This window comes from Plectrocnemia conspersa, unplaced genomic scaffold, assembly GCF_051122295.1.
Source record: "Plectrocnemia conspersa isolate PC_06_02 unplaced genomic scaffold, ASM5112229v1 ptg000013l, whole genome shotgun sequence".
NCBI classification, from domain to species: domain Eukaryota; kingdom Metazoa; phylum Arthropoda; class Insecta; order Trichoptera; family Polycentropodidae; genus Plectrocnemia; species Plectrocnemia conspersa.
In genome coordinates this window covers 20,989,328-21,133,506 of record NW_028277177.1, presented here as the reverse complement: position 1 = coordinate 21,133,506, position 144,179 = coordinate 20,989,328, and the positions used below count along the sequence as shown (strand labels likewise).

Here is a 144,179-nt window from a genome sequence, read left to right as displayed (position 1 = left end):
GTGCAAATTAATAGTTGTTCACAGGTCGTGAAGGCTTTGTTTTGTGCACTGTGGTAGAATTTAAGACATTGTCTGATTCCCATCGCCGGTCCCGATGGGGGGACCCGGTCGTGACTGGATTTCGGCAGGGGACCCCCATTAGGGGCACGGACCCTAAAGCGGGCCCGGGCGGCACGCCCCTCAGACAGTGGCGGCGAATATAGATAACACAATATGGGTTATATAATATAATAATAATAATGGAAATTTTTCTAAAATCACCTAATAACACTTTACAATATTTTTTTGTTTCGAAGATCCGACAATAAAAAGTCTTTTTGCAGAATGTATCTATATAATTTAATCTCTGCAATGTATATTTTAAAAGCTTAGCTCATATTACGTATTGTATAAAAAGTTAAGCTTTGCATAATGAAAATGCATCACTTATATACTTTTTTATATTGAAAGTATAATATATACAGGTAATTCTTATTAGTGCTTGTACAATAGATATTATGCAATTAAAATGTATTTAAGCAATATGTAAATAAAAAAAATAATATTAAAATCTAAAGTTAGCATTTCTTGCTCATACTATGAATAGAGTAAATACAGCATTATTACAAAAATATTTGTATATTTTGCAAAAAAATATTTTATTTAATGAAGAGATCTTGTAAGCATAACTTTTTAATTGATTGTTCAGAGGTAATATTACAAAAGAAATTGATTATTTATATATTAGATATAAGTATCGTAATATTTTCATGAACTTCCTATTGCTGAACATCCCAACAAAAGCAGTCAATTTATTTTGTACCGCGCACGCTTTTACCCCGCAATTTGCACTCTTCGCAACCGAATCCGCCCCTGGCCTCCAGATAGTTGTGGCATTGCCAAAATTCAAAATATGCACGCATTGTGAAATGAGTAGCCATCGCCGAGCCTTCCGGCATGATCATGCTCCGAAGAAGGAACATGCTCCGAGGACGAGGAGTTAATAGGCCGGCAGTCGGGTCGTGATAGCCCACAGACAAAAGCTGACGCTGCAGCTATTAGCGCGAGTCCATTCCATCTGCATATACGTATGTACTCAAAAGAGCAGTAAACAACGACTTTTTTTAATAACGAAATGAAAAATAACAAGCAGCCCTCATACTTTTGTATAATTACATGCGAATTACAATCGTTCTGAGAACGTTCGCATTCCTGAACCATGAGAAAAATTAACATTTTGTCTCGGCGAGATTATACATAGTACTAAGAATTCGTTTGATTGTACTATGACATGGCTTCCCAAACTATGTTCCGCGGAACACTGGTGTTCCGCGGATCCAAAATAGGTGTTCCGCGGAGCCTAAATAGATATTTCACAAAAATTTAGAGTAGATTAAAAAAATTGTCTTGCTAATACATAAAAATTGTTCATAAATCTGATAAAAAAGCTTTAAAATATGTGTTAAATATTCAACATTGATGTGTATAAAATCTGGAGGGAAAAGTTTCATAAGTCGGTGTTGTTTTTTTTAATTTTAAAATTTGATCGTATTTAAACAATATTTTTTTTGTTAATTAATCACACGATATTAGTGCTTGTTATACGAATTTTATTTATGTGACTACATATGCTACTAGCAGTCACTGTATTTTGCATAGGCATGCACTGTTGACTAAAAAAATTTCCACAAATTTAAAAAATGTTATGAAGTAGCCGTTAAAATGATAAACTATGTAAAATCTAGACCACTTCAATCCAGATTATTTAAAATTTTGTGCGATGAAATGGGTAGTCAACATGAAGCACTTTTATTACATACTGAAGTGAGATGGCTATCCAGAGGAAAAGTGCTATTAAGACTTTATGAACTTCGAAATGAATTATTAGTCTTCTTGAAAGCACAAAATAATTTGCAACATCATTTTATAAATTTTTTAACCAATCCTTCCTGGTTGATACATCTGCATATCTGACGGATATTTTTACAAAGTGAAATGATGTTCACTTTTAATTACAAGAAAAAAGTATTACAATTTTTAATATGAGATAAAATTGAATCTTTTGATAAAAAATTACAATTTCAGATTTTATCGGTTGAATCTAATAATTCTGATTGTTTTCCTGTCTTGGATATGAATGTTTAAATGAATTGAATTTTCAAGTAGATAAAAAAGTTTCACAAGTATTTTTAGAACACCTATATTACTTGAAAATAACTCTTTCGGAATATTTTCCGAAAACTAGTAAGGACGATTCCTGGGTTCGGAATCCATTTTCCATAACAGTAAAACCAGTGGGCTTAAGGGATTAGGAGAATTTAGTTAATGACTCTGATTTGAAACAAAAATATCAGCCATTAAATAATTTCTAGGCGAGTCTGACTGAAGAGTTCCCCAAGGTGTCAAAACAAGTTCTGGTTTGTTTACTTCCGTTTTTCACGACGTATTTATGCGAAGTGGGATTTTTTAAGTATATTGCAACAAAATCAAAATACAGAAATAGACTCCACGCCACGCATATATGAAAATACAACTAACCAAAATTGTGCCTGATATAAAAAAAATGTTATTTAAAAACCCAAAATCATCAGTCAATAGGAGTTTTAAGTATTTGTATTTTTATGTTTATTAAATAAGTTTAATAACATGTTTTATTTTATTATGAATTACCCATCCTAAAAAATAAGCTAAGTGTTCCGCCAAAATTTTTGGATTTGCCAAGTGTTCCGTCGCTGAAAAAGTTTGGGAAACCCTGTACTATGAGATTGAGCTGTATTATTCTTATATTGTGTATTTGAGAGCAAAATATAAATATCTTTTAATCGACTTCCAAAATTAATAAAAATCGTGTATAAATTAATATTTTATTACCCGGTTTCGCCCGGAATAAATCTAGACTCATTTTTTATCCATTATAATTAATTTTAATTATCCGTTATTACATAATTATTTTAAAACTTTGCCATATAACATATTTTAGTCACTTATCTTCAAGTATTGCAGTAGCACGTAATCGTTTGTCAGCACGTCTTTGTTCAGTTCTTGCAGTTTTTATTCGAACGCATTGTATTATAGTACGTAATCGATCGTCATCGCATTTCTGTTCAGCTCAACTTTTAACTTAACAGTTAAAAATATTATAGCACAATTGACCTAGAAATGATAACCAATGATATGTGCAAATGTCACGTCGCTACTATTCATTAGTTGCGACGAGTTATTGTGATGGACAGACACATGGTTTTTTCTGCTTTATAGTATAGATTATATATATCTATAATAATATGCACCATTTTTTCTGGTTTTAGATATTGAATTGGCATGTTGCATATAATCTTTAGAATATTTCAGAATTGCTTTATTAGCTTAGATATATTATTTAAATTTATAATCATTTTAGAAATATACTATTTTTTTTATAAGTAATACATTTTACAATTAGGGAGATCCTCATGTGTTCAACCTGGCTCATATGCTTTTCAAGTTATTTATAAATGACATAAATACGGTAGTTACATATTTAAGTTTTTTTACTGTAAGTAGATTAGATTAATTCGATCTGTTGCAGACTGGTCACTTCAGAGTGATTTAGATTTTCTATGAAAATGGGCTTCTTCTTTAGTATTGAAAAATGCTATACTGTGTCATTTTCTCGATTCCGTTTTATGCCTACGATCTCGGTGGTAAAATTTTGGCTAGATAAACTTACACTAAATATCTCATAATCAGTTTTAAGAGCAAGCGAGGGTCGTATCTACATGTGACGTCTGCAATAAATAATTCAAGACTTTTGGCTATGCTATGAGGAATGCATAGCCAAAATTCCATAGAATTCTTTTTGCTGCAAAAGTTTCTCTGTGAAACATATAGTGCGTCCAGATAACTTTGGGTACATAAATTTTACCTAATGTTTGAAAACTGTGTTCTGACATTGACTATGAATCTAATATGGCTATTCCACTTTATGACATTTTCATTTAGAATGTCAATTATATTAAAAATTCCGTTTGATACGCCTTTTCATATTGCAAAATAACATATTCTATCTTTTTGTATAATATTTTCTGTAACATATCAAACATATACAAATAAATAAGTATCTTTATGTCGATCTGTTGTTTCATCTACCTGTATTAGAAATTTCGAAGTATGCAATCGGTAAATTAAAGGATCTTTAAATTAAACTTTTGTACAAATTAAACACATTTATGGCTTTATGATTTATATTCCCAATATTTTGTATCAGCATCAGTATCTTTATTATTAGTGAATTTTCTTTTGTAAGCAGTCTATTACTTTGAAAATAAATGGATTACATTTTTATTTAATGATTAAATGATAAACTTTTTGCGTACCTTAATTTGCAAACCACTGTTTTAAGATAAATTACGCTTTTTTTTTAAATTATTTTATTTAAAATTATAATAATTTTAAACAATATATTTAAGTTCGTATGCTACTTATGTATTATATAATATATTATTATATCATATATTATAATATATTTTTTTTCAATATATTTATTCTTTGTATCATACTTGAGTGTCGGTGCTACCTGGTAATTAAGTAAGTACAAAATAAAAGTTAACTTTGACAATCGAGCTGTACGTGCGTCTCAAGACATGCAACTTTTGCATTTATTTTGGCAAAAATATTTAAAAAAACTCAATGGTGCAAAGATGGAAGGAGCTGCCTTGCTGGGTGGTTGTTCTTTTGTACCACGCCACGTGTCACCTGAGGCCAACTTTCCGATCACGTTTTTTTCCAACGACCCTAAAGTGCTCAGAAAATTACTGTTTGTGTGAAAATGTTATATGCGCGCATTTAATGGTGGCTGGTGTCAATGTGCTTGTACTTTTTTAATGCTATGGACACGATATGTTTTTACTTGTTTATTAATTTTTAAACAAAATTGTAATAAGTTAATTGCGTATATTTTAATATGTAATTATCAACTAATTATAGGTTACGATATGATAAATTAAAGCACAAGGAAAACACTGTATCACTTATGTGATATACCACAAAATAACGCTTCCAGTTATAAAATGTGTTCTGTAGAATTATTTTCACTGTTTTGAATGTTTCGCTGGTGATATTGCGATATAAAATTAATGCGAGAAAGGCATTAATCTTAAGTAAATTCATGTCACTTTAACTGCTTAAAATTAGTAGGAGTCAATAGAATGGACAAAAAACAGCAATTTTTATTAAAGCTTATCATATTCTTTTAGAAAATAAGTGAAATTGTACAGTATTATATACAAAGACACTTCCCAATAGGCAATGAGGGCAATATGTATTTGTAAATATCTGAAAATTAGTATTAGAATTACTTAATTGATATTTTAGAAAATTAAAAAAAAATTGGTCATGAATATTGGATAAGAAATTAAAATATTTTTTATTTCATTATTTATTAGTTATAAATATCTAATTGGATCATATTATTAAAAAAATATTAACAAAATATACATAAAAATTAAAACTTGTGTATAATAATATATTTAAAAAATAGTATGTATATAGTAAAATTAGGGTTTTAATTTAATAACATGTCTCTTTATTCTATTATTAAAACATGCTACAATTTTTATTCTGTAGAGAAATATTATTATAAAAATTCACACATCTTCATAGTGTTTCTGCTTGAGAATTATTTTTCGAGAAATATGTTAAATGATTATTTTTCATTTCTTTATAAATTTGGATAATTCTGTATAAATAAAAAAAAATATATACGAATATTTTGCCTCCACCTCACCCCCCCCCTCCACCCCCAAAATGACGTACCTGACTAACAAAAAATACAGTTTTAGAAGAAGGAAAAAAATTAAAGTAGAACATATATAATTACCGAAGCTAATGTTACTATGTGCTATGAATATATCTGTTTAATAATTTAAACAATTTTGACAAATTAAAAAGTTTTAAATTAAAAAAATTAAATAGCTTAAAATACAAATTCAATAACGTTAAAATTTAGTTTATAGATAATTGAGATTTTAAAGTTGAAATCTCAATTTTGTCACTATGATTTTTTTATTAGATACCCGCAAAAATATTGATTTCATTAAGCGAATACTACAAAATTAAAATTTTTGCTTGGTTAATTAGTGATAAAAAGGCTAATGATGATTTATTACAATTGCTAATTGATTTAAATTTTAAGGAAACGTAAATTGCATTGCAATGAAAAATAAGAAGAAAAATTTAGCTAAACACAAACTGTTGTTTTATACATAAAAATAAAATTAGCCATTCCTTTAAACCGATTATATAATGTGGATTCCTATTTTGTAGTTTTGTTATCTTTAGAACCCTTATTAATTTTCAACACGATCATCGATTTAAATGCATTTGGTTAAATTGGATCGAGTTTCTTGTTTCCATCGGCATAGATGACTCTATTTCGGCACCGGAGGCGCACAGATATTTCAGTAACTGTTTAATAAACAAGAAAAGTTATTATTACTTCTTTACACAATAAGTAAAGTACATTAATCGTTATCGTTATCAAAACGATATTTTTTTACTTTCTTGAATTCTTTCTATTTTAAAAGTTACGACACCATTTCGTCACAGTTTTCTGTTAATAACGTCATTGCCAAGATTGAAACAAGCTTGCAATGAATTCCAGCATCAGTTTTTGCAAAAGCTCAGAATAAATTGGCCATTTATAACATACTGCAAGCAACTCTGCCAAGTAATGTGGATTCTATAAAAATGATGTATATTTATTTTTGAATAACTCTCGTATCTTCCTTAAAAATACATGGAATTTGAGCAATAAAACGCTGAAATTTGCAACTCAGTGATATAGGCTCGTCTTGATCGTGATATATTAATCGAATACGTGGTATATGTCGCATAAATCAGTGTTCGTGATGCGCGATAGGATCGCGGTCGGCGCGTGCCCGGGTCGTCGGGTCGGTCGCTCACGTTCCACCTCGAAAAATACTTTACATAGGTATGTACATAGGTACACCTCACTACTACTCCCTTGACGCCTTCTCTTTTTTTCCTCGTTCTCCTCTCTTTTATGGTCGTTGCGTGTGGCTCGCGCCGCTTTGTTCGAGACGCTTCGCCATTATTGTTTATTCTATTCCTGTCTCCTATCGACGCAGGGCGTTGGCGTAATGCTCGAATCGCACAACTTCTAATGCAAAAAATTGCCACAACCTCTAATCAAATGTTAACTTAATTATTCGATGTTAAACTTATGCTAATTGACAGATACAACCTCTAGAGCAGTGTCATCAAATTACATTTTTTTTAATAATGGCTAGAACATAATGCGTTCACTAGCTGCGAGTACCTGGATGAGAAAAAATGTATACTATCTGACAGATTATTTAAATGTTGAATAGCTAAGCTTATTGGGAAATTGTTGAATTCTCATGTTCTTTCAAAGTACACTCGTCGACGCGACTTAAGGGAATCATATCCCAACATACCTGTCAGGTATGTTGGGAAAACGTACCAGTTATTTTATTATTTGTGTCGTTCACAATAGATCCAGTTTCTGATTTAATTACTTGATTATCTATTGTCCAATATTTCTTTGAAGCAGTCTGCTAAAACGTATTTTCTGTGCATACTACAAACAATATTTTGCTTCTTTGAACAGATCTTATGTAAGTTGTTAGTGACGCAACAATTATGATTATTTTCTACTAAATTGTATCAGTAACAATAATATGTCAGTATTTTTATTATTATTTGTACTGATCACAATAGATTCCGTTTTAGCATTGATTACTTTAGAAATATAATACATTGATTGTCCACTGTCCAATATTTCTTATAAGAAGCCTGCTAAAACACAGTTTTTTTGCAGATTCATAGGACAAATGATATTTATGTCTCTATTTAGAATCCACATCTAATGCTCAGTTATCTAGCGTATTCGATCTGAATTTTCAGATCGAATACCTAAATTTCCTGCTACTAATTTACATTCGTTGAATATTTTTTCTCATATCTAAAATTTTTAAACGTTCAAAAAGCAATAAAGTCAACAACAATTTGCAATCAAATTTCAACAAAAACGGAGCCACGTTAAAAAACTACAATCTGTCCCTTTAAATAATAATGTTAATTGTGGAAGTACTACTTAGAAAGTGGGTGCTTTTGAAGGCAATGTCCTCTTCTTTTATTTATTGTATGTATATAAAGAGATGAAGGACTGTTTTTATTTAGATTTTCTTTGAGGGATAACCTGAAAATTTCTGGTCTAGAATCAGGGACATCATTGCAGCTTTTTCCAGGGAGGGAGGAGGCAAAAGTTGGTTAGTCAGTGATCGTTTTTCTTTAATATTTTGATTTTATTGAAATGAATAATATTTCATTAAATTATATGCATTTTTTTGACAAATTCAAGGGGGGGGACAAATTCTCTTATCTGCCTCTCCTCCGAATGACGTTCCTGTTCACAATATATTGCACGTTTGTCCATTGGCCATTATTTTTATTAAGCAGTCTGCTAAAATGTATTTTTTTGCACGTGCATGGAACAAATAACTTGAACTTATATTGTATAAATTAATAGAAACGAGTGTTTTTTTACAGATTAATATTATATGTAAACACATTTTATATTGGATGTTCTGTTCGTGACATTGCGACTTAAATTTCAATATAAGAGTAATATTAATATTTCAGTAAACCTCTATTACATTGGACGAATTGGGAATTGAAGCAGTTTTATACGAAAATACAAGGGATTGTAAGAATATACACATCTTGTATCAGTCGAGTTTATTGTTTCAGTAACGTTTTTGTTCAGTGCTTTTATAAACAATAGTACAGTTTTTGAATTTTGTACTGAGGAAATCCACTTGGATCAGAAAATTTTACAACTCAATTTCATAACTAGTAGCTTATATTTGAATAAAAAATTATACGTGCCATTATTTTTTGCTTTTTTTAAAAGGATAAATTTTGTTCTAAATAAATTATCATAGAAACGTATTTAAAAAAATATATTACTGAATTAGTATTTAAAAAAAAATAACCCATTTTTATATCACAATTTGCGAATTTTGGATGGACAAAAAAAATATTAATGCATCGCGGTAATAACATAGCGACCTTTATATTAGTTTTTTAGATAAAGAAAAGCTTGAAAATTTCAATCTAGGGAGATATTTTTAAAAGATAGAAAGTCAATGTAGGATTCGAACCTACATATTTTAAATTACCAATTAAATACTTTTACCACTGATTCATTGTGCATGGGGGATTGACAAACATATGATGATTTTAGACACTTATTGTACTAAGCTTCTTTCAATATAGGCTATGTACAAGAGTCATGCAATAGCGTGGCTAGTTTGCGACATAAATAGAAAAGGTAGTAATGATTCCTTTCGCCCTGACAGTTTGCGGCCCGCGGGCAAATCTCCCCGTGGACCAAATTGCTGTGCGCGCCGTGGCCCGATCGACGTTCTTCGGCACGACACTCTTATTTGCCCACTTGACGGGATCGCACTCCACACGATTTCATCTAAATTGTGCTATGGACATACAACAGATACATAAATAAATACATTATACAGGGTGTTGAATTAAATGCACTTTGTGTGGTGATTAAAGAAATAAATTAAATATCGCGTGGCAATAAATAAGTTAAATGAAAGTGTCTGTTTTTATTAGCATTATAAATGTTTTTATTGAAATTTTAGTTATAGATATATTACAAAACGATCTCCATCGACAGATCAGGCAATTTTTTAATCCCACATTTGTAAAAACTGACTGGCTGTGAGTTATAATATTCAGAAAGAAATGTTTAACTTCATTAACACTACTAATTTTTTACCATCTAAATTATATTATAGAAACTTAAATACATGATAATCTGATAGTGTTATATCGGGTGAATATAGAGGGTGGGCAACAGTATTCAATCCAAGAGAATTAATTTTTCTCGCGTGATTCTCGCAATATGAGGCAGGCGCGTTGCGTTGTTCTCGTCGCTTAGTATATACGTGTGGTTTCCACGCCGTCTCAATATTTTTAAAACTTCTTGGAATGCTAGACCATGAATATATTCTGTTTGATCTGTTAACTCTTGAATTGACATTTTTGTATTGGCTTCAGTTTCTGCAGCTATGCAGTCATCATCGATGATTTTTGATTTGTTATCCAAACAAAAATATCCAGATTTAAACCTTTTTTACTTTTTTGCATAAGCACATCTGGATTTTTTATTTATTTATTTTGGTAAAAATGATTTAAATTCCGCGTTATAGGATAAAGGTACAAAAATATTGTCTTTAAACATTTTTTTACAAGCACTGCATTTGTAATCTGTTTCTAAAAAAAAAAAATGCTTTTGCCACCAAAGTTTGTAATTACTTGTTATGCTAGTGATTTAAAACGTGTTTTAAAGTAAATTAATTGCTTTATATAAATATATTATGATTTATTAAATTATTGCTATTTTATTTTAAATTATGTTTTACGTTCCCCAGTTAACTCTTGTTACTTTAATAATATGTTTCTCAAGAAATTTATTATTAAAATTGAGATAATTCAAGTCTGTTTTTAATACAATTAAATAGCAGAAAATTGACATTTACGTTATGTTTTTTAATTTTAAGAATCACTAACTGAATTTGCTATTTCGCTCATTACGAGTGAGCGGAAATTTCATTAAAAATTCCGAATTAATATAAAAATCGCTCCATGCGTGAACGTTAACGTAATGGCCTCTCTTTCTCGTTGTCTGGAGAAGAGAACCAGAAAAATATCCAACGAAAATAAGTTAATAAGTAATTTAATAAAGTCGAACGTTACCGTGAACAGCGTGGCAAAGGAAGGAAAAAGTGAAATTTAATTAAAGTCTCGGAGAGTCGCGGATAAATTATTTTTGTTTTCCAGTTTTCTTTTGAATTTTCTTTGTTATCGTTCTTCTTACGGCAAAAGAAAATTGTTTTCCATTCGCAGGGAAGGGCCGGCTTGGATTTTTCCGAGCGGAAAACTCGGCAAGACCTCGTTTGATCTTCAATTACTTGCTGTTATGTACTTTACAAAGGAAGTACTTATATTTAGTACATATATTTAGATAAAGTACTATAATCGCATTTATTATATAATATATACGCGATACGTGGTGTATGTGTGAATATTAAGTAAAATAGGCATTCATTTACGATACAGCATTATTATTTTACACGAGATAGAAACGATAAAGCCTGACAATCCGATATCGATAGAATCAAGCTATAAATTTTATAGCTACGTATAAAATTTTATTTTATTGCGTTACTGTGTGTCTGTAGTATATAACTCTCACTAGTTATTATGTAGTTTTATATTCTTACAAACGCTCAAAACACCAGATTATGATCGACATTCGTATACAAAAAATGTATGTCGGTATATTTATGATTTTTTTGTCGACCAATATATGTTTAGTTTAACGTCTTAAAATACAGGGTGTTAATAAAATGGACACACCCCCGCGAGCCCATAGCGGCATCTCTAACTGGCACAAAAAATCCTATACAGTGTAGTTACGACATAGGTGAAACTTTGATTTTTTTTAGCTGAACTTAATGTGCGCGTACTTAAACGTTATTATAATCAATAATTTAGCTTATGTAACACATGCTTATTTTGATTCATAAAAATGTTAATCATACGTAAGGCATGAATCAAAACACGTTGTTAGGTATGTATGAAAAAATATATCGTACAAGTCAGATTACAAGTGTTTTATATACATATTATACCATTTTATTACGTTAAATATATTTTATGTTTTAAATAAAAATAAAATATAAATGGAATATTTTATATATTTATAAATGAATCAGATAGGCGACGATTAAATTTATTTATTTTTTTATTAAATTTAATGAATTTAACAGATCCGATTTATTGAAATATATTTTTTATGTATTAGTTATGTAATATATTTTTTAATATGTAGATGTCAACAATAATCAATAAAATAGCTTACTCACAAAATTGATAAATAATACAGAGATATAGATAAAGCAATATTATTAGAAAAAAATATAAAAATATAGTAATATTTTTAGATATCATATTTCGGTTACGTTTTCGAGGAATCGTTTTCATCTTCCACATAGTTGCTGTTTTTTTGTACTTGGTCTTCAACAATAATCAATAAAATAGCTTACTCACAAAATAGATAAATAATACAGAGATATAGATAAAGATATATTATTAGAAAAAAATATAAAAATATAGTAATATTTTTAGATATCATATTTCGGTTACGTTTTCGAGGAATCGTCTTCATCTTCCACATAGTTCATTGACTGTGATGTCGGTTAAGCTCTCAAATATTATATATATAGCTTTGAGAAATTAAAAACAAGATCTTCTTCTGAGTCTAATTTAATTTTAAAAGCTTGCGAATTCAGTCAAAATGCTCTTCAGAAACATATTTTTAATCTAATTCTCATGACTTTATCATTTTATAATATTTGCAAATGCCCAAAAGTCACCCTTATTAAACAGGCGACGAATTTTGCATCCAGAACTATAGACCAACTGTAGTATTCTCGGCTCCTGCTAAATTAATCAATTTTTGAATAACTTTTGGCAAGTTTTGCTGGACCAACAGTATAGTCTTTGTCTCGGCCTTTCTACTGTCACTAATCTTATGCCTTTCACATAAACAGTGACCGAATCTCTTGATATCATAATATAAATATGTGTCGTATATACTGCTTTTAAAAAAGCTTTCGATAAAGATTCTCATGGGTTATTTGTAAATCATTGTTAAACTTCAGATGATCTAAGCCATTTAATCCTTTCAATGCCAGATGATTTTACTTTCTATAAGCGAAAACTGCTAAGCGTATTTTATCTTTTACCATTGTTGTTGACTTTTAGTTATTTCTTAGCTTCTGTTCCTTTGAATAATAATGTTTATAGTGAAAGTACTACCTAGAAAGTGGGTGCTTTTGAAGGCAATGCTCCGCTCTATTAATTTCTTGTATTTATAAAAAGGGCTGAAGGAACTTATAAGTGAAATACATGTACATACGTACAAATCAAACAAATGTAGTTTAGTTCAGATTCATTATTTGAGGTCGATTTTTAATTTTTTTATGAATATATTCTAGAGTCGGGCCCCTTAAAGAGAACGGGCAGGCCTGAATAAGGTCACTTGTTAGGTCACGATAGTCTTAATTTAAATGAATAAATAAATTATATTAGATGTAAATATTACATTATGCTTTAAATAACTAATCATATTTTTAAACACCTTGTTGCGCCCCATGGTGGAACTGTATATGTTTGACGCCATCGGGAACGCCCAAGGCGTCTGGCGCTAATTCTTCAAAGACCCAAAGGACTTCGAATGACGCCAAAGGATTGTAACTGCACACTTTACTTTGTATGTGTATATATGTATGTATATATATATAGTAAACTATACAAAATTAATTTAATTTTATATTTTGTGTGTAATATTAAATACAGAAATCTCAATTTGCTTTTTAATATATTAGAATCCGCAATCAATATTATGTTGACAACAATTGCACCGGCGATGACTCCGCTATCTATAATTCTAGCTATTTAATACATGTATATGTACTAAACTATAATTTAAATAATTGCAAGCGTAAAATTTGCATGCAAAAACATAAAGGTCGCTCTTAAAGACTCAAAGACTAGACACTCAAACATCATAATCAAATGAAAAAAATACATTGAAAATTTTAAGCGTCCAGGTCATTTCGTTTGAGGACTAATATAAACGTGTGTAGTCATGTATAATATAATGTATGATTTTTCCCCTAGATCGTGACTTATGTTATGAAAGGGCGAACGGCGCGGTCGCATAATGATAGTGATTAAAATGATATTTGATCAAAAGAAATATATGTGAAATTGTGGGTTTCTGGTTAACCCGAAAAACTCTTCGGATGTATTAAGCGACGTTTAAGGGTCAGACCCACAGACGTATAATCAGGGCAAACGTTTTTCGGGTCGGGCCATCTCCGCTAATTATTACCTTTTGCCAACTGTGTTTGACGGAATTCACAATATATTTCGTAATTTCACACTAGTGGATGCTTGCGAATATGTACTGTAATAATATGTCTTGCTAGGTATCATATGAGTCATATCATATTAGAAATTATATAGATTTTTTAATAGCACGATAAATTAGTGGTATAGACTATTATCTCATAACCCATGGTCGTATTTAAATATTATTTTAATAATTTAATTAGCCAATATACACAACAAATATATAAAAAACAATACAAAAAAAAAATATGTATGATTTTTTTAATTATTATGCATCAGGTTTCATAATAGTATGTAGATAAAAAATTGCGAGAAAGGCCATCGCTAGATTTTTCAGGATGCTAAAAGTGCCTGGTTATGAGTTCCAACCACTCAAAATGTATTGTATGTAGTGAAACTTTTCTTCATAATCAAAACGATTTATTTTCAGATCCTTAAGTTTGGTCCTCAAATCTTGAAAATTTTCATCCATTTTAAACCATTTATTTCTAAAGTATTGTAGACTACTGCATTCGGATATTTAATTATTTATAACATATTTCAGGCTTCTAAATTGATTAAATCTTTCACCAAACTGGTCAAAAATATGCTTGTACTTTATATGAACGAGCTTTATTTATTTTTGTAAAGTTGTGCTGGCCTTCTTGAAATATTTTACGTAAATACTTTCTTGCAACCATAACGTTAATACGTTTGCAAAATCATGTAATTTTAGGTTTAGTTCATTAATATGAACAGAAAGATAAGAGCTGAGAAAAGTTTGTTAGAATATTATCTTTAGAAAATACCTTAATTTCTACAAAGCATTCAATTACATTATTGAACATCAGCACTAAACTGTAGGGTGAATTAACTTTCTTTAAAAGCGCAGAAAATGCTCACTTATGAAGGGATATTAAATTTTTTTATTTGATAGATATTCTCTACAAGCTGTATTAGCTCATTATTAGAGAAGTTTTAATAACAGATATGTACGACCTAGCTTGATTTTAATTAATCAATACGATATTCATCCGTGAGATTAAGAAATCTAGGTAAACCAAGTCTGTGATGATCGATCGGAATTATAATTATATAATAATCACTAATTCCGATCTCCCAGACACGATAGAAATTTAAAAACATTCGTATGGGATTCAACCCAGATATTTTAGGTCAATAGTCAGAGACTTATACCACAATTTACTATTTTTGCTATAACTGATATTAAATCATTTAATTCTGTAAATCTTGACTTGACATACAACACCTCCTGGTGGATAATGCAATGAAAAAAACAATTTTATTTTGTAGACTTTCTCTTCAATGTGTTTAGATTATTTTTTCGGTTTTAGTATTAATATTTGACAATTTTTATAATAATCTGGGGTGAGCAACTAAATACTTTTGCATGAGACACAAAATTTGAACTATTGATTTAATGACTTTAAAATAAAGTTAAATTCCCATACAATAATTTACCATTATTATCTGAATAAATGTTGTTACATAATGTTTTTCATACATAGCTAGTTAAGCGTATAAATTCACATGGTTTACCTCATAGAAAATTCCACTATTTTGCTATCATACAATATAATTCATATTTCGAAAAAGCTTTGACTTCTCAAAAATGGCATCGCAAAATTAAAACGACAGTACCAGCTGATGATACCATCGGAGCACAGATACGGCTGCATATACACAGGTATCTATACATATCTTGGATTGCACATGCCCCGCTCTCTCTCAAAAGGCTCAATTACATTTGCTCGGTTGTCATCCGAACATGGCGGACGCCCGCGGCCATGTTGGCAGCGCGCTCAAATTTGAATTTGTGTTTCAATTTGCCCCAGCCTCGGCTGGACCAATTTTAAATTCACCCTTATTGAATTTGACAGGTGCCAAGATGGCGGCGCGCTCTCTTTCTCTTTTCGAGCTTAAAAGCTCGCCGTTAATTACCCGAGACTTTTCTCGTTCTGTAATTTAAAAATCGGGAAAGTGTTAATTGTAATTTGAAATCATCCATCATTCGTACGTTGTCCATGATGATGGTGATTAATTATTGTAATGCGATTAGCCAATAATTAGTATTGTTCTTGTTTTTGTGCTTAAGAACGGCTCATTATCCTTTTCGTGCCGTTGAACAATGCATGATGTATTGTTAATTGTTTTTGATTTATTGTTTTGGTTTGCGTAATAGATATACTGTGAGTTATATATACAAACCTCAAGCTATTCTTTTGAAGCTTAATCTTAAATATCAATTTAAATAATTTAAAAATGTAATCTATCATTTCTTTAAATTTCTAGTATAGTTCATAATACAACTTCACACGTCTTCTATACATAGATACAAATCAAACATTGAAATATACAAGACTTCTTATCGTTTTTTTCTTTCGTGTATTTATTAAATACCGCTAGAATTTTTTTTAGTTAATTAAGTGAATTTTTTTGTAATAATTTGTTAAATACAAATTATTTAAATATTTTTTTTTGTAATTTCTGTTGTGGTGTTGCAAAAAAACGGTATAAAACATAGAGCAAAAAAGTTTTTACTTATCCAGTTTTCATAAATTAATAATAATGGATTGTTTTTTTATATTATTTTATAAAAATAAGTCTCATTTTAGAAAATATGTATTAGATAACATCAATTAGGATACACTTACATAAATCGTATACCATAAGAAGACAAAAAATAATTTATTCTGGGGTATTATTAAACTTACTTAAATGTCATTAAAAGTGATGTACGAAAAATCATAACACAATTGACCGAAAAACGATTTTTTAAGCCACAACGCCATATTTCGATGGGAACGATCTGAAAATGTATACGATACAGTGAAGTTATATTTTCACTAGTAGTTTTAGTAAAATCATATCCAGAAAAACTTTCACTGGTAGATATAAATTTGTACCAATAAAAATATTATTTAACTGATAGATGTTAGTGAAATTATACTGCTTAAAGATGTCTATGAACCTCAATTTAACAATTGTGAAATGTCCTTTTGCTTTTTAAACCTAAACCAAACATACAAAATTTGTTTTTATTTAGGTTTGTATTTAATATATACTTGACCTAATGGTTAAGTCTATAATAAATACAAACTAAGAAAATAAGCCAAATAAGAAATACAGACAGACGTCGCATCTCACATATAGCTCTATAGTTTGTCTGCACATTATGTTTTAAAAATATAAATTATGAAATGGGGCGTCATTTGGAGGCCTCAGATGGGGGTGGGGGGAACTTACCCCCCCCTGATGTCATTTAATAAAATACTATAAATTTAAAATTACATGTCATTTAATAAAATACTATAAACCTATACTATACCCCCCCCTGATGTCATTTAATAAAATACTATAAATTTAAAATTACATGTCATTTAATAAAATACTATACATTTCAATAAAAATAAAATATTAAAAAAATTGATCACTAACTAGCCAACTTTTATTTCACCCCCTTCCCTCCGTTTCTGGAAAAAGCTAAAGTGACGTCCCTGATTTTAAACCAGAAATTCATTAAATTTCTGGTTTAGTTTTCATCATTAAAAATATTTAATTTCAGTAAATTCTTATAGGAATATATTTTCACCGGTAGATGTATATTTTTACAAGTAAAAATATAATTTATCTGGCAGGTGCTAGTAAAATAATATGGTCGAACATATGTCTGTGATAATGGGTGACTTTTATGGTTATTGTGCCATTTTGGGTGCCCTACACGATTTATGCATTATTTTTTGGACTTCTCTTCTATATGGCAGATCTATTTATCATTTTTATTTATTATTCGCGTGAGCTCTAAATGTATCATGGACGACAATAATATTATCGCATTCAATATTTTTATTTTGCTGTTATTAAAGTCATTTGTAGTTTCCGAGAACCCTTCACATAAGTAATACAGTATATAATTTAAATAAGTTACGCAGTACATAGATTACGTGCTTTTTCTAATAAAGTTATAATGGGATTCTATTGGTTAATTATTTTTGCATTAAGATATTAGTATAAAAATAATCAGCTAATGAAATTGTTGTGTAGAATGGTAATACATAATATAGGTATTAAAAATCAATAATAGCGAAATTTTGAGTGTTCTTTTTAATAGCAAAAAACATCACCCGCTTAGGGTTTTGATATTATAAATTAAAAAGCCCGGTAAAAAATATTATTTTCTGACAGTTTTTGTTAAAAAAGAGTTTATCCAAATCAAATTTAAGTATAACTCAACTAGCCAAAAAGATTGGACAAACTTCTTCGGGGTTAAAGATACTTGAACTTGATGATATAAAAGACTTAATATAATTTGATTTCTAGTAAATACAAGGATACAATTTGGACTGAAGTGTCAGTGATATAGTTTTGTTTAGTCAGATTTTGAATAAAAATCAGTTGTAGATGTATTTTTAAATATCTTAGATAATTTATCATAAATAAAATTATAACATTTATGAAAATCTTATCGACGGCCATATTGCTGTGTAGTTTTCCACGCACGATGTCCCAATCGAGCTTCGATGAAAATAAACGACATGGTCATGGTCATGAGGTGGATATGTAGATTGGCTGCCCTGGTAGAGGACTAGCTTGGCGGTTGGTACACCTGCTCCTTACGCTTCGGGCCACGCATACATCACACGCCCGATACAATCTGATGCTGGATTTGATACATGAACCTACCAGAACTACACTGTTCTAAATGCATTGCGACTAATTTAGTCGTGTAATAATTTCTAACGATTCTATTAATTTGAAATAATATTAATATCAAATAAACTGATCATATAACTTAAACTTTTTACCCATCTTATAAAATCAAATCATTACATACCTCCACATATACGAGAGTTATATATTTAGTAAATACAAGGCTAATAAAAAATAGGTTTTTCACTTGATTATTTTCCGTTTGTGTTCACAGTGTGTTAAAAATGCAGTTGAAATTTGTTTTTAACTTGATTCTGTGATAAAATAGAAGCAAAAATTCAAAGCAGAAAGTGATAATGTAAAATTCAATCCATTATCACGTATTAACTGAAAAAAAATCTGCTTTAAACAACAATTAACGATCGATAAACTTTTTGAATTACATCTAGAAGTGTTTAGAAGCAATATTTACAAAAAAAGTATAAATATTTTTACTACAGGTTTCCAAAAATGAAAATAAAAATTAAGGTTTTTTAACAATATTGTGATTTTAATACTATTTGTGGTTCAACTAATTTTAATACTTGGCTTATATTATAGTAGTGAATTCTTGTTCGCATAGATAGAGAGATAGCATTGTTTTTGCTTTGCTTTTTGAAACTTTTTGCTGCTTTTTATAGCTAAAAATATTTTCTGATTTTTTAATTACAATGCAATATTGTTGAAGCAAATTCCAAGAATTAACTATGTAAATCCTTCAGGCTCTTGAGATTTTATGATACCAAGGATTTAATTTTTTACCTCATTTAGGGTATAAATAAAAAAATATTTCGATTCCTGTTTTAAATGTTACAACAATAACAAAAATTGCAAAAAATATAAGCCATTTTCATACTTAATTCAATTTAAAATTATTTATATATGTACTATATGTATCATTAATTATTCTAAAAAAATAAAAATGCAATTGTAAATGATTTTTAAGGATTGTATATATTTAAAGCAGTAAAAAATGTGACTTATTTTTAAAATTTATAATATATAAAATCAGCGTAATCTTTGTAGCAAAAATATTTTTATAGTATTTACCATTGAGTTTAGGAATTAAAAAAAAACGTGTCGTAAAATGATAGTATACTGTATGTCAAAAAAATTGAACGTGTGAAAGGTTTTATATAATATTTAAAAATAAAGTGAGCAATTTTAGTGATTTATCTGATTGATGTAAATATATGATTATTTAATTTTCAATGTTTAAAATAAATTTTTATTTTTAAATATCATTGTTTTAAAATATTTTCAAATTGAAATATGCAATTATTATAAAATTAAATTGTAGTTGGCACACCTTAGTTCTGCGCTGTCCAGCGTTATAATACCGGTGATGTTTATATGGTGAGGATGTGATGTGCGTTATGCTGCGGTGAGATCATGTACCAAGAAGCCATTAATATGGACCACAGGTAACTTATACTTACTATATGTGTGTATATGTGTACGTACCGTTCTTAGATTAATGCGGTCGCCATCTTGGATTGCCGGACACACATGAGAGTCGATACGTGAGGAATTTTTCATCAGAAAATTATACGGACGCAGTATATTTATTGTATACAATAAATTATTAAAATTTAAAGACGCTCTTGTATTTTGGTTTTCTTATTAAGAAATATTTTTACAACAAATTTAAGGCGAATATCTGATTAAAAGTTAAAGTTACATATTTTAAAAATAGTTTTTTGCAACTTGAACTAGTAATTTATACATTCAATTATATTAAATTATATTATTTATTTTATAATTTATATGAAAATACATATACTAATTTATTTTTAGATTAATTGGAAATCTTTTGCTCATATATAGTAGCAGTAATAATGTTCATACATTTATTACATGGTTTAATATAGCATAATAGTTGCGCCGTAAACGTTGATGTATTCAAATGTATAAAATTATCGACGAATATATCACACATGAATATTACAGTGATAAAACACGATCGAAATCGATTACACGTCAAATCTAATTTAACCCGTTCGCCGCTCGGCACGATGAAAATTAATTTTCCACCGTGCGCGTATACCATTTGACAAACGTTCGCTCGCATTATTGTCCAATAAACCTGCCAATCGGGGCGTTTTCCATACTTCGCCAAAGGCCACCTAAATAAATAATCATTTAATGTTGTCTCCTATCGTAGTTTGTACCCACACAAAGGACAATTTTCATTCATCATGATTGAAATTAATCATTTTTATATGAATTTCCTTGCCAAAATGATGTTAGAGTCCCTAAAATGATGTATTTATTTGGTTGAAATTCTAATTAAGCACAATGAAAAACTTTATGGGCCTTGAAGAATCTTAACAAAATATTGCTACCTGTTACATGAAAATCTAGCCAAAGAGTATAGATAACAAAATACATTTTTGAAGACTCGTTTCGTTATTCATGTCACAGGTAGAAAAATATCGCAAAAATTAAACTATTTTATATTTTATTATTGGTTATTAATGCACTATATTAAATCAACAATTAGGTTTAATATGCTAATTTTTTTAAATTAAAATTCGATCTTTATGTTGGCTTACTTATTTTACTCATCGTCTCATCTAAGCAGAGCTAGTATTATATAATAATTCTAAGATCTTGATAATATACACTTCGAGTTGTTATATTATTATTAAATTGCTAATAAATACAACACAACTTGTAAGTAATTGAATTAGATAAATACCTTTAAATTAACCGTAGTACTTTTTAATCCGTTCAATAAAATTTAATCATAGTAACTGAAAGCCATTAGTAGCTTCTATGCGCATTATCAATACGTTACTAAGTAACATTTAAACGAATCAAATAGTATGTTTCAATAATTGTCTATTATTACTGTTGCGTAGTTCATACAGATATATAATATATATTTTTTTGCTCCTCAGCCTTTGGCGACAGTAATTAACAACATCCGAGAGCAAAACGTCTGAGTTTGCCGACGCGTCCTCGATTTTAATTGCGCACGCGATACATTTGTCCCGTTACTATATATGAAAATCAATTACTGTGTAGCATTTGATTCGCTGGTTAAAAAAAATCTAGGAACGGGTTGATCGGTTGAAAATCGATTAGTAGATGAAAACGCTAATCGGAAAATGTCCATTGCGTTGGCGTATATATTGCGAAAGTGGATTGCATTAAATGGTTATTTATTTAGGTGGCCTGTAGCGATGAGTGTCCATGTGTTAACTTTATACGTTGTAGGTAAATATCATACAATATTTATACGTTGAAAGTATATGTTATAAATTCAAAGGGAATATACAGTTAATTATTTTTATAAAAAATAATTATAAAAAAATCAAAAATTCTTTACAATTGATTTTTAAGGATTCCTTGTATATATTTCACACAAATTCTTGCAGTGTATATAGATAGATAAAAGTCTCAAGACTGATTTGTGATAAAAAAATTGCCGTTTTTATCTGAGTGAATTAACTCATAAGCCAAAGTTACGCTAATAACTGCCGTAAAATCGGACTGGGCGATTGTTTAAAAGCAATGTTGATAAAACTCAGTGTAATTAACAACTTTGCTAAACAAAGTTTGCAATCATTCGCAAATTTCGACTTTTATTGATCGGCTTAAAGTTTGTAATCATTTGAAAATTGCGAATTTTTCTACTAAATTAAACTCTAAAACACTTGAAAAATTAATAATACTTGAAGATAATAAATTATGATAGATCAATAAATATTTTTTCGTTATACTTAGCTGTTTTTTTCCACTTTTCTTAAAACAGTAATCAAACAATAACACATCAAATTCACAAGTAAAAAATATAATCGTTATCTAACTTGTATATTTTCAATTTATTCCTTGACATTCTTAAAGCTTCTAATGCAGTCATTAGATAGATTAACTATATTGAAAAAATCATTAAAGTGTTAATTTAACAGCTCATACTATATTAAGTCTTTTTGTGCTGTATTTAAGATACTTCAGTATGATTTTGTCCAAAGATTAAATTGTATTTGTAAGTCGAAATTAAATAAATATTACCGTACCATTTTGTGTTTAGCTGTTAAATGTTATAATTATTATTTTGAGTTATTTTCATGTATTGATAAGTTTTGATCCGATGAAATAGGCAGAATTTATTTTTTAAATTTATGTAGCAAAAATTGGAATTAAAAAATGAGCTTTCAAAGCTTTCCTTTCTTCATTTTTCATTAAATATTTCAAAGTTTAAAATTTATATTATATTTTATAACATATTAAAATTATAAAATTTGCTTACTTCTACAGTGAAAATTCATTTTAGTAACGTGCTTCGATTTATCAAACCGTGAAATATGTCATTTTTATTACATAATAACAGGCTTCATTATAATTTGTACGTTTAATGTGATTAAATGTTTTGCGAGCTTTTATTATGTAAATTTGAGCTTAATTTAATTGCTCACTTTAATTGTTTTTAATTGGAATAATTTCGCTTAATGCTATGCATTTAATATAAAGACACCAATTTACCACTCAATTAACCAAGTCGTTGTCAATTCAATGAAATCTTACACGCCGTTACTAACCGTTATTTATGAGTCTTGTCCCTTATAGGGGTACTCAACATTTTTAGAACTCATACTTGGTTTTAATGGATTTTAAATTAAACCGAATTGTGCCCATCTAAAAATCAGAACAGTGAATTTATTAATAGCGTGGAAACAAAGCCAGAAAAAATATGCTGTTTTAATTATCTATTTTATCACATGACTTTGAGAGAAGATCTTAAAATTTCATAAAACAGCAATTGTATATGGGCTATTCTATTTTAAGTTAACGTCAAAACATTGCCTGCAAACTTGCATATAAAATGTATAGATTTGAAATTAGATATGTAAGAAAATAAATATTAAATTATATACGCAACCATTGCCAATGCGGCCAAATAATACAAAAAATGAACACTCCTGACCATGGCAAAAATAATATTTAAACTTTGACCGAAAATTCAGTTTCAAAATCCAAACGAAACTAATCGTGACGATTATGATGTCTTCAATGACAGCACAAAGAAGTTCGATTGAAAGCTCATAAATCACATATTCGGATTGTCTTATCGCGATGCTGTTCATTAGTTGACCATTAATTATTGACATTTTAGTTCGTACGATAGTATATATTAGGTTTATTGCCATCATTAACAATATCGTTTCGTAATTAATCGGCTCGTAAAATGGCCGCCGCAGCTCGTTTCGGCTATGTAAACAATCTTCATCCAGATGGATAATGCTTGACCTCCGACATTATGGGAACAATGGCGATATTTCGTTATTTATTGCGGCCGCGGCTTCGGAATATGTTCATCTGTGTTGTGGATAGTTTCACGACCGGCCTTCACCCGAACCGGAAACTGAACGTGTTCGATAAAAAAAAAGTATATGTTGGATATAAATATTGTGTATTGTAAAATATGCTGAACGGAAACACTGTAATGAGTTTAAATGATTAGGTTTAAAATGTGCGGGCAACAATCATGGTATTTTTAAAGCACTAATTATTTTTGGTATTTAAATTTATATATTGGGACGCAGCAAAATAGCATGGTAGTTTAATCGGTGTTTGTGATATTAACTATTTTGTAGATAATTGTTATTGTGTCCATATAACATTATTTTTCAAGTCTGAGTCAGTATGATTTTTAGTACAAAGATTTTGCATGAATTTATTTGCAAAATATCTATTTCTATAATCGGAAGCTAAATATGCTTTAATTCTTAATACACCAAGAAAAGTGATTAAACAAAATTGAGACAATGAAAACCTATTCGTATTTGCCAGTTCTAGTTTTGGTCCAAATATTATCAATAATTTATACTCGTGAGTTTCAAATAGAATTTTTTTCTGTACCCTACAGGAACTGATTCAATTCATCAGTAACTAATACGTGTCATTCAATTTGATCTAACAATTTACAGGATCAAAACGAATTTGTGTTCAGTGTCGATGATCTCGGCGCCCATATTGGTACGGGGGCGTCGGGCGCCATGCAGCAGGGCCCGTATCAACCCACGCAACTTTTCTTCTTGACTTCTTGAGTAGTGATCCTCGGGCGCCGTTACCACTGCGCACCCAGAGACATTATCCTCATTACTTTGCATTACTTTGGTGCGAAATTGCTGGTGATTTTCGCAAATCGAGGAGTGATATAGACGTAAATGACCATTGTGAATACAGTTTGGTCTATCTGTATAAGCACATCCATGCCGCAGTTACGTTGAACGATAAACGTTTATTTAGCCAACTGTTTTTTTATTTTAAAATTAGATACTGACTGTAAGAATTATGTAGATTTGATCTTTGTGAATATGATTATTTTATTTAAGTTGCTGAAAAACATTAGTACTGTAGATTGCTTTTGTACTATTTTCTTTAGAAATAATATTAACCGTGCCCTAAAATTTTCCGAAAGTTGCGAAAAGAGATAATATTTATACTAAAATTTGGCATAATAAGTTGGGCAATATGAACTTAATTAAAAAGTAGGCCAATATAGATTTAATATAAAATATATATAAAATGTAAGGCTGGTAAAATGGATTTTATACTATGATTTACATTACAAATCAAAGTTTTCCAGCTTATCAGACAGAGTAGATATTGATAGTTTAATCACAGTTAAAGTACAACAGTGTTATCGCTAAGCTCTAATTTTCACTGCTACGTAGCTCAGACGCATTTTTTATTTATTTTTTAATGAGCTAAAATATAATTTCATAAGATTAAATATAATTTTCTTCAATAAGAACTTACTCCTGCTTAAAATTTATGCCATTAATTTGTCATATTTGGTCTGTTCATAACATAATTAAGAAATACGTCAGCAGTAGGATAAAATATTTATATACATTAACAAACAGGGTTGTTTTAATATGACTGAAGCATGAACTATTTATTATATTATGCTTGAAAAGAGCTCACAAATTTTTCGGATCCGATTTCAGTTTATAAAATTCACCAAATCTAACCCATGGAAAGGCTACAATTTTAATTCACTGAAAAATATTGTTTTAAGTATGTTGAAGATCAATACGATGCGTTAAATTATATTGAAATATTAGATAGCAAAATACTAATTTATTATTATATTATTTAAAATTTTTTAACAACAAATACTTTTTATTTATTCAATTATTTTATATCATATGTATATAATTTCCTAATTGTCTTGAAAAAGTTGTTAAAACCGTAAAAATATACCGCTTGTTCGTATAATTCACAAAATTATAATTACGGTTAATATAAAAAATATAAAAAGCGCAAAGCTAATTTGAAATAATTTTAAATTATATGTACAAAAGTAGTTTATATATTAAAAGTATATTGTATAGTAGAGCTATAAGCATGGCTAAGATTATTATTATTTTGTAGATTTTACAGTATATTACAAATTGGAAAATCAAACTTTTTCTCCAAGCATTCGACTTACATGTTACAGATTATGTAATGGAATTTAAAGTTTAAAATTTCTCAGATAATTTTGATCTAAAATCAGCTAAATTTTTGTAATTTTGCTTATTGAAATAATATGACAGTAAAGTTATGAAGAATCGAAAAATTTAATTTAAATATTAAACATACATTTACAAAAATATTAGAGCGTAGGTGTTTAAAGTTTTTAATCAGTACGAAGTTTAATTTTGATTATACCTGCTGCCAAAAAATATAGAACTCGGTATAATAAATTACTTTAGACAGACTTTAAATAAAACATGATTCATATTGATTGTAGAGATAACAATAAATATCAGTCATTGAGAAATATTATAGTTGCACAATATGAACTGTAAATTATGTGTAAATTCTGGAATCTCGGCAATTAATATTTTGTTTGTTGACTGTTTATTGTTATGGACATGTCTGTTATAAATAATATAAAAGCAAAAAAAAAAAATTATTTTTAACAACTACCTGCGTTGTTGTTAAACTCGAAGATGTAAGGAAAAATACGTAACTACTTTTTGGTGTTTTAAGAAGTCATTTATTTTTAAATATTTTGCTACAATTATAAATGCATACTTTACTAATAGTTGATAAATATAAAAATACTTTAAAATATTTATAATATTTGCTAAGCATTTTTAGTATTCAAATATTTATATATTTGGATTAGAGTCTCTAGTCTCAAATCAAGAAAAATATTTAAAAAAATCTTTAAAAAATATTTAAAAACGTTTGAGTTTATGTAGAAATATTATAACTATAATATTCATCGAAAGTACTGTTATTATACAATTGCCATTAAAATATGAATTATGCATTATCTGCCTGCTTTTATTTATATAATAAAATTTGGTTTTATTGTAGCAACAATAATATATTGAGTTTTGTATAATGAAAATATTCATACACATAGATAAACTGAACCGTAATTTGTCGCCAACATATTTTTGTTTATGAAAATAATAAGTTGGAAGATGTGCCATTAAATAAAAGTGAAGGACGCCATTCGTTATTACTGATGATCTTATTAAAAATATTCAAGCAAACATTGTTTTGCTCTTGTAAAAAAAATGCAATTGTTTTTTTATCAAAAAATGAATTTTATAAGCAATGGTAAGACATTTCCAGAACTGAATCAGAAACCGCGTAAGTGTTCAACACGTTGAAAATAAATAAAGGGGTGCTATAAATCAATCATAAAATGCTTTATATCTTCACTTTACAAATATCCGTCGTAACATGCGTGAAATTTTCTTTACCCTAAGGAGGTTTTCAAATACCTATTCGTGCGTTAGGAATTGACATGGCTTATTTATTATTGAAAACCACTGTATTCGGTCGTTTTTAAGTGTGTATTAAGATGATATTATTGTCTCAATCGAAAGCCACAACAAAAGGCCTCTTCGCGGGTGGCTTCAGGTCCGGGTCGTGTCGTTTTTTGTCGCGTCCCCCTCTGATAGGCACCGTAGTGATATTTCGGGCCGTGTGTAAAGGCGTGATGATACAGCAGCACGCGCGGTCCATTTCGTAGCGGGGGCGGCCCCTACGCGGTCAAGTGGTACGGAGGAGAGAAGATTTAATCAGGGTGCCCGGTTCGAGCTCCGCCGCGGGCCATCGTGGCGGCGGACACTGCACACGAGCGAGCTAAGCCAGAGCTTCTCAATCGATAATGGGATATGAATCTAGATTTTGTTGTAGTCACAAAAAAGTTGAAAGTGTATTTTTTTCAATGAGTCATATACCTAAAGACAGTGGCATAGCAAGGATTGGGAATCGCCCCGGGCGGCACTTGCTTGGGGGTGGCATTTTTGCGATGGATGGACCGTTCGTGTGATGTGTACATCAGATGTTTTCTATTGTTTGTTCGAATCGAGAACGTGCTAAAATAATAAAATGCCTGATAACCATTAACATTTTCATTTACTTTTTTGCACTATTTTTATGTGCATATAATAGGTATGTGTAAAGGGTATGTATCGGAGCTGGGAAATGGGGTCGCCTGCCTACATGCATTTAATGAACTTGCAATTTTTTTAGAAGGTCAGATCGCCCCAGGTGGCACAAACCTTAACTACGCCACGGTCTATAGATAATATAAACTAGTATTGCCTCTCGAGTATAAAGCCAAATCGAGAATTTTTATTTCCCGAAAAAACTGCTCGTTTAGTGGGGGTATAATTCGATTAGTCTGTTTTTTTACTATACTTTCTGGACGCATTATATATGAGTGTTTAAACAGGTTGAAACTTATTATTTAAATAGGTTTGGAATGACTGTTGTTCTAAATCTCGAGGTGCGTCTTTTTTACATGATAATAACATTTGCTAAAATTCTGTAATACGTATTGTGATGATTTTAGTTTGATCCGTCTATTGTCACACAAAGTCTGTACTGGTTGGGACAAATAAGGCCTCTATGGATCGTATAGCTGATGAATAGATTCATGGCGCTTTGTTTCTCATGCACATATCAATAAAAGTTTATAGAATTGCTTTATTTATTTAATGCTACATTAATATTTTTTTGATTTTTAGTTATTAACTGTTATTAGCAAGAGTTTTTAATACATACAATTTTTCTATTATGTTAGACGCCAAAAGTGATAATTTTTGATGAAAAAACTTCAGGCGGCTCAAAAATATTGCTGACGGTTTCATGCAATATTTCCGTTTTGTTTTCGAGGAATCTTTTTCGATTTCTGATCAGTCGCTTTCTTCTTTTTGCACTTAATCTTCCGTACGGTCCGGTTCGTATAATTTAATTTAAATATTTCTTTAATATATATTTTTTGTGTGTATTGTAATAATACAGTGTATTGATTATTTATTTTTACCATCGTAACATATTGGGAAAATATGTTAGTTCACGATGGTCCTAATTTAATTTAAATAAATAAATTTCACGTTTTAAGACTTTCGGGTTATATTGAGGATACCAATTGCTATTTTTACATATATAATACATATTAAATTTAGACTCGCTGTCTTACTGTCGCCTAAAGCAGTTAAAAAAATAATTTAGGAAGCACAATAGACATACGTATGCGAAAAAACGATTAATTATGCCGATTAACTGTTCCATAATAGAGTAAATTTTATAAATAATTAATGTTTTCTTGCGATTGACAATGAATATATTAAAAAGTACATATTTTTTTCTAAATACAGCTCAATGTTTTATGCCTAAATTCGAAAGAGTTGTAAGGAAAATATATTAGTTTTTGTTCTAAAATATTTCTTAATATAAATAACCATAGGTCACTGAAATGTTTTAAAGCTACTTATAAATAAATTACCAGTTATGTACAGATGCTATAATGTTTACTATTTTATAATCATCGCGCTATTACTATGTAATTGCATATATAATACGACTATAATTTCTTTGAAGGCATGTGTATAAAATTAATATTTTTACAACCTTGTACATGTTTCATATTTTCAATTGAGCACCCCTGCATTATGTAGCAGATCTGACAATGGACAGTAGAAAGAGACTATGAAGAAATTATGCACTTATTTCGTCAAGTGCATTTATGGCGCGCGAGAAAGGAACAATGCACAATATTGAGCATCTCATATATGAGCGCGAGTGAGTCAGAGCATTAAATTAACCAAATGCTCAAAGCTTCGAAGAAGAAAACCTATTTATTACAACGGCTCTCATTTTGCTTTGCCTTTTCTGCGCAAAATTCGTATTCTTTTTGAAAAAATTCAAATGCATTTTTAATGATATTTTTAAAAACGTAATAAGTGGTTGTGTTTTATCCTTTTTTTTCTTATTACTATATCAAAGCGGTCTTATCTGTCCTCATCTCGGGGAGGAAAGCTTTAGAACAACGCGACGCTTATAAAATCGGTTATGCTGTATAAATTAGCCGTATATGAGAGTCCGAGGTATAAATTAGTATAAATTTAGTGGCATCTGCTACACCGATCACCGATCTATATCGACCAATATTTTTGAATTCGTAATTTTACAGTGTGTTTACAGCGGCTCCGTGGCTTAAGAATTTATTGTTCGGACGCCTTTCTAATTACGAAATCGTAACGAGCTGTTCGCAGTACCGGTTTTTTTATAATTATTATTTATTCTTGATGATTTCGTACGTTTTGATTGATGATAACGTCTATATATGAGCGTTTACTGTACAAACAAACATTAGGCAACACCTAAAGCACATCAATACCAGTTTCAGAAATTTCTTTCTAATTGATTTGCCCATATATTACTATTCACCGTGTAAATTAACGCTGCACTTTGGGAGCTAACCTTAAATTAGATAACGAATAAATCAGTACAAATTACATTTCTATTAAAGAGTATGGGCAAAAAAAATACAACATAAACTCTGAACAGACAGAGACAGTTAGATACTTTTTTTCAACAAAAAAAATGATTTTATTCCTTCTAAAAAAAAAACATTTGTGAATATGTTGTTTCTACTATGGCAGAAATTCGCAGAATTCGTAATGTTTTGAACAAAACAAAATTTTAATTTAATCGGTTTAATAATTCAATCGCATGTAATTTATTTATAGTTATTTTATTTATATAGAAATCCTCACAATATGAATCTCATCTTTATGTAAATAAAATTCATTTCAAACATTGAATATACAATAAATTCGATAAAAGTATGCATTTAAAATTTTCCATTATTTTTGCTGAATGATGCAAGAGCAAAGAGTATGTAATATTAAATTGAGCATTTTCCTGTTAACCCCCTCAGCGATCATTAATTTGCATCGCATTGTTTTATGCATATTTAATAAAATTTAAAACGATTATTGAAAAAAATTATTGATTAAATAAAATAATTATCACTAATATTTTTTTAATTAAACAATATTTTACAAAAAATTAAATTATTTTTTGCCTTAATTGGTCTAGTTAGGTTTGGTTAAATTGCTTAGGTTTTCACTAGCAGCATATAATTTCACTAGCACTTGCCAGTAAAAATGTACACGTATATAATTTCATTGAAACGCCAGTGAATATATAACTCTAATTTTAATTATAATTCAATATATGATATAAAAAAATGTAAAAGAAACAATTTATAACTGAGGGTTATTTAGTTTACAAAATAGTTTGTTTATATAAAAAATTCTAAGTACGTTGTATTTTACAACTATTTAAACCTAAATTATATTGACGGGATATGTGTATGCTTAGTTACATAGAAAATATTATTTTGTTATTATTATATATCCACAAGCTTTTTTTATTGCCTTGAGATAATTTAGGATTAGCAAAGACTTTTTGGATAATTTAATTTATCGTCAAATTAAAAATATAGAGCAAGCAAAAACATTGGGATTAAAAAATCATTCAAGTTCTCTAATTTTAAGTTGTATACATAAAAAAGGTTTTATGCTTAGAACCAGTTACTACAGTAAATATATTTTTAAATAACACATAAGTGCCCTGGTTCTTGTAATTATGGAATTAGGAACCAAAATAGCAATATTTCCTCGAGAAAATAAAATAAAATTATATAAAGAACTTCAGGTCATATGGCCTTATGAATAAAAATTGATCATTGGGTAAGGACAAAAATAAGAGAGGTTTAGAATTGTTTAGTTTTACAACAACTAGTCAAAAATTCAAATTTAGTAACCAAAAATTTTTTTTTTTTGCAAAAGCTTGCTGAATGATCCTCGGAATAATGGTAAATGGTTTAACCAATATTAACCTTTCCATCTCTAAGCAGTGTACACGTGAACCACAAAAGCACTTGTTATATATTAACAATCTATAAATATATTTAAATTAATTAAATGCAAAAAATGATATTGTATAAACGTTAACTCAATGACATTTAAATTCAAACGGGGTTACTTTGCATCAACTTCCTATTTTCCAAGGTTTTTGTACTGAAAAAGAAAATTCAACAAATTTTACAATAAAATTGAAAACAAATGGAGATTTTAACTACCTTCTTATGAAGCAAAAAATTTTTTGAAAACAGTGATGTTTTTATCTTAATACTATCATTCTTTTTGTTAGCATTTTTAATTATTTTTTTCTGACAGATTTCTTTGTGTTGGGATATTAATGCTTCCTAAATTATTATTATTCAGATCAAAGTCTATGAATTGTGTAATAATGCGACGATTTCACCATGCAACAATTTTTTTTTCTAGATTTTTTCTGGAATTAATATTAACTTTGCATGTTTTTTTAACGAACAATAGTGTGACATTTAGAACCAACCGGTGCCATATAAATTCATCTGAATTTATATTATTATTTGTCCTTGAGCCCAAGTGAATGAATGAAGTATTTTTAACTGACAATCGTGGCATTGGTTTTTAATACAGTTTTAAAGATATTATACTTTTCAAAGAACTGAAAAATTCAGTATAAATAATCATTAATGGATTAACGGACTTTTAGAATGTTCTAATAATTTTTTCGCAATGTTTTTGATAATGCGGCAAGAGTGATGATCCAGACTGTACATTAATATGCACGCATGCATAATTTTAATTTGGGGTTTGGTTCAGTCCGGGGTCCGAGTCCGGTGCTTTATTGTGACCGCGGCTTGTGCCCCTAGGCTCGTGCTTGAAGAGGGCAGCCGGGACGGTAACAAAACGTCTTGCGTATATATTATAAGGACCTTCGTCCTGTTGAGACCGCGTGGTCTACCACCGATGCATATAAACATTAATGCGATTATAGCTATATATAATATATAGTATGTATGACAGCACGTCGATGTATCAACGGATTCGCTGTATATGCAAACATTAAGTAAATTGAAACACATTTGTCACACATATTTGAAAAATATATATACAAAAGTATGATATTTTTTGGATGTGATAATAATACTAGTAACGTAAGCATTGTGTAGCTCATTATCTCTATCATGTCAAAAGCAATTGTTTTATTAACAATCTTATGTCTAGTAACGCATAGTATCATTTTCTCTCAAATCTTTACTTACTTGAAAATACAAATTTATATTTTTGTAACGATGATATTGTAATATTTAAAAATAAAGTTTAATGATTTTTATAGCTACCAGTTAACAAACATTAATAAAATAAATAATACTTTTTTGTACAACCACCAAAGTGAACCATTTATTTTATCGTTGCTATATTAACAGTAATGCATACGTTTTAACAAACATAAAATTTACGACTGCTTGAAAAGGGCGTAAAAAATCCGCGAATTTTACGCCGCCGCGGATCCGAACCATGCGTATTTATTTTAAAGGGTAATTACCGGTGTCACCCGCTTGTGATTTATGCTTGTGGTAAAATCGGTCCTCTTTGACCGCCAAGGGTTAAGCCGCCCGGCCGGGTTAATTAATACTGCCGATCGAGGGCGCACATATGAGGAAACATAATATACGGCCGAAAGTTTTTTTATACAATATTATATATAGACGATATGGCATATGGATCTAGTTTCACGCGTGTTCCCATAGTAAAAAATACACGATGGTTAAAAAATCACAGACGTCCATTATTATAAGAGGGTTTCGTGAAAACAAAGGGGATTTTTTATAAATAGGGATAAAAATCACATATAAAGTACCTATACCTGTAATGTATATTTTTACAAACGTACTACTTTTCATGTTATACATAATAATCACTGCTTCGATTACTTTATGATTTTTTCTATAATTTTCCCGATTTATATAATCAGATAGCAATTGTAAAATGCGTACGTCCATAATTCCGGATCCCTAATTTCATATATATAGGAATAATTGGAAAAGTTAACCAGGATTTTAATTTAATGTATTACGTATTTTCTTATATTAAATTTATATTATTTTTAGCGATTCTTTTCGATAATTTATATAAAATCTAGAATCCTTATTTAAAATTCTTGAAAAATCAGCACATTTCTCAAGAATTTTTATAGACCTTTTTTTATTTAAAATTTAATTTATGCAGATATTTTACAACCAACAACATTTACAATTTAAAAAAAAAATGTACTATGAATTTCAAGTTGCAAATTAGAAGTCGATAAATTAATCGTAAAAAAAGAACTTTCTTTCACATCTAAATCAGAATCCCGAGAAGTATGAAGCTTTGCCCAAAAAAGATTCTCCTCTTGTCAAATTTTAACTAAATTTACAAAATATTTAATTAAAACTGCTACAAATACTTTTTAAACAGTCTTTCAAATATTTAAGTACAAAACATTAAAAAATGCCAAATATATTCTTATATTTATGTTAGAATCTGATCCTTTTGTTATTGTCCTTCAAGGTGTAATCTTAGGTCCCGTGCTATTTTTAATATTCATGAATGACTTTCCAATTGAATGGCACTGAAATGTTATAATTGCTTTATTCCTATCAAAATCTCAATTAAGCGATACATAGACTTTAAAATAAAATACAAACTATATAAAAATATAAAGCAGCAATGTTTTCACATAGAAGTATAAAAGCTTTTGCATTTGATAAATAAGTAAAAACTAGCTTTTAGATTTATCTGTTAAGGCAAGATAACTAGATTCTAAAATAATATATTTTAAAAAATATATAGTAAAGACTGTTTATTTCATATATTTTAATTTGCCGTAAAATAATTAATTACTAATTTTAGTTTAGGGATACATAATAAAGAAAACTGCAAGCCCATATAATAATATACTCGATAGTCTGTCTGCAATTCGATGTTATACTGTAACATAAGTTTTTAATTTTAAGATTTTTGATACATTGTAACTTTAAGAAAGATTCACAATTAGCAATAAATTACTTTGCCTAACTAAAAGTCTCACGATTAAAATTCAGCTATTTAGCGCTTCATTTATTAGGTGCTTTAAATAAATAGTTCATGTACTATTTTGTATAAATTAAGACATAATTTTGCATAAAAAATATTGTACATTATAAAAAAACATATGTAAAATTGTTTTAAAAAAGTATTTTAATTTTCCTTTCAATAAAAGTCCTGATTTGAACGGATATTTATTAATTATTGGTAAATAAATATGAATAGTTTTACTTACAAAATTTATTTTAAATAAATAAAAAATTACTAGTATATTTTTTTTATTTATATAATAAAAAAATCCTTAGAACAAGTAATATACTATTTTAGATATGCATGTGTGTGATATTTATTTACACCTTATGAAATTAAAAAAATAGAAACTCTAAATATTTCAAAAAAAATATTTAGCCTCCAAAAACGTAAAACAGTCAAAACCATTTTTTTTTTTAATTATGTATAACTTTTAATAGCAATCAATATAGACTGTTTCCTTTCTTAGATTACCAAATCTTGTTTTATTACATTCATCTTATTTATAGCTTAATATAACACATTTATAGTTTTAAATAATATTATTATTTCTAAACATGAATTAAAAATCTATTGATATGCTTTTATGCACGCAAATGATAAACTATCGATTAATCACAAGAATTAACATCTCTCACTAATTTCTCTTACCGCCCCAACGTTCATCATTATAAACCCAAGTCAAAAGTGAAACACTATGAAACTCTCAACTAAAAAAAATAACACAAAAAACACTAGAGAACATAAATATAAATGTTTTTCTGGTATACAAAAAAAAATAACAGGCTCTTAATGAAATATGTTCCGTGGCAGTCGCACCTGACTCGGAACTCTTCCTAATTGCACCGAAAAACCTTCGGTCTTTTGGACAATCAGTCAAGATTGACTAATGACCCCGACATCATCAGGTCTTCTGCGCGTGCAGCTCATCGTCAGACCTACTCCTCAGGCGATAACGGACATCCACTCGTATTAAACACGAAACAATCATTTTTCTATCAACGAGACGATTCATCATGTGGCTCATACCTAGATAATAGTTTACTTACACTTTCCAGCAGTGACATATCGTTTTGAATTTGTATAGAGCTTGTTATACCATGATCTAATAACGGTGAACTTAAATTATTATACATTTGATTACTTTAAAAAGTTATCATTTAATTATTTATGGATTTTAAAAGAGCTATTGCAGTTAATTTATTTTACATAAAAAAAATTGCTCATATTTTACTCTGTGTTATTAAGACAATACAATAATATTATTGATATTTATAATAACAAAAATTAACTTAAATCATATTTTTGGAATTTACACGGTTTACGTGTTCAGCTCATCGTTCGTCTAACATCACGAAAATATGTCCAAATCAAATTAAGTACAATCAAGAATAACTCGTAGTAATACTTTAAATACATATACGTTCTCGCCGACCGTCCCAAATTGATGGTCCAATTACACACGAGCCCATCTTTGGCTGTTTTGGTATCCGTGGAATGTCCACGCATCGACGAGACAACCTTCTAACAATCGCGTGAAAGGAACAACCATCGGTGAAACGATCCCCATAATAACATCAAATTGATCTAGACGACACGTGAAAACGTTTCAAAAGAAATGACCATTACTATATATATTTTTTTCAGTCATACATAAAATGACATACATAGCAATTATTAGTGCAAAAATTCTTGCACGCTATTTGAATTTATTTTTGGAATTTCAAAAATACTTTTTACATTCATACGTATTATGTCGATGACTTCTGTTAAAATTCATATTGGTTATGAGAAAATTCATAGTTAAAATGATTTTTAGAGGATGACTACCATCGCGTGCCACAGACAACATCGACAGCAAGTATAAAAGCAACAAAGTTATAAAAAACAAATCGGACCAAACACCGTCATTATCTGTCTATCTGGCATCATTAATCCAACCACGAGCTGGAAACTCGACTATGCTTATATCCACGACATTTATTGAACTCACCAAGACTCATCTAACAATCTTGGAAAACCTATAGCGGGTGTTCTTTGTTTGCGGTTATATAAAAAGTTTAATTTTGTGTCATAAAATTGGCAATGTGGAGTTTTTGTGCATCTTGATTTTGTATAATGTTATTTCATTAAAAATATAGAGTTTTTTAAGTATTAAATTAAAAAAAATAACAGATAGTGGTAATTTTAAATAATATAAAAAAAACGTTGTATACACTTAGGAACACCGTAATAAATAAATGTTAATGACAAAATGTTATTTAGCAATTACTAAAGATACAAATAAATAGCTAGAATATTAAGCGAAACTGTTTTGTAACTAAACAAACAATGATTAAAAAACGTTAAAATATGTATATTAATTATTTTAATTTTAAAATACTAGGTGCGTTAATTTATATTTTTGGGTTAGCGCAATAGAATATTTTTTTTTGTGTAGCAAAGTATATTATAATATAAGCAATATTTATACAATTATAAATGTTCTTAGATTGGGAATAGTAAGCAGATGTATATAAAGAAACATGTTTTAGTTTATTAAAGTAAATTTATTAAAAACGTTATATAAACCATAGAGTTTCGTAAAAAAATCATTTATAGTCATTGCAGGATGGAAAGTTTTAAAAAAATAAGGGATGCTTTTCTTAAAATCTTTCTCTTTTCTAAATCCAAATATAAAATTGAATCCTTATTTAACATATCAATAATCGTTTTTTTCTAGTTATTAATATCACTATCGAGTTATTATTACAATTTGTAACCGTTTCTACTGTGATTTTTATAATTAAGAGTTCTTTGATCAATGAATCAACATATGTATCTTATGGTTCAAGGCAGTTAAAACAAATAAGTGTTATTCTTTATAATATGCTTATTTTTATAACTAAGCTATTAATTTCCTCATATCTTCTTCTTGATAAATAAACCATTAACACGTTCAATGCTTATTCAAGCTTTCTTTATTTTATTGTATATATTTATCGATACTCTTATTACTATATTTATAGCCTTAATTTTTAATATAAACCGCAACAATAAATAACTCAAAAACATGATTTTTGTACTGCGGGTAATTTACCATTATTTTTTTCTATATATTTAATTATTAATAAATGTTGTATAGATGTACATTAGAATCACTATAAAACTATTTTAATTTTATAGTAATTTCAGTATACAGTTATATTCTTTTTGATGTAAAATAAAACCACAAACATTTACGAAACGCTGTTTGTTTATTTAGTGGTCTAACTTTGTTCTATGTAATCAATAAAATGATTTTATTGCTAATATTTTTTTAAAACTTATTATTTATTTACATATATATATTATATTTATTAGTTTTCCGGAATATATAAAGCTAATAAATTATTTTTTTAATTTTTATGTTCAACTTAAAGATCGATATTAGTGTATAATATACACAATATTTTATTTAAAAATGAAATTATCTTTTTATCTGATATTTCTACATAAAAACAACTATTATCGCTTATTTTCAGAAACAATTCTCACTTACAATAAATTTTCTTAGAATGCAATGAAAAATTGTGTTTTATATATTATACTTAGCAATCAACTAAAATTTTATTTAAAACATCATCGCATTTATTATTTTATTAATATATACTTCCTACTTCTAAATTGAAACATATTTTTTCCACATTTAATTAACTGAAATTCTTTCATATAAAAAATTTAAATTTATAGAACTTAGCCAAACACAATTTTTTTATTGTTTGCACATTTATGTAATAAAAAAGTTAAGATAATCACATAAAAGAAACACCTAAAATGGATTTGTTTAAAAAATAATTTCTCTATAAGACCTTCCATATTAAATTATTATTGTCAAACATTTATTTACAAACAAATATAAACAATTCAATGCCATGTTACAATACGAACTCTTGTTATTTTCACTCTCTCAATGTCGAATAAGACTTACAAACTTTGAATGAAATGTAATATTTTAAATAGATAAAATCAAACTATTCCAGTCAAAATATATTTTTTTATTAATATAATTAAACTTTATTTATACCAAATGAAATGCATATATCAAGATATTAAACATATTTATATTTGGAAAAACACCCACAAATTTTGCGAATTTTAAAAGTTTTAATACTAATATATATTATAAAAAATAAATAATAACTAAATTTTATTATTACAAGGCACAATTCATGCAGAAAAAAGTTTCACACACACCGCGCGTCGAGCTCGCCACGAGTAACATCGACGAGCGAAAGCGGCAAACCCGCGACAATTTCTATAAGCAACATGTGAACTGTATCATAACGTCTATCGACACAAATATAACGCGAAGCACTACTACATTCAACAAATTAACGTGGACGCATCTCTCGGTGCCGACGTCGTGATAAGATAAGAGAGGTCTTCCGAGTTGGTCGCGGCGGAGAGGGCCTCCGCCCCTCCAGCGGAGGCCGGCGGCCAATGGGCGCTGTGCGGACCGCGGACCGCCCTCCGGTGACACCTGCCGCCCCGCACCGCGGCTAACTACCGCAGGTACTAGGTAAACTCTCTGCCTCAGGCCGAGGCTTGTCAATATGTGGTGCGCGTTAATATTCCGAAACTATTTTGCTTGAAACATCTTGAAAGACAAAAACAATCAACATGGAAACTTCCTTTCCTAAAAATAAATTAAATAGTAAATAAAAAATTAATAGTATAATTAAAGTCATTTGTGAAATATATAGAAACCGCAATATATACGTTTGTGGCTTTATATTACGCTATAAAGAAAATGTTAGAAATTTAAAATCAACAATTTAGTTTTATACTTTTAAAAATATAACAGCAATTACTCTCTTTCCCATTTTGCATATACACTTTTATTTATTCACTATTTTTAAACTGCATGCTATATAGCTATAAACATGGAGTCCAATATATGTTTTTAGAACTTGTGTATGAATACATCTGTAAAAAAATTCTGCACCTTTTCTTCAGATGTGAACCATCGTTTCTATGAGCTATTTAAATATTTAAAAATTACTTTGTAGAACTGTAAGATATCACGCACAATCGTTGACTTTATTTCAGAAGTAAGTCTATTTAATTTACTACTGATTGATTACAAACCTTCGCGATGCTTTTAACTAATGCATAGTGATTTTTTTTCAAGAGAGATTTTCCCATAAGATTCTATTTTAGAACTGTAAAGTTTAATCGTACTATTTATCTAGTGTAAATATGCATTATGATACTGAACTTACATTTATTGATATATTTTAGCAAGTTTCATATATTCACTACTCAAAAACGAATTACAAAGCACTGTTTAAATTCAAAGCATGATGCAAGTATGACTGTCATTCTAAGCTTCGAGTATGCCTGATTCATAACGCCACTATTAAAACAATATTATATGTAACACTACTGGAAATTTACGGGACAATATAGTGTTTTAGACATCTTATTCCATTTTTATGTTTCTATTTGATTTACCCTCATAGTAAAGATTCTTACGCAATATCAGGTTCTCTTGCAATTAGACAAACATAAACCCTAAATATATATCTAATAGTGGAATTTAAAAATATAAAACCTACAATATGATATGGAAAAAAGTCTTCGCTAATGTCGAGTTGAGATCGTATGTGATCTGTCTTGATCTGTGTTCTTGTGATGATGCTGGACAATCCGCTAATGTGTTTCATGCCATAACTTCCTGAAATTAATCTTAGGGGAGTCTTTTTCCGTCTGTCTTTCTTTTTCTGCTTCTGTGATTAAATATCACAAATTTTATATTGTTGATTCGAGACAGCTATAGCGAGTCGCAGATAAGTATAATGGTAGACAATTTCACTGTTTCTTAGATCCACCTACAAAATATGTTTACGCCTTAACTGAAACTTTCAGCTAGCCACTTTCATGAAAATAACAATATCATTTTTGCGTAGGGTAAAACTCATTGTCATTTTCAAACAAAAGGGTTGTTTTTTCCAGTATTTATTATCTCAGATCAGTGTTAATAAATAGTTCGTGAAATCCAAACAATTATTTCGTACCGAGTTCTTTCTTTCATTGTTTCGCCTTACATCTCAGATAAGATGAAATTTCTTTCCATGGTCTAAAATTCTCGTCAGAATGACTTCTAAGTTAATTGTGCAGGTGATTGGAACAGCCTAAAATGTTTTATTATGACTGAGAGAAAAACAATGTTGCCAATAATGTTTAATAAATCTGGGAAATAATTTGGTAAGATGTGAAATGATTTACATTAAATTTTATTTAACCAAAAAAATGTGATAAAAATATTATTGATTATGTTATGCATGCTATTTATAATATGCCCTTTTAATTTTCTAAGTTATTTGAATTAAAATACCTGTAATCATCATTAAAAATAAAGGATTATATTATATTATCATTTAGCTGTGGCTTTTGAATCAACTGCAGTTTTTTCTTTACAATCTAAAAAAATGTATATTAAAGGTGAAATTACATAAAATAAAATATTATTATTTTTATTGAAACGGTTAAATCAGTTTGAATTTTAGTTATACATTTAGAAAAATTCTAGTTAATTTACAAATGATTTAACAGCTCTCAACTTTGTTTATGAGCTTAATATTTTTTCTTAGAAAATTTAAATGTTTTTACTTATTAATAAGTAGAATAGGATATATATAATTTAGTTGTAGCTCAAAAATTAACTATAGTTTATTTCTTACAATCTAAAAAATATGTACAAGAAATTAAGATTTTAAGCTGTTAATTTAAAAACTACAAGTAATTCAAAATGTTTAACTGAATAAACGTTCTTAGTCAGAAAAAAGTCATATTGAAAATTTGATAATAATAATTTTCGTTAAATTTAAAATCTTTTTTGTAATCAATCAAATATTGCTCAAACTAAAATTATCATATAAATATAAGATGTAGTCATTTTTTTTTTTGCAATTTTGCTTTATATGCAGAATTGTAAAAGAAAAAATATGTACTAAAAAAATATAAAAAGCTCGGAAAAATTAAGCCGATTGATTACGATTGATCAAGTGAGCAGTTTTCTGTTTAAATTTTAAACAGAAAATTAATCAAAAATAGTTTTAGTGAAGTCAGTTTTATTTATAGTCAAAAACATAGGTTAACTTAAAAATTAAAAGAAAATTATTTGGTCCTTAAATTTAACGTAGGTGTGTAATCTAGCACAAGTAATGAAAAAGGTTAAATAAATAGCAATTATTTTAATACTTTGCTTTCATTATATAATATAAAAACATATTTTAAAAAAAATCTATGGCACGTTATAGATTAGGCGCAAAATATTAGTATATGTTGTACGCAGTCTCGCAAGAGTTGTAGATTGTTCCGCTTGCTCTGCCCCTTTTTCCATAGTGCAAGTTCCATATTTTGGGAACCACTGCCAGAGGCGATGCTTGCTTTTAGCGGCGCTCAGGGCCTTAGTAACCTGCCAGCAAGTCTGCGGAGCGCTTGCCGAAGCAGACCCGCGGCGTTAAGGCCCGAATCACGAAAGTGGTGGACCCGAAAAAAACGAGTCTCCGGGCCACCGACACTGCCATTATTACAGTGTATGACAAGTCATACCCCGAGGTAGGGCTTCGTAAACACACTACCGCCATATAATAGAATATATACATAATAATAATATAATAAACGCCCGAGGCGTATAAACAATAAAGTCCTTACTGAAACCAAAGTGAATACGTATACAAATAATAGTATTGTGTGCAACGACCGGAATAATATCAAGTATCGATAACGATTCAAGCTTTATTGTATGCCATCTCCAGCTATAGAGATACAATATTTAAAATTTTAAAATAATGCATATCATGAAGTGCGAGATAAATCAGTGCAGGTTTGCCGTTCGCGCGCGTCGATGTCTCTCTGTACTAAAAATCGATTTTTCAACAAACACGTGCTCTTAATAAACATATCAAAATTAAAACAGTTATAAATCACTATGAAAACTTATAAATATTTATGTAGATCGCACTGTGCCTGCGACATGACCGCGACATTAATGTAAATTTATGAAAGCTGGTTTCTTGTGTTGTAAACATCAGTAATGACCGTTCAAAATGTCGCATACGTTTTTACCCACCGTATTTACAATTTTGCATACATAAACATGTATAAAATTTCAATAGAAATTTCATGATGGTATTACTTAAACGCTATTTTGCAACAGTGTCAAGTTTTGAAGTAATTATCACAATGGCATTGATATCGAATCGTTTAAAAGCCTCGGGCGTTTAAAATACAATAATACTTTAAGCGTGTAATAAATAATATTATTGATTTTTCAGTGCTCTCGGATATAAAAAATACAAGTGTGACAGTGCGTGGCATTAAAATTATTTTTCGCGAAGACGTTAAAGAAAAGGCTTCAAAATTCCGCCCTACACAAACATGGTACGTTTATTGTTTCTATTTATAATTATTTTCATACTTAATTTGATATGAAATTTTTCCATTAACGATCGTTCGTCGTGAACGTACAAATGTGCTTAATACGTTTTTAATGTCTTTGGACTTCCTCAAAATTTGATAATGCGATTGCGAAAATCATTTGCGCATCGCACTAATTAAAAATACGTTAAAGCTTGTGTGTAAAAAATATATTTAGATAGATTATTTTGTTATGAAAATTAGGCATCCAACTGTGACACAATGGGGAGTCAATCTGTGCTCATTCATGTTAATTTTTTTCTTACTAAACTATCTAATTCATGATTTTCATTTAAGATTGATTATATATGCGTGTTTTAATGACTTTATAATAATTGAGTGTGAAGCAGTCGTTAGTAAAAATAAATTATATTTAGTGTACACATATTAAAAATCGATAAATTTTAATAAGTGTGACGCGATGATTTCTATTCCTGAAATTGTCGAAAGTCTTATATAAATATTTTCAATCTCTTAAATATATTTTGCAATATTGAGTTGTTTAGAGATGTATTAAAGTAATGAATGAAGTGTAATTTATTCAAAAGTAGCAGGTTAAAAATTGCGTAATTTAAGGTGGTTCAGGTCAGGAGCACCCCGTGGTTTAAGACGATCGCGCACAGTGGGTGTCATATTGGTCCCGGCACAGCGGGTGTAGACAGCGGGAACTGTAGGGTTAATTCGTGAAATGCCCCCGAATGATTGCCGTTAATCAAAAATAAATTTTTCATTAACAAATATGGGTTATTTTGTACTATTTATGTCTAGTGAATGAAATACTAGCTGTTTTTTATATATAGATCCAAAGTTGATATTTTAGTTTTAGCTTTGTAATTACAAAAATATTATTATTTTTATAGGTGGTCACTATTATATTTCTCCTTTGCTGTTCTTATTAAAAAACATTATTCTTTTTATTACGATTCTGATTTTTTCAATATTTATAAAATAAAGCATTAAGTTTTAAAAAATAAACTTATATATATTTTTAAAATTTTAGAGCTTTTCATTTAAATATGTAATTCTTAAATAATACTGATTGTTTCTGAATACAATGCTTTAAAAATATCACTTCAAAATCCAATTGTTCTACTGTTTAAACTCACAGTTTAAGTGATACAAAAGCGGATACATGAAATGGTCTTTTCGCGAGACATTTTATGGTTATCCGTATTGTTTTTGCCGTAGCAATGGGTGTGTATCCATTGACCGTAAATAAACAGCCTTTGGCGGTCCATAATAGGATTTAAAGATCAATAAGCGGACAGTGACCGCGAGACTGATTTTTAGCACCCCGTTGGGAGGATGGGCACCAGTGACTCGGCCTTGCCCTCAGCGACAAAAGCTTTCAACCAGAAAAATCGTAAACCCACACACAAGCAAATCATTTTTTTTCATTTAAACTATGATATTTAACAAAGCATTATAAAGAACACATTTTTTGTGGTAACCGCAAACATTTAGGGAATATTAAAATAAAATTTGTACATAAACAATAATAATAATATTATACAATATAAAAAATATGGTTTATTTTATGTTACACGAGTAACGGATTTAAAATAAATATTTTAATAATAATGTATTTAATTAAGAATTTTCTTTAAATTTAACTACTACCACTAAAATAGTTGACTTATCATAATAATAAAACTCATATATAATTATTACTAATACTATTATATTGTACAATTTTTACATATTTTAATTAAAATATATATTATAATAAACATTAAACTGATTTTTAAACATATTTATAGAAATTTACTAATAATACCATTATTAAAAGGTATTAAACAAATGTAGGTTATTTTGAACTATTTATGCTAAGTATATGAAAAATTTCATCAATTTTAGTAGATATTTTTTGATATATTGCTCCTTAATAAATATTTTAGTAAAAGATTTATATTACAATTTAAAGATATATTTTTTTTATAATTTGACATATTAGGTTTGTTCCTTATAAATCACTAATTTGAAAGCTTGGTAGTTGATTTTTTTATAAATAACACAAAGGTTTATTTATGAAAATAATAAGTAAGGTAAATAATTATTACTCATACATTTATAATATTTGCTGTTTATTTATTACGTATTTTACTTAAATTACATATTATTTTTTACTTCTAACTGACTTTAAAATATATATCTAAAAGTATTTTAAGAATCCACAATGCTTAGTAAAGACTTTTTTGTATAGATCTAAATTTAATACTGTAGTGTAAGCTTTGCATTAAAATATAAGTAAATTATTTTTAATGATTATATGGAAAGTAAGATTTATTTAAATTAGGTAGTTGCTAGATGATTTATTTATAAAAAAAACATAACATATTTATTAATCATATAAATAAAAATAAACATTACTAATACTATTATATTATTTTTTTACAATTTCTGCATATTTAGATTATAATTTTTTTTTAAGATTTACATCAATCTGACTTTTATATATATTTGTTTAGAAAAATTACTGATATTACTAATATTTTAAAGTAATATAGAAATCTACAATTATTATCATTTATGCATAGTAAATTAAATATACCATAGATTAGAAGAGATTTTTTTATATATTGATTCAAAGCGTTGCATTAATATTATTTTTAATGATTATATGGCATTGCAATAGTTTTTTAATATATCAATAATTTTAGTTGATAATTTATTTGTAAAAAACATAAATTGTTAATATATCATAATGATTAAACTCGTACACCGAAATTATTAATTCTATTTTTTTACATATAATAATACTATATGTAAATGTCTCAAATTTATTACATTATAAATTTTACTTATAACACTATAAACTAAAAATGTTATAACGTATAATATTTTTATTGTAGATTTTACAATTTTTATATTATTATTTAGTACTAGTAATTAGTATATTTTTTACAACAAAAAGTTTAAACAAATGTTTTAAAAGTTGAATTTTTATTGTATGTTAAATATAAAACATATTTTTTTAAATTAAATAAGTTTATGAAAACGTACATATGTAGTTTATATTGTAGTTATTTAAATGAAATATTATAGTAACTTGTATATTATTATTTTTTTAAATAGTAATCTACAATATATACATATAAAATATTAATTTAAAATTAATCTGTTTGATTCGTGTATTTTTACTATTAAATAACAATATTTATTCAGGTAGAAATAGTAATTTTAGAGTCAACCTTATGACACTTAATCATCCTTAATAATATTATATTGTAATAGAACTAAAAGAAATATATTATATTAAAATAATATTAAAAATATTACAGTATTAATAATAAGGTTTTTAGATTATTTATTAAAATGAATATATTTTTTTGAAAAAACATAATTAGACAATTTTTACATAAACAAGTTAGATTTTAAAATATATTATAAAGTAAAGAAGAGTTTTTATATAAAATATTGCTTTAATATTATAGTCGGACAGTTTATCCATTGTAATATTATTATTGTAAGACATTAAAATATTTAAATAGATAGACAAATTATATTTTGCTTAGCTAAAAGCTTTGTTTATATTGCAACACTTAGAAAGTATAAGATATACATAAAGCATAATATATATATAATAAACTATTATATAATAATAATATTACTAATACATTTAATATTATTCTGTGATGCTTGTTTATTACAAACGACATTATATTTTAAGATTTAGAGGGCATTTAATGTTAGTTTTTTTTAAATTATCAATTTTTGTGTAGCGGATGTAGGTGTCTTAATTCAAAAAGTTGTTCGTATTTTATTATAAATTATAAGACTTTTTTTATGTATAACAATTCACTAGCACAAAGAGTATCGATGTGTTTTAACGAACACGAGAAAAAATATCCAGGAAGATCCGTGGGCGCTTTCCGGGAAATACGATAAATCCCGCTTTAATGATGCGGTTTGTTTGGTTACGAAAAGTCGAACAGGTCCATGTATTATGTTCAATAAAAATGTATAATTATATTATAAACTGTATTAAAAACACGGATACCCCTTAATTATGTGAGGTTAAAATTTAACACACTCAATTATCTATCCGTCTATGGCGAACCTTTGTTGTAAATTGCTGTCAACTAATAGATGCAACCCATATATAGTGAGCTATATAAAACTTCAAAATAATATAATATATATTTATCTATATGCATACATATGAGTATGATTAATATACGCATACATATATAATGTTGCATATAGATTCGCTACTGTTACATTAGATTCACAGCCCGAATATTTTTGATCGCGTTCCCTATAATTTGTAAAAGAATTTTCGATGCATATCTTGATTCACTGCAGTCGCATTTTTACAAAAGTATACTATACAATATAATAATAAATACGATTTAATAATTATTACATATCAAACGTAAAAGCTTATTCTCTTAATTGCGTGAAAGTTAACTCGAGCTTTTTTTTATTTATGAAAGTTTACATATTTCATCCATCGACTAAAGTCTCAATTGCTGTATTTAAGTCACTCAAACCTCTTTGCATAATGTACAAATGAAAGAACGTGAATGTTGTTACTGAGCCCATTCGTTATTCTGATGAGTTCGCCGAGAAAAATAATTAGGTGGCTCTGTCCATAGCTTCTTATACATAAATAATATGTATATATGTACATACATGTACATGTTCGTTTGTGTATGTGTAATATTTTATGTTTTAATTAAGAACTCTACATCCGTAAAATATGAAGTGTCGTAATTTTCTTGTCAGTACATGAGTGACACTTCTTGTGACTAAGTTTTTTATTTGCATGTGTGTACATACATAGTATGTATGTCGTTATAGTTTATAATTAATAGTACTAAAAGTGTCTCCTAGCTCTTATTTAATTTAATTGTGCTATTAAATATGTTCTAATAATATTTTTAAATTGTTCATATTACCATAACATACTTTCATATAATGTTTGCAACTCAATTACTCATGAAATATAAGTTTTATAGCTATTTATATGTGTGCTACATAGTACAAGATGTATTGGAATATATATATGTATTTTAAGCTATAGTTTAAATTCGGCTACTTTTAAGCGAACATGAATTGAAATCTCTTTCTAGCAATTTCACTTCTTTATTACATATATTTTAGTATGAAATAATATGAAATTGAAAGATTAATTTATCTACACATTAAAGCAAATGCATTTTCGTAACGGATGCACCTCACTTCGAATGTTAATATCAAATACCAATGACATATCGGTTATTTTCTCCCCGTTGAAAATTATACAGTATGCCTTAATTGCGGTTCACCCACCGAAATTTCACGTAGTTTGAAAACGTTATAAATTATTGGCTACCGTATTTATGGGACAGCGACTTCTTATCCTTCAAGAGACAACCACAGGTCTCCGACCATCGATATTTCAATTTGTCTGATTGTTATACATCTACATACGTATAACATAATTGGCTGCCCAGCTCGGTAATTACCCCCAAGTTCATTACGAAAAAAAACCGTCTTTTCTCTCTCATACGCCTATAATTCCCAATCGGTGCGGGCTAGACAGACAGACAGGTATTTTTTCCATGATGGGAAGAAGGGAGGAGAAGAAAAAAAAACGCGACCGGAATCTCTTCTACCGCGTTACGTACAAATTACTTCACGAGTTTCGCTCTTGTCGGAATAGGGGTCCCGATAATTGTAGGGGGGTATTTAGAAGTTATTAAATCGGACCTTTACGATTATTAAATTACATATTTTAGTCTTGTTAATACGGATGTAAAGTAAATTATTACACACTCGTTACTTCGTACACCGCAGCCTGGTTAAAAGTCGGGCTTTGGAATTGAGTTACGATTCTTGCGAACATTCTTTGTGCAATTAACGTTTCAAAGATAAATTTATAACACACAAATATCATATTATGTAATTATTTTGATATATAAATAATTATAATAGTGTTTATACTCATTTATATTTTTTAATGAGATAAAATATTTCATTTTAATAAATATTGTAATTCAAAACGTTTTTTTAACCTGAATAAACTCACTAATAATAAAATGTTTATATATGGTAGGAATTAAGATTGAATAATAAAGTGTTGAATGCCCAATATTATATTATGTATGATTTTTTAGTTATAGACTCAATCAAAGCATTTCTGCTTGTAGGTACTTTGATAAAAAAAAACTCATTCTATGTAATTAAATATTATTTGTTTTTTGCCTGTATCTCAAAGTCTTTAAATATAAAATATATTCGCAGCTTAAAAATCATAGTGCGTAGCAATTTATATTATTCAATTTGATTATAATAAATAAAAATATAATCAATTTTTTTACTATGTAACAATTTTATTGATATAAAATAACAATAGTTCTAATGTTATAGGAATTTTTATTATTGCAAAATTAATGATTCATGTTAAAATTTTACTTTTTTAGTTTTAAATTGATAATTATAATAAGAACCTAAGCTTTAGTCGTATCTATCATTATATATTTGTTAAACTAAGATGAAATTTGCATAAAAAAATTAAGCTGAAATTATCTTTATTATACACATGAATATTGTTTTATCTTTATATTTTTAAACTACATTAAACTAATTTTTTTATTTTATTCTAATTATTAATTTAATTAAATTAAGAGACTAAGACTTCATTTTATCGATCACAATGTTTATTTTTTGTAGTATTTAAAGCAATAGTGTTGAAAATAGAATACGATATATTTTGAGTAAATATTTAAAAAATAAATATTCAGAAAAAATTAGCAGTTTATAATTTTATATACATATTTTATTTAGACAATATTGTTATCATATTTAATTTAGAGTTTTTTACAATAATATAATTATTTATTTTATTTAAATAGTCCTGATATTAATTAAAATATATGTTTAATCAAAAATCATTTATCATTTTATTATGTTGTAGGACGTATATGTACAAAAATAAATAAAAAACATGTGACAACAATAAAAAATACTAATTCTATTGATTTGTTTCTAGATTAGAATATAGTTTTTTTTTTAATTTACAAATATAAATCTAATAAGGAGCTTTTTTATTGTGGCCATTTGTCTAACATAAAATTTAACTCTTTCTATAATACTTTTAAAATTTATAATTGGGGCTGATTTATTATAATAATCATAAAAAATCTTAAAATTATTCTTTATTAAAAAAATTCTGTATTCTATATTAGCAACAAGTCAATAGAATTATCTATTGATTTGTTGCTATAATTGATATTGATCTATCATAATAATTACGAAAAATCTTAAAATTATTTATGTAATTATTATTTTTAAATATATTATTTTGACAGTATATGTAAAGTTTTTAGATAAAAAAAATAATAGTAGAAAGCTTCTTTAAATATTTTTTATTTGTAGCAAAAATATTTAGTATATTGTTTATATATCAATATTGGAATTTTACATTATACTAATTATTTATTTTATTTAAAATATTTTAAAATAATATAAAATATAATTTAAAAAAAAATTCACTCTATTATTATTATTGATGATTTTTATTTAATTATAATATTGAAACATTTTTTCTTAGAGCTGTTTCACCAACATGATAAAATATTCCGTATTTTAAAATTTATTTCTGTTATTTTCTTAAAAATAATATTTACTGCAAATTCTTCGCTTTTAATAATTAAACTTTAACGCAAATTTTCTTATACTACAATAGATTTTAAATTGAACTATATAGTTTCAATCTAATGATAATTTTAAAAACGTCACCTAAAATATTTAGATTTTTTTAAATATAATTAAATTTGTCTAGTATATACTGTAAATATTTTATATATATATATATAGTACGTATAATTTTTATGTATACTTTGTATCTAAAAATATTAAAAAATATTTTAGTATATAAAGCGACATCCTGTATTGAATAATTATTTAGGAGTATAATTTCAGATTGAAATCAAGTTATTAAATAATATATTTATAGTAAAAATCATAACGATTTTTTTTCACTAGATTTTCATTAAATTTCAATCTACTAATAATTTCAAAAAAAATTACTTTAAATTTTTTAAAAATACACCTAAATGAATTTATTATAATTTTTTTTATTATCTATATTTTATAATTTTTAATGTCGGTATAAACGACTTAATATTGGTTAATTATAGTTGTATTTTTAAATTTAAATCTTGTTATTATAATATATTTTAATTATAATGAAAATCATGTTGTATTTACAACATAGAATAATTCATTTAGATTATTGAATATTGCTTATTTATTAAAAGTGTAAATACATTAGATTTTTTTTGTGTTATCAATTATTGTTATACAAAACCAGAGTTACATAACTAGTCTGTGCCCGCATAAATTAAAAATATGTTAATCGCTCGCATAAAATTAAAATTGAAAATGTACAAAAAAATCTAAACGAACTCGCCCGGTTCATCACGTAAAATAAATAATAAAGTGACCCCGTAAAACGAAATTGACAACGTCTGAAATAGGTCGTCAATCACCGGCCGAGCCGTATTACCTGTGTTCCGTTCAGGTGAACAAAAAAATCATCGCTCGGAGATAATTAAAATTTCTATTTCGGTGTTAACAAACGAGCCCCTCGTTTTGATTTTTTTTATTCTTATTCAAAACATATCTCCTGTCCGCTCAATTTTCCTACGAGTCCAATTTTGTACATAAATCAGCATCGGAGCGACACTAAAAAGTTCATGGAAAAAAAATTAGGGTCGCTGATTGCGTGAATTATGATATCGGTTAGTTTCATGAAAGCCTTTTACCTCTTTAGCTTGAAAGCTTTGGATTTATGAATCAACAGGTAGAACAATGTCCGTTTTTAATGACTAATGTTTCATATTAACATATAAATAAACTTTTAGCGGTTAGGCATTGTCTGAAGATTTTTATAATTATATAAAAAGGATTCCTTCTAACATCCATAAGCTATGAATGAATTTTATATATTTTATCCCTGTTTCTCAATTATTTTTATTTATTTTAAAATTGTCTTTTCTCCATTAATAAATTATATATTATTTTTTGTACTGTATTTCAAATTATTTAACGATAAAATGCTCAATGTATAAGATGTAATTCTTCTAGCTCCATAATTGTTTATACAAGAAGGTTAAGGTATTTTTTTATTTGTACATCTACATAAAAAAAAAACAATTTTTTTTGATATCTTGCAATTTTGAAGATCTTCATATTATATGTATCAAGTTAGTTCATCGAATTAACATTTGAGGTTATATTAAAAACAATATTTTATTGATATTATACAAGCTCAAAGTATACCGTTTTTTATATAGTTTCCTTAGCTTTGTACAACTTTTATATCTAATAATTCTTTCGTAACTTTTACTTGACTATATTATTCATCACAGTGATAATAGAGAATGCTACATATAACTTGACCAAAAGTATATTGTTTCCAAGAACTTTCTTTGCCTCTAATTACCGGCAGTTACCGCAAAAGTGACGTCAAATTTACCCACAGACACTTGCTTAATGAAACGCTCGTTCGATCACCTCGCTCGTTATTTATTCCCTTACACAAAACTCATTAAAAGCGTTAAACACTTTGTTTGCCAACGATCGCTCATTCTCGAGTACGTTGACGACTTTTTTCCTTCTGAGAGGTGTTACGACGTGTGCCTCCGCCAATTTGTATTCGTTATACAACAAGCGATTAGTTCGTTGTGGCCGATTGTCCAGGTTAGCAAACCACATCGATCAATTTGAGTATCTAGGTTCAATGGAGGATCATTGTGTAAACTAATTTTAATAGGTGAATAAGTGTTTTGTTTTTGTGTTGTACGAGAAGAGCAATTGCATAATAAGTTGCTTTATTTTAAAAAATATTTCAAGATGATAGACCAGTGTTATAATTTTAGTGACTTTTTTTAAAATACCTGTGTTTGAATGATTAATTCCTATCGTGTCTAGTAGATGGGAGTAGATTTTCAGAATTAAGTAGTGAATAATATAAATGAAATCGAACGTGTATTATTAGTTTTCAATTCATAAAATATATGTCACTAAATTATTGATTTCAGTCTGGTTGGTGTTCCACTGGTCTCTAGTGGTCTTCAAACTATTTTGATTACGTACTCTTAAGACAGAAAAAAATAGTGCATCCTCTTGACTATAGAAATACATTGGTAAAAAATACATCTAACGGATTTGTTGTGTATTTGAATACATCGCAGTTATCAATTTCTCATTTATTTGATATTTACAATTGTATAATTATCACTTAGTGTAACCCTAAGTGTTTAATTCCACCACTGGTTAACCCCATTTTAACGCATTGGGCTAAATTGTGCCATATTGTAACGGAAGATTCACAATAAATAAAAAGGTCAATTATTGCCCTAAAAATTGCTACAAATTTAACATTTTTTTTAATAAATACTAGTTATAAAAATATTAATTATTAAAACGTTAACTATTCAGTCAGTGATCTAAATTTAAATTCAATAAAATTATAGGATTATGATGACAAATACTTTTGACTATTCATTGAATCTAGTAACAATATTTTATAATAAATGAAAATTTAGTACTCACATAAACTTCATCTCTAACTAAAGTTATATTAGAGTTTTAAAGAATATATTAATTCTTGGATCATTTTTTATTAAAAAGGAAAGTTTTTTTTACATGGTTTCAAAATAAATCATTTTTAATATGTTATTATTATTATAAAGGTATATAATTAGTTGCATTATGTCCGATGGATTTTTATAGTAGTTTATAGATTTTCTTATCAATGTAATCTGTGTGAAAATCTATATTGATATTTTATTTTCGGCAACTAAATGGGCTACAATTTCCGGAAGAGATTTTCTGAATATACCTTTCGTCATTGGAGATTGATATTGGATTTTGCTTATTGTATCACTATCAATGACTTAAATCTCCCCAAATGTCTTTTCATTCTAAATGTAGTTAGCCCTTCATATTAAATGCCACTTGATTTTAAATGTAGAAAATATTTGTATAGTAAATATTTAATGCTGTCTAAAATATTACAAAAGATACCACAGTGAAAACGTTCAGAAAAATAATAAAACTAAGAATAATGAATGACACAGAATTGGTTTATGGTTGTTTATAAGCTTTTTAATGCTGTTGCTGAGGTTCGAGAGAAATCTTATCTGTCAGTAATCAAATAAAAGACCAGCTTTTCATTATTTAAAACCTGCTTTTATTAACAATATTACAGCCAGCGATGAACTGCAAAATATTTTAGAATTGAATATTCTCGTATTTAAAAAAAACTCGAAAATACAGAAACCATTGAAAAAATTAAATGTTTACGACTTACGTAAAAACGTCATTTTTGCTTCAATAATAACTGTTTCATTATATTTTTTTTACTTAATATTAATACAGGAATTTTGGCAATTATATGTAATATACCACTTGCTCTTATCTAACTATTATTTTGTAGTGCTAATGATTATACAGTGAGATATTATAACATTTTCCTTATATCTAGATTATTCAGATCAAAGTTAAAATATTTATATCTTTTTACCCAACATGTGTGTGTTTAAAATCGCCACATCATATACATACGTATCGAATTACGTATGCATAGTTAAATTCGTGAATCGGTATTTGGCCAACGACCCATTGTCAGGGGCCATAGATCATATGCGATCGACCTAATTGTGGCGTGGGCGAGTCCGCCTATTAAAATCGGTCCGGCGAGGCGGCCCCTTTGTTTGCGACCCCTGATATATACTTACCACTTGTATACACTTCACTTGTTCCGTTGAATATTAATGAATTGTCCTGCCTGCATTCTCCGATTTTTTTCGGTAGACGATTCATTGACACCGGCTCTAAAAACGCCCACAAAAATAATAAATTAAAATCTACACGTTGTTTCAAAATTGATTAAAGTCCCCGCGACGGAAACGGATATTTTTTTAGCCAAATGTATGCAAATAACGCAATTAATTACGTGTATAGTACAAAAGCTCCCGACTCTCGAGCTTAATCGCCGATTTTTCATCAAAAACGTTCAAGGCTAAAAAAATATAATAAAACCATGAAAATCGATTCAAATATGTGCGTTGTCGTGGAAACCATCCCGAGATATTGTAATAACATATGTGGCTGCCAATTACGCAGGTATGAAGGTATGCTAGGTATGCACAACAGGATCTTGAATATATTATTTTTAGATATTTATGTATGTATTAGAAACTCTCATCTATTTATTTTTAAATGCTCACTAAAAACTATTAGCGAATTCGATTTACTGAGAGAAATATTAATTTTAAAATAAAAAAATGTATTTATAATAGCCGAAGCTAACGCAATTTATTGGAAGGCGTCCAAGACAGTGATCTATAGATCATGATCTATGGCAAAGGGTAAGAAAATTTACCTGTCCGCTCCCGAGTTATTTATGTACGGTATTCTAATTTGGAGCAATATTTTTTTATTCAGTAAATCGCTAAGCTGTCTTATAAACTATTTATAAAAATAAAAATTTAGGGTCATTTTATTATTTAAGCAGGATTTCAACCTATTTTTCTTAATATTATTTATTCAAATAATACGTACATCTTATTGCTTAAACATTGTTTTAGTTGATTATATTTTTCGTTCTTCTGAAAAATGTTTATTTTTCTAGTCCTCAAATTTCATCAGAACTTCGTTGCTCATTTTCGTTGAAAACGAACTTTTATTTTCCAGGTTTAGATCTTTGGTTTGCGTATTATACACTACAAACTGACGAATAATCTAATTCCATAAATTACTCATCGTAGATGTTGAAATTTACTCTAAGCCTAACCTAATTTTTTAGCCGCTTTATAAATGTCATACTCTTTTGAAAAATGCATTTAAGATTTGCAGCTATGTCTATTAATAGCTCTAACTAATATGTTTTAAATGTATGTTTTGATACATAGATTGAATAAAGGAAGTTGTATTAAAAAGAGGAGGCATTATTTTTATGTTTTCATCATGGTCACATGGTAGTAGGTTTATTACCTTTGAAATATTTTCTTACCTCTTGAATTAAATCAGACTTCAAAAATTAATTTGTAATTATTAATATAAAATATATTCACTAATTTATTTTTACAAATTTGTAAATTAAATTATTACAAACTTGAAGTATGATAAAGCATTTGGAATGGAAGCCATAATTAGAAATCTTAATATAAAAATATATACATGGACTTTAAAAGAAGTGTTTGCATATTCTAATGATGCGGTAATAACACTAAATATAAACAGAGATCCAGCCAATAGACAGTATTCAATGAAATGAATAGCTATTTAGGATCTTTACTTAATGCTCGAAATTAATACACGTATTCTACTGAATGTTCATTAATTAAATCATCTGAATAGTTAATGGCATCTTAATAATTAATTATTACTAATGTTGAAATCGTTCTAAAATTTTAATATTAGTTTTCGTTATATATTCAAATATGCTTTACATTAATTATGTTAATCATTTTTATAATTAAATAAAATAATAAAACCCAGAGGGTCTAAGAGGGCATTTCAACGAGATTAAAATGTATTTTCGTCAAGTGTAAATCACTCTCTGACTTTCAACGTCCAAGCGAGAGACAAAAGGGTTCGGAGTCTAAATTTCGAAATTAAATTGAATTTTTAAATAGAGAACTCGCTCTCTGGACCTCAGCGACTAACTGGTAAATTGTTCTGTCAGTGAAACGGTCAACTCATTTACGTTACACACGTTTTAATGTGTGCGTGTATTAAAAATATGTTTGATAGGTAGTACGCGTGGGTTGGGGTAAATAAAAAGGATAATAACGGCGCGGGTCAGTCTATCAAAATATCCTTTTTTTTCCAATCGCTCGATTTTTTCGATTTAGCCTAATTTATTGGCCATCAAAAATTTTTGTTATGATATATGAGGTTTGATTGCTTTATAATTTGTGTCTGAGATGGCGTGAGTGAGACGGGCATTCCGAAATGTAGGAATGCACCCGAACCACAAAGGACGATAATGATTGCGTGTGTTGTTGGCCTTAATGCAAGCATTATTACATTAGCATCCCTGTGTAGTAGAAGCGAATTTTCGCCTAAGGTATGATAATTAGCAACAATCGGATGCTTTTGGACTGTGTGTTTTGTAATACAAAAACTGGATAGTTTCTTTAATAAGCAATAAAACATATTTTTTAAATCTAATAAAGTGAGGAAATACCCAATTTTAAGTATCTTTTAAAAAATATATATTAGAAGGTTTTTTTTTTTAAAGTAATGTCACAAAATTAATTTACAATATTTTATTATCAATTAACATTATTTTCCGTAAAGAAATTAGTCAGCAACATTACAAATTTTAATATTAAACCGCTAGTTTTTTTGGGGAAAAATATCTAAAGTAAATTGTCTTTGAAGATTAAGACTTTTAAATACATGATATAAACTTTTATTTTCTTCAGTAAATGCTGAAGCTTGAAAAAAATGAATAATGTAACTTTTCACTATTAAATTGCTATTCTTCTTCTAAAAAATGCCAAGGCTTTGTTGGAGTCGCGCAGTAAAAACGTTTTCACAAATTATATTTATAAATGAAAATTTATTACAATGGTCGAACCCTAAATATATTTTAGCTCAATTTGCTCGCGGAAGGACATCAAGAAGCATTTTAATGTATCCCATTAATTTATATTAAACTAATATCTAGCTGTTTGTTGGAATTTACACGACAGTAGTCTTCAATAGTGTTAAAACTATATAAATGCTCATTGCTTATCTATATTTTTTATTTAGAAATTATCAAAATATTAATTCGAAACATACGTACTGTTTTTCTTATAACACTATAACAATCAAATTTAAGCTTGTAGGGTTAAACTGTCTTATTATTAATTCACTGCAAAGAAATACATTAAAAAATGATAATCTTTCGAAATAACTGATCTAGTTGATTTTAAGTGGAACAAAAATAAAATATATAACATACTCTAAATGCCAGCATAACAAGTTTTTTGCCATTAAAATACATTAGTAATGAAAACATTTAAACCAAAGAACACTAAGATTATATTATTTTAATAGCCGTCGGTAATATCTAGAACAATATTTTCTCAAATTTTCGGGGACTGAGATAAATTACCTCAAAATGAAAAAAAATGTTTCGAATATTTTATTGTGTCAGAAAAGCCTTAAAAATTGAAAGAAGCGCTTTTTAACTTTGCTACAATTGAATTTATAAGCAAAGCAGATCTATCATATTTTTTAATGGCAAGATCTTCAAAGGCTTTTAAAGCTATGAAAATCTACTGCCTCTGCAATAACTTTAAACAATATTTATTTACTCTAATGAAGCAAAAGAATCGACTCAACCACAAAGACAGTTTCAAATTACTTTGACATTTTGATATTATGATACTTTGTCATTTTTCAAAAGCTTGAAGAGAAAAAGTTATTATCAAAGTACATATACCATAATTGTATTTAAAATGTTTTTAGATTGCTTCCTTTTTTACTCGAAAGGGTTGTGTCTGTCTAAACAAATATATTTTAAGGTAATAACTAAAAAAAGTTTCAAAGATGTTTTTTTCTGATAACACGAAATTAATCAGTGGGATTAACATTATATACTGTATATTTTATTATTTTTGCTGGTAATTGGCAATTGAAACGGTTGTTTATGCCTTTGGCAAAGCAATTATTTAATTAATTTCATATTACTAAACGTCATATTGTTATCCTTGAATCTGTTAATATTATAATAAACTTGAGCATTATTTAAGATAGTTAATTGAACATGTAAAGTATTACATTGATAACATAGAGGCAATATAATCATTTAAGTATCCTTTATTATACATATATAATACTAAAATTGATTTTTAAGTATAATAAATATGACACGTGCTTGTACATAAAAAGCAAATTTATCATTATGGTTTCCAAATTGTATTAATGCTACTAAAATAAGCCTAGATTTTTAAGCTTATAAATACTATTTATAAAAATAAGTATTATACAATTTTACACAATGAGCCAATTCACACTAATTTGATGATCTAAATACTTTTAGGATGTTTTGAAATATTCAAGGAATGTAAATTAGTAGTAGTAAATTTAGGTATTCGATCTTAAAATTCAGATCGAATACCTAAAAAAGAAGCTAAGAAACACTAGCTGAATTATATAAATTTAATGTTTTTACAGATTGTATTTTCAGTAATTTTACAACTAGATTTACTGCAGAAAAAAAAAAAAATATTACATTTAGTTTCATGTGGTTATTCCTTAAAAAAATGTAGAAAAATAGTCTTGAACCTATCCCGAAAATATATTTTAAAATGTGTCATTTCAGTGAAAACATATTGTAATACATTTTCGCTATTATATATATATATTTTTACTAGTGAAAATGTAAATTATGTGGCAGGTGCTAGTAAAATTATACGATTTAAATATGTATTATATTATAGTAATATATATATTTACATATTTATCATTATTTATTTACATCCGATGTATAAATGTTACAGTGAATGTGTATTTTTTGGTATAGTTATATTTTCACTAGTAAAGTCCAAATACATTTGCACAAGTAGATATATATTTCTACTAGTGAAAATATAATTTAACTCATATGCTGCTCTAACATGTCTATGAAACGCAATTGCTGTTCATACCCAAACCTAACTTAATGAAAGTTCTAAAACTAATTATAGTATTAAAACTTTTATTAGGTCAAGTTCATAATACAAAATATGGACTTGACCTAATAAAAGCCAACTCATAAGTGGAGGAATAAATACAGACAGACATCGCACCTGACATTTTGCTCCATAGTTTGTCTGCATTTCGATATGACACTATGTTTTAAAAGTATATTTATTTATATTACTATGGACTAATATAAGAGAGTTGATCAAAGTATATTTAAACCGAATTTTGGTCAATAGGAGAGCGCAAAAACAATTATCACTTCTCAGAAGGCAAAAATTCACGTCAAAAGCAATAAAATCGTGTCGGCGCCGTTGCAGTGGGAACGCTCGGTAACGAGCGTTCCCACTGCGACGGCGACGGCACGATTTTATTGCTTTTGACGTGGATTTTTGACTTCTGAGAAGGGATAATTGTTTTTTGCGCACTTCTATTGGGCAAAATTTGGTTTTGATGTGCTTTATTCGAATGTTATAAAAAGTTTTAATCGTGTTTTTTTCACCGCGATGACACGATTTTATTACTTTTGACCTGGACTGAAAATTCACTATATGGCAACATTGAGCAGCAAATAAAATACGAGTAGTTAACAAATAAATATTATGAGTAGATTTTTTAATAATTTTCAATGTATAATTAAAATATTTCGCATAAAATATGAATTCAGAAAATATGTCGCAGTGGTGACTAATTTTTATATTTATTTGTAGCATAGAAAAGGTTAGCTCGTACCTATTATTATTTATTCAGGAAATTATATGATGATGTTAAAAAATCATGAGGCCCGGAATCATTGTTTTCCCAGGGCCCGGGTTCGTTCTCGCTGGCCTTCTTCTATATATGTACATAAGAGAATTTAAATATTATCTATTTTTATTTCTTACGAAATTCCTACAAGGTATGCTGGGATATGATTCCCTTGAGTCGTGTCGACGAGCATACTAAAGAAAGCACTTCTTTAGGGGATATACACAATCTAGAGATTCTGGAAAAACTGTTTTCCCAGCGTCCGCGTTCACTTTTGGCGGCCCTGTACATATATGTACATAAATAGATAAAGTGTTTCAAATATTGATTATAAGATAATTCTCTGTTTAAATTGACAGTACATACAGTTTTGTATAAAACATATATTGACTGCTATTAAACTAAAATTTATTTAATTAAATGATCCACTATTGTATTGAGAATTGAGAAATTTTTAATAATACACCCCAAATATTTTTTTGGCAACTTCAATTTAAATCAGCTAACATTTATACATATTATATTGTAACAGATTGTATAAAAAATGTGGTGAAATGTGAAGGGAACAATTTATTTTTAACTTCAATGATCCACATTGTACTGCGTTTAAGTAAACATATCACATTTGTTAACTGGTGATGTAAAAAAAATATTTGGCGATGACTTAATACATTCACATTATAAGCTCAAATTAACTCATAGGATTTTATGTATGATATATGTAGAAATTCAAAGCCATTTCTTCTTTAATCAACCGTAAAAAAATAGGTTTTAACAGGCGTGAAAACTATTAAGTAAAACGTAATTGGATAGGTTATTAATACATAAAAAATACTAAGGAACGATGAAAATCTCATCGTCGATTTTAACAGTATATCAATTTCAAGAAAGCACGGAGTGCGTCCAGTTCGAAATGGCCGTTAATGAGTTTCTTTCGATTTGTGTTTTTTTTCTCCTTCATAATCTTTTCCCTCATCTTCTGTGGCTGTTGAGTGAACGCTCATTTTCGGTCAGGTGTCTCTCGCATAAACACGAATTGCCGTGAAATAAAATAATATTAATCACCAAACAGCCCAACCAACCGTTCTCACATTAAACGGGCGAGAGATAAATTATATTATAAAATACTCACCAACCAACTAAAAAAAACACGCATAAAACATTAGAAGATCGTCTTGTAATGATATATTATTATAATTTGAAAATGGTTTAATGTTACAAAAAATATAAAAATTAATATTATACCTGAAAAAAAATTCAATAGCTCAATATAAACCACGGGATAAAATTGAAAGCAGCCGCTTAAATTGCGTTAGTATGAAAACTATATATATTATTTTATGTGATTGTTTTCGAAGGCGCACACTTTGTCGTTAATGTTACTACGCCATACAAAGTATGTCGACGGTCACCATAAATATGAATCATAACATGTATACGGCATATTGGTAGTCATATCGACAGATCGGCACTTTGACTTTTCTCTCTGTGTGTAAAAGTTAATCTGGTTACGCGAAACCCACGCGATGAATCAACAACGCGTGTTTTTATTTATATCAGAGTTTCTCAGATTTAAAATCATAAATTCTATTTAAATAAGTAAAACTTTAAAGACACTTTATATTTTAATATATAAATATTTAAAGCAATAAAGAGCATTTATAATTGTATTATTTAATAGGTAATTGTGGACTTACTTTTATGAATAATAAATAGAATGGTTTTTTTTCCATTCATAAAATATCTTTACCTACCGTAAATTCCGAATTCCCACCGAACGTTATTTCCACTTTTAAAATCTCCATCTAACAGTAATAAATCAAATCGCGCCCCATATTTTAAGCGCCGCACAAATCCCGCAGGGTTGCGACTCCCCGCTAAGTTGGTAGCTTCTAATTAAATAAAAACAACTCGACCGAACCTGTTACTCAAGAACATACCTATATAATATAATTTTGTCGTTTCACTGATCGAATTTCGCAACAATTTTTAACATTTTCGAAACGAAACCGTTGCGAAATAATTCGTACTTAATTGCTGCATTGTTCGGCTCGAGGTATGCGAGAGGGTTTCATCATCATCGGCGGAGGGTATGAGGCCGAAACGTGATCAATGTTAAGCTACCTGGGTACGCTTAATTTTTACCTTTAACTAACTAAACTGCGGGCACGAGACCGGGTCACGACCGGCTTCTGATGTTACATGTTCTGGACTCGCCGGCCCAGCTTCTGGCACGTGGACTTAATGGCTATTTGATTCTGAAGGGTATTCATTACAAGGCGGGAGATAAGAGATTATAACAGTTCTAATTTCGAGACGGTAGCACATAACACTCAAATTTAATTGTCTATAAAATTGAGGGGTGATTATCAGGACATTAAACTTGAGAATCATATTCGACAAACTCGAATTTGAAGATATACAGATAATTATTAATAATGAATTATTCTACTTCTAATTCAAACATCATTTGACAGTCTGATAATAAGTTTTAAAGACTCCCACATCATAGAAATTTTGTTCCTGCTTTCGTTTTTCACACCTAGCATACGTAATTTCCAATAAAAATTTTTTGAATAGGCGTCCAACAATCTATAATATTCTTTTCTTCATGACAAACGTCACTTATTCCTGTTCATAACGTCATTTTGAACACAGACGGCGGACAGACACGTCTGTGGTTTTTCATACCACACACGTTCGGATTTGTCCGCCGGACATCCATCTCTGACAGATCCGTGCATGCGTGGCATTTATAAAAATTAAAAATATAATATGTTAATGAGGTGAAAGTTGTCAGTTATTAGAATCTAATTGTTATTCTTAATATAGGAAAAAGCTTTGGAGTAAAAGTTTGTGTATATTTAAATTCCTTTCTTAGAAAACCCTTTATCATTATCATGTTGAAAGTATACAGAAAAGAAAAGTATTTTATTTTTAGAGATATACATACATAAAATAGAAATTCAAAATAAAAAAACCATTAACCACATAATAAAAACAAAACTACTTGATATTAAAAAAAAACAATATTACTCTTACTAATTTAATAATATAATATTGTAAAGTACTATGTTTTAAATTATAATCTGTATCAAACTTTTTTAAGTCAGTTATTTTAAATGTGATGTATTTAAATACTTTTTATGGCACTTAGAGAAGCACTTGAACTATAACTTTTACCAACAAAATAGGGAATCACAAACATATTCTATATACATATATAAGGATTATTTTATAATAAAGTCTTACGCTGATAAGAATACACATTTAAATCTGACGCTTCACAATTTTATGATAGAAAATTTTAAATAATATATTTACAGAAACAGTATACATTTAGAATCAACTCAATAAAACTAGCACTAAATTGAATTAAGTTCTGGAGTTCGATAAATCCAATAAGCGAACGGTTTATTAAATATGAAGTGTTAAAAGTGTATTTTTTATTTTATATTTGCTTGTTTGATATTTGTACTTTAATAAATATTGTTAATAAAATAATAAAAAGTTTGAATAAATTTGTTTTCTATTTGTTGTTTAAGAAGCTTAAAATAAAAATTGAGGGGTGTATAAATTCAACTTTAAGAAACTTGAGTAAAAGCTGCTTAAAACACTGATAGGAAGTTTTTCTTAGTAGCTTTAAATTAATTGATTCAATTAGGCAAAAAACTGATACTACGACTTTTACTATTAAATAAAGTTAGCTATTTATTAATTACTGATGAATATAAAATACAAAACTTATATATTTAACTAATAATTAAAGATTGTAATTTTGTGTTGGGCTATAAATTATGTCACAGGCTTGGGAAGGGGGGGCAGAGGAGTCTGGTTTAATAACATCTTATATTAAAGGGAAGAGGGGTAAAAATTTACCTAAAAGCTGTGACGTCGTTTGTGGAAAATCCGTCTTAAACAAGTAGATAATTTAAAAAAAAATGCATATTTTTAAACTGGTTAATATAATATTTTTTCCGCTTTTAATAAAATCTCATTTCGCCCATTTTCTTTGACGTATTTATATTTTGTTCAGTGTTAATTATTTTTACTAAAATTTAAATAAATATGTGTAATTTCTTAAAGATTAAAATGCAATTTTCTAATAATTTACACAGTTGGAAAGTTTTAAATCATATTTTTTTCTATTCGAGTAAATATAAAATGCATACTTTCCGTATATTTATGTTTAATTTAAACACAACCTAAAACTCATATTTTTTAAAAATATGTAATCACATTTTCACCTGTGGCAACATTATTGTACTTTTGTCATTTAAATTTAATCCATTTAATGTGTCATATGATCGCTAAGTAGGTGTTTTGTTTTGTTCTAGGTAAGCTGTGACAAGAAACGCCATTAAAATAATTATAAAATTCGCCTTTAAACCAAAGTTTAGTGAATATAAAAGTTTTAAATAATTGAAATGACGTTTCGCTGTGTTCCCGCTTTCCAGCCGATAGCGAACGACTGCAGCGCCCCATGGGTAAGTCGACAGAACTATTACCAAGTTTACAGCGCTCTGCCTTATCGGCAGTCGCTTTCGGTTTGCGTCTAGGCTAAAATAAGAAATACTTTCGTTTTTAACATGAAGAGGTCTCATATTTCGAACGATGTATAATCTAAAGCATAATTTTAATTGGAATAAGCCATTTAATAAATAAATTAATTTTCTAGATTTTTTTAATTTAAAGTCAATTTTTAAATTATATTTATTACATTAATTAATTTTATTTTTTCACTGACCGCTAGATGGTACTATATAATGTAGAAGTAAAAGTAATGAATTTGGTAATTGGTGTTTAATTATATTTTTAGTATAAATACGATAAATAATATTTATAGTAATTTTATATACGTGTTGATATTTGTATCTAAACATAGTATGGTCATATGTCATGTAGCAGTATCAATCAAATTTTAGTTTTATTCAGCTATTTATAAGTCTGTTAGGGGTATGTGATAAACTGATACATATAAAACATCCCCACACTATTACTTTAACACTGACGATATAGGAGCAATAGTGCGGCATTATGTTGCATCCATTGTATGCGATTATTGAATGGAAGCTCGGGCACCCTCAGATAGCTTGTATCTCCCTCCGGTGTGCCAGCTTTCAGGAAATGGCCTTACATTTGCGCCACCATCTTCGCCATGTTCGAAAATAGGTATACAGAAACCCGCCATACCAAAATTCGGATAATCTATGTATTTTTTTCTTGACTGATATTCTGAAAGAGTGAAAAAATCTCGATTTACGTTTATGTGGGGTGTTATAAATGCTTTGCGATTACATATGGAACGCGGAATATATGCAATGTGTGTATAGCCGGGATTGAGTATGACATGACACCCAGCTGCCGGTAGTCACGGAGGCTGCTAAGCCACCAGCTCAGTATGCTAAGAAGTTCAGTTCGCCATCAGCCACCGTCGAACCGGTCGACGACCTTTCGCCGATCGTATGTGAAGTTGTTTCGACACTAGTGCAAGCCAGCGTCTTACTCATAAATCCGGAAATTTTATAGTGTGCTTAAATTTTCGTTGTTTAAATTTTTAAAAATGTCATATTTTGCTTTTACTTGTTAAAATGTGTACAATTTTATATTTTAGAAACAATATTTGTAATTTTATAAAAATTGGACTATTTCTTTATTAATTCTTTATAAAGCACATTTTTAATTTATTAATTGGAACTAAATATTTATTATATAAATACATATTTTAAAGAGGCAAAGTATTGTTAGTTATTTTTATTGTGTCCTGCTCTTCGACACAGTTTGTGTAGTTTAATTCGCTATGCAACAATTGAGAATTTTTTTCTGTGGATGCGTCCGAAGTTTCCAGGCTGGACCAGTAGATGCGAAGAGAGAAGCGGTGGTTTTTTCGATCTTCGCTGGTCTGACGTTGAGTTTGTCTCTTCTTAGTTGTAGTTCGCGTAAGAGAGCTCTTGAAGTTGAACTCATGAGTAGATGTTCAATTGTGAATGCCAGTAAAATAAGTCTCTGATAAAGTCTTAGTGAAGCGTCCGTTTTGAGGGCAATTCTAAATTCACGTGTTATTTTTTCCTCGGGAAATCATTTTATTATCTTTAAGGTGGAAAGCGGTAGCTTTTTCGGTATTCAAAGGGTCGTCTCGAGCAATATTCTCTTTTAAAATTAAAGTAAAATGGTAAAAATGTCAGGTGGAGTTTCTGATGAAAGTTAATTTAGTACGCTGTGTTTATGCTTACATACTTTCTTGGAGTTGTAGGAAGTCATTTGCCCCTCCGACTCTCAATCATGCGATGTGCGATGGAAACAGACTTTTTATTATTATTTTCCACTAAGTATCTAGTTTGATCTCTTTTGCATAACGGCGATAATTCTAAAATCACTAGACTTGTCAATAAAGAAATTTCTATGGACAGAATAATTTCGAGTTTAGGTGCTTATAGACAAGGGCTTCCGACTCGGCTAAAACCGGAATCGGGTATCCGGTTACCCGCGCGTTTAAAAAGAACCGAGTACCCTGTTATTTTTGCCGGGTATCCGGTTATTTTGATTTCATTATAATATTTGATTTCTCCATATGATTAAGTTGCACAATTTTAAGTTGCAAAATTCTCCAGCTATTTTTCTATTTTGCAAAACCCATTTAGATATAAAGTGGGTAGTAAGGGGCAGGAAATCTATATTTAACAATCCAATAGTATTGTTTCACAATGTAACTTTTATGACACATTTCGTTTCGGCATCCTCAAACATCCTCAAACATTTGCCGTTTAACAAAAAAATAATTTTGCTTATACAAACGGCATACTCGGGGGACGGTCGTACACAAAAACTAACATTATTATTTACCGTCAATGATTTAGGATCGATGATAGCTTTGATCGCTTGAAATCCATTGGTTGATGTATAGCTCTCTAGCAAGAGATGTGAACAGATTTATTAAATTTCACGGAATAATTTTTTTGATTAGGTAATTAATATTTATTATCGATTTAGAAGTAACAATTTTATTTCACTTCTGGAAATAATAAAAGAGCCACTTCTGCTAAAGATTATAAAATTTTCATTCAAAATTTTATGATGTTTTCAAGTTTATAATCCGCGAAAGTTGGCAATGATCAGCACGTCATAAAATATCTGTTAATTTTTTACTCATAGTAGAAACATATTTTTTCTATCAACAATATATTGAGACGGGTGAGCCCTTTCACATGTTTTTACGACAAGCAAATTAATATATTAAAATTATCGCACGCTTACAGACAAAAGCAAAATAAGAGTGGTTTTGAAATATTTATTTGTCATATTTTCCATCTTACTTTAATTTCATCACAAACTAAATTTTAAAATAAAAATGTTTTTTTAGTTAATATTCAATCTAAATATTGTCTTGAAATAAAACCGCTATTTGTCAACAATGTCATTTTAGTTTTTTTCCATGGGGGTAAAAGTTGCCTAATCAGTGGTGCTTTTTTAATATTTCGATTTCATTAAGATTCATAGTATTTAATTAAATGACCAAATTTGAGAGGGAGGGGGGAATGCCGCCACTTGCCGTCCCTCCAATGTCCCTGGTATTTGTGAGTGAAATAGTATATTACAAAAAATGTTTTTATACATTAAACTAGTAAAATGGCAATATATTTAGATAATAAAATAGTATTATTCAAACATATTTTAGATAGAATCTTTTAAAATTATCACTGATACATAAGTAACAAATTATTCAAGCAAAGCAATCTAAATTGTTGTGCTGATATTTTCCTTTTACGTAAAATTTCAATCTAATAAAAAAAATAAAAAATATATATTTTATTAGTGATGGCTATTTATTATTATTTTATTCTGTTTTTTTATTTACTATTAATATAATATCATTGTACACAAACAGAAAAGAGCAAAAATATTTTTTAAGATTACTGCTCTAAATACTTAACAATAAATAACTGCATAGATCAAGATAAATATTTATTAAAAAATATCATCATTAACGCAAATTTAACAAAGCAAAAAATTAAAATAAATATCAATCGTAGTTTCCAATTCGCGCTATTGACCGCAACATCGATCAATTTTGAACCGGATACCATTTTTTATAACATATTTCAGCGCGACACACTACGCGGCATGTACGTTTATAATGAACAGTTAACTAGGTCCCTCTCACACATGGTAACATTCCGACGTTTTATCGCATGCATTTACGCGCTTGGAGTGTGACTGTTGAATTTTTCCGCGCAGTTTTTCAGCGCCTTAACTGAAAATTGAATTTGCGGTCACATTCCAAGCAGCCTGGACTACGCCGCGAACGCACTGGAATGTGTCACGAAAATGGGATCGATATTTTTTTTCATAATCCATGTATTTAATTATGTTTTACGTAGCTTTCCTGACCGATTGAAAGTTTTTTCATTGGTGGCTTAGATAGCTACAGCTTACTGGTAACGACCAATGGTGACAAAAGGTTTAAATATTCACGTCACGCGCCAAAAACACGACCAATCGTATGCCGTGTTTTTGACACGGTTTAATGAATCATGAAAATATTTAATCCAATTTATACAATGCTTTTAATTCGTTTTTTCTCAATTAGATATCGTAGTATCATCGCATGGTAGATTATAATATGTATAAAAACGCAGTGGTTTTCAATTTTTTTATTATACAATATTAGTTATATCCTATGAGATTTAGATTGGGTTTAAGGAAATAAAAATATATTGATATGTATCAATTGATATATTTTATAATTTAATTAGTGAATACACAAACATTAATATGAATTTTTTGCTCCGTTATAAAGTTTCTCTTTTATGGTTAGTAAAAATCTGATATGGTAAAACTAATTACATGACTATATAAATAAAGGTGATTATCTATTTAATACTTCATTAATTTAATATATTAAATTAATGTGACTAATTAAATTTTATTATTTGCAGATATTTTTATAACCAAACCCTAAGAAAATAGTATAAGTTTGTAGAAAGTTTACGCCTCATTACTCATTTAATACCATTAGTAAAAATATTAGATTTCTTATAAATTTTATTAATATATTTCTCATTAGTGTTCAAGCTAATATTTTTAATTACAAAATCTGTTTAAACCACACAAATTAATGCAGTTTTGGTTTAAAATCCTCAACATACTTATAAAGATATACAGTCATGAAAATGTTAGATAATGGATATTTGAGAGATGTATTTAAAACATCTTTTAACTTTAGTATATATGATTCAGAAATTGATAGATCTGAAACATATATTAGATTGAATACATAAGTAACAAATTATTAGACGATTCCCTCGAGCAAAAGCAGATCAAGCACCAGAATGGAAAACCTTCAAAGGCAGTCAGCGGCTAGCTGCCTGTTACGTTTGAAAAGTCACAGTTTAATTATTATTTGCCCAAGTTAACGATCCTCGGACGTGTAAAATACGCCACGGCGATAAATTATACAGCAACGGCGTGATCGATTATCCTACCATAAATTGTTTTCGCATGTGTAAATACGCATTGCGAATCTCAAACGGCAATATCGGACGTGACGGTGCGTTCGCGGTTTGTGTGCAGTATTCATGTGTATTTTATGATATATGTATGTGGAATATTAGCAGTTTCTCACAGATTCTCCTCCACATGAGCGCCGAGATAATTGGGATGTGTTTATTTCTGGATTTTTTTTGTTCTCGCTCTGTCCATTCGAGTCGTTTTTCGATGGAAACGATCTTGGTATAATCATTTCGGGCTTTGTGTATTATGTATTATACATAGACTAATATTCACAATTGGACGCAGTCGTTTTCGAGATGATGCTGGTATTGTAATCGGACATTGTTAGATTTGTTGCATTTCAGCAGCGTGTGGTTAAGAATAATATATGTTTTGTATACTAAATATTGGTTATTTATACAAAGAAAACACTTTTAATTTAGTAGAATATATCTATCTTTGAATTATAAAAAATAAAAGTGTTTTGAATATTTATATGTATTATAAAAAGTAGGAATTGAATGAGATTATTTTTTAGAGATGGTGTCTTTGTTTGGTTTAATATTGTGATATAATGTATGTATCATTTTTTTAAATTAAATTTAAGATGACATTTTAAAATGTATTTAAAGATCAGACTTTGAATCTATATTTACAACTAACCCTTCATTTCATGATTTTTTATCATCGAAAAAAAGTATTTATATAATGAAAAAAGTTATATTTGTATAATGAAAAAAGCATAAAAAAATATATATTGAAAATCAAATTTTAACTACTTCATAAATTTCTTATGAAAATAAGCCATATAGAAATAAAATTACAGTTTGGAGTTTGTTGCTAATTTGCAACACCTTGAAACGAATAACTAAAAGAACAATATAATTTTGGAGTTTCTTCTAAATTTGGAGTCACTGATTCCCAGATTTTCGGTCTGGTGGTTAATACTTACTTGTAAGTATTTATTATGTCTGATTGACTTATTCAGTTGGTACATATTTGCCCGTTTTAACGCACTGCGCTTACGTCTGTTAGGTTACAAAATAAATAAAAATAAAAAAGTATTTTGAGCACCAATTTTTTTTAATTATTCATACTGATATATATTTTTCGTGAACTACAGCATCTATCCCATATTTTATCGTTTTAGTAATATTTAAATTATTTTATATTTTTGAGACGAAATTTCTAAGCTTGCTAAAAAAACCGACATTTTCCCTAAAACTTATAAAATTTTAGCATCAATTTGCATATTTTACGATTTTAGCATCTAGTCGCAATTGCTCAAAATATGTCTCTAGTTATTATAAATGAAACATATATAACCACAAAAATAACTGTGTTACTATCCAAGTTCAGTTAAGCGGCTAAAAATAGATTTTAAAATAATTTTCCGTCCATTTCCGTGTGATATTTGTCAGATATTTAGATTTCACGTTCAAAGCAAATCTATGACAAAACGTAAAGAAATGCGATAAGAAAATAATCTTGATAAATGCAATCGAAGTGCAAAAAAACTCTATTTCCCTGTGTATTCACACGTACTGGAACATCCCTTACAGCGTATGACCAATCACAGGGCTGACATTTAAAGCACACGTGTTAAAAGATGCTATTGTGATTGATGGATATAAATATACTTGTTTTAGCAGCCTTAGTGTACAACTAAGTAAATCTTAGAACATATGCAATTTTATTAAAAATATATGTACTTATATCTAGTAAGTGTTATGTATTTTTGGGATTGGATTACTAATATATTTATATATTTATAAAAATCCTAGATAAAAAATGTAAATGATTAAACATTAGTTTTGTTTGAATTCAAATTAGGTAACATATTTTGGTTGATAAAATAAATTGCATTAAAAGTAACCATATATTTTAAACATTTTATATTAATATATACATCCAAATGTATTAAAGTGAAATAAGTATATTTTTTTAAAATAGTTAGCTATATATTATTTATAAATGACATAAACATATTTACTAAAAACTGCTGACAAAAGCTTATCTTTCAGATCCAGTGTCGTTTCTCAGATATTGATTGCTAGTGAAGTTTTTTTATTACCTAAATAAAAATGAAATACACTTCGGATTAAGTTCGAGTGGAAGTAGAAATAATATTTGTGTCAGTTTAAGCTGTTTCATTGTGTTAAAAGGAGTGAGTATCACTTTTACAATGCATAAGTGTTTCAGTTCCTTTATGACACTTCAGTCTGTAGTTATCTTAAAACAGGAACTTTCATTTAAAACTTGTGCAAGGCCAAATATTTTTTTTTTAAAGGCTTGTGTTATGATTTGCTGTGCTTTTGTAGAAAGTTATAAATATACATGCCTTGTAAACAATCTTTTGATTATTGAAAATATTTACCTTTGGTTTCTGAAACATTTTTAAGCAAAGCTCTCATGCATGTTTACTTGCTGGTGTCAGCAAAGACTTCCATACTTTCCAATTTGCCTACGGCAGTAGTCATCTAGCTTCTTAATCTATTAAATTAGATGTAATACTTGGTCCAATTAATATCGTATATATTTTTTTAAATATGCTATATTTATTTTACAGCATTGTGAGATATCATAGTAACTTGTAAGATAATGCTGGCAATATTTCATCTTTAGTGGATTACAAATATAAAAAAATGCTCTTTGTACGAATAGGGGGACGACTGGAATCCTGATTTGTTTACAAATTCCCTTATGAATATCTGTGTTTGGCTATGATATTCTAACTTTTACTCAGATTTCTTTAAAGCCTTACAAATGAAGGGATTTGCAATGTTTTTTATCTCCATAAACATTCCATATTCCTGTTAATGATACGTAACAATGCCCAACGCTTATCTTTTTTCTGTGGTGATTCAAAAACAGTTTTCTTTCGTCTTTATTAACATCCCTATTACAGCGTTATATTTTTTTGAAATAATTTTAATAATAGTATTAAAAAGATATGCTTCGCAAAGACTGAGTTAATTAAATTAATAAAAAAATTATTGTATTGATTCAACTTGAAAATGATTTATTATTAAATATATATATTTCGTGTAGTGGTAAATTTATGGTTTTAAAGTCATAACACTATTGTTTTACTTAAAACAACTATCCAAAAAAATCACAATAAAGTGTTGATGCTCTTAGTAGTACATAACAATTCTCAAACATTTTTTACTTTGTAAAAATATTTTATTTATATCAAACTTACTTTGTAATCACCTACTGCACAAGTAGAGATACGTTGTTTCTGCCCACCGCGCCTACCCTGTAATCATAGCTTTTTCTAATATCCAACTCCAAATTGACGGTAAACCACTAAGCTCGTCTGGTAAACTTTGATGTGATGTAATAATTTTACATTAAGGGAGTTTAGGTCGCCAATAAAAATCAATCAAAATATAGTAATTTTTAACGTGAACGTTGTACACTTGTTAAAAAACCATTATACACAAATATACTATTATCATTACATCTAGTGATATAAAAAAACATGGTATTGATGAATGTGTGCGCGCATAAAAATGGGCATATTGAAACACGCTCGATATGAAGTTGGGCAATGCGTCGATTTCTAACGCAATTAGTCATTGCGAAATATCACATATGAAATTTGTTAATTATGGGTGTAGAGTAGAGTATCAACGCCGAAAAGCGATGCTGCAAAATAGACAGCTATTTAGAGAGAGAAAATGTTAGCATATACGGTATAATTATTATCTATTATAATACATCTGAGGTAATCATAATATATGGTGACCATCACAATAATAAGTTGTTGGACTATGAAGAAATATTTTTTATTGTTACTTAATGTTTGTAAATAAATATTTACACAACTAAAGTTATAAATATAAACAGGCAAATATTATTAGTTGGCCAGATGGCTTTCAATTTAATGGATCATATCTGCATTATAAATTAGCAATAAATTATTGTTTGATTATAATACATAACTATATTTATGAGTATTAGAAGACATTAGCTATATTCTAAACATAAATTTATTAAATAAGGTTTGCATCAATTAAATATTATAAAACAACACTTTTCTAAATACACTATTATTAAGTAAATTGGCTCAAAATAATATTAGATGTACTATTTTACAGATGCAATCTATTATTTTCTGTAAATTACAATAATTCCATACATATGTATAATTTAGACATAGCTGCTCTATTGCTTCGCTCTTCTTTATTAATAATATATTTGCATGATAGATTTACTCTGTGGCCTACATTACCTTCGTCTATTTACCATGTTTAGCCAATATCGAAATACCAATGATCTATTTGATGAATCGTCCTATGAGTTAACTTTGTGCTCATGGCGTATCTAGAGTCATAACCGAAGATAAATCGCGCGTTGTTTGTGATTGCATTTTTCAACACTGGCTATACCGAAGGCACAATTACTCATGCTCGATAGTCTATGAATCACTTATTGTTATTATGACTATTATTCTACTTACATATTATATAGAGGAATATTTATGGGAGCGTTTGTCTTATGAACTATCAATGATTAACAACATAAAAAAATATTGTAATGTACTATATATAATAAATAAAAAAAAAGCAATTCAATCACATATAAGTACATTTATGTATATTTTTTATTTAATAAAGCCATTAAAAACTAACGCGTCGGGTTTCGTTTGCGCCCACGCGTCGATATCTTTTTGCTCTATGGACATTTCTAAGCAAAAACAAACGGCTTTCGTTCTTGTTATACATAATAATGTTTTTGAGTAATTTTTTTGCATATGCAAAATTACACATGTCGTAACAGCGACACGAATATGTAAATAAACACCGATCGTTGCATGTTATCTGCATATTACACGAATCGATCGGAAAATGTATGTTAATCGCCGCAAAAGTATTTGTTACGTGGGAGATTTTTCTCATAATCATATGTGTATTATTTATAACTTTAACGCACACATCCGGCGCTGTGTGATAGTATCAACCGAAAAGCGCAAATAGTACAGTAAACCTGTTGTCTCACAATTCACACGTGTGCAGCTTTTGGTGGGGCGTGCCTCTTTTGTACCGTTATCATCTCGCCGGAGATAGTTTTCACGGTTCTGAATGTATTATATATTATATATATATACATGTGCATATATACATATATAATAATATATATATGGCATAATTATGCAATTATGATCTAATCATATATGAGTGACAGATTTGATTCTGGGCGTGAGAGTGATTAACATATTATAAATTTAATTTGATTTCTTATATTTATTATTAGACTTAAAAATCACTTATTTTATACGCAACGCAATAGTTAAGTTTGAGCTAATTTTATTATGCAACAAACCGTAGTAGGCAACAAAGCGGCCGTTAGTCGCACATACCAAAGAATTTGATCTTTCGAATGCTTAACCCGCAGACGCCGTTAAATACAGCATCCGCGTTTACCATAAACAATCATTGTCCATAGTTAAAATTTTATCGCTTGATATAATATATTTGTAGCTATGTATTTATATGTATCTTTGGCCGCTAATCACGCATAGATGCTAGCGTTCGGCGAAATGTCAGGAATCTCTATTGTTGCCAACATCTTGGGAGCAAAAAATAAGAGAAACAAACAGGTAACCGCGAGATCCTCTCGTCGACTGTGATATCATCAGGTGAGTCGAGCAATGGGAGAGTATCGGCACGAGAGGCTGTGTTTGTGGCGATTTGTGTTTGTATCTGTGGGTGACGATGGACCAAACCTAACGCCGAAGCTCAAACACAGACTCGATACAAAATGTCTTATTAATTATAAAAATAGTATAGGAAATATTATGATTAGATAAATTTAAATTAATCAATAGTATAGTATTTCAAGCTCAAACACACGTTTCTGTTTTGCGGCTAAGAATCATAACATATAAAACCGCAGCGTATTATATATAACACGTACTATTTATTTATATTCAAACCATATAAATATGTACATAAAGCTCTGAATAGCGTACTCGATAAGATCTAGACTAGTAATTCAGAGACCTTGGGTTCGAGTCACGTTATTATTAAAAGCTCCAGCTGCAAAGTGACCATAGATGTCACCAATCCACAGACTGAAAAATCTGGTGGTTAATATGTTTGATTGACTTACCCAGTTGGTACATATTTACCCCGTTGTAAGTCATTAGGCTTTTTCTTGCCAGGTTACAGCGAAAATATATAATAAAAATATGATGAATATAATTTTCTTGATTTAGTAATTCTTTTTGCTTTATTAAATAGCGGTTTTGAAATCTTCTTAAAATTATTAGTCAATCATGAAATTTACATTTTTATGTTAATCATCTGTTTATTACGTTACTGCCATAAACATAAACATGTTATTTATAAAAAAATAAATAATTTATAATTAATTAAATAGAAGTCGCTGAGTCGCAAACTGAAAAGTCTGGTGGTTTTAATTCTTACGTGTAGATATTTATTATGTCAGATTGAATTTTTTACTAGTACAAATTTACCCCACTGTAACGCATTGGCTCACGCATGTTTATAGACAAAATAAAATAAAATTAGGATCAATTTATTATGTTGCGAGAAACAAGAAACACTGTTAATCAACTCAATGAAATATGTGACAGTTGGTCACATTACTAAATATTGGCAAGCACATAATTAGGAATTGCATTAATACCGGTATTGACATTATTATTATTTTTTAAATTAATTTGTAACAAAAAGAACGTGTATATTATATATAATTAGTATGTCTATAAAATTATTTATATTATTGAAATATACGTATTTTAAAAATAATTTAGGTTTGCCAATTTGACTCCACGGCCCGATACTGTCATCTATATTTTTTTTGACATCTATAATTTTCGGTTAATTATATATTTTGTATAATAAACTGTTATTAGCCTTCTGTTTTATCTGGTTGTAAAAGTCACACTACTCATCTTTTTACAAATTATAATTTGTCTGAGCAATATACTCACTTCAGCGAATTCTTTACCCAAGTCCGTTGAAAATAGTCGCGCTGTGGGATTATGTTTCGCGCTTAGTTCTTTGAATATATAGTGATTTTTTAACATTGCCATCTATTGACCATAATATAAATAACGCTACATTGAGCTAAAAAAAATATTAGGAATAAATTAGCCAAATTTCAAAACACCAGAGCTCACAGTGCTTGAGTTTTTGCTGTTTTATGTACTATAGAATTAAAGTCATTAATTAGAGGCTACTTTTAAATGCCCAGTTGTACAAAAAGTAGACGTAAAAAGATCATTGCGAAGATGAAACCTTTGTTACTTTTTTTTGCCGATCAAAATCTCTTCGCCTCGGTTGGTACAGACATTTTATGCGGAGGCTGTAGCGCCGGACAAGATGCCCGGGAGGCCGGCGCGCCGCGGGCGACAGTTGTGGCCGGGCAGCCGACGAGAGACACGTGCACCGGCCATGCGCGCGACACACACGCGAATTTGCACCTCCACACGCGCGACACGCAGACCATGCACACTGAGAAGAACATGAACGAAATACCGACCTCACCGGTGGACGACTCTGAGCTCAACCACAACACGACGCCCAAGCGCAGAAAGGTGTTAAGCATCCACAACGGCACGGAGCCAGAGTCGGCGACAGACTTGCATAAAAACATGGAACTGCTAAAAACTCAGCAACTGATCAACTTCGACACCTTGGATCTGAGACAAGCGAGCTTCAACCTACTACGAACCAATTTGGAGCTGCTAAAAAACAGCCAGAAGGACTCCATAGATCTAAGGCAAAACATCAATCTACGACTCCAAATATCGGAAGTCAACGATGAATCGAACTGCGATCCGACCGAAGAAGATGTAGAGATGAGTCTAGATCAGGAAGATTTTAAGAGCTCAGATATTGATAATTCTAGGACTTCAGATATCGATAAGGATAGCGCAAATAATAACGAAGATGTGCCTTTTACTATCATGGATGCTCAGGATAGAGAAGAAGACGATGACGTAAGTATTGATGATGATATGTAGGTCGAGTGTGATCGTGATGCTTTTTTATGACTTATTGATGCTGTTCATGATTATTTTTATGGGCTACTTTTAAGCGCCCTGAGTCTGGTATCGTGGCAATAAAATTTTATGCTTAATTTATCAGATATGGTTGAGCTCTTAAACTTGATTAGCGATTAGTTAGCTTTATAAAATTAAAATAAAGTCAAGTTCTCGTATTTAGGACTTGATATTTTCATTCCAATAAACTATATTTACATATAGTCTTATTATTAAAAGTTTATGAAATACATATAATCTGGCAGCCCAAAATCACACATATGTATATTTAAAACTAGATAGATATGAAAATCAATATCTCGTAAACATTGAAATGTAATAGACATATGCATCGTTTATATTGACTTCATGATCAACCTTAAGGTAAAAAAATTAAGTGTGTTAGTAATTGTTAAATAAACATTTATATAACAACACTGAGTAGGATTTTCTCTAGCATGATAAGATTTTAAATCTGTCATCGGTTTTAATATCATTAGTTAACAACTGATATGTGTACAATTTTTAATTTGTGCCAATAAGTTATGAAATATTTATAAAAATACATATATAAATCAGGTTATTGAAACTTTGCAGCAAAAAAATATTATCAAGTGTGTCACACGTAGCCGTGAAAAATGATAAACCGGACTATAATAAAAAAAACTATTCATACTAGCAAAAAATTCTCTCAGTTTGATTACAAAAATAAACATTTTGTTATTAAAAAACTAAGCATTTTTTATAGCAATTTTAGTACTCAATATAATCATAAGCAATATAAAATTTTTTTGGTATCTTAAAAGTCTTAGATATATTTACCTAATATTTGCTGCAAAAAGTGTTTTAGTATAAAGTTTCATTATAATAATTAAACATAGAGTACGTGTTCAAATTACTCAACACGCAATTAGAATGGATTTTTTTATTGATAGATAAAAATATGAATACGTTATAATAATAATTTAATTGTATTCTTCATCGTTATGGTCAGAATTTATATTACATGGGTCAAAATTTACATAAAATGTGCAGAATATAATCTGATCAGATGGTAAGAACTCAAAATAATTATTCGAAATTGAGATTACATCATTTAAATTTAAATTGGACTGGTCAGAATTTATATTAAATGGTAAGAATTATTTTTAAATATGGCCTAAATCAATTTTATAGTCAGTATTTATTACATAGTATTATGATCTGTATTTTAATCTTAAGGTCAGTTTTATATTGACAGATGATGAGATGATATAGTCATTATCAACGTGTTTTAGACCCAATTTGTTTGATTGGGCTCGCAACATTATCATATGTTAACACAGCAAGCCAAGCGTGCTCACCGGCACCGCTCTGTCGTTATTCCCACTTCGTTTATCGCTCTGAATACATCCGCGTCCTACATACAATTAAATAGATTTGTCGCGAGTTATTTATGGGGTTTTCACTGTTCTGATCAATGCTTGCTCGCGAAATAAATAATTTATTGTCTATTTATATTATATTTATAAATATTATATTATTTTTTAAATTCATATGATCGTCCTATATTTTAATTTTTTAGTTTATTCTGACCATTTGAATAATATAATTATGACCATCCATTATTTTAATTTTGCTCGTCCTATTCACCCTGACCGTATGCTATTTTTATTTTAACCGTTTAGTATTTATTGTGATCCTTAATAATATAATATAATATGATCTGGCTATTAATAAAATTCTGACCGAGATTTGATTTTTATTCTGATCATTCAATTAATTCAAATTTCACTCAAGCAGAGTTGAATGTGATGTAATATCATTAAAAGCTAGCATAGCATATCGTATAACTTCGATTAAAATATATTTTGCGTTTAAAAATACAACTTGTTATTGTTTCATATATGACAACCAAACCTTCCAAAAGTATTTCAATCTATCTATAAAATTTTATCGAGACTGATCGCATCAGAAATAGGTGCTCAACACCAGCGGTCGCAAACCATGAGTCAGACGCCTAAAATATTTTTTCGGCACAAATTCTCACTCAGTCTTCTCGTCTTGTCTCGTCTCGAAGAATGCAATGACGAAAATGGTACTTGACCAAAAAACCTGTCAACATTCATCTTCGGCCGGTTCTTCTGTGCACCTCTTCCGGGTTTGGCCGTTGCAACCTGTATTCGCAAACCAAAGGTTCTCACGAAGGGTCCTGTCGACAATTGATTCGACAGCTGTTGTCGTTTGATACACATATAAGGCAGCGTGCCAATTACTATCATGGTAAAAATTCATTTTCACTGTGCGACAATCTTTATTTTTTTCGGTAATTTTCAAAACCGGTCTTCGGTTTTGTGTCTATTATTTAAAATATGTATAAAGCGAACGAGACGTGTCATTACGCGACGGGTAAAAAAGAGCATGATTGCACCCGACGATCTGTTATTGAACGGTTGCAATTTTGTGCAATGATTTTTAATTGGTTTATTACTTTTAAATACGAGTTTGTGGACCTCACTCTCTTGTATGTGTCGTCGTGTTTTTTATTTCATTAAATAGTTGTCCGCAATGTATTTATATTGTACATATATTCAATGGTAGTTGAATTACAACTGGTAGTCCAAAAAGCGATAACTTTCGAACGTTCGTTATCAATAGATAATTCTCCCATTGTCCGACACAAAAGCGGTGAATAGACGCCGAATCATTAGTTCCAAAAAAATAAGTAGGTAGGTGTTGCTTATGAAGACGTTCGCTGCGTATAGTAATTAAGCTCGGGTTCAGTTAAAAACTAATTATCTTCATTTAATGCCGTCATTGTGCGATAAAATCGTAACGGGATCGCGATAGGTCGGAGTGTATAGATAAATGATCGTTAAAATATTTTTTTTTTATTGTGAAAAGTATGTAGTTTAACGATCTTTGAAGGTCGTGAAGACCGTGGGTTAAAATTGTCAGCATTTAATAATTTCTGATTCCAACAAAAAGGTTCTGCGATATAACAAGTATGACAATTTTTATTGGCATTTATACTTAAGTACTTATATAAACAAGTATATTAAATAATTGTACAAAATTGCTTATAATGAAATAAGTAAATAGTATAAAAAGGACGTATTTATAAACAATAATGCAGTGGTCCCCAAATATTTGGCAAGCGACCCACTTTCTAGAAAGATGAACTTTCTCGACTTGTCAGGCATTGTATTGTATATTAATTTTTATAGCTTAATATTTTTTTTATCAGAGTCAATATTATATATTTATTTAAATAATAGATTATTGTATAATATATCAAAATTTTATAAATATAATTATAAATGTATCATATGTTATACTTTAGTGTATGTTTATTCCAGTAATGAAACCTGTTATTTTTTACCTGTTATTTTATAATTCACACATACTTACAGTATTTTCCTATATACGTTTCAAAAGCTTTAACTACTTGTCATATGTTTACCTTCAAAAATATTTTTCAAGTTTTCAAAGACAATTAATCAAAAACGATTTCTTTATGAATTATGGATATTTTTATGACGTCATTGGTTGTTATTTCGATTGTTTAACAATTTAGTATATTTAAAATACATGTTCAGTCAATAAGATGTACTCATGTCTAAAATTAAAATTGAATTAAAAATCATTTTAAAATACTATTTTATATATATATATTGAGTTCTCGACTTTGTTCTATTTTTTTTAAATTACACTATATGTGTGTTTACAGAAAATAGTATCTAGTCTTTAATACTATTACAGAGTTTAGATATCAGAGTAAATATTAAAATGAAAAAAATAGATTCTAACTAGTTTAGGTTTAAGTATATAAAGATAGAGTAACACTTCTACTTTGTGAAAATGATTGCGAAAGTAAACCACTAATTAATTATGGGGCTATAAAAATATTATTAAAACATTGCTATTAGTTTAATGAAATTTTAATTGAAGAATTTGGATTAATAAATATTTTTTTGAAGACTGATTTCATCATCAATTCATGCAAGAGGTAAAAAAATATTTTAAAGGTAATAACCTATCATTAAACATTTAATTACTAGTTGCTAATGCACATATATTGTGCCTACATTTAAAACATCATAATAATATCTCTTTCTTCATATTCAACATCTATAATTATAACAATGGATCAAGGTGTAATAAATACATTTTAAAAGTATAACACACGACAAGTAGTTAAAGCTTTTGATAGATAGAGCATCAAATCGTAAACGAAATTCTGGTAAAAGTTCTGAAATTTATAAACCTTTTTAAAATATCGGTAATCGGAGTAAAAACACGCCAGATCAGTTATACATATCCCAATAAGAAACATCTTGGCTTAGTCTTAGAAAATCTAAAATTAGACTAACAAACACTACTGGGGATTAGAAAATTAAATCACTTCTTAATATTTAAATCTGATAATAAAATATAAAATGACATACAAATAATGTCACTTTCTCATAATACAACTTCCATTATTTAATCTATGTAACAAGGTGGAATACATACATTTAAAAAGTATTCCATAGGGATCAAATTTAGGTAGGCAGCTAGATTGATAGACATAACTGCTAATCAATATTACAATTATAGAAAGAATATGAAGCTTACAAACGTTTTTGAATAAATAATCATTTCTTATTCTATGAAACTAAAAATTGCCCGAATTATAGTTAAAACGTTTGAAACTAATATAATCATGTAAGTGGAGAACTTATTGTATATGTACCTACTATATATGACGTTGTTTATATTTATTAATAATCAAAAGGATAAATATTTAATGACCAATAATGTACAAAAGTATTTTTTCGTTTTACTGACAATAAAATCTAATGCAAATACTAAAATTATTTACTATGTGCTATTCTTATCTATTTTTGTACAATTCTATCTAATTTATAATTGGGATTTTTGCCTAATCGATGTACGTGCCATCGTGATAATATTGGTTATCTTTTTGCATTCTTAATATGTGGTGTCGCACTTTTTTTTAATATCATTTCGTCTGTGTTTTGGCACGGGTGTGTGGAATGTACATTTTTTTTCTCGTCGAGCCGACATTATCATCACGCCTGTATGTATCCAAAGTTACCGTTACTTCCCCGAATCATTCCGCCAGGTATCCAGCGGCCGTATGACAAAGAATACCTGTTCCCCCTAAGTACCTGGCCTTAATTAAACTTTTAAATATTACCGAACGCACAGGTAGAACAAGTGGGCAAAAATGTACCTGCTATCCCATACAATGGACCATATTGGCTATACTGTTTCGCATACGAATGCGTGATAATGATGTCTATCCATATTATGTATACTATTAGTTATTATACAAATACAATAAGAATTTTATTTCAATTGAAACTGATATATACTTCAATATTTACTCCCTCGCATTACTCAAATTTATTGAGTTCTATTTGCTTTATTACTATTATTTTATTGTAGCATTTCGAATAACTAATATTAACTATAACTAGAACATAATATTTGTAAAATTACTCTAGGTTATATTATATAATATAAAGCAATACTATTCATATATAACAATGAAACATAGAGAGATATATGTATGTATGTAAATAACAAACAGTACTATAGTATAAGAACATATCATAGTTATTGCACTTCTATTAAATAATTAATTAGACAGACTGATATAATCAGGGCTGTTAACCTTTAAAATTCCGCTCACTTAGACTGAAATTAAATATTATAGAAAAAAGTTTTATGTTATTTTCGCAACACACCATATTATACAATATCACATATTACTTTTGCAATGCAACATTAACGAGTATTTTTGGCCAATAACTCATCACGAACGCTGTACGTGGCGTGATTAAAACGCTCTACTCACGTACACATAGCTTCGGGTCAAATGTGGAACTCCGTGATTCGAACAGACTCACTGGCACTGGCCCCGGGGCGCAGTGGATGTAATAAAAAGAATAGTCGAATCAACAGGTTAAAAAATATAAACAAAACGAGAAAATTTCGCATTGCTTTTTATTTTGTTTTAAATTTAGGAATCTTAAAAAATCCTAGATGTCAAAGTATTTTTTTAAGTAAAAATATAAAAATCAGTCAATGCAGTTAATATTTGTTTTACATAATATAACTAACTACTCCTTAGGATCCTGCTTAAGTTATTCTCTAATTATTTTATAAAGACAATGTGTTTAATTTAAAATGTCAGCGTTCCAAATTTTGCACAGTTGTACTCTAAGACCCTGAATAAAATCATTTTCCCTTTGCTTAAGCATGTTATATATCTTTTTGATTTTTCCTCGTTACCAAGCGTTCACACCGCTACTGCACCAACACGATTTTATTGCTTTTGACGTGAATTTTTGCCTTCTGAGAAGTGATAATTGTTTTTGTGCTCTCCTATTGACCAAAATTTGGTTTGAATATACTTTGAATAGCCCTTTTATTAAGAAGTCCATAATAATATCGGAAAGGATAGCTATCGTATTTTTAAAACATATTTTAATATCGAAATGCAGATAAACTATGGAGCAATATGTGAGATGCGATGTCTGTGTGTATTTATTCTTCCGCTTATTTTCCCCTGAGAGATGAGTTGGTTTAGTTTGTATTTTAGACTTGACCTAATAAAAGCTCTAAAATTGTAATTAGTTTTAGAAATTTAATTTGGTTAAGTTTGGGTTTGAACAGCAAATGGACGTTTCGCAACTGTCAAATTGAGCTTCACAGATATTTAAGAGCATCATATTAGCGCCTATCAGTTAAATTAAATTTTCGCTAGTAGAAATATTGTACTGGTGAAAATGGATTTGGACTTTATTAGTCAAAACTTTACCAAACTATACACATTCACTGTAACATTTATACATTGGATGTAAATAAATAACGATAAGTATGTATATAAATATATATATATATATATATATATATATATATATATATATATATATATATATATATATATATATATATATATATATATATATATATATATATATATATATTACTACATAAATAAAATTTTAAATAATATAATTGTACTAACATCTGCCAGATAATTTATATTTTCACTGGTAAAAATATATATCTATTAGTGAAAATGTGTTCCGCTATGATTTAACTGAAATGACATATTTAAAAAAATATTTTTGGGATAGATTCGAAATTGTTTTTAAGTACATGAAACTGAATGTTTTATTTATTTATTTTGCTGCTTATTTATTTATTTTGTGATCCATATTTCTACTAAATATAGCATTTATATAATATTTTTAAATAAAAACTGTATTTTATTTAATTGTCCTGAACATGGCTATAACTTATATAAAGAAAAAGCTGTTTTGAAATCAGAATTTATTTAGCATATAATTAAGTTTATTAAGCAGTGTAATTATTTTTACTTTTATATACGTAGTATATATTCTCTATTTTTACCAATTTCTTACGGCCGCATTTTTTTCTATTCTTTTTTGACTTCTGCTAGTCCTATCAAAATATTTGTTTGTCACCATTATTTTTTTTGGTTGTCCCACTTACAACCAATACTAAAATAGCTCTGATCACACATTTAACCAAAACACCCATTGTATGATTATGCATAAAAACTTGCATTTATCATAGCCATTCCATTATCTGAAAACACTTTGTGTAGTCTTACAATATTTTATTCTTCTGAGCCACATTATAAGCATGAACACATGATTTGTAAATATTTGCTTGTTTACCATGCTCTGTCTCGAAAAGTGCCAACCGTCTGGCAGTGGCAGGTATATATGAACCTCCGGTGACAGGTGTCTCGGCGGCAGGTCGAGGTCCTGACGTGTCGGGTACCTCCGAACGGGGTTCCACATTTGACCCGGAGCCATGGTAAGCGGCCGCGTGGGACCACCGCCTCCGCAGACGTGCGTCGTGACCGACGATGACCGAAATTCCACGGCATGCTCATCAATGAACACCTTTTTTGTGACTGGGGGCACACGCGGTCGTGCTATTATGCAACGTGACAAAAACAAGGTGTTTGTTTACGTTTTTGATGGACTGAATCTTTGACTGGAAGATTAGCATAATGAGAGATTTACCATATCTAAAAAAATATAGATGTCATGAAGTGTAAAATTGACAACTCCACTGTTAAGTGGAAATGACTAAATACTGCTACTTTCTATTAGCCATCCTTAGGAAATCACTATAAGCAACACTTAAGACTCGTATTAAAATAACGTGGACTTTAATAAAACATTAATGGATGTATTGATGAGAAAAAATCACAAATATGCATGATTTTCTATGCAAATATTTATTAGCGAATAATCTTCCGAATTTTATTTAACAGTTCATATGCGAAGAATTCGTATTATTTTATTACATCCAGTCATAATTTGCCATGTCCATCTTTTACTTACGATGTATAATAAAATGCAGCTGACTCCAATCAATTAAATCATCATAATCCGGAACCAAACGTTTTAAAAATAATTAATATGCGTTTCTTATTCTTACATCAATCAAACATACAAAGCTTATTTACTAGCTAAATATATGTATGTATTATCTCGCTAAGTTTTCTAAATTAAATCTTTAATAGTTTTATACTATAAATAAACATTTTGAATATATGATTTTCGGGTTTTTAAAGCCAAATGGGTGTGAATTTTCCAGCAAAATGGACACTGAAAAGGCTAGTAACAGTTTATTTGAATAATATATATATATATAAATATAAATTACCACATATATAGAGCAATGTAAATGTCGCTATCAGATAGTGGAGTTGAAATAGCAAGTCCTGGAAGTCAATAAGTTTTCGCTGACATGTCGAGTTGTATTATTATCAGATGTGATTTCGTGTAGCAGATGCGATCTGCGTGACTAGTGACTGAATTCCCAACAAATTCTGTGAATTTCGGTCATAGTAGATACGCTGATAAAAGATTTATTTTTATTAAAAAAAGCGTCTCATTGTCTCACATTTTGAAACAAAATAAAGTCGCACAAAGAACCATAGATTTAGAAGCGACATAATTTTTTTTAGTTTATAATATTTTTCTTTATTTATTTTCATAAATCACAAGAACGGTTGTATAAAAAATTGTTCTTAATCATATTTTGCTTCAATTATATGTATATTTTATACATCTAAATATCTATATTTAAAAAGAACACTTCACGATCGTCACAATAATAACTTTCGTTAAAAGGGTTTCTGAGAAACATGTGTATGTATTTATTTATTACTTAATAATAAAATAATACAAACGTGACTTATATTCAACGTCAAATCGTTAATCACATTTTAAATTATACGGCTATAATCGTTCAATATATAACATAAGCGACATCAAAGCAATTTTCCGTTAATAAATGCTAATAACCTCCTTGACAATCGCACACAGAATCGCAAATCAATCCTTCACTACACATACTATAATATAATGGCTGCATCGAGAGTGATCTTAGGTCACCTTCAGACTACTAGAGATCGTCAAACCAGAGTGCCAGGTGTCAGTTCGTTAAAGGTCTTTGGAGATGCTCGATAATAAACGACGAACGGCACACGTTACCATTTTTCAATTATTATATAAGCACTCTGGCATTAAATTAAAACGATATCATCGCAAATACCTAGTTAATACATCAGGCATATGTGTGTATTTAGATATATTATAGATACCTTTTCCATCGCCATGACCTGAATGATTCGAAATTATAATTCAACGACGTGTATCGGAACGCGCGTGCTAATCGTTGAGCTTTCGTGGTATGTTATGACCATTTTTTTAGTTAAATGTTATTAATCTTTAAAACTTGTCCGTGTGAGCTCGTGTAGTCTGTATACATATTGGACCTTGAAACTTTGCTGCGGTGAAGGGAAAAACGCGAAGGTGCCGTCGGAAGATTCAAAAGGTTATAGGACACATTGATGGCTATATTGGAACTATGGTGGTACCACAGGATGCCTATAAATTAATTGAACTCTGTCGAGTAGATCGTGAGGTGTTAGTTCATGTCTCTGAATCAAATTGATGTTTATCTATATTTAAAGCATACATAAACTTGTTACGCTAGATGGTAATAAATAGATAATTATTATCATACATATAGCTTAGTAATATTATAGCAAATAGTGATATTTTTGCTTTTACTCTTAAAAAATGTAGTTTAATTAGAAGCAGTTCAATTAGTTTTTAACCTTATATTTATTTTAATTTATTTATTATATTATTGAGTTTTATGGATGCAAGTAGTATTTCAAACTAAATAAGCCACAACTTATTATGCAGAATATGTATAAAAAAAACTCAGTTGATTGTCAGTTAATTATCTTGTTGATAAGATAAGATTTTTATTATTACTGCATCGATAGTGTTTGGTATTTAATCTGTTGGATCTTTTTGACCCAATGCATTAAAATTTTCACTGTTTGAAAGAAGCTTTTCTCTTAAAAGCTCTGATATATCAGGGCTTGATTAATTTACTTTAATGCAATCACGATGTGTGTTAATCATGAATTTCAAGCTTTTGAAACATAAAAACATTAATATGTGTAGTCACTGGAATTGTAAAAAATACTATAATATTCGCTATAAATATTTTAAATACAAATTCTTTAAGTATTTTAATTTTAAATTCAATTAAATATAACACAGAATGCACCTCGTCTCATCTCCCAAACTTTCGCACAGTAACATATAACACAAAATTACAGACACACATACACAACGTATTTAATTCGATATCGGCCTTACTATGTATATATGAGCATATTCACCTCATCATTTCGGCATGACTCGTACGTTTCGCCGACAACAAAAGCCCGAAATGCGATTCTCCAACTGTTGTTCATTCGATTTTATTCACCGAAGTCCCGCGGTGTCTTGTCGCCATTTTTTTTTGCGCCGACATATGTATATTAATGATTGAACACGGCCGGCCTAACTGTATATTTCAACTTCTTCTAGCCGGCTACTTGGCGATGCCGGTACCTAGAGACGATGGCCAGATCCGGAGGATAAGTATGTGGATGGTGGGTTTTCGAGAACGCACATACTCAGTATGTATGTGCCGGACCGCGCCCATTCCAGTCAATCGACCCAAAATTTTACAATTTTTTTGACAGCCACTAAAGTGTTTTTAATCTCTAGTCCATACGCATCAAGTACATGTATATAGAGGTGGTAATGCGAAAAAAATAATAGAGAATGGATACTCATCATCGCCAACATCTTCGGCCTTCTACTGCCTATCACCAGTTTCTGATACCTAAGAATCAGACACCACTCTTCGGCTGTCAATCTATCGTATTATACCTTAAGATGAACAATTCTTGTTGGGTCCTTCGAAACTGACTTTATTATCTTTTTGCATTGTCACTTTATACTGTTCTTATGATTTTCTTCCTTGATTTCATTAATAATGATCGTGATCTACAATTAACCACTGATTTATCTCCGACTCTCTTGAACGCTTCTGTTGGCTATAAAATGTTTTCTTAAAATAAATATTAATATTCTTCAACGTTTCCAGTAACTTTTTACCTCCTCTTTATGCTTCTCGCTAACATTCGTCCTTCAATATTTTAATTTTATATTATCTTTCAAGTGACGGCCATATTTAAATATGTAACTTCTCTTTAATTTATTAGTAAATAAATTAACCTTATAAATATCAAAAATTTAATACAAGATGCACATTTGCATATAAAATCAAATGTTTGGGTAATAACCGAAACTAGTTAACGTATGTACTATAAATATGACGTTCTCAAACATTGTAGCTGGTCCAAAGTTAACGTGAAGAGGGAAGCGGCTGCTTTTTTGCTCTTTTCAGTATCTGTCGATGATAAGTGTAGCTTAATTTATGTTTTAAGTTGAAAGTAACTGGTTAGGTTTTTGTTGGGAAAAGAACTCCGAATGGAAATTAATCATTTAGTTTATTGGGAGTGTAATTGCGTTTATTTATTCCCGTCATTTTTATTATTAGACTATTTACGTAACCATCTGAGTCTAAGAATTTGGCAAACTTTTTCTTTGTCTTAAGTGTTTTTTAATTTATATTGTTTCTAGAAAGTCGGAATTATTCGGTTTACCAAAATTTTTCTATTCCCACATATAATTATTGTGACGATTAAATAAAATCGAGCTGGTTATTATTTTTTTTTAAATAATGAACTCAGAGAATATCATATATGTTTTCAACAACAACAAAAAATTGTCTTGCATAGAACTTACTGCATTTGTTTGATCGTTTAAAATGCTTTTAACTAATATCTCGAATATCTTTTCTTCACGTACAAAATGCACTGGTAGGCGAATCGTAAAACTAATGACATTTTTTTATTGCGCTTTTAACACGTATTGCAAAATTTTCTTCTTTATAAAAAATGCGGTTGACACATATTTTTGTGTACAATGCTAATACCTTTACTCTGCCCTAAATTATATAAAAACACGACAGATTATTTTTATGTAAATGTTTTTATTAAAAACTCTAATTATATCATATTTAATAATCAGCACAATATATTACATAAGTATGTAGAACTTTTTAAGCTGTTAATCTAAATAAATCTGAATTATTAAAAACGACAATTTTATTTTATATTCTTAGAAAATATGAAACAAAATTTTCCATGTAGCATAAGTTTGTAATATTAATTTTAAATTGTTGAACTTATAAAATAAATGCAGTTATATACAAAAATATGTTACGCATAAATCTATAAAAAAAACTTAAGGTCTTAGCAAAAATATGTTTTTTACTTAAAATAAAAAATCACGGAACTCCAAAATTTAGGTTAATTATAAAAATCAATTACAACGTTAAGGGTACTTATAAAAATCAGTCTAATAAGAAATAGTCATAGAAAAAATAAGCTCTTTAAAATTGCACAATAGCAATAGATAATAATTAATAAAAAAAAATAGGTTTTGAAGAAATAATGTTGCCTGATTTTTTATTTATTCAAGTCGTTTTATTGAAGGTTTTTTTTATTGAAAACGGATATTTTTGAGAACTTTTTTGTTATAAACAGAAATTCATTGTTTGGGGCAATTATAAAATGTTTTAACTAATTATTCAGGATATTTTTAATTTTGATAATTGGTTTCATTTAGAAAATATATTTTTTTTGTTAAATTTTACTTATATGTGTATTATATCTATATTTTAATTTTTAATTTCTTTGAGAGTAATTTACTTGCATACAATCCTAAATATGAATAATTGCTCTTTAAAATATTGCTTAAAACAATTCATAGCTATAGATTAGTATTACAAATTTATTGTCTGTTTCGAAAAAATATTTGTAGCATATGGCTGTTCTTTGATTGTTAAAATGTTATTTTAAGATTGCAATTATATCTATGTCATCTGAATTCATAAATTTATGGAACATGCTCCCTCGTATTTATATTATATTACAAACTACATTCTCAAGTTAATTGCTTTTTCTTGTAATCAAATTAATAAATAAAAAAATGGTGTAGGTCTAAGTTCAATTTAATAAGCGTTTATCTATAATATTATACATCTGATTTAAGCTTATTTAATTTTGCAAGTATTATAAATAACAGAAAAAATACACTTGATTCACAATCATAGTATTAACATGAAATATTTTTTTGTGAATATGAAAAATTAACGTTTAAAATCTTTAGAAAGTCACCACGATTGTTTGAGGTTAGAAATTTAAGTGACCGTTTGCTAATTTTTTTGCGCTGACACACAAATAGCACACAGTCGCTACATCTTAACCGCAATAAAATAAGATTTTTTTCTCATCAATAGAAGTATCATAACTTGATGTAAAATTTGATTACTTTTGATCGTCGGGTCAATCTAAAAATATTATTACATTTCGAATGAAATAAAAAAAAAACATATCTCAATCTATCTATATATTATAATTATATTAGTAATCACATTTCAAAATTATATATTCAATTATATTTAACGGCGGTTTATGGTTAACAATAATTTTAACCATCCGATCGTTATTACTGTGAGTGTTTATTAGTATTGTATTTAGGGATATAATTATAAGAATCGTTATTTTTATGGTTATACGATTCGTATTACAATAATTACCATAGCAAATTATGAATCAGATCACCATACTCCTTCCAGACAAATTATTAAATATTTGGACCAGTTCATCTGGTATTTCAAGTCATGGATCCTTTAGTAGTTTACATAAATTTATCACATATCCATATTTTTTACGTGCGCATACGTAATAAATATGTATGAGCGTATAATGGTTGAATATAAATCATTATTTATATAACACCAATTTTATTCAAGCGCAACTTTCTATTTAGAAAAAAAAACTTATTGTATGCTAACTTTCGCACGCTTATGGTCTAAATTGAAATACAAAATAATGCAACTAATAAAATGGACAAGGTCGAACCGAACTTGTTTTTTTCATTCTATTTTGTAAGTTCAAAAGGTCTAGCTCGAGATTGTTTTGAAATCAAACAGCAACCATATAAGATGTCGGCAATAATAACAATTATAATAAAACATTTTCTTCCTGTTTGGCTAATGATTGCTACACATATATAGTGCTGCAAAAAAATGTTATTAATATAAAATATATTTATTAAAAAACGGTCAAATTTTAAATATTACAGTGAAACTTTTTGTACATAAAGAATGTGTAATTTGATTTTAATTGGGCGGATCCGTCCTGCGAATTGCTACCCCCCTTGACGCACCCTTGTATATACACATTATTTGCCCCATGAATCCCACGTGTAAATTAGCTATAGGTTTTTTATTTTGTAAAAGGGACCCCATACGTCGAATTCACACTGTTTAACCGATTATTAGTGAGCACATTTGACACATGAAACTTTTTTATTTAAAATATTTTTTTATAAATTAATTTAAAATAATAAATTTCAGTCTTTATATGATTTCTAACCGGTCGTTTGTTTATCACTATTATTAGAGTTATCATTGTTGTGTCAATTCGGACACGGCGATGGGTAAATACTAGTTATTTTTTACCGCAGTTAAACATAACTGGTTTTACAGTAGCCATCGTAAAGATTACACACTAAAATTATACGTATTTTTTCTCTCGATACTCTTGACAGGCGTCATAATACGTTATATGTGTAAATGCTCAATCATATTTTATATGAGGGTATTATAAGCAAATGCAACGTTCTCCTATTTTCCTGCTTTTAAGTATAGTTCAAAGAACTTTAAAACATAAAAATATATTGATTTTATATTACTTGTATAAGAACATTAAGAAAAAATAAGGAGTTAACTTTACAGTTTTATGGAATATGTTATATACATATAGTACTGTTTTTTTCATTTATAAAATATTGTATCAAGCTGAATAGTTTGGTATAATGAATATAGTGAGTATAATTTCAATTTGAATTGAACTTGTCGTGAGAAGAGACAATTTTTTTATATTTACTATTGTCTACTAATAATACTTTAAATACGATGTTTGGTTTTGTTACTTTTTCCCATCACTAATTGTTAATTTAAATTGAATCCAATGAATACAATCAAACATAACGCATGATTTTTTCTTGTTAAGGTACTATTTTTACGTCCCATTAGATAAGACAATCCTTTATCACATTTTTATCCAGAAAGAAATGCAAAAAACTGCTTGAATTGCTGTGTTTCATTTAAGGAAATACCATTAAAAAAATATTAAATTTTAAGTGAGCACATGATGATGAGCTTAAGCATTGTTCATTTAAAAACCATCACCATGTGATTTTTACCATATGTGAAAAAATAATTTTAATACCATTGAGTCTGTCGGAGCTTATCTGCATCTTACTCACACATTATATTATTTTATTATACAAGCCTTTAAACGCTTTCCAGTCATTTATTAATCAGCTTATAAAAAATCCTTGAAAAAAACATTTTTTTTAATTGCTTATCTGCATATTACGTATACATTACAAATATAGACACAATCGAGCTAAATATTTTTAAAATACAATAACTAAAATATCATATAAATATATTTCATTACTTTCTACATTTTTTCAGGTGTTGTTTAACGTAATGTGTTTAATAAGATTATATTTATCGACTTATATATATAAGTTTAAAAATCAGAAAAGATTTGCAAAGTTTAGTCCAGATGATCCTACTTTGAGAATCTAATCCAAATATACGAATACTCGAATCGGAATATATTCGTCAGTTTTTTAACCATTCGTATTTAAATATTTGACTAACTATACGTAAAATAGTCGTTTATATTTGTAGTGAAATATATATTTTCTAAGAAGACTAGAGCTTGGCTAACTCTAAAAATATAGTTGAATATTATTTCTTTGTATTTAACAACAACGCAAGTAGTCATTTTCTTTCTTAGATGAACAGCTGCATTATTTATATTTTTATTTTTATCTTATTTATAACAGTTATCATAGTACAACTAATAGGCAAAATGTTTAAAAAAAACTCTGTGATTCCCGAAATTACAGAAATCACACATATCTTCTAATTATTAACTGTGGACTCTCTTAATATCTGGTTCTATTTTTTCTCTTTTTCAAATCAATACAAGTAATTTTAAGATTTAGGTCTAATTATGTATGCTTAAATTCTTTACTCAATTTTTTGACATTTTTTCGAAAGAAAATAATGTATGCAAAAAATTGCTTATTTTTTCACATTATAATTTAACTATGGTGTATTTATTCTAAGTTTTAATCATTAACTTTATTAAATATACTATTAGCTTTACAATAAAAAATAATTTAAATGTTTGTTCGAAATTTTTTGCTAATTTTTCTTCAAAAAAATAAAAAGTAAGAAATTATTATATTATATAAATCTACGATATGATAATAATAACTTAATATTATCTTTAAAATAAATACATTTTTATTTAAAATAAATTTATGGTCCATTATTTTACAAGTTAATATATATTCGGAACAGCAATTTATCGAATAGTTGAAAATTACAAATATTTGGAAACTTTAATTCCAGTCCATTCGAGTGCCACTCTACTCTTTTTTTTCTAATTTATGCAAAATATAAGGTCTGGTTATTTTATCTTAGGAATATTATTGTTTTTCTTATTTATTGCTTTTTACTATCTTTCATAAAAAAATGTAAAGTAAATAATTAATATAGAAATCTACAATATCATGATATTTCCAAAAAATTAACCTTAAAATTTATTTTAAACATTTTTACATCAAATACAATTTAGGTTCGATATTTAAAAAGTAAAGCTATCTTTAGAACGTTGATTTATCTATTTTAACTCCATATAACATTTCCTGTATTTTTTAATAGTCTTGCTTATGATAAGAAAAGTAGTTTCTTAGTACTGCTTTATATATTTAATAGGTTAAAACACAAAGTGATTATTACCTATTTTCAAAGATTTTTTTCAGCATCCTACACAAAAACTGTTTGTACTATTTTTTCAACACTAATTTTAAAACTACATATGTTTAATATTTTTATTATATTTACGAAATCAAACTAGTCTACTAACAGCGCTTTCTCACATTAGCGTTAATTTCCTGTAGTACAAAAACGGTTACAAGGGTAGAGCTTGACTTTCCAACTGATGGGGAGGGCAAAATCACTTCAGGGGTTCTCGAATACCCCCAGGCCTTGACTTATGTGAGCAATTTGTACATCTGCCCTCGACCAATGGGAAATTCGCAATCGAACCCAGGGTTAATCGCGTTAAAAGTGTGATTAGGGCCAATCGAGTGCTAAATGTCCATTCGACAATGTCGAGCACAGGGCGTGTGCTGCGGGTATTCTTTGTATTATACCACGCGACTGGTTCCAGATAAAGCGTTTCAAATATTTCACACAGGGACGTGTAGAATGGTGGCATATATGCGATGTTTCTACAGAATGTGCCCTTCTTCCGGGCCGTTATAGGCCAGGTCCCTCGTTGGAAGCTGCTCGTGAATCACTTAAGATCAATAGGTCGATATCACTATAGAAATGTTCCTCAATGATGCAAGGTGTTGTGTTTATCATAAGCAGGTGTCTTATAACAGCGTAATGTATGTATAATGTATAACAATTGAAGATACCGCAATATCGTATACAGGATGTCTATAAAATCCGTTACTCCATTATATATTATAATGGCTTTAATCCTTGCGTGTGTGTGAGATCATTCGAGACACATTCGATATGTTATATTATTTATAATTGAACCGATTTCTTAACACGAATGTGTTACATTATTGTTTTAATAATTTATAATATGCCTTTTGTTATATACGAAAATAAAAACTGTATGAATTGGGTCACATATGCAAGTCAAGATAATAATTTCCTTTTATGGAAACTGCATTATTACCTGCCAGCGTGTTTTGTTCAGATAACGATTGATAATGGTTCAGATCAAGAACTGGTTATATGATACAAACATACATATATGCAGGGCCGTTTCAGTATTTTCTGTTGCCCTGGTGGAAAGTAATCCGTGGCAATATCCATTTAAGTGTAAGAGAATTTTGTTGAAAGATCCTTTTACAGTGAAGCATTTTTAGTGTGGTTTACTATATTTTATTATATGCAACAATACACTAAGTATTACCATTTATTTAATCACTGTGTATAAGAAAAATTTAAAAAAATATGAAATTATACTAGATTTGAAAAAAACTAAAGCAGTAAAAGTCTATATTATTATATAGTAGCGTAATCATTTTATAAAATACTGAACAATTGTAACATATCTTATATATTAATAATAATAATAATGCAGATTTTTTTATATACTATGTATTATAGCAAATAGACCATAATATAAAATATAAAATACGTTTTTTTGAGAATCTAGTTTAAATTATTATGTATTTAAAAATCTAAAATTTATTTAAAAAAAAGTTATTCAGTTTAGTAAGAAATATATTCAATAGAAAAATACATATATAAAAAATTACAGTGATGATTATTTAATATGTATTAAGTTTATTAATGCTAAAATATTTTTTTTTTAAATTTTATTCCTTAAAAAATAATTTTAAATTAACTCTAAATTTTATAAATATTTAATAGCTCATTATTTTTTCAATATTAATTATAAATATTTATTATTGAAAAAATAATAAGCTATTAAGTATAATGTTTAATGCCTGAACCTTTTAAACTTCAGTATACAGTTAATTTTAATAAGCTTTTAATGATACGCATCATAATTAATTACACATCATAAATCGAAGAATAATAAATATATGTATGTGTTGTGTATAAAGCAAAATTTTATATTATCTGCTTCAACATGACTTTCTTGTCAGTCTATTGCAAAAACTAGCATTCTAAGAAAGACGCAAAAAGGTAAACATTATGATTAATAGTAGTGAAGAAAACATAAATTATTACATATATAAATATCAGCTTTCTAGTACTTGATGAATTGATGTTTACAATAATATAAATATTTTTATTAATATGTATTTAGTCTATATATTACAGTTCCATTATATATAAAAAAAATATATCATTGATATTACATTTTGGTAATAAACTCTAAATTCCAATGAACCGGAGGAGCACATTATCATTTAAAACCATGTTAGAGTGATCTAGTTCCAAGTGATTTATTACTTAAAGTCATCTACTAGTTCGTTGATACAGTCGCTATTCACAAAGTGTGTCAAATCCAAAACAAATTTCAGTTTTTACTATATATATCTTCATAAGAATTTTAATCATGTGTATTCATTTTCAATGCGTTACCACTATGCCTACCGAGATATACTCATTAGTTTGCCTCTCTAGTATCTATTTATTCAAACATCCCCTTATATACAGGATGAGGCTTATTAACACCAATCACTAATAAATATCGACCCGTAAGTATGCAAATCTAATTTTCCGTAATTTCCCCCGGTTAGTTGTAAACTGGCGAGATGCTAAGTACATAAATTATGTAATGTAACTTCGTAAATCCCGTCCACCTCACATGCGGTATAAAATCCGGTACTAGTATGTGGGCACGCTTATGTACATACATATACCTATGTATGTTTGAACTAGACATGTCATATGTAAACGTTGGCATTATTTCATAAATGGCAGCATTTCATTTCTGCGTAATTTTGTTTCTAAACTATTGCGTTTAGAAATTATGTTCAGGTATAAGAGATATGATTCACTTTGTAAGAGTTGTACTGGTCAAGATTTGTGAGTCACTCTGTACCGGTTGACGTTTTAGAGTGAGTTTTTCCTCGTTCTTTCTTTACGAGTGGGTTTGATAGTTTTATTTGCTTATTTTAAAACTCGAATCGCATTGATGCCTGTTTCTTGTAGTAATATTAGTAATTATTTTTATTAAATCAAAGTTTATACTTAAGAAATCCTTTGACTCAATATTTAATAAAAGATTTTTTTATTAAAAGAACGTCTCAATTGCCCGTTCTTAACTTTTTGTTATTATTATAATATTTGTCAAATTATTAATTTATATTTGTAGTTTAATATTCTAAAAAAAATAATTTAAATATTGCACTAACTCTAAAAATAATAATGTAGGTAGAAAATATATTTCCCTTATATATAGCTATAGTAACTATGGTTAAGTTTGTGATTTTTAAAGATATTTTAACAGCCATTACCATAAAAGATAAAAGCTTAAAAAAAACAGTCGCATACAAAATATAAAAAAATTACATTAATCCTGCCTCAATTTCATTATAAATTTAATTTACTCAATATAAACTTAATCTTCCCTTAAGTTATAAAAGGTTTTTTTTATTTTTTCTTTCTTTAAAATCTAAATCACTATGTTTTATTTTACTCTTATTTTTTTGTAAGCATGAAAATGATTTTAAACTAATGTTGTTAATCTATGTTATAAATAACATAACTTTTCTATTATTTATTTTTAAAACGTTTATTTTAATATGATAATTTGTTTTACAAAAATATTATATACAACACATTTTTCTGATTTAAATCCATTTGTATGTTTTTAATTTTGTTATTAGTTACAATATTATATTATAAATAAATAGTAGTAAATATAATTATAAAATGTACAGTTTTAAATTTTTTCTGTAATTAACACAATAATAAATATACATATACATGTTTTTCTTATGCGTCTCGAAGATTGTGTTGAGCTCTTTGGATTCAAGTTACTGTTGGATCTGCCAGATTTAATCGGAATATATGCTAGGCTAAATTCTTCTTTATTTCAAGGAAGCTGCCATTGGAAACGCCGTAGTAGATCTGTCTTGAGACAAAATATATTACATTAACCCTTTCACCGCGTCTGATATTTTTGCGCGCCATTTCGAAATTTGATGACATATTTTTTATAATATTATGATTCACTAAATTTAAGTGATTAACAGCATTATATTATACTAAATAATGGTACCTTTAGATGCACAATGAGTACTGGCGATTATCTTGATGACTTCTATAGAAGCCATGCGCGCTGAAAGGGTTAAAAAAGTATAACGTATTTGGCGTAAGTGATTTATTTAGTTCGATTGTGTTTATGTTTTTATGCGCTTAACAATTTTTAGGAAATCTAGCATCCCTTTTAGTTTTTGATATGGCCAATGTGATGCTTCCGGGCGGAAAAATATTTTTTGTTTTCTTTATTTCATTTAAAAAATCTGCTACATTTTTATTTTTGTATATTGTGCTAGGAATACTATTATACAAATTCACACCTCCGTACATTATTCCCCTGGCTGTTCTCGTTTTCTTATACTTAACTATTCTTAACTTGTTTATATTTCTAGTGTTAGATCTATGTACATCTTTATTTTTTATAAAATACTCTAATAACATATTATTTTCTATTTTATAACAACTAATATTTTTTTTCGTGTTCATACATAACATATTTTTCATTCTAGATAATAAACCTATTCTTAAAGTTATTTTTATAAACTGCATAATTTCGAGTTTAGGTACCTGTAAGCACATTTCACCGACTGTTTCATTTGATCGGGTCCTTTTGCAAAGTGCTTGAAGAAAATTATTAAATAAACAATGTTTTAAGAAAGTCTTTTTGACATATATTTTTGCAAATGTGACATTTACAAATATTTATTTATAGTATTTTATATTTTATTTTTTAATGCGATAATTTTTTTAGTAAATAATAAACCCTTATAATATATAAAATAAAACCACTATATTTTTACAAAACATCACTAAAAATGGTAAATTGGCAATGATTTAATTGAATAAAATGTTGGCGCATTTTTTATGTTTGGCACCGACTATCACATTGTTCAGATAGTCAAAGTATTTTTATATATTGATGATACACGATTCAATCAGTTACGCGTTCGTTTGTTTAACGCTGGCAAGAAAACAACTACGTTTATAGTAAGGATACAAAATAGTTTTTAACATGTCCAATTATTTCGTCGCATTGATTTTAGGTAGTTATGACATTTTATTAAGTTAGTAATTTGACATTGATTATATGCGATTCTTACACTTTTATTTTAACTAATTGTTATGTTCATAGACTGCATGAAGCTGAATAAAAACTGATTTACATCTAAAAAAATATTTTTAGAGAGCATTTGGATTCAATAATCTCTTGGCTGTATAAAATGTCTACCAGCGTTTAATAAAATGCTTTTCACATATACATGTCGTCACGACTTCAGTAATTCGTTTTAAAGCATACATTGTATAAGTAGTATTTCATTGGATATAGGAATAGGTAGTATTTGTATTGGTTGATGGGTAGTATATTGATAAAAAGCTATGTAATATTTGGCAATAAAATAAAATATACATTCTGAAGAAACTGTGCATTAAACAATACAAAGTACATAGAAAAGCAAAGAATGAATTTAAACATAGCATCTGAATTGATGATTTAAAGTTAGGTGCAATCACTGATATAAATATTTGCATAAAAATCTAGAAATTTGGAATTTAAAATCACTAATAGAAATATAAACTAATGTGATGTGATTTATACATGATATCTGACATGTTTTCATAGAAACCTGATGGTGTCATTTTTTTCTTTGAATCCAATATTTCGCTATAAATATAATTACATATATAAGATTGTTTTGAGCTGGTTTTCCCAAACGTCAACGCTCAAGCCAAATTGTGGACGAAATGCTAATTGCATCTGATCGAGTGTATGTGTGTGTGTACATAAACACGTCAGATACAAAGCACGTGGTGGCGAATCGAGTGAATGGGCGTAAACGGGCGTCCAATGGCGCAGCTTCAGTATCGGGCCGCACGCTACGCTGGTAACACTGGCCAGAGTCGCGCTGTCACGTGACATTCGGGAAAACTCGCTCGGGAAATCTCCGCCAGATTCCATTTTCCAAAGTATACTCAAAACCGATTCGGAGAGATTTGCTTATACTAATATTAATTAGCGTTCATTTCTCGGTTAAATTTAACTGTTTAGTTAACTCTTAGTTTGGAGAGTTGCAATCGATGCTGTTACTATATTTGGAATGTGCTATTGGTATTTTCAGTGTATGCGTATATTATAATTGTTTATTGCATAGTTTAATTACTATATTGATTAAGAACACTAAACATTAGTATTATATAAATCTTTAATGGTTGTCTTGCAAAATTCAGATTAAATACGGTATGTCATAAAATACAATAAATGCTATAGTTACATTGATTATTCATTATTGAATTTATTAATTGAAAAAAATATTATTAATTCTCTTTAAATATTGAAAAATAAATTTCATGTGATATAGATTTATATAGTGTGTTTTTGTATCTCTATCTCTTTATTTAGTATATTAATTACATTTAATTTTGTAGTAAAACACGAAAATGCATCTTTTTAGATTATAAAATAAATTAATCAGATATTTATTGCTAATGTAAAAATATCAAAGTGTTGACTATTGCTTTCACTTATATAATTTTAAATCACTTAAAAAACAGTTAATGTATTGCTTTTTAATTTAAATCAATCATATTCAATTGTAATTTATTATTTGCTCGGTAGTTTTTTTTCCTAAATTGCTTATTAATTTGTGCGCATATATTAAATAATTTTAAATTACATTCACAAATATTAAATTACTTTAATAAATCATTTAACTACATACTTTTTATTCTGTTTTTTGCTGTTGTAATATTTTATTTATTTATATTTAAAACTAAAAATACTTTAAATCAGAAAATCTGAAAACAACTTAGGGCTTAAAAACATAAAATATATAGTAATTTAAATATACATATATAAATTAAAATGATAAATTCGGATGAATATGATTGAGCAACTTCGGTCTTTGACCTTTTTTTCGAGTTATTTAAATCGCCGCTGTCAATATGTAAGCTATGGCAATCGTCACTCATGAGTATTTCGCACAATCTGGAGTACCACAGAGATCCAATCTGGGTCCTCTGATCTTTTCGCTCTTTATTAACGACATACATACATGCTACAGTTAATAACTTTAAATATTTATTATATGCTGATTACCTGAGTATTTTTGGAAGTGGTTGATCGATATTCGATTGCCTTTCAGCATCCCGTTGTACCATTTTCTAAATCCTCTTGCCCGGTGAAATTTTCTTAGGAGATGCTTTAGTCAGAAATATTTCCATCGATGAATTGGAAGTGACGTTCGAGCATGGATGAATATTTTATATGCACATCATTACGGATGCTCGGCTTCGTTATGTGGAGCACGTGTCACTTCTATAATTTATTGCTGATTCGCGTTCTGTATAATACGTTAATTCGTAGCGTCCTCGAATATGGCAGCATTGTCTGAAATTCGAGTAAAGCGAAATACTCATTGTTATTGGATAAAAATTTAAGAAAATTTATATTATATTTCTACAAAAGATAGTATGGATCATATCCGTATTTATATCCTAGCGTTTTTGTGCTAGGAGCGTTAGGATACAATCCATTTCATTCTCAGGCAGTGTTAACAACCTGTCAATGCTCTGTGATTTTCGACTGCGAGGCTTAGAGTACTTTATTAAGTCGCGATCGCGTCCCTTATTCTTGCCCGTCGCGGCCAAGACGTCAGCGCTTGAGAACATTGCTCTTAGTTTCTCAATGAGGTTGTATAATACAAGGATGTTTTCGGCGATAGCTATGAGGAGCTGAAAAAATATGTGGGATGGTGCTCATCTAGTTTAGGTGTGCACCAAATCTATTTTTTTATACTTATTCTTTGTATAAGAGACATCATGACGCATTTGAGAAACCTGTCAAGTCATTTTTAATAAAAAAACAAAAATCTGTGTGTGTTAGTTATACTTATATTCAGGGTTTTTTTAAACAAAAAAGGTCCCAGAACTCACTATGTATAAATTAAATTTAAAGCTGCTTTTAAACAAAATTTATATGAGGCTTTATTTATTTCAAAATGTATTTATATGAGAGTATTGATCAAAATGTATTCAAACCGAATTTTGTTCAATAGGAGGACGCAAAAACAATTATCACTTCTCAGAAGGCAAAAATTCACGTCAAAAGCAATAAAATCGTGTCGGTGCCGTCGCGGTGGGAACGCTCGGCAACGAGCGTTCCCACTGCGACGGCGACGGCACGATTTTATTGCTTTTGACGTGGATTTTTGACTTTTGAGAAGGGATAATTGTTTTTGCGCCCTCCTATTGGTCAAAATTCGGTTTAGATGTTCTTCATTGGATTTTTATTCATTTAAAATCGTAATAATTCAATACAAATCGTAAATTAAATTGTAGATTCTTATCTATCCATATTTTGTATCTATACTTTACATAGCTTCTTATCATACCAATATTTCCATATTTTCGGTTGTCGTTTCTGTTATTGTTTTGGTCATTTTTTAGTGAATATTATATATTACCAAAATTTTCTTTCATTTTTAAACTTAGGGTTCAACTTTTACACTTAAAAATAAGTAAAATGAAAATAAGGAAATGTTACGCAGATTGTCAGCGTTTTTTTTAAACATTAAGCATATTATAAAAAAAGGTGCCGGAACGCCGTTCCATCGCGTTAGCTGACAAAATAATTTATGCTTAAATAAAAAAAAACTATACTTAAGCTAAATGCAAAATGTCTAATAACTTTGTTTATCAAAAAGATAATCTCTTATCTGAGATATTAAAAGCAATGTACTTAAAAACAGTTCGACTCTAGTGATTCTAGCTCTAATTTATTTTTATAAAATTCGTGAAAATTTACTGAAATGTATAGTATTTGTATTAAAAGTACCTTTTGAAACATCTCTAATGAAGTCAGGTCATCATCTATCAATCAGAGAAGAAAAAACTGAATTTCATTTATAAAATATATAAGAAGCAATATCAGTATTGTGAAATCTGTTTATCTTTGCTACATACTGTTGATATCTATATTTTGTACTTAACATTAGTTTCAATAAGCCTTTTTTGTGATATCTTAAGTGAAAGTATGTTTTTTCAATAATTTATTATTTTAAAAATATTATGTAAATTATGCACTTCAGACTTCTATTATATACACATAACTCCCCAAGTTTAAATTTGTGTGAAAATACCTAATTAAATCAATTTAACTCTTCAGCTGGTCTCCTTTCACATTTTAAGGATTGATTTAAACCTTAAAATACTCATTAAACTTGAAAAATAAACCAAGTCGAGAATTAATTGCAGTGTTATTAATGATAAAGTCGCGGCGGTCGCTTATCATCGACCATCTCGTTAATATGCAAATGATTACCCTTCCTCTCGCAGTTTCGCCCTTTTTTTCCTCCACATGTGTAACTCGAAACTACACACGAATAACTTTAAAATAATTATTAAAAAGTGCCGAATAGCACACGGCTCGACCGCGATACCTACCGGCTTATCCAATTTGGTAATATTCCGTATCGAAAAGTGGTCCAGATCGAATTTGTGGTCAACCGCGGACGAAAAAAAATTAATCGGGCATAATGACGATTGTCCTGTGCCCGATATGTGAATTGCGCACATACGTGTATTTTTTATATACATATATACATGATTTCGGTTAATTTTTTTGCAACGGAACTGAAATTCGGCGCGAGATGATACACATATTTGCGGTCGTACGTGAGTGCGTAAAGTGCTATTTTAGGTGCTGATTTTTCGTACGGCGGTACAATGATCTTTGTGATGTGTATGTATATCTGGAATAAGGTCCACGATGTGGTTTTATCATTTGCAATATTAAATGAACCGAAATTTAATTTTTAATATTTTTTAACAACGATTTTAAACCTTCAATCAATTCTTACATCAGCATAATCACAAATTTAAGAAAGTAGCGCATTTTAATGTAGCCTTAAAATTTTATATATTGTTTTTTTTATATATGAAGAACCCAAAGCAAGAATATATTAACTGACATACATAAATATTAGATCTGCATTTTTTATAATTAATAGCAAAAGCTCAAAGTTTTATCGATTTGCGATGTCTTCTATTCAATAGTAGATAAAGATATTTAAATAACATATTTAATCCAAAAAAACTTCTTATCATTAAAAGTTAACTTAATAGATTTCTTTAAGATCGGAATTAGTGATTACTATATAATTTTAATTCCACAGATGTTCCTTATCTCATATTAATTATAAAAAATGCAGATCTATTATTTATGTATGTCAGTTAATAAATTCTTGCTTTGGGAGCTTCATATATTAAAAAAACAATATATAAAACTTTAAGGTTACATTTAAATGCGCTTATTTCTTAAATTTGTAATTATGCTGATGTAAGTATTTATTTAAGGTTTAAAATCGTTGTTAAAAAATATGATCAAGTCAAATATATGACTGTATCGTATTAATAATTGTTATTTTAAGGGATTTGTATGGAATTTAAATAAGCTATAAATAGGAAATATTTACAATGCAGATTAATTTATTGATGCTGTTTATTTTATATATTTTATGAGAGTAATATTAACAAAAATATATAAATGCAATATAAAATCGTTTATGATTAACGTTAATGGTTAACTGATATAATCATAAAATAGTTTATAATACCGTTATATATTATATTAAAGTTTAAATATAAATTTAACCATCGTCTAAATACATAAACTTCAACCACCAAATTTATTAAAATTTTCTATGAACTATAGACAAATATTTCGAGCATCAATTTTTTCATTTCGATTTATATTTGTCTTATAAATTCTTTTTGCATGCAAAATCAGCTTTATAAAATGCCGTTTTTTCTAAATTATTTAAAAATAACGTTATTTTTTTATATTTTAGGGACAATATTTTGAAATAAACGATCGTGACATCATGATTGAATATGAATTTAAGCATATTTTTTTAATTTTATTTATTTTATTGCTATTATTTTTTATATGCAACTTATATTATAGTAGAGATTGATTAAAATAGAATCAGATATTTTTAAACATATATTATATTACGCATTTAATTTTTTAATTAGCGATAATATGAGGTTATGAGTTTATAAATTCAGTACTTTAATTATTCGTTTATTTAGCACCCTAAAAAATTATTATTTTATACACAATAGTAATCGTACGTTTTGTGAATGTTGTGATAGTCACAATAAAATGTAGTAATAAAATAATCGGCGCATCTAAGTGTAGCCTCAATATTGAATTATTTTTTATGATATACAATAAAATATTATTGTGCAAAAAGATATCTTCTCACGGTTCGCCATTTCATATGAATATTTTAAACCATAATTTATAATAGTCGCACGTTAAGCGCGACTAAGCGATATGAATAAACATATTTCAAAGTCGTTTCAAATTTCATATAAAACTGGACACACCTTTGAAGCAAAAAAATGCCATAAAATCTACGTACGAAATAACTTTAATAAATCAGGGTTCAGTAATTTTATGGGAATTTTATAATGGGATTTTACCGGGCTTTTAGTGGCCCTCGCGAATGGGCGGTCCATGGGCGGCTCACGGGCCGGTCCTATGAACTCCTGGATTCAGATAACATCGCAGGAAGCCCGCTTATCCCTACGTACTCAGATAGGTGCGATCCAATATATAAATCAATTCGATAATTAAAATGAAACTCGGCGGCTACCGGATAAGTGGTGTTGATGAGAACTTGTTTTAATATGTGGATAAACAAATAAAATAACGTAAAATCGCGATACGCGTGAGAGATTTATCTATGCCACTTTTCGCGGGACGCTGTTATGTTGAGAATGAGCGGCGATAAAAATTAAATGTGGAATGAATGATGGATGAATTAATTAACGTAATTTTTAATTTATGAGGGCCACTATTTATTGATATATTTAACGGTAGTGTAATAATACACAGCTGAAAGATATACAGTTTATACGTAGCTCATTATTAGATATTTTAATATGTAATATAATGATCATTAATTTTAATCTCACAGACACGATAAAAAATATATAGGATTCGAACCTAGTTATTGAAAAGTAATTTCTGATCCTTCCTAAAGCTCTATTTTACATATATTTCATAAAACATACAAAACTCTTTTTGTATGCACATCGCCAAATATTGTAATAAGGCGTTGAAGATGCTCAGCTTCGCTTTGCGAAGCGCGTCACCTTGCGATTTGCTTTCGATAGTTCCATTGTCTGAAATTTCAGTGTAGCGAACTACTTATTGTTAGAGAAGATTAAATAATATTTCTCAAATATCTCTACAAGAGGTATTTATCGAGTACAATTTATTGCATTCTGGAGACTCAAGGCTCAACTTTTAAACAGATTCGATAAATAAGACACCTGAAAAGTATGCTTATTATTAAAAAATATAAATGATTAAATCAATAAAACTATTCCAAATATATCCAGCATTCGAATTATACAGTAGCAATTTAATAAATCTCGCATTAAACATATAAATGCGTAGAACGCAACATTAGATAAATACATATAATTTCGCACATACACGCATCTCTCAAGACGTATAATTATAGCAATCCAACGCAATCGTTACGCCTGATAAAACTTTATTACCATCTAATTTTTAGATAAACACCTGTGAATTGTGATAATATACACATTATAAAACATACTCGAAAGTGCTTTAGTATGAGTGCGCGATTCTCTCAAGTGTTCTACCATCGCAAAGAGTTAATTGGACCCAGTTACCGGTTCGCTTCTGTTCGACTCTAGAACCGTACGCATGATTTTGCAACAGACTTCCCGTTTAGTGTCATTGTTGCCTGAATCTTTACTTGTTTCAAAACGAAAGCTCGAAAATTTGAAGGCAAAACGGAGGACAGAAAGAGATAAGACAGTGTAGGCACAACCGTGGCGCTGGCTTACGTCGATCTATCGAGTGTTATTGAAGTACAGGTATATTCGTTTGTATTTTTATAATTAGTTTAATGCATGTGTGTATAAATCTTGTCATGGGACTTACATACGCACAAGCGGTGATATAATGCGTTTGATCTATATGTATTATTTGTACATATGTAGGTACAGAACACACATCGAGAAACGTAAGATTAATGATACGATATGTTCAGTCGTAATCGTTAAACTGTTTAAAATTTAAAAAAATAGTTTATCGCTATGTCTTTGACTATATTAATAATGTATGAACAAGGTTGCGTAATATTTATGTACATGTATGTATTTTTGAAGTGCATGTATAAAATAATATGTATTACCATTTCAATTTGTGTGTCTAGCCTTTGAAAGTTTGATTAAATTAATAAAATTATTATTAAATAAGTAGTTATACATAAAATAGTATTATTTTGCAGAATATTACACATATGAAATATATCTTTTACATATGCAATATTTTAATAGTAATAACTAATGAATAATGTTTTAGATTAGTTTTTGTGTGATCTCTACGAATTTTAAAATTATGCTTATTATTTACTAAAGACTTATAAAACATTAGACTTTTTGCGCTGTTAATTATTTAAATACCATTTTATATTTTTCTTCAATAATAATGCTTTAAAACGTAATTACATTTTCTATAATTCTAAAATAGAATAGTGAAGTAATTTCATTTACATACATAGACATTAAAATATTGATCAAACTGCATTTTTAAAGTAGAGAATTTTAATGAAATGCAAAAATACTTAAGATAATGTATATTACATAGAGTTTCTGTCTCAATTTGTCCCAGGAAATAATTCCTAAGTATTCCAAAATTTCAAAATGTACCGATATCTAGAATTTTTATCTTTCGTCTCGAGCATTTAATAAATCAACTAATAAGAGATTGACACAATTTTAACTTGTAAAGATAGTTGAATTTTAGTGTAATTTATTAGCAATACTTTCAGTTTGTTCAGCAACAGTTTTTATATTTATTCGATGTTTTTTTAATTATTAAGACAGCATAATTAAGTGATTTAATATAGATTTATTAATCAGGTATCTAATTATATCTTTAAAAAAATATTCCTATTATCATATAATAGTTTTTTTATTAATCGTTGAATTGTCACATTTATTTTTGTAGGTAAGCACTGATATAACTAAAAGTGATTTTTTTTAAATATGCACTAATTATTTTCACGTGCCATTCTTCATTTTAACAATCCAACTTTAAAAAACTCACCTGTCCAAGTCATTATAATCAACGAAATCTGTTGAACATTTTATAATTGTTAATAATGACGCTCATTCCCCGTACGAAACCAGCTTTATGACTTTATTACGAAAGCTGGCCATCAATTATTATGACTCGGTGACACATTTTTTCTACCCAAAAACGGTACCGAAGCAAAAGACCACCTCGTATGTATTCAAAACAGGTCCAGGACATCCTCTCAAAGCAACCTGACCAAGGAAAGACCGAGAATTACCATGCGACCACACCCAGTCAGGTGTTGGCATACTCGGTGTGAAATTACTATCAAACACGTCCATTAATCCAGCATTATCCTTCCGAGAGATCTATCTCGTGGGTGAAAGTTCCTTCTTGTCTTCTGGCCATTATGATCAATGTGATTATATTAACTCAAACTCTTTGCGATGGTGTGCAGATTAGGTAGTCCATTGTGCTCCGAAGAAGCTGGTATTAGAAAGTTATTGCGTCAATGTTTGTTTTGTGAATGATGTATTGAACGCTCATTGCTATTAATCTTATCGTATATAATATGAAGTATATCCATTGTGTTGGATTTGTTTTCAATCGCTCTGTATGAGTGTGTTGAAATAGCACGCATAAATTAAAGTACTAATATAAATTTGATTTGTGTGAAATTATACGGCGGTGCTAATAGGTGCTCGATCATCAGTGCTACGGTAATGATTTAGTAAGTAAGATTGAAATTTAATATGAATATAAAATTATTTATGCTAGCATCTAAGAGGCCTTGAAAATATTATTAGAAGACTAAATCAAGTCTTAATTTTATTTGTTTTATAGCATTCCTTAAAACATATTATAGTAAAAAATGTATTCCGGAATACATTGTGGTTGAAGGCAAACTCAACATGTACCGCATCATTTCCCATATACCCACCACTGAACAGTTACTAATATTTTCAAGACCTAATTTATTTATAAAACCTCATTGTTTGCATTCAGTACTATTTATTATTGACACCATAAATATGAAATATGCAACCAAGTCATGGAACCACTTCTGAAAATAATTTTCGTTTTTAATTAAATAAAATGGCTGACTTACCCTTAAGAATTATTTATATACAAATAAATTTAAATTAATATTATTCTTGTGCGAAAATAAAATATCTTTACTGTAATATATTTTCATTTGCTTTTATTTACAAAATGATGTAATATAAATATGTAAAAATATTGAGAAGATGTAACAAATTTAAAATATACTTAGATATAAAAATTAAAAGAATAGCAGAACGTGGTTTCGATCCACGGACCTCTGGGTTATGGGCCCAGCACGCTTCCGCTGCGCCACTCTGCTTATAGTTAACTAATCAAAAATATCAGATAAATTTAGGACGACTATAGAATTTATTTTTAGAGTAACTTGATCTAATAAATAACATTCGGTTTACTTTGTTAGCATTATTCGATTATAAAAAATATATTATTTTTTATAGCATAACAACAATCACATTTAGTTGGCCTCTAATATTCTCAACGCCTCATATCAAAGCTGCAATGTTTTTTAAGATTAGGGTCTCAAGCTTTACCTTATAAATACAATAGTCTGAACACATTAATTTAATTTTAAGTTTATTTATTAATTGTATTTAACTAGATGGCGTAAAAGTAATTATTATTTCCAAAATCTCTTGATTGTGTATATTCCGTACCAATAGCTAGAAGAAGTGCTTTCTCAAATACACTCGTCGATGCGACTCGAGGAAATCATGTCCCAGCATATTTTATAGGAATTTTGTGAGAAATAAAAATGCATAATATTCATGTTTCATTATGTACATATGTATCTAGAGAAACATTTTTTATTAAATGTTAATCAATTGCATTATTTAACAAAGATACCAGAAAAGCATGCATGGTTAAACAATGCACACAATGCCCTCAAACTCTTCATAATCAGCACGATAGACGAGTGGTGTAAATCGTTGTCTATTCACCTGAAAGAACTGTGTTTTAACCTTTTGAGTAGTAAATTAATTCATACACATTTGTTAATTTGTGAGTTAGTTTTAATAAATTAAAGGGAAAAATCAGTAATTCTCAACGATTTACTGCTTTGATTAATTTTATAACTTTTTTGTATTGGTATATTTTATTAATTTATTTTAACAATTTTATATTATTAAATTTCGTTAATATATTTTACCCATTTTTTTGTATATTATTCGGCTTTTATGGATTTTTTATAACAATAGTATAAAATATTTTTTGTAATATTTATTATTTCGTATTCTTTAATTTATTGATGCCATTTTCTATACAAATCATTTACAATAAATCAAATTTAAAAAAATATATGGATAAGTAAATATAAACCTATCCGAGGTACTTTAAAATAGTGAAAGATCGACCGCCGTACATGTACGGCGATATCGCTCAAAAGATTAATGTCATATGGACTTTACTATTAATCAATTTTTATGGTGTCTGGGAAATCGGAATTAATGATTATTATATAATTAAAATTTTGATTGATCATCACCTAAAAAAATTATCTCATGGTTGAATATATCGTACATGTTGGATATCGAAAATTCGAGTATATCTTATATTAAAAAAACATTGATGCGCGTTTTGAAAGACCACTTTTAGAATCTTTTCGTCATTATTTCTTAACGGTTCTTTATATATGAAGTGCCTTAATTTCTATAAGAACATACTAGTTGATACTAATTTAATATATTACATATGTACATATATAGATTTTTACTTATTTCATATCGATTATAGTAAATAGGTTAACTTTATAATTGACAGCTTTAAAGAAGAACAAAATGGTGTCATTGTGTTGAATAAAAGAGACACTTTAAATTTATTTTCATCCAAACGCGGAGTTAACAGATAGATACGTTTGATATTGATCTTTTAGTTCCGTTTACTTGTATATTGTCAAAGGAAATCCTTATCAATCGAAAGCACCTATAGCGTTACGCAACCGACAATTTCTCGGCTTTGCCTATCGCTCTCATACGTCAAATTTGCTAGTCCACATATACTAGTATATCGCATTAGGATCGCAACAAGCGCATAATGATATAACCTAACCTAACCGTGTTATGGCGGCGGTTATCACTTTGAGTTTACTTGCAGACGGACACAAAACAAGCAACATTTAAGCCGGTCGTTTCTAATGACGCCATTAAAGCACGAATATCGTTTCTTGCCGACATGTACCACATTATAATAACCGGGCATAGAATAAATAATACATTACCCGCCATTATGCTCCATCGGTAATGGAGCAATGTCTGCCCGAGAGACGATTACCGATCGATTCTAGGTAACCATCGAAAAACCATTTTTTATCCATCGCTGATGATATCTAGAATAATTTTTGTGATCAGAGATCCGTATTCTAATTTTTCGCAGCATCTCGATATTTGCGTATATTTTTTATATTCCATTTTTATTCACCACACGCGTAGTTGATTTATTGTCCGGCAGAGTAATGACTTTATAGCAAATTTTGAAATATGCACGCACAAAAAATCCGTTATACCTAATCGGGTCACTGGACGTAATCGGACTCTCGGGGTCTTAATTTTTCATTTATCATCCGTAAGATTGCTTTTTATTGTGCCGTTGATTACCATTGGGAGGTTGAAGTTCAAGAAGCATCGTGAAAAATTAATCAGAATCGAATCAATCATAAGTGGGTACATATGGTTCATGTGTGACTTTAGATTTACGTGTCTAATTAACAAAAAAACGAATTAATGTCTGATCAAAAATACATTTATAGTAACTGTTAAACTATTGTTTTTCAACTATCTTTTTTTTTAGAAATGTGAATATAATATCACTTTTTACACATTTTGTATTGAGCATGAAGCTCTTTAAAATTATTGCATTCTTATTCTAAATAACTTTTTTTTTCATTATTTTTCTGACATTTGTATGTTCAAGATCTATTCTCAACTTATTTGATATATTGCTGTATTATTTGCATTTTTATGCTGTTAATAAAAATGAAAGGAATACATAGTTTATTGGTTTGCTTAGTCATACTATTATATATTATTAAAATAGATAAATAAAGTGACAAGCTATATAATTTACTTACTTTGTTGCAGCATTAACATATGACCTTAAATATTATTATATATTGTGAAAAAATGTAAGTGAACTTTAAAAATATACTCTATTTACACAAATGGTATTTTTTACAACTTAATAATGAATCAATCCATTGTTTATAAAAATCTTATTAACTGGCGTAACTCATTATTAGAGTATTTTTAATTCTTAATATGTAGGTACGACCAAGCTCGATTTTATTTAATCATGGCAATATTCATCCGTGAGATTAGGAAAATATAAGCTAATTTAATCTGTAATGATCGATCAAAATTATAATTATTTAATAGGCACTAAATCCGATCGCAATGATAAAAATTAAAAAAACACTAACGTCCACATGGGATTCAAATCCAGACTTGTCTATCGTATTGGTAATTTTTTTTTTTTGGTCAGTTCGTGCGGTACCCATTATTTTGCATTTTTTATATAGCACATAGATGTCGTGAAACAGTTGCTAGAGATTAGGAAAATATCGGTTAACTTAATTTGTGATGATCGATCAGAATTATAATTATATAATAAGCACTAAATAAAAAAAAACACCTAAGTCCATATGGGATTCAAACCCAGAACTTTCAGGTCAATAGTCAGTAACATATACGACTTATATATCATATTGATTTTTCTTTCGGTCAATTCGTGCGGTACCCATTTTTTGCATTTTCTATAGCACATAGATGTCATGAAATAATTGCAAGAGAAACATTAAAGTCTACTATGTTGTTTGTGTTTTAGCTTTATTAATGTTTCTTAGTCTTTCATTGCGCAAATTTTTAATTTAATATTGCTAGTAAAAAAATGCTCGAACCTTTCAATGTCTTACAATTCTCTGACTAACAATATTTTCGCCAAATTCCATATTGGTATTTTTCATGCCTTGTGATGCATTATGCTTTTCGTTAATATTTTTTCGACACCGTAATACATATGATGGCAAAAAAATAAAAAACAAGTTTATATTAAAATAAAAAAATAAGAACACAACAACCCTCGGGAAATTATTAAAAAATATGGTCCTTTCCAATCACTTAATTATTAAAAATTGGCCACTTTATATGAAACAATCACAAATATACAGATCTATACAATAGTACCCCACCGAAAAAATTCAATAATATTTCTAATAAAAATAGTTTATTAATTAATTTATATGAATAATATGGCTTAGTGTGATGATACTTTTGAGAAATAATATTGTCTAATTTTTGACACAAGAACTTATTGATCTCAAGCAATTTGAATACTGTCATCGGGGTTCAATTGACTCTTGTGCTTTGTTTTTATGTTTATAAGAATAGAAAATTCTCGTTGACATAGATAAGTTGTTGCAAAGGTAGTGTTTTTTTTATTGCTTCTTCAAGCATAGTTTTAAAAGCTTTTTCAGCTCTTGACATCAAACTTTGTAACGTATATTCAATGTCGGAACAAAGTTCAAGAAGTGTCTTTGCTAATACTTACATTACTTTCAATTAACCAAACGTTTCGGCAAAGTATTAATATTTACATCTTAATTAATATAAATTGATGAAAATATTTATATATTTTTTTCACTTTCATTACCCTAAAATTTTTAGTTTAATTTATATTTTAGCACGGTTCCTTGATCAATTCATTTCTCAGTATCAAAATTCTTCTGAGCAAATCAATTTAAAATATATAGTGAAATGTCTCATAAGGGCGTCGGCATATTCTAAAACGACTCTACACACATCAATCCAACTCATGTGTTAGTTTATGTATCGATTTTTAAACCACATATCGCAAGTCACCGGAGCGTTTTAGAAACTAGTTTCCACATCGCGATGCTCGCTCGTACAACAATCGAAATTTCTCCACGAGACGACAATGTTGTCAACCGAAATCAGTTTGGAAGCTTAAATATAACATAATCATAACACACGCAGTCGTTGCACAGATCTTGTACAAAGATTGTGTTTGTACATGGACATTATTTTTCGTAATTGCAATACGCGGCGGTAACTGCGCGACCAATTAGGTGATTAGTCTAGTACGAAGCCAATCAATTGAAATTAATTCCTCGTATGGGAAGCAACGGTCCAGCTAGGTACACGTACGAGATGTTGAGAAACACGAGATTTATATCGCTCAGGAAGTCGGGTACCAGTACAAAATATAAAAGCCAAAGTAGCTCTACCGTCGAACGAATCGATCAGTGATTTTCAATTAAAAACATATGTATATATTATATGAATAAATATCTGTAATTTTATTAGTTTAGTAATAAGTAATTGTGTTTTTTTTATTAGACTCCCAATTTAGTTGAAATCTTATTTACCTGAAGAGTAGCAAGTAGCTAAACAGCAAAAATATGTTTCCATCATTCATTGCATATGATATTGGACGCTTTGCTTCCTTTAATCTATTTAATCATTGTATGACTGTTTAACCTATAATTTAAACCATATTCAAGTGTGTAAATGCAATCATATTAATTCATGTAACAAAAAACAATTTCGTTCAGCAAAGGCTATATATACATATATACTTTTGTAATCGAATCATAAATATTTTATTATCCATTTCCATGTAGTAGATTTATAGCTAGTTCCCATGTGGTAGTTCTCAGATTGATTTCAATCAGAGCCTTTAGATTACTATCATTATCTCCAGCGATCTTGTCATACCAAAATTACTCTTTTATCACTTTTATAGTATATGATGCCACAAAAGTCACATTTATTCCCTTTCGGAAACAAAGAGTCATAAATGTGCTTCAGATGGTTGTATTCTGTGTTAATTTAAGAATACATAATAAACCTGTTCAAACAGTTTAATAGATGCGCAAAACACATTATTTAACACTTCTAATAAAACTTTATGCACTTTTAATAACGCTTACTCGTTCAATAACGAGAGAATTTTAATAGCTCAATGCCATCACATTTTATATGTTTGGCTATTTTTTGATAACCGTCAACTTTTCATGTTAGTATTTAAATATCATTTCACAGATAGGCGTCCTTATAATGTACAATTTTTCCATAATTCAATTATTGATAAAGATATAGACTGCCTATAAAACAGAGGTCTACTAAATTATTGCCGGTCGACAGCGTGACTTGTTGCGCAAGTCGTCCAGAACTGGCGTGTATCAGCTTAGTTTAGTGGAACATGTGTTACATTTGATAGCAGTACCTAAAGTATATCGGTTTATCTAAATCACTGTGTGTATTTTTACAGATGCATGATCCCAGATCAGGTTTGTTGGGTAACTAATGGTCGTTGTTCGGACCGCGGCTATAATTTCAATGCGAGGTTCGCGACACCGTTCATAATATACTGCTTATAATTTATAAAAATATTATGTAATATTTTTAATAACAATCGTTTCTGTTAAAATATTGTGTATACTGCTGTTCCTTCAGAAAGCTTCTTCTGCGTCTTATGATATCTGAAGTATTGACTTCATGAACATTTTCAAAAGTATTTCCCTTTCTATTAATTACTCTACAAGTCTACAATAAACTTGAAGAGTTAATCTTTAATGTGTCTTTGTTCCTAATCTTCTATTTTATTTTATTTAAAATTTTTGGTTGTTTTACTTCTTGCAGATTAAATAAGTGTTTTTCTACAACTTTTTTCCGCATATTAATCATTTTTTTATAAATGATTAATATGCGGAAAATAATTATTTTACAAGTAGAAGCAAAATATTCTTTAACGTCGTATAATATAAAATAATTTTTTCAACCTAACAAGAGTTGTAGGGATCTGAATATATGATAGTAGTTTCGAGCAATGTCTAAAGAATATGGTGGATAAGAAAGGTGTTCTCAAGAAAATCCATTGATTTTTTCTATCATCTTCTTGGATACATGAGGGCTATTGCTGCCTTGGTGTAAAATTACCCTTCTTTAATTTATTAGTAAAGGTCTTTTTTATGGTCTATGTCGCTTTAAAGCAAATTAACTAAGCACACTATATATCTGTCGTAATTTTCTGCTAATAATCTAATAGCTCATAATGAATTATGCCCTTCATATCCCACCAAATACATAACATTATCTTATTAAAGGTGTAATCCTGTTCTCAGGGTTAGAATTAGGGGTTGATTGACATCCAACCACTGCCTTTTACTTCGTGTGTTAAAATAAACATTTTTTTCTGTTCTATGACGATTAATTATTGCCATATTGAGATTCACTGGGCGAGATTTTTCTCAGCTAATTTATGAAACAGGGATGTCATTTCATATTTTTTCAGAGGAGTAGGTGTGTCAAAAGTTCGCCAGTCAGTAGTCATTTTGTAATATTTCGATTTATTAATACTTTTTATATAATATATAACAACTTACTATAAGTGAGAATCGAATGAAACATATCTAAACCGAATTTTGACCAATAGGAGAGCGCAAAAAACAATTATTTCTTCTCAGAAGGCAAAAATCCACGCCAAAAGCAATAAAGTCGTGTCGGCGCCGTTGCAGTGGGAGCGATCGGCAACGAACGTGCATTTAATTCGGTTTGATTACGCTTTGACCAATAGTGATAATTATATAAATATTATATATTACTATGTATGGAGAAGTTAAAATCGTATAATTTTACTAGCATATGCCAGATAAATTATATTTTCACTGGTAAAAATATATCTCTACAAGTGAAAATGTATTCCGATATGATTTCACTGAAATCAGGGCATTTGATTTTTTTCAAGGGGGGGGGGGGCAAAAGTTAGGCCGTGGTCGTTTTTTAAAAATTTTGCTTTCATGAAAATTAATAATAAAATTTCTAGCTCAATAAATGACATGCATTTTTGTCAAACTCGACCACTTTCCCCCCTCCATTGAATTAATCCCTGATGAGATACCTATATTCTGAAAATTAACAGCTTTATAAACTTTTTAAATATCTGTGAACTGATATAGGCGACACATTTAGCTTTTGTGATAGCCCTAATATTCTCACTAACAACCCGTTTTTACGTAAATATTTAATGTCAAAATACCCGGAATGAAATTTTTAGAACAACATTTGACACTTTGTAAATTTAATGGCATCCCTGCCCATTGCATTACCGATATTTTTAACTGCTAATGTTGCAGTATGACCGAGTTGAAACTCATAAAGCATAATATAGCTTAACTGAGATTATTTTATCTCCACTTCTAATGTTGATTTAGGCTTAAAAATTTCGTAACAAAAATCATTGATACGACTACTGTTAACAAACACTAAAATAAAAGTAAAATTATCGTTTTTGAAAATTAAAAAAAAAAACGCAAAGACTAATGAGACAACCTAATAATGATAGCTTTGACTCATTTATAATTATTATTATAGATTCAGAAAGTCAACTATTATAAATTGCCTTTTCAAAGAAGCTGTAAATTATATGTAAATTTGTAAATATTCATAATATAGTAAAAAGGTTATCTGCAGATTTTTTTTTTAATAAAATGTAATCTGTCTATTTAAACAAGAAGCACTTTTTCACATATTTTTTCTTTCTCCCAGCAAATATGCACTTGAAAAAGGAAAAATAAAAATAAAAAACGTTTAGGAAGTCTCCCACTGGAGGCATTCTTTAAATAATAACATAAAATTATAGTATGTTTAATTAGATAGAATTATAGTCTTATTTCTATCTTATTATAAATTATTTGGTGGTACTTTTGTTAGTGGGCATAATTTTGCTTAAGTTAAATAAATTTATTTGTTAATCATAACATATTAAGTCTGAGTTCTTAATATATATTTTTTCTTAATATATATAATTATTAGGCACAAACCAAGGAGTACCGGTCATCAACCTCAGGAATTTATTTAGGAATCTATCAAGAATATTGATATTAGATATGAAGGTCACATCCCAAATCTGAGCTCCATAAGACCACGCCGGCTTTATGATAAAGTTATATATAATAATATAATTTTTTTAACAATTAAAAGCCTTAACTTAGTCCTGTGAGCAAGAACAGTCTACAAAGTTGAAGTCCCAGATGTTTCATTTTGGTTAAAATATAAATTTTCCTGGTCAGTCTTTTATCGAGATGAATTCCTAGATATTTTGCTGTTTTATTGTGGTATACATTTTCCATTAAGGGATACTGAGATATAACTAAGAATGCGGCTAAGCAGTATTTTTATTTTTAAATTGTTAAAATAAAACACGATAATTATTTCCCGTGGATGACTTATTTGTATTCGTCAATTTTCGCTGCCCCGTACGACGGAGCTACCGTATAAAAAGAGAATAGTAATTTTCACATGCGAACGCAGAATATAATTAAAGCTACCGTTCCGTAAATAATATTTAATGAAATGAAAAAGTTGCCGGTAGATGTTTTTAAGTGGCCATTTATAATATTTGGGCAGCGGTGTGCCGCTTTTTTCCATCTCCTTGGTCCAATCATTCATCCGTTCGTCGCTTCGCAAAGGAACCGTACGCAGCACAATTATTTAAAACGCTATATACTGTTATTAATGTTATTATCGTTTTCGTATTTTACGACATCGATTAAACAGTTGTTGTAATAACGTTGAAAAAACGTATTATTATTAATGATCGCGCATGAAATTGCCTCTCTAGCGCAAGGTTTGCTATTAAATTCTCGCGATGAATGAATAGAACTCTCTCTTTAAAAAAAATCACAAATGCTAATAAAAATACATGTGACTAATAATAAAATGCAAAATATGAACAATATTTTTTTAGAAGCTCAAATTAATAATGCAATAAATTGTAATCACATTTTTCGACGATAAAACGATTGAGAAAACTTAATTTGCATGTATAGTAATGTGCAATTTTGCAATGTATAATATTTTTAGAATAACTCATTTTCTTAACATGAACACAAAATAAGATCTAATAATAAAAAATAAAAGTTTTTTTATAAATGTATTTTTTATTAATTTATGTAGCTAATATAGCTAATTTTTAAATTAAACAAATTTTTAATAAACATACATTTAATACATAAAAAAAACTTAATATTATAATAATTTATTTCTTAAAAATTAAATTTGTACGAATATTTTAAACTGTTTTACAACTGCTGTATTTTTTATACCGTTGATTTTTATAAAAGGGGTGTGTTAGAAAATATTAACCATTATCATAATTACTAATTTCATCTTTTCACTAATTTCATAATTTAATCGGCAGATTGCAAAAATGTGTTGGAGCTTTTGGAGGAGTTACGCCATAACATTTATGTGTTGGCGTACTTAAATATCCTCTTTTCAATAATCCAAAATATTCATCTTGTTCAAAATATAAAAAATGTCAAATAGCAACAGCTGTCATTGACAATTTTGTCTACGATTTAAGTATAAACACAAAAACTTAAAATTCTTTCGTATATCAGTGTTCTGTAACCAATCGATCTGTTTTAGTCCTTTGATAATTTGCATTGTTTATAACAAATCATCATTTTATTGTGGTGTGTTATATTCAACGATCATTCAGTTCTCTGTTTATGAATAATATAAGAATATCTACATACCATATTAATATAATCACATATATTAAATATATTTTTAAGTTTAATAATATATTTTGAGAATTTTCTAGATAAGCGAAAAGTGAAAATAAAATTTCTCATTTTTCGAAAAATGAAAAATATTAAGAAATCAGAATGCCTAGTCTTAATTATCTATTGTAAATATTTGTTAAATAAGAAAGAGCTTAAAATATCATAAGATAATAATAAATATATGCTTTTTTAAAATTGGGGCGAATATATATTTTATATAGTTAATAAATCTGCCTTTTTCGTTACGGTCTGCGTGACGTGTCATGGTTTAACAAGATTTAGTGGCAAAAATAGTACCTTTACATACATATGTTATGGTTTAAATGGCCATGTAAATTTAAGAAGCTGTAACTTTAAAGCATTAAGAAGTATTATTCATGATGAATTAATGAGTGAAAGGCCATCCGTTGTCATTATGAACTTACTTAAATATTAAGGAGAAGAAAATATTTTGATAGGTTTTTAATGATTTATGCAATTAATGATTAATGTCATAAACAATTTTACAATTTAATCAATAACTTTGTTTTCATGCTCCTTAAAAATATAATAAAAAGGGTAATAAAAGTACTTTAAGAAAATAATATTATACTTAATAAGTTGTTTTAAAAATATTTTATGGATTAGATAATAAAAAGATACTTATTTATATACAATTTTATTTTAGCAAAAACAGGTTGTGAACAGATAAAAATACTAGGTCATTATTTATCTAATTTGTTATTTAAAAAAAATATAAAATAATAAAAAAAATCAGATTTTCAAGTCTTGTTAAAAAGAGTAATCGTTACCATTATTTTTATTCATTGTAAATAAAAAAAATGTTAATATATATAAGACTTTGCATAGATAGACTAACTATGAAAAATTACTACAACTATTGATTTATCTCCAACGAAAGCATAAAAGGAACAATCCAGCCGGTCAGTTCGGCACAAAAACAATAACGGTACACCATTATTCGAATATTCAATGATTTATCGACACGATTTTTTTCCGACATGGCAACATTGTGCTTTTAGTTTCGAATTAAAAAGGCGGCAACCGTTAATGGCGGCCGTCACTCTGGCCGGTGATGTTTTGACGTGGCTAAGTGATTGCGCTATGTATTATGTGTCTTGAGGGTGTTGTTAATATTTGAATTTGATTGTTGCAGGAGCGCCTGACCGGCCACGGGGGCATCGCGGCGGCGGTGGGCGCGTACGGTGGGGGCGGAGGCGGCGGCGCGGGGGGCGGAGGGGCCAGAGCCCCCACGGGGCCCCCGCAACACCACCAGCCTCCGCCGCCCGCTTCGCATCCCCCGGATTTCCAGCCGCCGTACTTTCCACCACCGTTCCACCACGCCACTGCCCAGAGTCCCACACAGGTAATTTTTTTATCATATTTAATTAATCATCCCAGTGATGACTGCTATCGTATAAATATCAACAACCAGCTACCACTACAAAAAACATATTTTTTTACACGGCTTCTTTTAACTATTTTTTAATACCTAGTATGAACGACATAGCTTGATTTGAAATTTTTATTACGATATTCATCCGTTAGATAAGGTAAATCTATAAAAACCTAAGTTGTGATGAGCGATCGGAATTATATTTATATTTTATTCACTAGTTACGATCTCATAGAAACGATAGAAATTAAAAACCATAAAGATTCGAATAGGATTTGTACGCAGGTCTTTTGGATATTGGTCTATCGTGTTATACCTTATATACAATCAAGGAGCTGCAAGTACTGGTTCAAGATTTTTTACATTTGAGATTTACTATATATCTTTTAATATAAATTAAATTAACTTGGTGAAAAAAATATGTCTGTAGAATCTCTAAATTCTGTAAAATCCATTGAGATGAATCATATGAGTGCAATATGTGGTGCTGTAATAGATTGAGAAGAATACATTGGGCAAGGAAATCAAAAATGGCTGGTCGAGATGGACCAGTGGTTTAGTCGTTGATTTAAATCTAAAGGACCAGAGTTCAAGTCCCATATTAATACAAAAGAATATTATATAATTTTAATTCCAATCGATCATGACAAATAAGGTATTTTTCAAATCTCACGGATGAATAATTTTATTATATTTTTTTTAATTTTCCGTTGCAACCTGACAGGTGTAAGCCCAATGCGTTACAACGGGGTAAATCTGTACCAACTGAGTAAGTAAATTAAATATAATGAGTACCTACAAGTAACTATTATCCACCAGACAGAAAATCTAGGAATCGGTGACATCTATATTAATAATTATAAATTATTTTGTGTAACATAATTTATAACAAATAGATGTCACTACAGCTGGGGCCAGTTTTTTTATAATAGCACATTTTTTATAAATAAAAATTCAAGTGCCGCTGCCGAAGCTCGAACCCGCAACCTCAGAGTTACTAATCTGAAACGTTACGGATTACGCTATTCCGTCCTTATATAGTAACATATCTGGCTTGTAATGCACAGACTGGTGTCTCATTACTTAGTTAGTATATATAAATTGTGTTTACCGCATGGTAACATATTAGGCGTTACTCCAATGTGTTACAGTGAATTAATTTTTGTAAAACTATTATTATGGATCAAGATATGTTACTAATTTACTTACTCAATAGGTGTTAATTGGATTTACCCCATTGAAACACATTAAGCTAGCATATAATATTTTACAGCGAAATATTAACAATAAATAAATCAAATAAATCGGTAGCACTAATGAAACGATTTAGAATAGTAAAAAATATTAAGAGAATATTTATTTAAATATTGCTTCTTTGAAAATTGAATTTTATTTTCATAATGACAATTTTATAAGATTGTACAAATTTTTAGTCAAAAAATCCTTAAAATTTAATAGTTTTTATAATAACCAAATAAAAAATATTTAAATGCTTTATTTAAGTCAGAACTTGCATTAAAGGAAGTACTTATAAAATTTTATTTTATTAAACTGTTTATCTAATTGGAAATCTTATTTAACTAATAAACAAGCTTTCACAATAAACGTACAATTAGCACGATTTAATCACAGACGTTTATTACTACACTTTGATTACCTTTAAGATTTCACTAATAAATTATTAACAATAAAATAATTAGTAATAATAATCTTTTAACAGAAAAGCATGCTTATTTTTATATTTATATTTTTTTCTAAATATTAAGTTAATATAAAATTATTATTAAATTTAAATACGCTATTAATTATATATAAATAATTATCTCCTCTTATCGTCACTTTCATAAAATCAACCAAAAGTACATAAATTTTGTTCATGACACTAAATTTAATTTTATATTTTTATTGATACTGCATTGTTGTGCCAGACTTGAAATATATATAATTAATTTTAAAGCATGGAAATAATACACTTGTATTAACTAAAGTATTTATTATTTCACTTAACGCGTTTTTAGAATATACCAATATGTCCATAATAATATGAATTTTAATAAGCAACATTAACAACCAAGATGACATGCAATAATTAATCACAAGATTAATTGCTATATACCTAAATTTATATTCAAGTAATAATTTTAAATATATTACATTATATTAAGAACGATTTTAAATATTTAAAGAGACTGTGATCATCAGAGATGTCAGTTAGTATATGTTTAATATGGTTCTATTTAAATTTAGAGGCATACAATAATAATACATTCTATATTATTTATATGTTCATTATAATAATATTTAAATTGCTTTATTATCTATATTGTATATAGTAGTAAATCTCACATCAGCAATTTTACCCTCACATTTGTCCAATATATGATATTATGCACAAACACATTTTACATTCCCATTATATAATACATACATTATTATCTCAGATAACGTATAAACATATATTATTCTCGCTTAGCATAACATTAGAATGCAACAGTGTTGTCGTCTATTTTTTCGATTAAACTAAACTGTACGTTTATAGCAAGCAACACAGTTTTGTCAACTAGAGTCGATAATTTACTGCGTAGTCGGCTTTCGCTCCAGTTGTAGGTACCTAATGGAGATAATATTTATTAGCAATTATTTCACGTCTACGTATGCATGCGCCCGCAGATTTGACCTTTAGATAAATCCACACACGTCTTAAAATCGAGTGTCTTGGTGCATTATTGCGCCACTGACTGTTTTATTTGACGGTTTTATGCGACCAGTCGCACTCCGCAATTACACCGATGGCTATATATTGCGATTCGATTAGGCGTTTCTTTATTCGCGAAAGGTTTTTGTTATTGTTTATTGTGTCGTTAAGTCGCCCGTCTACGATGTGTGTAGTAATACAGCGATAAGGGCTGTCTGGAGAGCTTTAGTAACAAGCTTAAATGCTTTAGTGTGATTAGTTTCAATGCATGTAAGTATATATTACGCTAGGAAATAATAGCATGTTTTACGTTAGGAAAAGGAATATATTAAGTTTAATTGATAGAATTACCTATTATATGAAATCGGCAAAATATGTAACAAGCACATGAACTAATTTATGTAAGATGGCATAACACACGGGACATTTGCGTTTTATTTAGAATCACTATACCTATCAATGCGCTACGATAGTTATAGATATATAGATTAATTTGCAATGAGCAAATTAAATAGTTGGATAGCCATAGCCATAGGTAAGACAGCTAGTGAGGACATCTTGGTATTAACGGGCATCAGGAGAGAATACGACCGAGACTCTTGAAAACGCTGCACTTACAGGAATCATCTAGCTTCTCAGTAAGCTTGCCAAACACATACACAAAAGCTGGAACAGTTTATATGTTTACCACTATAATATTTTAAGGGGTATTTGTAATAAAAATAAGTGTGAAAAGTCATAAATAAATATACAAATATCTTTATTGTTTCATATAACTTTTTAATCCTGATTCATGGAAATATGTTTCGTTTGATAAGCCATTTTATATTAAAATATTAAGCTATTTCAGTTTTTAAATTAATATAAATTTTAATTTATAAGCAAAAAATTAAGCAAATCCAAATGAAATATTTTAAATTTTCTTTTTTAAATTTGTGATACTTGATTATATTTATTATTTTATAAAGAATATCAATCTTAAAAATAATTTACATTATGAAAATAAGTATTTTTTCTTAAAACTAAAAATATTTTTTTACTTTTTCTTATCAAAACTAGCAAAATAATTTATTAGTTTAGTAGATAAGCTATTTTTTAAATATTGAACTAAATATATTAGTTAAAAAAAAATTGTTTTGTATAATATAAATAGTATTAGTCATATATTTATATCATACTTTTAATTTAGTTATATGCTCATTTTTATTGGAAACATTTCTGATTCTGCTATTAACTAAAAAATATTAGTAATCTAAGATCAACATTTTGTTCTAACATTAATGAATCAGGAATCGGGCATTTATATATATATATATATATATATATATATATATATATATATATATATATATATATATATATGTGTATATATATATATATATATATGTATATATATATATGTGTATATATATATATATATATATATGTATATATATATATATATATATATATATATATATATATATATGTATATATATATATATATATATATGTATATATATATATATATATATAAAATCTATATTATGAAATGGTTAAAAGAAAACATCACACGATTTACACGCTTTAGCAACATTTTCCTTGGAATTTGTATAGAATGCAATGCTCATTACTTTATCCATTTTTGTCAACACTAGATATTTAAGGTTATGTTGATTTTCCTGACGTGTTACATACAATTTAAGTTATGTCAATGTAATGAAATGCGAAAAATTGGTTCAAAGATTTATGTACAACTAATAATTAAAATGTTAAAATTATTTATAGAATCATGGACCTTTGGAGTACCTATCGACAGACCCCTACGGACAGACCCTTGGACCCCTGCACCACGCTGGGTCACTACAACATCACTACAGTCAGCTCGCGTCTCTCAGACCTACACAAGATCAGCTGTCCTTGCACAGGGGTCACAGGGACGACCTGCAAAACCATGTGGTGAGTTTTTCGCCTTTGAAACAATATACAAAAGCCATAATAGATTAAATCCTTACACGTGTCTATATGATGTGCGTTCTCGCTTTTAACCACCCCCTCGCGGAAAATATTCCCATGAACTATCTACGCACAGTAACCGCATGCTTTGCCAAATCTTATGACATAGTTGGAATTGTTCAGATGGTAGAGAAATTTCCTACTTAGAAAATAACACAATCCAGAACGAAGATTAATAATTCTAATGCCGCGCGAATATACAGGGTGAATCTGTAATCTTGATACTAAAATATTATTGGATTAGATAAACAATTGTTTTAAAATACTCTGATGCTACAAAATGTATAAAATGAAAACACATATGTAGTATTGATGTAATATCAAAAATATTTAAGCCCTTAAGACCTTAGGATATTGTAAATAATTTTTCAAAAACAGATCACACTCAATGTGTTGTATGAAACAAGCTTAAAATGATTATATTACAAGTGATATCTATTTTTTGTGTATATTATTAGAAATTGATTCAGATACTTTTTCAAAACTTTCTAATACACATTATAAATATATCGATATTAAGAACTGGAATTGAACATTTTTAGTGCTTTGCATTGCTTTAAACCATACTAAAATTTATGATATAAAAACATGTTCGTTTTTTAGGGTCATCATGTATGTCATAAAACATTGTTTTTTTTATTTTATTTTGATTGAATAAATATGTGGATAATTAATTTAAGTTGTGTTATATTTAAATTTTCGTTGCAAAAGTCATAATATGTAATATAGTATATAAATTTAGTAAAAAATCGCTAAAATTTCCACTTGGTAACATTTTGCGAGTTCGACGAGACCGAGGGTAAAACTCACCCTACGTTTCGTTCCATAGCCCGAAGGAATTTCCATCCCCTCCTTATCATATTATGCAGCAGAGCAGGGGTTGAGCGATGGCTGAGGAATTCTGAACCAGATTTCATAATTTATATATGTCTGTATATACATACGTATATATGTATATAATATACAGCGTATATAATTTAATAATCCCTCGAATCGTCAATAAGAGGTGGTATATTCAAAGGATTAAAATCTTTCCGAGTTGTTGAAAGAGTTTCACTTCAGGTGAATGTTTCGAATAGTTTTTTTTTACCCTTTGAACAATTTGTGTTTTACCCCTTTGAGCTTGAAAGTTTTCATCATCGCTTATCGACGAACAATTCTAAATATTTCTATAAAAAAGTAATGTTTTTCGTAGCAGTTACCCCATTCGAGCTTTCCGTACGGAGGAGACAGAGGGAGAGATTTTGGAGTTCCTGGGGGCGGAGGAGGTGGACGATTACCTCATCATGACCATCACGATCCTCTATCACTTCATCAGGCCTTACAAGCTGCAGTCGACGATGGACAGGTATGTAACATAACTTTTCCCCCAACTTTTTATTGTAATATGATTTCATATTAATTATATTGGAATTTATTAGCTTGATAGATGGTTTTACTCCCACATACTTTAAAATAATACTTATAAATCTATCAGACATTTTTTTCTCAAATTCAATAGCAATGTTAAGAATGTACCAATTACTCAACGGACGAAAACCCATCGAATATTTCCCTCCAAGATTATTAAATTCTTTTCGACATGACCATCGATTATATTACACAAATATACACATTATAATATAATAATACATATATTCAGAATTTAATCATGATACAAAAACGTATTAATATAAATTGTTTTATTTTAGAATACGGGACTGGATGACAATACGGGATTCATGTCGGATCTGCCTCTTCTAAAAAGTATGTTATTTTTTATATAATATATTATATACTATATTCTCTTTTGAAAAACTTCCCCTATAGGTGTCGTATAACGAGCCATTGAAAGTGTCGGTCGTTTTGGTTGCGAAAAAAATAAGTATACACACGTTATATTGAATTTGACGCAATAGAAAATTGACGGTATCGAATGACATAAGTATATATATGTGTATGTATAAAAGCAGTGGTTTTCTTGTGATAATTATTACGAATTATAAGACCGATGCATATTAAAACACTATTTTGTAAAAATATGTTACATAAAAAATTAATAAAAAATGTATCTAATTTTTATAGTTTATGTACTATATTTGCATAGAAATGCAAATATAAGAATGGTCTTGAAAAATAAAAATAATTTTCCATTTTCTTTGAAAAATTGTACTTATACATATATTTAACTTAAATAAAAATAACCACCCAAAATCTAGTATTTGGGTCATATAATAACATTGAATTTGATTGTTTCTATAATTACTTTTTATCTTGATTGTGTTTGTCAAAAAATATTAAAACTTATTTATAAATTTTATCTAGCTAATGATAATATTTATTAATCAATTAAATTCATAAATTTATTCTAATTCTTAGCAAAATAATTAGGTGTATTTACATTAAAAGTTCATTGTGTTTATTGATTTATCATTTAAAAAAACAGCTTGTTGATAGTGTTTTAGATAAGCACTATCAACAACTACTAAGTAAGTGGTAAGCCACCAGACTGAAATCAAATTCTGTAAATTAGTGACATCTAGGTTATTAAATATGAACTATTTTTATAGCTAGAAATAAATTTATGTCACTATACACAAGCTAGCTTGGTTTAACTTAAATCATGCATTCCGATATTCATCTGTGAGATTAGGAAAATCTAGAAAAACCTAGTAATGATCGATCAAAATTATAATTATATAATAATCACTATCTCTAAGACACAATAGAAGTTAAAATAGTTAGGGTTCTTATGAGATTCGAACCCACGTCTTTCATATAATAATCATAAACAGATGATTAATAATCCTTGTTTTTTTGTATTTTTAGTAACAATTTACATTTTTATAGTTACATCGCATTATTGTAAAATAGTAACCTAGCTCAACTTTTTTTGATCCAATAATTCGTAAGAGCTAGAAAAACCTTTGCTTAATTTAATCATTCTGAGCAATAAATATTATATAATTCAAATAGAATTTCAACTTACCTAAAATTAAAATAAATCAAAATATATCTTGTTATTAAAATGTAATTTGTCCGATTAATTTAAAATATATAATATATTTTTTATACTATGTACAAAAGCACTATTTTTATATAATAATAATACATTTAGATATAAATTAAAAATAATTGCATACATTTATTATATAAATAAAAAAGAGCAATAATGTTTACATTGATCAAATACACACGCCTGGACTTTTTAATATATTTTTTGGATAAAGCATACAAAGTATAGATAAATTGTAAAGAGTATAGATCCATACGCCTAACCCGGATCCGCCAATTTCGAAATTGAATAATAGCGACGACTTTTCATTTCAAAAAATGACAATGAGGCGTTGCACAACGCAAAAAGACGTTTGCATTCATAATAGCGTCGTTACATTCACAAAAGTGCACGCACGAGCGCCATATGTCCGTTTATAACGTTTCAATCGCACTGACATCATTCTAACAGCCTCATTCATAATCTTACATGCCAGTAAATTGTGCATAATAATTTAGTTTTACACGAAACGAGCCACACCTGCTTAGAGCGGCCATAAAACTCATATAAACATAAAATGCATAAGTAAAAGGGGGGGGGAGGTTTAAATAAATTAATAAATAATATAATATTTGTGTTTTATGTTTATTTTATACGAGCAAATATGTCTTGCCGTGTGAATAACAATTTTAATATGCATTTTTCGTGTAGCTTATAATAATAATTGCCATGGCCGATCGTTTGCGGTGTTAAGACCGCACGCTGAAAAAATAACAGTAATAAGCGAGAGCTTCCGCTAAATCGAGCGCGTAATTTGAATTTGGACAAATTGCAAATTAAATATTTGAGATGGTAAAAAGTAATCTACGTCGAAAATAGATTATTTATAATACAGGATGGCGTATATTAAGCAATATTATAAATTAAATGGAAGTAAGTAAAGTTTTGTTCGATTTCAGACATGAAAGGCAAAGACATGGGTGGCGGCCTGAATATGGGAGCCCCCAGCGACGTCTTTTGCTCCGTCCCCGGAAGACTGAGCCTCTTGTCCAGCACCAGCAAGTACAAGGTGACGGTGGGAGAGGTGCAGAGGAGGCTGTCACCGCCCGAGTGTCTCAACGCCTCCCTGTTGGGTGGCGTTCTAAGAAGGTGAGAGACTTTTCCTATTCGACACTTTAATGAGAGTCCGCGAGACACAAAACCCTTTCGCAACCGACGCGAACGTTTCTAGGAAAGCGCATAATGGAATATGTGCCGTGCTGACTGATGGCCACAATGAGCTAATTTAACGGCGAGTCATCATCGCGCGTGAAGGCGATGATGTAGCGTTTATTGCATTTTCATACGAGAGTATAGTGTTGTTATATATAACGACCGTTACTTACCCTTTGAGCGCTATATAGATCATAAACAAAAGCGATTATCTTTACAATTCGATCTTAACATACCAAGGATAGACTAGTTAGTAAATTTTATCTATGCGATGCATCAATATCCCTAACCAAATCAAGAACAACACTGAATCATCTATATAGGAGAATAATTGATTATAATTTAAAGCAATGTGTATCGCAAAATGAAAATATAATTAAATTACGTCGGTGGTATGCAATATTTGTGGCGTAGAAGTAATAAAATGTTGTCGTTTAAGATCGCTTCAGATTCATAAAATATAAATTTTAATTTGTTATATAAGCATATACTTACACATGACTTGTAAATATAAATATACTATACATCATTGTTCTGATTGCGTTTTAGGATCATTTTAACTTCTACATATGCATATTAATTTATCATATAATATCTTAAGGAAAAAAGCATGTGCAAATACTTGCTGTAATTTAAGGTTTATATTAATATAATAAAGCTTTACTATTTATATCAAGTATATGTTCATACTTATCGATTTTAAATTTTTTTTCGTAGATATGCATGTAAATTGATTTTTCATGATTTTTAATAAAAAAAAATTTTTTTTTTTTTTGTAAATACAGAGTATCTAGAACTCATTTCTCTTTACAATTTTTCATACGCAAATTACTATGTTTGTACACTGTTTAGTATGTAGAAAAAATGGCAGTCTTTTATTTTCAGCGATTTACTTCCTAAATATTGTAAACACGATTTTCCATGTAGATTTGAAAACTGCCTGTATAATAAAAATCTGATGCTTATATTAAATTACTAACAATTTAACTTTTAATCCAAACAGGTGGTAGTTATAATTAATGGAGCAATAATATATTCGAGAAAATGCCCCAATAAATATCGGTCATATAGAAAAAAATAATTAAAATATGCAAAAAACGGCGTTAAATAAATATAGTATATTATATATCTGTTAAATTTACAATCTCTAATGAATTATGTAGACAAAAAAATTGATGAATGTTTCGACACTAGCAAATATTTGTGTGATCTCTGTTATTTATAACAATTTAAACGAATATACTAAACAATGAAATCGTCAACTCTTTGTTTAATATAATTATTTTTTAGTCAATTTTTTAGCATAATTGATACTAATAAATAATATAGTACATATACGAAAAATAAGATTTAATATTTCACATAAAACTAGTTTATATTGTGATTGAGAAACTTGAGCGGTTTAAATACGTCGATCTTGTCTATGCTATCAGTCAAACTGATCGAAGATGACTCGTCAAATATTTGACGAAATCAATATTGAAAATATTGTATTATCAAATCTATAAACAAAAAAATAATCAACATAATAGATAACTGTTCTATCATAATAATTTAATATAAATGTTTATTTTAATTCGTATAAGGTCAAACATTGATTTGTTATGGCCAAAGCTGTCAAAGCGTAAGACATTGTTGCAAATCAAATTCATAGCGCAATTATGGCAAAAACTATATATATTTTTTGCTAGTCAGCTTTCTCCGTCTAAATTAATATATAGATTACTGTGCTTTTGTATTGTTTATTTTTTAGGCAATATTTGAATTTAGTTTTGTATAAATTATAATAGAGCGACAGTACTACGTGACAGTCACTTTAGCGCGTTATGGCCAAAAACGAAAAAAAATATTCGCGATACAAATAATTGAAATGTCGGTCATGCTAAATAACACACCAAAATAATCGGTGAAATTCGTTCTAACCGGTTCGGTTGTTTGGAAAATATTTTTTTCTTTCAAACACGCGCTTCCGCGAGGAGGTCGAAAAAAAATATGCGTATCAAATAATTTGTTCACTCCCATTTTCCCGATAATCGAACTCGTAAAACCGAACCAGTTTCCGGCGATCGAATTCCGTGCGAGGTCCGTTCATTTTTTCCGGTTTTCTTCTCGGTCATTTTAACTGTGGCAACACCGATTGTGATGCAATGTCACGTTTAATAAATATAATCGCTAAATATACAAACGTATTGAGTTACAAATTAAAACAAAACATATTTTAAATTATGTTTTCTAATACTTAAACGATTAATTATTACAATTTTATATGTTGAAGATAATCGTCGATGCTATTAAGAACGATGATTATTGTTATGACGCGTTGAAAAAATCGATAAAAAAATCCATTAAAAGAGATCGAAAAGCCGTCATTTCAAATTCAAATTTGGCGCCCCGTCAACGTGAAATCAAAATGGCAGCTTGTAATTATCAACCCGCCGAAATTTCAATATGGCTGTCGAGTGAAATTAACGGATGACAGGAGTGTCTTGTTTTTTTTCTTGTACGTTATGAACTTTGTGATATGATAATCTGCAGATAACTGATTTGTAAGATTTTCTTTCAACAACCGATTAAAGAGATTCTTGCGCGGATTATGAAAAATATTATATTTTTTTACAACGCGTCATAATAGTCGTAACATTTCCTTCGAAGATTAGTACTTTTTTATATATATAAGTAGTCATAATATTAAACATAAATGTGTCGCTGCGCGGCTTAGTATTTCGTGTAATAATGAATGAATAGAAGACGCAATAAAATTATTGATTGTTAAGATACTTGTATCATAGTATTTTATATAAAATAATTAGTTCTCTTTGGAGAGAAAATGTATTGAATTTGGATTTGTTTTTTCTTAAATTATTTTTACTTAAATATATTAGCAGCAACTTATAAATTAATTTATAAATATGCACTAATGCAACATATTTAAAAACATCTTTCTCATTCAATAAATCAAATCCTTCAATCATTCCCACCTTCATATATTTATTACATCTCAAAAAAATATCTATTTATACACAATAATTTATGTTACTTTTAATTAAAGTGTGGTAATAGGTGACATCATTATAATTAATAATAATTTATAATTAATTAATAGCGCATTTTTATAAAAAAGTCAAGTCTGCTGCAGTGGTTCGAACCAATGATCTCCGAGCTACCATTATAGACTTTACGGACTACGCTATTCCGATATTTATAATTTAAGCACTTTAATATATTTATACACTGATTATTCACAATAGTTTATAATCATAAATTTTGCATTACTATTTTTAAAATATTCTAAAGGGACGTTTATATTATTTTATAATTCATTTACGTTAGTTCCATATTACGGTATCATCAATTAATAGTGTTTTATTATTATTTTTTTAATTTTATCAATTCATGTTGAAATTAATGCATTGACTCAGAAATTCCAGACATAATAAGTTGTGCAAATTTCAAGACTTCAAAGCCCACCATTAGTGTTTTTGTTATTGCGTTAATCGTACAGTTTAGATGCATTTCAAGATTTCCAGTTTTATATAGTTAACATATATTTAAACCCAAATTTTGAAATTTGCAATATATTGTTACATATACATTGTTGTTAAAAATAAAAAAAATAGTCTCACTAAATAAATTATATCTCATACATATTATAATATTTATGTTTTTCATATATTGTCGAAATTACAATACATAATACCATAACAAATCGTTAATACCACCGCAACTTTTTGCGCTGATTTTTTTTGATTTGTTTGTAATTTAATCCGCCATATAAACGATACTGCTTACTATTATAAGTATGATACATAATACAGTCAGATATACATATTTATATATTCATTCCTATTTCTCCGATCAGTCATATTCATTTATATACCTCGATACTAAGAGTCTGAATAATTTCCGATGAAAGTTGTACGGCGTGTCTGACAATCGTATATTAAACCTATTAAATGTGTAACGGCCCTTTTCTGCGACTCTCTATCGTCTCTTATGTTTGCTCGACATATTAAATTAACAGTAAGCATTATCATCACGTGTCGAGTATTTGTAAAACTTCAAAGGCGTTGAGGAAAATAACGACAGGTCTCTGACACTGGCGCAATTTAAAACTAATCCAAAATGATGTCTATGTAGTACATACATAGTACACATTATATGCGTATATCGTTGTATTATACGGTGTATAATATCAATTTTAATAAATCTAGTACCGGAATTTATCGGTGTCGATATACATAATCGAATAAATTATAACATTATGCGCTTGTGTTCGATCGTAATGAAGTTCCACGATGGACGGGGACATTACGTGTATTTTTATTACGACATAATTTCACGGCGAAATTATGTCGCGATAATCGTTATTAGCGTCTATGTCGGGCGACTTTCTAATCGCCCTGTAGTTGACGGTCTGAAGTTATATCTTTGAAATCTCAATTGTCCTTATTATTTTTTATTTGCTGTATTTATATATGATACATTATGATAGGGGTCTTGGCCTTTCAAGTGAAAGTATAAACATATTCTAGAGAAGGTGAGTTTCCTCTCGGGTTCACGTGCTTTTTTTTAATAAAAATATGTAGTCGAAAAACAATGTGTTAATGTGTTATGTTCTTTGTAACGATAGTACAAGGCATACAATACAATTTTGCAAAAGTATACTTAAAAGCATTTTCAAGCTAAATAAAGATAAAGCTCGCTTAGTAAGTGTTAATTATCATAAATTTTAAAGCTTTTATTGAATTATGGTACTAATAAAGCGCAATGCAGATGAATCTTAGCTTCTGAACTTTGGACTACGGACTTTGTAGCTGGGCCAGGGTTGACGTGAAGAGGGAAGCGGCTGCTTTCTTAATCTTAAGTCACGATTGAAGCTCGGCGTAGCTCTATTTAGTACATGTTTACATGTATCTCAATTTTTTTCCTTACGTAGGTATATTATTTTTAAATTTTTATTATGTTATACACGTGCAAAGTGTATTTCGAATATAAGTGTACGTAATGCACGCGCTTATATGCGTTAATCGATTTAGGGAAAGTTATTTTAAGGTTAAGAGAGGTGTGTGAGCAAAAGTTTTAGTTATTAAATTTAAACTGGATAATAGTAATTCACCGTATCATTTCAGCACATTTTTTAAATATTGATTCATATTGATCATAATATGGTTGATATCTTCATGATACGAGTTTACAGTAATGATGCAGAAAGAGCACAAGTTCAAACTTCTTCAACATATTCGTATGTAAAATTTCAGCCGTGTAGTCTTTATAGCCCAAATACAACACGACACTACCCCAATCACAATAAAACCACACTACACAAGATGATGCCGCCGGTGGTTTCTCCCCAATAAATAAATAACAATTAAAACCGATTTCCGCCTCTTATTGCCTGCCGTAAAGTTGACACACTGTTATTTTTCGGCGCTTCGTCCAATTAAATCAGGTTTCACAACCGGATTTTGACCGAATAGATTTGTTTCGTTAGAACGTCAATAAAAATCGCTACTCTGTGTACCAATAAAACGTATCAATTCACTCCGAAGATCGATGAATTTATTGCCGCGAGACGCTCAAGTCGTGTAGCGTCGGGGGCGAAGCGCGACGCCGCGTTTTATTTACAACTGGCAACATTCGTCGGCGTTTTCGAGTGACGCGTGTCGATTGCGAAATGATAAACAAGAACAAAAAATATATTGATTGATAGGCTCAAACGTTTAAAATAATTGTTGATTTTAATTCCTCCATTGAAGCACAATCTGATTAGCTCACTTTTAGCTCCTCCGGTTTTATAGCGCCACTTAGACGCTATGAAAGCGATGAATGATAAATTAAAATTATTATAGAGCATTTATTTACTAACACTTAAAATTTGGTTATAAGGCAATGTCGCAAGATGGATTACAAGAATAGTTATTCGGAAACAAATAATTTAAACTAGTTTTAATTTTTTTTAAACCCTGCTTAACCTAATGCGTTTCAATTAGGACCATCCGAAAAAAATGGTTTTAACCGTCTTTAGAAAATTATGATATTAAGAAAAATTAATATTTAAATATTTGTTTAAAATTACTCACAAAAAAAATCAGTACTTTCTTGTTATCCAGAGTCAATTATGTTCTAACCATCGCTCACTCGCTACCGCTCGTTTGCACACCTAGCCTGTAACAAAAATTCTAATTTTATTGCTTATAAATATTCATGATAAAATAACTAGAAATAGATGATTTAATGATGCATCGAATTTTCATACAAAATTATTTGCAATGCTAAAAACACACTTTTTAAAAAAATCTTTCAATAATATCTTTAACATAATAAACTATGGAGGCTTAGTAAATATAAATTGAATTGATTTAATTACTGAAAAAACTGCAGTTTATAAATATTGTGACAAGAAAACTAGAATTTTAGTCGTTCTAATATGTTATTAGTTGAAGCATTTATAACTTCAAAACTTATATATTTAAGTATATTTTTTTTGACTGTTTAAATAGAAAATGAATTACTTTTTCCGCCTATAAAATTGTAATATCATTCTTACTCAATTCTTTAACGTCAATTTATAATGCTATTAGAACGTCTACCACGTTATATAAAATTGTAAAATTAATTTCATTATACTAATTTTCCTAACTGAGATCTAGCAGAGCTTTTCTAATGCACTCCTTAATTTTTATAAATCATACCATGTTTTACAATCTAATAATAAAACTAGTTTTTTATTTTCTTGCTTTAAAACATATTTCTATAAATAGAATTCCTTACTTTTCAACTAATATTTTTCAACATATGTGTATACAGAAATATCAATATCTACATTCAAAATATATATTTCGTGCTCATTATCAGATACATCACATTCGTAAAATTCATCATATTCATTTTCATTATTTATAAAAAAAAACATGATAAAAAAAAGATTACATGAAAAAATCTTTTTTGAAACGGAACTTTTTTGAAGTGCAATTATTAACCGTTTTCCAGTGGTTCTAACTTATCATATAATTTAAGAAAAGCACAAAAGGCGTACGAGTGATCGTCTTATGCGGCCAGTCTAAAACGATTTTATAGGCTTAATAAAAAGCCAATAAAAAACAATATAAAAATGTTTCTTTTTTACAAACACCATTCACCCAATAAACTGTACTTATTATGGTTTATTGGGTGTGTTTGTATGTACTATATACCGTTACATTTTTATTTTTTTCGTGTTAAACTTGTAGCCAAAAAAATGTTTTATGTTTGCTTATAATATTTTTTCATTGTTCACAGAGCGAAGAGCAAAAATGGGGGTAGACTGTTAAGAGAAAAATTAGAAAAAATCGGATTGAACTTACCAGCTGGGCGAAGGAAAGCTGCCAATGTTACATTATTGACATCACTCGTTGAAGGTATAGTATTCTAATTATAAATTTATTTTAATATACATTTAAAACAAACTTTTGATAAAAAAAAGTGGCTTCATTAACTATAAAGAATTTATACGATGAATAAAACAATATTAAAATAATCAATAACGCTATAGATTAAATAAAATCATTATGTCCATTACTTTTTTTAATAACGTTTTCATCAATCATCACTAGTTTTCAATTTTAAACTTACATAATTATATATACTACATTATCTTTCAATATATTTCCCTGCGGTGTTTTTAAATTTTAGTAGCCTTGTCTGCGTCTCTTAAAATTTTGAGTTGAATTCTGAATTTTAGACTAGCCGTGAAATAAATAAAAGCGGCTACTTAAAATTATTTTATTTAAGGGAGGTGCTTCTGCTCTTTTCACGTTTAAAATATGCGATGACTAATGTGACGCTTTGGGGAGGAAACATATTGTTATTGTCTGTTTTGTTTTTTATAAAAATGTTTTTGCGTAACGGTTGAAATCTGAACAGATGGATATTCAGCATGTGATAGGATCATGTGCGTACGGTGAGATACATTCCCTTTCGCTCGCTCGCGTGGTAAGTGACGAGAGTGAGTGAGAGATAAAGGCGTGCGATACATGCGTTCCGCACGCCCATTTCTTCTTACTCATTCTACACGCGAGCGAGCAAAAGGGAATGTATTTCATCGAACGCGCCTGGATAGGATACTTGTAATCCCGGGTAATTTTTAATAAAAGTGTATGATGTATGTGCTCATATAAAGGAAAGGTATATAAAATACTTTATTTAAGGAAGTTGCTTTTGCTCTTTCCAAGTTTAACATATGCGACAACTAATACAACGATTTAGGGAGGAAACAGATTGTTTGTTTGTTACGTTTCTTATGAAAATGCTTTAGCGTAACAGTTGTATTTTAAACAGCTGGAGATTCGGCAACACTTTCATGTGATGTTCGGCAACATGAATAGCAATTTGATTTATTACGCTTTTAACACGTACTTGTGCTACTTTTCTTATAGTCCGGTGATCCCGAAACAATAAACTGACTTGGAGCTGTTAAGATATTTTACTGTTTTCACAGTGTCATTATGCATTGACATTGATTTTTTCTTTTAATACAGGAAAATAGAGAAATATATATCTAGGACTCTGTTCATTAGCTCAATGTTTACTTATCACCTTTTTTTATTATTATTATTTTAATATAAAAGTCTTTACTTCATATTTTTTTCTAAATACAAATATCGGAAGCATGTAAGTGGTTCTTCATAATCTACATCCGTCTTTGTATATCTGTGTTTAACGCAAAATTTCTAATACTAATTCGTGTAATTCTTAAACGGTAATTAGTAAAGTATGAGGTTGCATTATCATTTAGCAATATCGCTCAAAGTCTGTTTATTAACAACTGTAATAGTCTTGTCTGGTTAGAGAACCAATAGAATTTATTTCTCATCGCATGTAATGATTTTTTCTAAGAGTGGTGTTTTATTGCTTCCGAGAAATCATAAATAATATACCTTAAAACGTTGCTATTTTTGCCATTCAAATATATTAACTGAATTAACTGAACCTCTAAACTGCTGTTAGTGTCTGCTAGTTTTGTTAATGTTTCTTAATTTTTCTTTATTAACAGCATTAACGCATTAGAGTTGTTTGACTAACAGTACCCCCGCCAAATCCAAAATATTTTTTTCTCGTGGCCTGCGCCTCATTATGTTTTACTTTGAACTCTGAAATCAACATATCCAAGAATAAAACAATGTTTTAATAATTTATTATGAATTTTCAGCTGAAGCTGTACATTTGGCTAGAGACTTCGGATACGTGTGTGAGACAGAGTTTCCAGCTAGACAAGTGGCAGAACACCTTTGCAGACAGCACGCAGTAACTGAACCGCATGGTGCTTCCCGACGGAGAGAACTTCTCCACGCAGCTAGACTAGTCACCAAGGAGTTGATGGATTTATTAAATCAGGATAGATCACCACTCTGCAACACTCGTCCGCCTCATCTGCTAGACCCTGCCGTACAGAGGCATTTGACGCACTTCAGTCTCATATCTCACGGCTTCGGCGGACCTGCAATAGTAGCAGCATTAACAGCTATTCAAGTATGACCCTTTAAACCCATATTTGTATTAGAAGGTGTAATAAACTTTGTTTATTAATTTTGTACATTTTTCAGAACTTCCTTAACGAATCGTTAAAACATATGGATAAACTGTACCCCAACACCGGAATGGTGTCGTCGTCTTTAGACAAAGGTAAAATGGATCAAGATATAAAAAAGTAACGACGGTGCCCGTGGGATAAGTGCCCAGCCACAGGCAGTACTCCCTGATGTATTAAATCATCGCTACACCTGTTATCCTCACAAAAGTGTGCCAATTTAAGATAAATTATTTAAATGACTATATTACGTATAATAAAGGAACGTTTTAATATTTAGAATAAACATGTTCGTTTGAGGAAACTCGGTCTTCGTCAAATTAATTTGAAACAGTAGATAAGAATGATATGTTCTTTTATGATTTTCTCAAAAAATATGTCTATTCTAAACATTATTTAGCTATTTTGAATGTGACAAAGTATGTAAAGTGCAATTAAAATACTCAATTCTTTGTAAATGATAATTAAGGTTAGCAAATAGGCTACATACTGTATGTTTTCGTATTTATTTGTGTAAAAAATCCGATCTGCACAAGGCTATATAAAATATAACAAAAAAATATTTTGAGAGCATTTTCATGACTTTATCTATAAACGTCAGTTTGCAATCAAAGTTAAAAGACTAGAATACGGTATTATGATCAGTATTAAAAATAAATATTTTTTATAATTAACATATGATTGTAGAAAACGTTTATCCTGTAGATATACAAAGTAATAATATCAACGGTGACATTATATGATTTTTTTTATTAAAATGTACCTAATTCACTTACAATTTATTTTAATAAATTAAATTCTCATTGAATATAAAGTATTACTACATATAATGACAGTATTAAAAATTATACGACACATAATAATCAGTATGTATGTATATTTGCGATATGTACAAACTTTCGTGATATTCACATCGTTATTTTATATTATGTTAATATGTAATTTAATAAATGTGATGCCATATATACAATATGTATATTGAATCGATTAAAAATATTTTTATATTGTGCGAAACGGCTTATTTTAATTTTTACATATCAAATGTGTATACAATGATCATGATGTTGAATAATGTTAAAAGTTGTATATTAATTAAAATGCATATCCATCTTGCCATATCTTATTTATTAAAAAAACATATTTTAGGTTTAAGACGCGGTTTACATTATTATTTATGTTAAACTTTAAGCTTCTTTGTGAATCCTATTTCAGACAATCATTATTTTCATTTTTTACAGTTCACATGATATATATGTATATTTTACTTTGTTCCTCTTAATTATTTAACGGGAATATTTAACTAATATAAAACGGCTGTGTAATTTATTATTGATGCCATTCACTGCCATTATTACTATGAATACTATAAAAAACTTCACCCATTAGAGCATTTAAAAATAATTTTCTTTTAAATAAATAATTACCCACCTACCATTATATTAATATTGTATAGTTTATTGTTTGAAAATATACATATCTTTTGTATATTATTGATTATATATGAACGTACATATTGCAATATTATATAAATTTTCAGTGTACAGTTAAACTTATTTATTACTTTAAAAATTAAATATGTAATAAAAAAATATGCAAAATATTTTTGCGTCATAAGCTTCTGTAAAAAAGTATCGATTTTGTCTTTTATTGTGATAAATTTATAGATTATATTATTATAAATGATTTTTTAAATATAAATTATTGTAAATATATTATTTTTAATTAGTTTTATGTGAAGTGCCAATACAATATTGCCATTGTTTTATTTTTTGTCGTAAATATGCCACAATTATGTATTTCTTAAGTCGATAAACGTTTGCTTATGAAGCCAACGTCCAAATTTAAACCTCGTCTTTATGAGGAATTACTTAAAAAAATATGTAAAAATTGGTGATATTGATTTGAATGAATGGTCTGTGACACTACATAATATCTAATGCAGAAAATTAACAATCATTACTTGTAAAAATTAGAAAATCATAATAATCAATCTTGACTGAAAAAAGTATTATTTTATCAAAACGATCTTATAATTTTTTATAATTTTCATATCAAAATAAATTTATAAATCTTATGAAATATTTCAAGCAAGGAAGAAATCTGTAATAAAAACATATTTTACCATAAAATTATAGTTATATTGAAATAAAATTAAGTGCATATCAATAATTATTAGATTATAGTGAGAATTGGTTTATCTTTCAATACATACATATTGGGAATATATTTTTTATTGGTGTAAATAAATAGTGTAATGCCATTCCATTGCCATATTTTTTTTTAATATTATTTGGAAAAATCACAACCGAGATCACACATTGAAAAATTATTATGTCTGATGATTATTGTTGAGATTGTATATTATTTGTAATTATTTTACATTCCATTCAATAAAAAAATTGAACCATTACTATTTCGTTTTATTTACAGGGAACTGCAGTGAAGCAAAAGAAAATCCTAAAAAACGCTAAATCTATAACTATACAATAAACACTGTATATTTTTAATAAACAGCCAAAATAGTATTAAAGGAGTTATTATTTTAAATAAAAAAATTAAATAAAAAATCTTTTCCTCCGCCTTAACAGATTATTAAATGTTATTAAAATCAAAGAGTAAAAAAAAAGAAAATACTACTAAATGATCCAAAACGTTTTTTCATTGAAGCAGTTGCTGTTGTGTAAAAAATTGATTTTTAAATTAAATGCTACTTAATCAAAAGTTCATCCAACTATTTTTTTGTCTCAGGACTAAAATTGATTGTTAAATCTACATATAACCAGAGAACTATTATTTGTTAAATATATTTTTTACTTTTTAATTGTACCTATTTTAATTTTCTTACTTATTTTATAATAAAACCTGTGTATAATAATGGAGATAATGTAAAAAGTATGATTTTTAAGCAATATTAATTTAAACAA

The 144,179-nt window shown here is 28.7% G+C and overlaps 1 protein-coding gene and 1 non-coding gene across 2 annotated transcripts; one reads left to right on the top strand and one right to left on the bottom strand.

Annotated features, from left to right (window-relative positions):
- The first annotated feature begins 77,571 nt into the window (after nt 1-77,571).
- On the top strand, nt 77,572-143,649 carry TfAP-2 (transcription factor AP-2). Its single transcript, XM_088202013.1, has 9 exons — nt 77,572-78,282; nt 122,575-122,784; nt 127,277-127,447; nt 128,700-128,852; nt 129,196-129,250; nt 131,438-131,627; nt 138,969-139,087; nt 140,878-141,197; nt 141,272-143,649. Exons 1-9 carry the CDS (start codon nt 77,572-77,574, stop codon nt 141,377-141,379), a joined length of 2,037 nt encoding a protein of 678 aa, XP_088058139.1. The 3' UTR covers nt 141,380-143,649.
- On the bottom strand, nt 111,063-111,134 carry TRNAM-CAU (transfer RNA methionine (anticodon CAU)). The gene has a single exon. It is a non-coding gene; the product is annotated as a tRNA-Met (tRNA).
- Nucleotides 143,650-144,179: the final 530 nt, after the last annotated feature.

Bases quoted from the DNA above. Each gene is read 5' to 3' on its own strand.
- TfAP-2 (XM_088202013.1), top strand. From the start codon at position 77,572: ATGAAACCTTTGTTACTTTTTTTTGCCGATCAAAATCTCTTCGCCTCG. The intron at 127,448-128,699 runs GTGAGTTTTTCG...TGTTTTTCGTAG, and splicing joins ACGACCTGCAAAACCATGTG to CAGTTACCCCATTCGAGCTT. The intron at 139,088-140,877 runs GTATAGTATTCT...ATGAATTTTCAG, and splicing joins ATTGACATCACTCGTTGAAG to CTGAAGCTGTACATTTGGCT.